This window comes from Phoxinus phoxinus, assembly GCF_949152265.1.
Source record: "Phoxinus phoxinus genome assembly, chromosome: 1".
NCBI classification, from domain to species: domain Eukaryota; kingdom Metazoa; phylum Chordata; class Actinopteri; order Cypriniformes; family Leuciscidae; genus Phoxinus; species Phoxinus phoxinus.
In genome coordinates this window covers 42,685,295-42,807,190 of record NC_136876.1, presented here as the reverse complement: position 1 = coordinate 42,807,190, position 121,896 = coordinate 42,685,295, and the positions used below count along the sequence as shown (strand labels likewise).

The 121,896-nt window shown below is 38.9% G+C and overlaps 1 protein-coding gene across 1 annotated transcript; it reads right to left on the bottom strand.

Annotated features, from left to right (window-relative positions):
- Positions 1 to 1,185: 1,185 nt before the first annotated feature.
- fam20ca (FAM20C golgi associated secretory pathway kinase a) lies at positions 1,186 to 73,205 on the bottom strand. The gene is made up of 10 exons (XM_079620809.1): positions 72,142 to 73,205; positions 66,622 to 66,800; positions 59,806 to 59,884; positions 24,003 to 24,095; positions 17,627 to 17,742; positions 14,575 to 14,755; positions 14,204 to 14,313; positions 11,543 to 11,624; positions 7,175 to 7,234; positions 1,186 to 4,435 (listed from the first exon to the last, which is right to left on the bottom strand). The coding sequence occupies exons 1-10, from the start codon at positions 72,693 to 72,695 to the stop codon at positions 4,171 to 4,173; spliced, it is 1,719 nt and encodes a 572-aa protein (XP_079476935.1). The 5' UTR covers positions 72,696 to 73,205; the 3' UTR covers positions 1,186 to 4,170.
- Between the last annotated feature and the right edge of the window lie 48,691 nt (positions 73,206 to 121,896).

Genomic DNA, 121,896 nt, shown 5'->3' with positions numbered 1-121,896 from the left:
CCACTGGTGTCGCTCATAACAAGAGTTTCTGAATTCTACATAGATGAATTCTACACCTGTTTAAGAGTGTTCTTCGTTTTTCTTAAGATGGTTTTTAAAGAGAAAACTTGAAGAATCCGAATTCCTTAATATAAAACTCTTCTTATAAATAATTGTAAATAACCTCTTTAAGTTAACTCTTTCCCCGCCAGCGTTTTAAAAAAAAGTTGCCAGCCAACGTCAACATACAGTCTTTGATCATTTTCACAAAAATGTTATGGCCCCCCCCCCAGAATACTTTTTTTTGTATAAATAACTGAACATGTCAAAAGAAAGAACAGAGCCTCTGCTTAAAAACAAATATTCTAGCTTCATGTATTATTATTTTTAAATCAACATTTAAATGTGGGTAAGTTTCATGAAAAAAGTCCTGGGTCGACATTTCATTCATTCGCTAACATCAGCAGCAACAGCAGTTTTGATTTATATGCGGTTTAATGTTGATGATTGCTTTATTTTACATATGCATCTGCTTACATATGATATCGCTTGTTTCAGCTTCTTCTTCACCTGTGTTTTGATCAGGAGATTCAGTACTTTTTCAGAAGATGTGTAATAGCGCCCCCTACCGTATAACAGTGAAAACACGGAAAGCCGGAAAATTCAGCCAATGCTATTCACAGGATGCGCTCACTCGAGAGAGAGTACAAATGAATGAAGCAGACGGCTCTATCTTGAGACAGTCTCTTTTTAAAATACACGGCACATTAAAAATGGTAATGCAGAGTGCTAAACTCCCGTCAAGCCAGTCGTTTTTCATAGAGTTGATCAGCAAATCTTCGGTAATAACCGGTATAAAATCAGATAACACCAAAGCCTATGTTTTTTTTAAAGAAAAATACATAAATAATAATAATAATAATTGAGAACTTCTTAGGACTTTTTTAAGAATTGCACTTTTCTTACAAACTTCTTAGAATTCTTTCCCCGGCAATCCATGTTTTCACTGTTATAAGGTAGGGTGCGCCGTTATGCATCTTCTAGAATAGTACAGCATCTCCGGATCCAAAAACAAGTGAAGAAGAAGATCTACATAAACTACGTAAATCCACTTTTGTCAGCTTTTTGTTTGAAATGTGCTGGCTGGCAACTTTTTTAGCAAATGCTGACGGGGAAGGGGTAAAGAAATTCCTTCTTTCTTTCTTAAAAATATTTTTGTGAATCCGGCCCCAGAACATTTATGAATTCCCTTTAACCTGCAAAGTCGAATATTTAATTGTCTTGGAAAAGTGCAATAGAACTGCTCTTCCAACTTCTAACTTTGTGCACATAGATATGGGTGTATGATCACACAAGCATGGTGGCACACAGGGAGATGCACACAGTTAATGCTAAACATTCAGTTATAAGTTACTAAAATGCATTAACGAGTCAAAGTTCCCAGGTTCTCAATAAACACTATGTAAAACACTATGACTGATCATCTCTGTCAACAATTGTACCATCTTGCACTTACCATCATGTAACCTTCCCAATTTTTTTCTAGGACACATCTTTATAGACAATGCATCGCCTGCAAAACTAACAGGAGAATCAGAGATCAGAGATATCAAATATGAATAACCCACATTTGACTGTGAATGGAGCGCATAATACACAGCTATGTGGAGCAGGATTTCGGACCAGTGCTAGTCCGCTAAAAGAAACAGACTCAATAGAAACACAAACCAACCAAAATGTCTTGTCACTTGTCGTGTTCTCAAACGGGTTAGGACAAAAACTGATATTATGGACTTTTTACACCTGGTATTAAGATTTGTTTCGTCGATCCGATCACAAGTGGCCGACAGTAAATACAGATGTAAAAGGGGTCTAAACCGTTTTGAGCTTGTTCACTTTAGACCATATCCAGAGGTAGTCCAAAAAACGCATTGGACCAGATTGTTTTCGTAGTGTAAGTCGTCGAATGTGTTCGAACAGCCACAAAATACCGTCTGCTCTCCGCATACTGACCTAATGCGTAAACATTGCAGGGTGTGTTGTTGAAGAACATGAGCCAGATGGGATTTAAACTTTGCCGTCTGAAATCACTTTATTTGAAGGTGAAAAAAATGTAACAAGCACAATGTTGCCTTCCCAGTCCAGATTCTAACACAATCCCACAGCGTTCGGCATATTTTTGAGGCTATCAGAGCAGAAATGAAAGATGCTGTTCTCTGTATTGCTTTCCCTAGTCTCCTTTCACGTTCATGTGCAGATTGCAGAACGAAAGATCAGAAAAAGCCTTGCCCATAGATCCTCCCCTCAAAGGAGACGGATTAAAACACCAGGGGCTCTTTCTTGCACCCAGCGCAAATGACTTTGTCCGCCGACGCATGTATCATTTCTATTTTGCACCCGACGCACAGCGGACTTTTCCCTCCACAGACGCACGTCGGCAAATTGGGGAATTAACTTGTGCTCCCGGCAGCGGTTTAACGAAAAGAAGAGGCGTGTTCCGGCGCAAACGTTCCCTGGTGCTATTTTGCAGTTTCAGAAAACAATTCCGTTTTGTAAAATGTGCACAATGCGCATACACTTTGCTTCTCTCATCTACACAGACGCAGCAGTTTCCATTTTTGCAAACCATACATAATTCCAAGGAAAAATATTACCACACGAGGGAAATTATTGTGGTGTCCATGAAGATGTGAAAAAATAGACATATCTAGCTTACACATTTACCCAAAATATTCAGGTTAATTGTCGTAATGACGGATCAAACCTGTTTGATCAACAGTTGCAAGACACATCGGTATATAAGGACATCTGACAAAGTGGGTTGTCCGTCAAGAACCAGGAAACAAAAATCTAAAGACTGCGAAATCACCTTTACCATCATGTAAGTTGCGTGCGCCTGGCAAATCCGGCGTTATAATAGCAATCCGCCATGGAACAAGCGCGCCCGCTCTTAAAGGGAATGTGAGAGGACACTCTGATTGGTTTATTGCACGTTACGCCCAAACCACACCTATGAGTAATGAAGCTACTTCAGACCAACCCATTTTAGATTTACGTCGGGCGCAAGAGTCATTTATACCGCCAGTATAATAGCAACAGCGCCCGGGATCCGCCCACAAAGTTACTTGCGTTTCACTTTTGATACTTGCGTTTCAGATCGTTAAAATAGGGCCCTAGGTGTAAACAGGAATGTGTCTCCCTCGTCTACTTGTGATCCGACTGACCAAACCGCATCTTAATACCGGGTGTAAACAGGGTTATAATTAGAACACAGTGTCAGTTCCCCTACATGTTCGATTGGTTTGTTTCATTCCCTCAAGCCTGTGCCCTACTCTATAATCAACCGCTGAAATCGCTCTGCCAGATGATACACAAGATAGGTGCGGCGTGAAGTACGACTAACAACGTTTAAAAACTTCCGCTAGCATAGCGTCAGCTCGCCCTTAAGGTTCTGATTAAGAGAGAGCAATGAGGTCTGAGATGGGAAACACTGACTGCGGGAATAGGACACCTGAACAACCAATCAGTGACATTCTCTCTTTCTCCATGGAGAGGTTTAAACATGTGCTTCACCACTGAATAACCTTAAATGAAGCGTGCACTTCACCTCTGCATTTCCCTAAATAATGTGCCGAATGACTGAAGGCTTGATGGCACGATGTGAGGTTTAAACGATGGCTTAGTTCAGATGGCAGGAAATGATGTTGAATTGTGAACGCACAGAGGAGGATGTGTCTAAGTGTCCTTGCACAGTAGTACTGCACTGCAGCACTGTCATTAAAGCTCGTTTACGTGCCCTTACGTCAAAGACCTAAATGAGCAAAGTAAATAACAGTTGTGTACTTGAATATATAGATCTCTGTTCCAACTTTGGTCCCTTCTGTAAAGTCTTCTGTACACTCTGCAACTCAAAATGTATTAAATTATAGAAGCAGACTTGTCGAACAAATCAGGATGCAGCAGAAAAGTATGCAGCTCCGAGCAACGGCCTTGGCCATCCAGAAACCAAATATCTTTTTCGTCCCAGCGTTCCTCTGATAGCTGTGTCTCTGTACATCCGTATCACGCATCTACACACAGGATAGGTTGGCTCCTCAGAGGCATTGGTGGCTAGTCGTGGAATTCACTGAATTCAGAGTGTGACTCGAGCACAAGCCTCGGTGGGGCTCATGGTGGGGGCCGAGGTTCTCACTACCTCCCTCCGTGCGCCTGGTGGTGGTGCGAAGAGGCCTGTCCATTCAGGTCGTTCTCCACCACTGACGAGAAGCCTTCTTTCTCCACGCAGTCGGCCAGCACCTTGAGCACCAGGCGCAAGCGACGGTCCATGGCCTCCAGGTGGGGCTGGATGAGGACGGGCGCCAGCTGGTCCTGCAGAAGCGATTCCTCCATTAGTGAACTCAGCTGGAACTCCTCTTTAGCCAACAGCTGTAGCCGCAGGTACGTCGACCTCTTCACTCTGTGTGTGTGTGTGTGTGAGAGAGAGAGAAAGATAATAGGTACAACTTTGGTGAAGTTACAGCATTCTCATTTGTTTAATATGTAGAGCTTTAAACAGTCGGAATTGCGGAATCCAGTCAGAAAAAAAAGGAGTTTACAGTCTAATGCGGAATGTCATGGAATTTGGCAAATTTTGGATTAATAAATTAAACGTAGGGCTGTACACATAAAGGTAATTCACAGCTGGCAATATGAGCTTTCAATAAAACTTGGCAGCCTTGGTGGCAGTAAGGGAAAAAAACCCCTGAAAACAAAGAAAATTGGCTGTTTTCTTTCCTATTACCAAATAGGTAGGGAAACTTTAACACCCATAATGCACTGGGCATGTTGTAGTAAAAAGCCAATTTGCAGTTTTCCTGAAAGCCCTGGACCTGGATTAAACTATCATCAGATACACAGAGAAACTCACATGTCTTTACCTCAACTTGGCAAATTAAAAGTTTGGTTGAAGGAATTACAACAGTAATATATTACTATCTATGGTACAGTAGAACTCAAACTACTACGACTACAACTACTACAAATAATAACACTAAAAATAACAAAACTTTATTTTTAAGTAATATCACACAATTTTTCTTTTAATTTGAACAGTAAACCTTTGTTGTGTAGGAAAGTTTCATTACATTTTAAAAACGAAATGGGAAATCTCAAGATTCTTTTTTTTTTTTTAGTTCAAAGACGCATTTTTTAAAAGGTCAAAAACATCCGTCTAGCTCATGTTTACATAGAAAATCAATGAAAAAGTAGTGCAGTGTGATGCAAAAACTTGTTCTGTGAGAACCGCCGCTTGGAAAATTAAATCTAGATGAAAAAAAAGGCTCAAGGCCATTGCACACTGAGTACGAAATTCGCATCCGAAATTTTCGCACGTTAAAAAATAAATACGACCTCACGTTACACTGTAAAAAATAAAACATAGATGTTATTTATATTTAATTAATAAAAATGAGGCAACAGATTACAAGCAATATTATTAATTAAATTTAACAAATTAGAATTGAGTAATAATTAATCAAATTAATTCCTTAAATATTAACCATTTAAAATGAGTAAAATTTACAAAATATATGTTATTGCCAACATTGAAGACACCTGATGTTAACAAGCAGAATCACTGAAGGAGAAAACCATAATTAAAGTCACCGTTATGGAGATGAGTGTGTGTTTTAGTTGGGCTCTTGACCCTTAAAATAATAACTTTAAGTTTTGTTTGGCTGCTGTACATGAGTTATAACAGCCAGATGAACAAACGGTGATCTGATGATGTTGGTTGTGTTTTAACATAATCATTATTTCACAATCATTTGACCTGAATCACTGAACTCAAATGGAGTACAATTTGTGACTTAAGTTAACTTTATTAACTATAGAAGTACTGGCCTTGTACACCATAATATTTTTATCTTTTACAATGTAATTCAAATACTTTCTAAAAAGTTTCTCTTGTACAAAAAACAAACAAACAGACATCATGAATCAGCCTGTGCATCTCAACAATGGTGACGTTTATAAAGCATGTTGCAGTGCATTCTGGTTTGCACCAATCACAACTCATTCATGGCTCCCATCATGTATTGCTGCATGAATAAATAATGAGCTCAGAGGTTGTCACCATTGCTGAGATTCATACGCTAAATCTTGATGTCTGTGTGCGCCTATAAAAAAACAGATATATTTTTTATTATTATTAATTTGATCATTTGGATTCCATTGAAAAGGATAATAATATTATGCAGCTAGAATTAATAAAATAAATTTAACTCATAAATTGGACTCTACATGAGATCAGTGATTCAAGTCAAATGATTGTGAAATTATGAAACACAACCAACACCATCAGATCAACATTTCTTTTTGTTCATCTGGCTGTTATAACTCATGTACAGCAGCCACACAAAACTTAAAGTTATTATTTTAAGGGTCAAGAGCCCAACTAAAACACACACTGATCTCCATAATGGAGACTTTAATTATGGTTTTCTTCTTCAGTGATTCTGCTTGTTAACATCAGGTGTCTTCAATGTTGGCAATAACATATATTTTGTAAATTTTACTCATTTTAAATGGTTAACATTTAAGGAATTAATTTGATTAATTATTACTCAATTCTAATTTGTAAAATTTAATTAATAATATTGCTTGTAATCTGTTGCCTCATTTTAATTAATTAAATTTTAATGAAATCTATGTTTTATTTTTTACAGTGTATGTCAATCACGCTTTCGTCCGTCATAAAAAAAATCGAAACGGGTTCGATTTTCTGCGTTTTTCGCATCCGTAACAAGCAGTTTGAATGGTGTTTGAATGGTGCTTTGACAATTCAGAGCCACCGAATCACGAATACGAAAAAACGCATACGAAAATTTCGGACTCAGTGTGCAATGGCCTTCACAGTGACAAATTGTTAGCAACAAAAGTGGTCTATAGCAAGACCAGCGTACTAGACGTATGCAAATTGGTGTGCCAGTGTTTTTTGCAACCATTTGTATAGATTGTTCTAGCAAGAAAACATCAGCCACAGGAAATAAATGTAAATGTGCAATAAAGGATATAGCTGCAGTAACAGAGCACAGCAGACAGCAGGATGTGTTTGTGTCAGTGCTATAGTGAATTACTGCACTGCAGTCACTCTCTCGGTTGGGAAGCTATTGCCTCAATTCAAGAGATGTCTCAAAGAGGAGAAAAACAATCTTACCTGCAGCACTGAGTCAACGGGACCAGGATGGACATTTCATCATGTGAATACTTTCCAAATCTGAGGGGTTAGAAAGAAACAGAAGTCTGATATTTTATATTTTTCAATGGTGAAGTGCCCTTCATTCTTTTGAATGTGCGCTTGTAGTGTACTTCAAATCTTCAAAGATATATATATATATATATATATATATATATATAAATATATAAAAAAACTGTACTTGCAGATAATGTTAGTAAAATAAAAGGCCACTTAAGTTTACTTAAAGACAGCACACTTTCATGAATATGTTTTACTTTTAAAAATTGATTTCTTTTATGTCAAATTAAAGGTGCTGTATGTATTTTTTTTAGCTGTACTAAAGCACACAATTTCCATAATATATTTGCAGATGTTTAGGGAACAAGCTAAGTTCACATACTCGTTTCTCTGACAAACAATACTACAGCCAGTTATTCTACTTTAAAATGAGAGTTCCGTGTCGGAATGTCTTTTTCTTTTCTTTTTTTGTGACTCCGCCCACTGCCAATTTACCCAATAGTATTTAGACACCCAGGTTGCTAGTTGGCGGAAAAAAACAGTAAGCCATGGAAGCCAGTAAAGGTACTAGGTCATAGATTGCAGATTCTACCTGACCTAAAAAGCCTAGGCATCCATCTAAAAAGCGTTATGGCTAGAGGCATTTTAAAACATGGATAAATCAACTCATCAACTTACAGTGTAAGGCTCGTCACTATTCATTGTCAATTGTGCTCATTCCTATATCTGGCAACCCGCGTGAGCATTGAGTCTGAGGAAGAGGGGGCGGGAGAAACAACCCTCTCCAATATTTTGAATTTGGACTGCAGTGCCTATTTCAACCACTAGCTGTCAATATTACATACTGCACCTTTAAAAGTTGCAGTATGTAATATTGCACCTGCAGAATTTAAAGTAGATTTTAAATAATTTTAATAATCTTCTGTTGTGCTTTATTTTACACTTATTTTACACTAGTATACTTATTTTGACGTGTTGACTAGCACACTAAAGCACATGCTAAAGATTACTTGATTATAATTTTAACTGTAGTGTGTTATCGACAGTTTAAAGTTAATATATTTTAAATGTACTGAATTGCAACCTCATCATTAAACAATTGTAATAACAAATATATTTAAATACATGATATACAAGTTTCAATTAAAATGACATTAAAGTATATTTGAGTTCACCATAAAAGCTTGTCAGTTACTTTAACCATATTTCAGAGACAATAGAAGTAATTATGAGTTATATAAAGATGCAATTATGTCCTACTTAAGTGGATTACAAAAAGTTCAACTATAATTATAATGCAATTAAGTTAACAAAAAACATTACATTCAGTTAATAAATTCAAAGTTTAAGCAGAAATGACAGATTTTTATTTTGTACTACATTTTTATTGCTCTTAATTTTAAATATTTGAGTAAGCTATTTCATACATTTAAAGTCCCCCTGTAGTCAATAATTGTATCCCTTAAAACTCGTCTTTGATTACCAAAGCTTGACCGTAACTCTACACCCTTGCCCCATTTAGTATACGCAGTTCTATGAATATGCAAATTAGCCCCGCCTCCACTCACTCACACCCGCTCAGAGATCCACTGGTTGACAATCACACACTGACCTGATTGGTTACAAGGTAGTTTGTGAGGTCAGAAAAACCAGAGATTTCAAACCGCAACTGATTTTCACCACAAGGGGACTTTAAATTAAATTATCATGTAATCTCAACTTAAATATTTTTAGTAGTGGAAACTTGCCAAGCTTTAACTAGTTAAATAAAATAAATGCTAACTTGCCAATTGGTAACAAAATGCTTTGATAGCATTCGCATAGCATAGCAATTGTTGAATGAGAACGGCAATATGGAACATTTTACATACACTGTAAAAAATAAAACATAGATTTCATTTATATTTAATTAATTAAAATGAGGCAACAGATTACAAGCAATATTATTAATTAAATTTTACAAATTAGAATTGAGTAATAATTAATCAAATTAATTCCTTAAATGTTACACTGTAAAAAATAAAACATAGATGTTATTTATATTTAATTAATAAAAATGAGGCAACAGATTACAAGCAATATTATTAATTAAATTTAACAAATTAGAATTGAGTAATAATTAATCAAATTAATTCCTTAAATGTTACACTGTAAAAAATAAAACATAGATTTAATTTAAATTTAATTAATTAAAATGAGGCAACAGATTACAAGCAATATTATTAATTAAATTTTACAAATTAGAATTGAGTAATAATTAATCAAATTAATTCCTTAAATGTTAACCATTTAAAATGAGTAAATTTTACAAAATATATGTTATTGCCAACATTGAAGACACCTGATGTTAACAAGCAGAATCACTGAAGGAGAAAACCATAATTAAAGTCACCATTATGGACATGAGTGTGTGTTTTAGTTGGGCTCTTCACCCTTAAATTATTAACTTTAAGTTTTTGTTTGGCTGCTGTACGTGAGTTATAACAGCCAGATGAACAAACGGTGATCTGATGATGTTGGTTGTGTTTTAACATAATCATTATTTCACAATCACTTGACCTGAATCACTGAACTCAAATGGAGTTCAATTTGTGACTTAAGTTAACTTTATTAACTATAGAAGTACTGGCCTTGTACACCATAATATTTTTATCTTTTACAATGTAATTCAAATAATTTCTAAAGAGTTTCTCTTGTACAAAAAACAAACAAACAGACATCATGAATCAGCCTGTGCATCTCAACAATGGTGACATTTATAAAGCATGTTGCAGTGCATTCTGGTTTGTACCAATCACAACTCATTCATGGCTCCCATCATGTATTGCTGCATGAATAAATAATGAGCTCAGAGGTTGTCACCATTGCTGAGATTCATACGCTAAATCTTGATGTCTGTGTGCGCCTAAAAAAAAAACAGATATATTTTTTATTATTATTAATTTGATCATTTGGATTCCATTGAAAAGGATAATAATATTATGCAGCTAGAATTAATAAAATAAATTTAACTCATAAATTGGACTCTACATGAGATCAGTGATTCAAGTCAAATGATTGTGAAATTATGAAACACAACCAACACCATCAGATCAACATTTCTTTTTGTTCATCTGGCTGTTATAACTCATGTACAGCAGCCACACAAAACTTAAAGTTATTATTTTAAGGGTCAAGAGCCCAACTAAAACACACACTCATCTCCATAATGGTGACTTTAATTATGGTTTTCTCCTTTAGTGATTCTGCTTGTTAACATCAGGTGTCTTCAATGTTGGCAATAACATATATTTTGTAAATTTTACTCATTTTAAATGGTTAACATTTAAGGAATTAATTTGATTAATTATTACTCAATTCTAATTTGTAAAATTTAATTAATAATATTGCTTGTAATCTGTTGCCTCATTTTAATTAATTAAATTTAAATGAAATCTATGTTTTATTTTTTACAGTGTATATCTTAAACCAAGCTCGTGCTCCACTCGTCACCATGATGGTACCGTAACCCCTCCCCAAAATCCAAAATTACAGAAACTAAATTAGCATAGATAAACATTAAACACTATTAAATCTCACACTTAACATTAATCTTGCACACACACAAAAAACACACACATTATAGAACACTTCATTTTAGAACTTACTTCAATTATTTAGCAATTTCCAACATACCAGTAAGTCCAGTATGATGTTCAAAGGATTCAGGGAAATCACACGCATGAAATGCAGGGTCTAAAACTTGTTCCAATTTTCAGATGTCATAAAAGTTAGAATATGAAGAACACAGCGAATTATACTTTCAGCTCTTTAAAGTAAACGCAGTCCACAACATGAAAAATTAAATCACCTATATTCATCTTTCGCTATTACTTTCATATTGGTGTGTCAAATTGTATACACTGCTTTTGCGGTTCAGTGGGGCTAAAATGTGTTTTTCAGGGGCCATACATTACATTTACGGTTATGTTCTCAAAACTGCCAAGTACAAGTAATGACAGAACAGTAATTTCAACCAAAATACTGACAAATAAAGAGTAGTCCTTCATATAACCTCATGACAGGACATTTGCAACATATTTGTAGCGGTAAAACCCCATCGAAAATTCAGTTCGCTGTTTGTATTTCACACAAATCGACTGCACACATATTACACCCTGACACACGATGTCAATCTGACCTTCCACTCCACATCTACATATTCACACCTCTTAAGATAGTAACACACTGTTTCCATGGTTTCAGTGTAAAAAGGAAGTGCCTGTGTGTGGAGTCACGAGGAGCGAGGTGTGAAGGACGGACAGGACGGTATTAATAAAGGCGGCTTACCCTCTTCCGTTGTCCAAATGAATAATGAAAGTCTCATTTCCAAACTTCTCAAAAGTCTCGTAATGGTGACGATCCATGTTGCCTGTTACAATTTAAAAATGGAGAGAGTGAAATAGGGGAGGATTGACGTGGGATGCAGAACCTACAATTATTGAATGCTCATTACTGATAAAAGGAAGTCTATCGCACTTTAAAGTTAGCCCTATAGAGCCATATTATCAACATCAACATGATCACATTTACAACTGCTGAAAAACCTGTTACACACAATCTACATTTCTTCTACATTCCTAGTTCATGCTGTATGATACACAGGTAATTTTGTTATATGTCATGGACTAAAACAACTTAAGTTTACTTGATTATCCATACGACATGTTGTAGAAAAATCTTTTTAAAATGTGAGTATCAAATACGATCCATCAGGCTTTTTGAGAAACGTTTATCAATCCAACTCTCAATCATCACTGTATTGGACGCATTATACGTTTTAAAAACTACAGAGCTTTGATCATAAAACTAAGCATTTAAATATAATACCAATAAGACATATTATTGGGATATATAGAGAGACAACTGATAGTTATATGCCTTTTATATCTGCTATAGTAGATCTCAACGATTTACATTACAAGCTATAATTTCATCTTACTTTTCGGTCATATAAATATCAGCATCTGGGCCAAATTGCATATTTTTGCTCAGTTTGGGCCTCTGAATAAAAGTGAGGTGTTTTTCCTCCTGGAGTGTGAGCTTCATATTCTCACTATATCATACTATATGAGCCATAAAAGCCTGATATGTCAAATATGATACTCCAAAAAAAAAAAAAAAAAAAAAAGTTTACAACCCATAATGGGTTATCTAAAGGGGTTGAACACTTGAATCAGTTTCTATGGGTGCGTCTCAATCAGCTCTCTAGCTCCTTAGCTTCCTGAATCAGTGTTTCGTGTTCACTACACACTCCCAGACAGCAACCACAGTGTCGGCCCAGATCCGGCCCACATCTGGTACATGTGGATTCAACGCGTGCCAGATGTGGGCCGGATCTGGACCGACACTGTGGTTGCTGTCTGGGACTGGGACAGTGATTACTCAATTTCCGGCGACATGAGGCTACATACAGTGTTGTAAAACCGATATCTTTTTGATATTATTTGTTATGCTGTTAAATACACACATTGTTCTGTTATGTCCTTACAACATTTCAGCCCGAATATTAATTCTAACTGTTAACTAGATGTGTTCACCACATGTAGCGATGTGTTTATGCTGACATATAAAACAAAAATGGTTCGTCTTTTCAAATCTTATGTTGTGCGTCATTACATTTATTAAGCTTGCTTGTGCGTTTTATGTTGCGTTTCAGAAATACAACATCATTTCCAGTAAGGAAGCATAGATGCATCGATGGCCAATGGTTTTCGCAGTGCATTGTGGGATTTTTCAGGAGCGACCGCTCCAGTGGAAGGATTTCGCGATTGTGACTGCCCATAAAATGGCCGACGCCCTGATCAGTGCCCTGACTACTGAACTAGTGAGCTGATTGAGACACACTCAGTATTTATCCACACACACAACCAGGGCTGAATGAGTTTGTTCACACAGTGTCCCCACAGAAAAGCATAGACTTATGATGAACAGGGGAAAACCCACCAGAAGAATATGGGAACAAAATACTCTCAATCTCAGACGACACACCCAGAGACCACCCACAGTCTGATCACTACTGGAGCCTTTACATCCCACAACTCTGACTTCATTTCTCGAAACCTGAGACTTTTTACTCCTAACTTTCTACTTAAGTGCATAATTACACTGTGACAAGGACACCTTTAAATAAAGTGTAAACCTTAAGTCACACTGAAAGATATAAAGTTACAAACGGGAGATACAAAATAATATCAATGGACAAAATGTACTTGCTTAATATTAGAGTTATGTTTAGCGTAAGTTGCATGTTATTTTTCAAAAATGTACAACAGCAAGTACATGTAACAAAGATGTAACTTTACCCGACTTTGTATCTCAAATTTGTGATGTTGTTTTTGAGACATTATAAATTATATCGTTGTGACTTTACATCTGCCAAATATCTGCCAAATGTATTTTTGTATCTTGAGACATGCCTTTATAAAGCTAGCAATGTGACTGTACTTCCCAAATGTAATTTTTTAATCTCACAATGGGACTTTTTTTATCATACAGTTTGACTGTGTTTTGTAATTGTGACTTCACTAAAAAAAATAAAAAGCTGTAAAATCACCTTGGATGTTTCAGCCATTTGAACTTAAATTACATTACAATTAGTTGAATCTTGTATAACTTATAACAAAAAAAATATTTTGATGAGTTAAAGCAATGTAAAAACATATGTTGTCATAACTTACTTCTCATCTAATTTTCCTACAGTGTATGCACAATTCCCTATTTATTTATTTATTACACTAAGGCGGAATTAGGCTTTCATATAGTTCATAGACCATATTAAGCAATTTGATTGGCTGGCTACACAACTTATAGGAGACACGATGCACAATGGTTATCATTGGGGGCATGTTGTCACAAAAGGTGTTCAATGAACTGTATCCTTTCAATTTTATCCAAACTTGAGTCTATACAAATATTCAATTCAAAACTGCAACAATTTAAAACACTTACCCATTAGAAAGTCAAAGATAGTCATGTCCATGATGTCCAGAAGTCGTGTGCCTTGGTCATACGGAGGAGTCTGTTTGACTTCATCACAATAATCCGGATCCACTTCCCACCTTACAACAGAGAAAACCACTAAGGAACTCACTTCACCTTTGAATTTGATCCGCATTTTGCCCCTTCTCGTAAATAACCCTACTAGAGTACAACTTCCATCTCAAACAGGATGGCCCATTGTTTTCCTGCACAGATAGGATTTCTCTGAGAGTAAGTGAGAACCGCACTAGTCTTTTTTGCTGATAAAGCCAGACTGTAGTTTAATGAAGATATGGGGTGGTGCGTGGAGACCTGAGATAAAGCAGAGAAAAAGAGCTTACTCAGCTTTCTTGCGTTTGTGGTAGGAACGGCGCCAGGGGTTCCTCCAGGTCTTGCGCTTAGCTAGTGCCAAGTCAGGAAGAAATGCAGCCAGGGAGCCCTCGATCTGGTCGGGCTTCCCGCACAGGGCATGTTCTGTAGAGCAGTAGTACGAGCACTCGCCGTAGAAGCAGATGTTGTTGGCTGCAGAGGTGAGGAAGAAAAGGGTCTTAGGAAAGAGAAAAACTGTTCTCGGGGTCTCAAAATGAACCACTGGCGAGGGAAAGTCCCTATGGTGCAACATGGGGTTAAGTCTCTTCAAGCTCACGATGGTAATAGCTTATTGACCGCTCATTACGGGGTTTGAACCGACACGTTTTCGGACTCCCCAGATATTTAACTCAAGTTTTATATATAATGTAAAGCAGCTGTTTCTCACTGATGCATTGATTTGTAATGCATAAATAATCGTATCTTTTAGATTGCATCCAGTTTCGAAAAATAAAGAAAGAAAATAGTCTATACATCTACTAATGAATTATACATCTAATATAACCATTCCTTGATTTTGTAGAAAAATAACTATAACTTGATACATACTGTATTACTGCACTCTAAAAAAAAAAGTTGTTTCAACCCAATTTTGGGTAAAATATGGACAAACCCAGCCTTTGGGTTTAATTTTTTATTTACATTTGTAACCCAACGTTTGGGTTTGTCCATATTTTACCCAAAATTGGGTTGAAACAACCCAGCATTTTTTAGAGTGTGTGATATATGATTACTTCCCACCTATTAGTAATGTGGCAAAGTGTAAAACACACAGTACATGTACTCTCAGTAACACGTTTTCAGTGTTACACATGTAGTTATTGTAGTAATAACAATAGATTATGCATACCCTAATCCTAAACCTTAAAGTAAGTTATTATTAATCAGTACTCAAATCTATAATTACACTGTAAAAATGACACCTTGAAATAAAGTGTAACCCTACCCTGGTGAAAAAGAAGTGCACTTAAAGGTAACACTTTATTTTACAGTGTCCTTGTTACACATCACAAGCACTTACTATAGTAACAACAGTAAATCATGCATAACCCTAAACCAAAGTGACTTGTAAGTGGATGAAGTTAATTGATATTACTCACTATTTAAATGTATAATTACACTGTAACAATGACACATTAAAATAGAGTGCAACTGTGCAAGTTACACTTTATGTTAAGGTGTCTGTGTGTATTACAGTGTAATTATACATTTAAGTACTGAGTAATAATAATTAACTACACGTACTTACTATATGGTTAGGATTAGGGTTGGGTTTAGGGTTAGTTGCATGTAATTATGCATAATTTACTGTTATTACTATAGTAAGTACATGTAACGTGTAAAAAGTGTAACCAAAATTAAATTTGTATCAAATATGTCAAATTTGTATGCTTTAACACTCTTTTGTCATGCTTTAAATAACTTATTTTGATGTCTCGACTAAGAGCATGTTACTTGATTTTACCTGATTTTACTTGATACATTTTAAATGTACTAAATTGCAACTTCATAATTACAAATGTGTAATTACAAATATATATTTAAATACATAACATACAAGTTTTAAGAGAAATTACATTGAAATATATTTTAGTTTACCATAAATTCTTACATTCAGCCGCACACCATAACCATAATTCAACGACAAAAGCCGCACTTATGATATTACATATACAATTACGTATACTATTACATTACATATTCAAATGTACGTAAGTCCTATTTAAATGTCAAAAAAGTTAAGCTAATTCCATGTAAAATGAATTTAAACTGTAATGCATTTGAATTGAATTGCAATTAACATGCACCATAAGTGTCCCAATACATTTCATTCAGTTTGTATGTTCCTTCAAAGTATATTATTTCTGTAATAAGTGCTCTTTTTAATAGTGTGCTTCTTTTTCACAAGGGTAGTATTATATATTCTGTTTTGAGGAGCAACATTTTGCTATAAAATAACCAACAGACGACAGTTGAACAGCTTAGATTGACCTTTCCTCCATGTTGACTTGTTTGAGACGCATCCTGCGCTGTATTTTTGCTTCACTCCATGTTTCTTATATAAAATCAACGGAAAGCAGCCGCCCTAAGTAACAGCCACATAAATGTATCTACCGCGGTAGAAAAAAAAGAGGTTGACACATACAGTTATATAGCATCATACCACCCGTCCCTACCCCCATCATCATGATGGTAAACACATTTGAAAGCAACTTTTGTGCAGAAACCTTGTTTATAGTGTTAATATAGTTTGTAGAGCATGTTTTTGGAAATAGGTGACTTCTCCAGATGTGCCTTTATGTGATGAAGGATGTCAGTGATCTAAAGCGATGGGATTCACCAAGGGCTCATTAAACGCTGCTGTTTAGCCAATGATGAATCATTGTGTGTAACGCCTTTTTCAAATGTTTCCTGACACGGCTCCCCGGGGGAAGAGGAGCCCTTTCACTCCTTCCCACAAAAACACATTTGTCATGAAAAGTGGAGGCAGAATGCTAATGATAGCCCTGCAGCGAAAGAATATGTCCAATCTGTGTGCCTCATCCGATCACTTACATCATCTAAATGTCGGTAATTTAGTTGCCAAACTTGCTGCACGTGTGTTATTGCATGCTTGTTTACTCCCCAATTAAAGGCTGTAATTAGCCTAGCATCTTGGCTGGGGGTTGCTAACGTTGGCTGTATTTGTTTGTGATGGTTCTCTTAGGCTTTTTTAAGCCGCTGAAATAAGGAATATGCAGTTATAAACATGTAACGCAAGATGCTAACGTTGATGCTAAGTAGGCTGTGCAACACATGTAGCTAAATGCTAACACCTCTACACAACATAGCTGGAAGTTTGTCATAAAACCGGCTTACTTCGTGCTCTGAAGTGTGAATTGTTTTGAGGATTTGGCAGGGAATTGCATGCTTTCACTGTGTCACTGTGCTGAACTCTATATGCGTGAGAAGCCAACAATCAGGAGGGGGGGGAAGTATGGCGTGATGGGATTGAAGAAAAGGCCACACGGAAGCCACTCATACCTGGGGAAACGAAGAATGTCCGCCAGAGCTTTTTGTCACGGGTCACGTCTCGGATCTCCCGTGTCATGTTCACCAACCTGCCGGCCACCGGGGGAACTCTCCGGAAATCCAGGATTCTGTGCGCCACAAACAAACAACCGTGTCAATTTTTCATTTGCAATGCATTATCAGACGTAACACCTGTGGTGTTTCCTCATCCAGACGTTGCACAGTTCACAGGCTGCTTTATGAGAACAGTGACACCAGGCATTCAATCTTCTGCCGCATTCAATAACGAGGAAGCAAACAATAAAGAGTGCAGAAAATCCATAGAACAAAGCAATTTCTAAAGTAGCTGGATAACGATTTTTTCTTCAAGGTGCTACTGCTAAGCAACTGAGCCCACTCTTTACTCACTGGCTTTATGACACCTCTGTGATTGTTCTTTATTAGCTCTTTAAAGACTTTTATTGGCGTTTTAGCATCTGGCCACAGACCGCAGGATATAAATGGCCTCTACTTTCTCACTCATTTCGTCTTTCTTGTGTACTTGTCTTGGGCAAAAGTCAGAATTGGCTCCTTTTCAATTATTCCAGAATGTGGATTTTGAATTAAATCAGCCACACTCCCCACAAGAAGTTGAAGTGGCATTATAGGACGAGGAATTTAATTTAAAGAAATTCAACAGAGGAATTTCATTAACCTAACACAAGATTTGTAGTAAAACACAACCTTATTATTCATTTTTAGATAGTTTATTGTATCCCTTAACATCTAGAATATATATATTTTTTCTTCAACTGATCGACTGACAAAAAACCTAATTATTAATTATTAATCTTATTAATTTATTAAATGCAAATACAAATTATAATATTTATTATCCTCTCTAGGGTCAACAAATTATATAATATATATACACACACACACACAGTTGCAGACACAATTATTCAACCCCCTTGACCTGCAAGACATTCTGCTGCCAAGAACAACGTTTTATGTAAACAATTCAACAAAGGCATCAGTAAACTATTATAGAAAATTTATTAATACACATTTGAGTGATTCTGAGAACATAATGTTGATCAAATTGTCTCTAAACATTCATGTTAAAAATTATTCAACCCCCAAAAGTAAAACTTTTTTATTCTTTATAACGTCCAACAAATGCTGCAAGTGCTTAGAAGCGTCTGTCATCTCTCTACTGCAATATTGGCCCATTCCTCGCTTGAAAAAGGCTTCCAGATCACTGACAATCTTTATTTTTTTACAATACCACTACTTGCTTCATATTTCCACCAAATATTTTCAATGAGATGTAAATTTGAAGACTGTACAGGCCATTCAAGCACGTTCTATGACTGATCCCGGTAGATTTGGATGTATATATTGGGATGGCTGTCCTGCAGGAAAGTCCATTGACCATCAAGCTTCAGTCTCTGCACCGAAGGCATCACAATCTTTGCCAAAATGGCTTGATACTTAAAAGAATTTATGATGTCCTTTGTACAGTCAAGATTTCCACTTCCTGTAACAACAAAGCACCCCATAACAAGACTGGAGCACCTCCGTGTTTGACCGTGTTCTTCTGCTCATAAGTTTTACCTTTTTTGCATCAGACATACCGCTGATCCACGGGCCCTAAAAAGTTCCAGTTTGGTCACACCACTCCATAAAACTTTCTTCCAGAACTCCACGGGTCTATCCAAATGAATTTTACCATAGCTTAGTGTTCTTCTTTGCATACTCTGCATTGAAATGTTTTTTCCTCCTTTCATCTCGCAGATCTTTGGCAGTAAATTGTTATTTTTTTGCTCAGTTGCTTTGATCAAACATTTTATTCCCCTTAATGATATTGTGCTTTTTCTTCAACACCCTCAAAGGTTTTTCTGGTAAAACAAATGTTAAACTTATGAATAAGGCTGCCAGCTGCGTCTCTACAAACTTTTAGTGTTTTGGAAATCTTCTTGTAGCCGTAGACTTAGTGTAATAAAACAATTTGTTCTCTGTAGCTTTTATGAGAACTCTTTAAACTTGGCCATGTTTGCTACTCAACTTTAGCACATGCAAGGGCTAAATGTATGTGTGTGTAACTAAATGTATGTGTGTGTAAATGTATGTGTGTGTGTTTTGTTATAGAATTTCCAAATACAAATATGTGAATTAAAAACAGCAGCGATAAATAGGGGTTGAATAATTATGACATAGTTGTATTACAAAAAATCCTATAACTCAAACAAATTACTGTAAATATTGACATTATCACTTTTATTTTGCCACTAAACAGTATTTATTATTAAACTCTATCACTAGAAAAGCCTACATTTGTAAATGTTTACACACATATTTAAATTGGAACTATATATATATATATAGTACATTTGTTGACCCTAGAGAGGATAATAAATATTATAATTTATACATTATGGATTAAATTGGATTTTAATTACAAATCTGCATCTTGTTTTTTCCTCAACTGATTAGAGATATTTCCCAAAATTAAGGTCAATAATGTCAAAACAACTACCAAACATACAAAAACACACTTTAATTTTGCTATACAGCATCCAAAGTAAAATAAAAATATGAATGAAAGTTAACTTAATAAATATGAACATAAAGCATTTAACATCTTACCATGGTCAATAAACTAATGTTAATTGAATTAACACTAAATATAAATGTCTACAGGACGTTTTATTATTAATACAGTATTATATAATGTTCCTGGAAATATACTCCATATGTATGACAATATGTTTAGAAGTATTACTAATAACTACAGAAGAGTTAGAATAGTTTCTTTCAGTTTAATTCCATTCAGTTGAACTTTCTCGCATTCAAACTCGAATCACGATATAAAGGTTATGTTCTGTTCAGTTCTGTTTCATTGTCATGGTGTTTTGGTTTTCCTGTTTGCCTGTCTGTGTTCCCGTTTCCATAATTACGCACCTGTTTCTGTTCAGGTCATTACCACTTCTTTTGTATTTAAGTCCTTATTTTCCTCAGTTGTGTTTCCGTGTCGTTTTAGTATTTTGTGGCCACTTTATTCTGTGCAGATTATTATTAAAAGACTGCCAATTTTGCCTCATTACAGCCACAGTGTGACATACAGTTTGAATTAGCTCCCTGTTTGCATTTCAATTCAAAATAGAGGAATTGAATTGTAACGTAAAAGTCTTTTCAGAATTCAATTCTGACTGGTGCACAACCCTGGTGGAGGGTTTATTCAGTTCTCAGTCTTTGTTTTGTGTGTGCAGTGGGCCGTCTCGGAGAAAAGCTCACATCGTGTGGTGTGTGAGCGCTTTCAACATTCAACCTCCAACGACGCATGGGCTCCAGGCCCCTGAGAGACAGAAACCCAAGCCTTTGAGATGAAACCACTCAGGGGTCGCAAGTTGCAAAGCGACTCTGGACGCAGGCGACAAAGAGCCCAGTGTGGAAACACCGGCATTCTAGAAGCAGACGTTTGTGGAAATAAGCCCGAGGAACCGCCGCTGGAAGTTGTTTACATTCTATAAACATACTGCAGTAGCACGACGTGTCTTGTCAAATTCAATTGTTTTCACATGCTCTCACGCTAATGGAATATCAATATAATAATTCACTAGCAAGCATCCTCTCAGCGTTATCACTCAGCTGACAATAAATGGGCATATCATACTGCGCTTTTTCTCTCCTAAATAAAATACATCATGGACACGACGGCAGCAGCGTTCTGGAGGATATCAAGGGGGTCTCACAAGCTCAATTAGCTCTCTGGCTCCACAAAGCCTTTCTCTGTGGGGCTTCTTGTTAAAGTCAGCGGGGAGTTTTCTTCTGACTTCTGCCTGCACTCACATGCACCTTGTTACTCTCGGTGTAACCGTGAGGTGTATCGACTCTAGAGCACTAAGTGCTTTGCAGGCCGCTGTCCAAAAGTCTTGAGTGACATGCGCAGAGTGGCGGGAATATAATAAGAGTTGGTTTGGCTTTCTGACATCACAACAGTGCGAGCGATCTCGTGTGTAAATGTGAGATGTTTGTGTGTGTGTGTGTGTGTGTGTGTGGTTTTGGTTTCTTTTCCCCTGCCCACGTTCATTCCAGAGCAGTATCAGAGCCCTACAGGTGTTTTCAGTGAAATAACTGGGTGAAAGCCAAACTGAAGATCTCTGTGAGGGGAATTTACTCTTAAAGGCTATTTGGTTGAATGGGGTTTGAATGAGCCGTCACACAGGCTACTAGATTGTAAGACAACCGACTTTTTGAATTTACAACATAACATCAAAGTATTTGTTTCAAATAATAATGGTGTTTGCTTAATAACATTTCTATTTAATTTATTTGAATGTAGAATGTAGGTGCTGCTTCTAAAACTTATCAGCATGTGTCACTTTTGTTGATGGTGGTTGTGCATGAGAATAATAATAATAATAAATATAGCTGCAAGCAGCAATTAAAGGGCCAAGCAAAAATGAGGCATAACGAGTTATTAGACTTCAACAATGAGTAATTAAAGACATTTTTTGATTATTTTAGGCAACTAATACTAATAATATGATTTAACTGCTTATCACTTTTGATCAATAGTTGGCGCTGTTACCAAATTGATGTTGTGAGGTCAGTGTAAGCTGACAATGACACGTACAAAGTTTCGTGTCAATATGCCAAAGGGTTACAGTTACAGATTGGCATCATGTCAACAATTTTGTTGATGTTATTCGAGAAGGGTTTGGTCAATCAAAAATTTAATAAGTGTGTTGCAGGGATGGTCTCACAATAATCTGAGGCAATTTTGGTGAAAATTGGAACAACGGTCCAGGAGGAGTTAAAATAAATAGGTTTTCAAAGAAGTTCAAAATGGCAGACAGCAATTTTAACTGAACATGTCAACCAGTTTTATTAAAATAGACAAATTAATCAGCTAGTAGTCCTTTTAGAAATTTCACTATAATGTTTGACCACAAGGTGCCGCTGTCTCAAAACTTTTTGAGTACCTTTAGGGCAGGGTGCCAATGACACACATCAAGTTCCGTGACTATACGCTAATGTGTTTATAAAATACAGCTTTTTATGACATAATTCAAAATGGCCGACGCCCAAAATGGCCATCATCATTTGACACGGTTTCCTGCACTGAATCAAAAGTGACCAGTTTTATGATATTTTGGCAAGCCGTTCAGAAGTTGCAAGCAAAAATTACCATTTTCATATCTCCAGACCAGTAGGTGGCGCTCTCCCGAAAAGCCACAAGTAGCCTTAGTTCACGCTTTTGATGACATGTACACAGACTCGTCTCAATACGCTAAAGCGCTGCAGAGATATAGCTCTTTGCACCCATTTTTACGTGCTCTTCGTCGAATTCGTTTGCGCAGTTATTCGATAACGTTTATCAAAAAGCTTTTAATAACTTTTTGCCAACTAAATGGCAGAAAACAAAAATCATGACGAAAAATTACATCATGGGGTGAAATCGAATTGTGAGTCAAGGATTTTTTTCTAGCCCTTATGTTATTAGCATAAACCAACAGATAAAGATAACTAACAGTGCTTGGCCCCTAATAATTACAAGTTTTGAGCCAATTTTATGTTATAATGTAACATTCAGGTGCGAGAGACATTATTGATTGCTGTGTAAATACCATTATGCCACATTAAAAATAAGTAAAAAGTTGTCTACAATAATGAGAAAATACAATTTGAAGTTCAGACAATACTGATGACATTGTCAAATTCACTGGCAATCTGATCTTGTCTTTTCCAACCTTATCATTAATGTCATACACCTTAAAACAAAATCACATACCCATCATATCTAAACGCCTCCAAACATTTCTGTCAGACGAAGATAAAGGCAGAGTAAACACAAAGTAAACGCAGTGGGAATCTAAGCATACATTCTTGGCAATGCTTAGGTCACATGGTCTCATTGTTATTCAGATGGTACTAGTTTGTCTCTGAAACAGTCAAATATACAAGGAAATAAGGAATACAGCCAACAAAAACATTGGATCAGCTATTTATGTGGACCCGCTTTACATCTTTAACTACTATGTCTAACATGAACAATTAATAATTTGATACAATGCACTTATTGTGTACATACATGTTGTTACATTGTACTTATATTTATTGTGTTCTACTGAAGTGGGATACAGGTGTAAGGTTAGAGACAGGTTATAGAGTTAAGGTGTAAGTGAAGGTCAACAGTGTAATTAAGCTGTCACTTTAGAAATCAATTGTAGATGTAATTGCATGCTGGTATAATAACTTAGAATATCAATAATAACTTGAAATGATGCAGCTATCAAATAAAACAACTTAACTACAAATGCGTAAACACCTCATCCCAAACTCTCCCACTGGCCATTGTAAGAGACCTGCAAATAACTCTTTCTCCCTGCAGGTGTTTTCTTACCTGTCCAGATGAAATGCAGCGATCTCTGCGTTGTGTCGCTCAAAGTCAGAGAAGTAGAAGAAGTCTGGGGGTGTTTCCTGTTCTCTGGTTTGTCTAGAGGAAAAGAGTAGAAACAACAAACAAGGTTGATGTTAGTGCTTGTTTGGCAATGAGCTTCTGGCAGGATCAGAGACACAGTTAGCACACGAACTACAGCAGAAATATGTGTTTAACACATAACAGCCTCAGAATGCAAAACTAGAGTATTGCTTATTGTGTGCAGCTTATACTGTATACTTCAGTCTAGACAGTGTGGCTGCACCCAAAACCACATACTCTCTCTCGAGAAGCTACTTATTTTGAACAAGTAATGACTTAATGACTGCTAAAAAAGTATGTTCTGTATAGTACGAGTGTCTGTAGTATGAATGTAATCGGGACATAATACATTTGCCATGTTGTTATTATCATGTGACCCTCGCCTTCACTCTTGCACTTCTTTGGTCAGCATCAGTCTCCTGTATGCAGTATGCTACATTGTCACGTAACTTTAATGCTGCAAATTTAAGAAGAAATTTTGCACCTGAAACAAATTTTTGATTAAAACTGTTCCAACTTTTAGTACTTATAAACTGTTTCAACTTTTTGATGTCCAGAGGGGGTGTTTTTTTGTATGACTCTACAAGTTAATAAAAAATGTATATTATATATATATATATATATATATATATATATATATATATATATATATATATATATATATATATATATATATATATATATATATTATTTAGGAAAAACAAAACACTAAATTTGGTTAAGGTATTGACAAAACTATTTCACAAAACTACAGCTTGCACTTTGGTCAACCAAGGTTGTTTTAAATGTGCTTTAAAGTAAACTTGAAACTTGAAACTTACAGCTTACAGGCTTTATTTTACTATGCAAAAATAAAATAAAAATAAAGTTCACAAGAAAGGCATTCACTGACATAATAAGTTATGGATATTTCATTGCTTCTCTCGTTTTCTTGTTTTTGACAGCCTGGCCAAAAATCATGTCCGCAATATTTGGCACGTTTTATTGCACTATTATCACAAATAAAACAATCGCCTCCAATCACAACTACGTTTTTTTAAATATTTAAATATAAGGTGAAGATGTCACCATCACTTTTGGCCACCACTACCATGCTGAAACCTGTATTAAATAATTACTGACTTTGCTATTGGTTATTGGCTACATACTACCATACTTTGCTTGTTATTTCTGCATTATGCAGTAGGCTATATATATCCGTATATTCTGTATTGATGAAACAGCTGGGTGACTATTTACCATAATGTTCAGTATAAAACAGAAAATACTGCAGATACTGTTTCCCACAGTGCAGCTTATTCTTGACTAATTATTTAGTCAGACAATCTAAACATTTATACACAAAACCGGATTAAATTTGAGTTGTTATTGTATTAACATTTCATCTTTTGATTTTAATCGCACTGTATTACATATTACAAATGTAAATGCAATTATTTGTCTTTTAATGCAACAAAAGGGAAGGTCGGCTTTCGGCGGTCTGGTTTTTTTTAGTGCTATGCTAGTTTTAGTTAATTGTGACACCAGCGAACAGACAACATGGACGTCTGCCGAGTGGCCGGCATGGCTGGATCAGCAACTAAAGGGATGTGTGTGTGTGTGTGTGTGTGTGTGTGTGTGTGTGTGTGTGTGTGTGTGTGTGTGTGTGTGTGTACAGAACAGATTTTGGCAGGAAATAAACTGCAGGTGCATGTTCTCTCTACGTATGCGTTCAGACAGACAGATTACAAGACTCACGCAGACAGGCGCAGGAAAAATGCCATGAAATCCAAACAGACATGCACTAAAACACAGATCTTAACTGTCAATCACATACAATGATATCGTTCTCAACAGCTTGGGGTGTCTCCTACATGGTGCTTCCCTGAAACAACTGTAAGACCTTTCCTTGAAGTATTACGGAGTGATCACAGAAAACGGAAAATCAGAGCCAGCTATGCTATCTTAGCACACTTCAGTTTTTAGTGGACGAACAAACACAGAGGGAAAAATGTATTGCCTAAAGGTTGCTCATAACTGAATAGAGTTTAATTTAAGTATCAACTTTGTCTCAGCCAGCACTGTTCTTTCTGAATGAAATTCAAATGAATTATTTATAGTGGTATGGAATGAATGTGGATATCGGATCAGAAATTCAGATTGTTTGGTTAGAATTATTAGAAATCGCAATAAGAAATGTGAACTTTGGTCTCTTGGCAAATCAGTGCAGAGTTTGAGCCATCATTGAGATCTCTTTTGAAACCCAGAGGATAATAATGTGAGATTACTTGGGTCTTTTACTCAGGATATTAATCCATATTCTTATAATCTCATAGCTGTCTAAACTAATTGAGATATTAAAGAGATCTAGTTCATGATTTTTCTTTCCTACAGGAAGCCCTGCTCTTACAAAAACTCCAGCCATCAGACCTCAATGTCGTTAGTTATTATATTAACTTTTTAGTCCCCAAATTCCCATTTTCATCTAGCCATGAACTCTAAGTGCTGCTTATATCTTCTTCCCTCGCCACTGTCAAAACACTAATGGAAAAGACTTTCTAGGACTTCATATATTTTCATTTGAGGGACAAAGCAAGCTTTTCGCTCTGAAATCCTCCTCCATCATTATGATCCACTCAATTTCCTGGATCAAAAGGGAACTAATGGATTTTTATTTGCCAGATGAGGGCTTTTGGCCCAGAATGCATTGAGTCACACAGGAAGTGACTGAAGTGTCATGTGCTACAACCTGAACCACAGTGTGTTTTATTCAGACAATGGGGGTCCAAAAGCATTCTTGACTACTTAAAGTATGACGATTCTTTTGAAATAGAACAGTATATCCTGATCAAAACACAGGCAAAAAAGAAGCAGAAATGAGCGATAGCATTTGTAAGCATATACATAACACAATCACCAACATTAAACAGCATATAAATCAAAACTACCTGATGTTACTGAATGAAATGTTAACCCAGGACTGTGAAGCTTTAGGGTTGTTGATGGACTCGATCTGTGTTTTGATCATCATTCTGAATCCCATCTGGATGTAGTTTAAAAGCAGAGGCTCTGTTCTTTCTTTTAACATTTTGCATTTTCAGATATTCATACAACAACATATTCTGGGGGCCATGAAACTTTTGTGAAAATGATCAAATATGCTAGCAGTGGCTGGCAACTTAAAAAAAACACTGGCGGGGAAAGAGTTAAAGTATGCTAAAGTATACAGTACTTTTTATCAAGGGTCAATGGGGTCCAATGATGTTTTGGATACTTATCTGACCGTTATCAGTTGTAGCAGTAAATGAAGAGATGTCTTATCGATCAAAAGGTCAGTATGGTGTACCACAAGGCTCAGTACTAGGACCGTTGCTGTTCACACTGTACATGCTACCCTTAGGAGATATCATTAGGAAGCATGGCATTAGTTTTCACTGTTATGCTGATGATACTCAGCTCTATATTTCTTCACGCCCTGACAAAACTTACCAATTCACAAAATTAATGGAATGCATAGCTGATATAAAAAATTGGATGACTAGAAATTTCCTACTACTTAATTCTGAAAAAACAGAGATTCTAATTATTGGAAAAAAACTTCCTCACGTAATAACCTAGAGTACTGTCTAACACTTGATGGCTGCTCTGTCAAGTCTTCGTCGTCGTTAGGAACCTGGGTGTGGTCTTTGATACCAATCATTCATTTGAACGTCACGTGTCTAGTATCTGTAAAACCGCTTTCTTCCATCTTAAAAATATATCTAAATTACGTCATATGCTCTCAATGAATAATGCAGAACAATTAGTTCATGCGTTCATGACCTCAAGGCTAGATTATTGTGCTATAATGCTATTATGGGTGGTTGCCCTGCATGCTTAATAAACAAACTACAGCTGGTCCAAAATGCAGCAGCTTGAGTTCTTACCAGAACTAGGAAGTATGACCATATTAGCCCGGTTCTGTCAACTCTGCATTGGCTCCCTATTAAATATCGTATACATTTTAAAATATTGCTGATTACTTACAAAGCACTAAATGGTTTAGCTCCCCAATACCTGAGCGAGCTCTTAACACATTATAGTCCTTCACGTCTATTGCAATCTCAAAATTCCGGCAAGTTGGTAATATCTAGAATATCAAAATCGACTGCTGGCGGTAGATCCTTTTCCTATTTAGCACCAAAATTTTGGAACAATCTTACATTGTCTGGGAAGCAGACACACTCTGTCAGTTCAAATCTAGACTAAAACATCTCTTTGGCCTAGCATACGCATAACACATTATAGACTTCTATAACTCAATGTTAAGCTGCATAGTTTCGATCAGCCGGAACTGGGAACACTTCCCATAAATCCTGATGTACTTGGTACATCATAAGATGGATGGTGTCTACGCTAATATTAGTCTCTCTGTTTATCCCAAGGTTCACCGCAGTCCGCCGGATCCAGGCCGTATCCAGATCTGATGAAGGACCTGCGCCTGGACACGACGACAACGCAGTCCTGAAGTGTCAACTAGTCTCTCCCCTGTGAAGGCCTCCCTCCCTTCCCTTTACCTCTGTACAGATCAAATGTTGTCGGGATAATTCCGGTTCACGTGGCTATGCGGAAGCGAAAAAACAAAAAAAACAAAAAACAAAACATTATTTCATAGTTTGCGTTCTCGAGACACCAGGCACTGTTTTCCGCGAATGAGCGGCCAGATCGCATTAAGCGTTTTCTTTTTTTACGGTGTCGTGTTAGCGGCCCCTAAGTTAATAACTAATGATTGTTGCGACAGAAGTGAATCAATCAAATCTAACTTTAGCTGGACAATAACCTTAATCTAGAGCTGCTGTAAAACCAAACCAATCGCTGTTACTTTAATTTCCTATTATCACTGTAAAGCTGCTTTGATACAATCTATATTGTTAAAAGCGCTATATAAATGAAGGTGACTTGACTTGACTAAATTGTAGTTGAAACTGTTTCTTGTTTTGCATTACTGTTTCTTATTATCCTATAATGTTTTAACCATCTTCATTAGCAACATAGTCAAGAGAAGACTGGAAATGATTCGAAGATGGCGAAAAGGCCGGATCTGCAAAACTACAGCACGCATCAGAACAAGTGCGTTAGGCACGACTCTGAAACATGAATAGAAATTACTTTGAGATGTATATTAATGTATATCTGTATATTTATGAATATTGTGCAGATGCGGCAGAGGGGGATATAATGGAAAATGACTCAATTGCAAACCTAACATGCAAAATAGCAGTAAAAAGTAGCTTTTTGTTTCTCATTATGTCTTCACATCCACCATAACAAAACACAAATGACGTTTTTTTCAAATGCTCTTGACATGCAATGTCTCCGGCACCTTGTGTTGTGGCTAAAAAGCGCTCTGAGCACTTTTCTGGATGCGCTGTTGTCTCTTACTGGGCTGTGATTGACAGGAGGGTTGCCACGGTCACCCTGACCCTGCGTGCAGCCTCCAATTTGGGAAGAAGTCCTGGCAGTTTGACTTGTGACAGCTCATGGCTCTAGGGGCTGGTGGGTGTATCGCTCAGCGGTCGAGCCATATTAATGTGCCTTTTTCTGCGGAAGAACGGGCAGATCAATTATGTTGATATAAATCTCATTGCCAATAAAAGCAGGAGACAGCCTGCGTATTTGTTGTTTGCCAAGCGGCAGCAATATGTGTGTCACTCAAAATGGATACACGAGTCCCCGTCCGCGCAGGTAAAAAAAGAGGGGTCACCTCGCAGTTAAACGGCAGCCTGCTGAGAACCCTCAAGGACAATCTGTGACAATACTGCCATATTACATATCACCACATAGCAGAGCAGTCTAATTGATATTGCCGCAGAGTCATTTTGCTTTAATTCCTGTCCCTTAAATGTGCAGAAAAACTGATGTTAAATACTTTACAAACAACAAACAAATGGCAAACGAATTAACAAACGAATGCAAACACAACAGGCTTTATTTTCTGGCAGATGGCTTTGACGAACAGTCAACACACGATAGTGGAGATGACAAATCATCACCTGAAACTGTCACATTTCCATAACATGACGCATACATCATCTGGACAGCAATCACGTTAAGAGCTGGCTGAGTCTGAGCCTCCAAACACAAACATGTGTCATGTTCCACAGTATATATACAGATGAGCCAAAACATTATGACCACCTGCCTAGCATGCTGTTGGTCCTCTGCGTGAAGCCAAAACAGCGCCGACCCATCGAGGCATGGGCTATACGAGATCCCTGAAGATGTCCTGTGGTATCTGGCACCAAGCAGTTTCTAGTTCTGCAGGTTGTTAGGTGGAACCGCCGTGGATCTAACTTCTTTGTCCAGCACATCCCACAGATGCTCGTTTGGATTGAGATCTGGGGAATTTGGAGACCAGGACAACACATTGTACTCCTTCATCATGTTCCTCAAACCTTTCCTGAACAATGTGTGCAGTGTGACAGGGTGCATTATCCATACTTCCACCAGTGTCATGAAGTGGTGTACCTGGTCTGCAACAATGTTTAGGTTCACGTGTCAAATTTACATCCACATGAATGGCCGGACCCAGGGTTTCTCAGAAGAACATTGCCCAGAGAATCACACTCCTTCAACCGGCTTGTCATCGTCCCACATTGCATCCTGATGCCATCACGTCCCCAGGTAAATGGCACACACATACACAGCCATCGACATGATGTAAAAGAAAACAGGAGTCATTGGACCAGGTGACCTTCTTCCACCGCTCAAAGGTCCAGATCCTACGCTCGCGTGCCATATTGCGACTCTGACAGCTTAACTTACTACAGTGGAAGAGAGTGCGTCGTCAATCTTTTTTTTTTTTTTTACAGTCTATGGTTGTGACGCATTCCTCTCATAACCATCATTAACAAATTTTGGGACTTGTGCCACAGTAGACCTTCTGTTGGCTCGGACCAAACGGGATAGCCTTCGTTGTCCTCATGCATCGATTATGTTTTGCCGCCCAACACCCTGTCGCAGCTTTGTGGTTTGTTCCTCCTCAGGTCACTGTTTGTAAATTCTCACCACTGCTGACCGGGAGCAACACACTTTCCTTGCCGTTTCAGAGATACTCTGACCCAAAATCCTTGCCATAACAATTTGGCCCTTATCAAAGCCGCTCAGATCTGCCCAGTTCCCCTGCATCCTCTTTCCACACCATTGACACATTTTTTCAGCTTTCCGTGTTTTCACTGTTGTTTGGTAGGGGGCACTGTTGCCGATATTCTGAGAGAACACAACATCTTGTTCGAAATGTTTCATTGAATTGTTTGTGTTTTGATTGTTACAATTATTATTACCCACATTCAGGTGCTGCTAAAAAAAGAACAAATGAAGCTAGATTAAAAAATAAATAATTTAAAGCAGAGGCTCAGTTCTTTCTTTTGATCTTGAATATTTACATATTCAGCAATCCATGTGATTGTGGATTTTTTGACAAGGCGAAAGATTTCCCCATGCAGGTTTCACAACGTGTTCAAGTTGGTCACTGAATTGACCAACAGAAAGCTGCTTGGTTTAAAAGTGTGACCTGTGCGTCATGTCTCATTTTTCGTCACTGTCTTGTGCGGGGAAAAGCAGACTGAGCATTCTTCAAAATGTCTTATTTTATATTCCACAGAAGAAAGAAAGTCATACAGGTTTGCAACAATATGAGGGGTGATTCAATTATGGCAGAATTTTCATTTTTAGGTGAACTATCTCTTTAAATGAGAAAAAAATGCATTAAGCAATTAATCCTCTTTTGAAGTCCTTTTAGTTTTGATGGGTAAATCTGTTGATGTGGGAGAGACAGACAGAAGGGAGGCCAGGTCAATCAGACAAACAAAAAACAGTGAATCGAATATGCTGAAATGGCTGTAAACTAAAATATTAATACAATCTCTGGTCTGGAAACAATCCTTCTAAGAAAACAATAAGCAATATGGAATGGAAGTCATAAATGATATTGACTTTTAACTAAATAATATATTTTTTGCAGTGTCACTAAGGTGACTGAGACAGCCAAAATGTAATTTAAGAAAATAAATGTATGAATCATTGTTTTTGCAATTGAGTTTCGGACAGTAATGCATGCGAGATCTGAATATCCCAACATCAGCAAACAGAGATGCTTTTAACTTATTCAACATTCAGTGTGAAATTTCCTCTATTCTCCTACTCCTCAAAATATTTTTTAAAGCAAAACCAATGATTTTTGAAAATTGGTTTTTACCACTTTTTAAGAAAAATATTGGGCATTAGATTTCTAAGAGCTTATGCAATTTATTTATTTACTTAAATAATACTTAGCAATGGTCTGCACTCACAATCCCTGTACACCTTCTAAATCTCATTTCATGAATTCAATCCATGTTAAAAGGGCACCGTTTATGAAATGGCACTAGTTTAGCTTATTTTAGTTTCTGATCATTTTTACCTTTAGATATCCCTTCATAATAAAAAATAACAGAGTGTAGCAAGTACTTTATTTGGATTAAGATTGTTGACACCTTTGGTGGAATTACTGAATGAAACAGCCCGGTCTCACCCCAAAACGTCATATACTGACGGGTCTTGACCATACGTCAACATACGACGAAAAGGGTACCCCTATAACGTCAATATGAGACGCAGACATAAGCGCACCAGCAGCGCCTCCTAGCGGTACCCTAACACATACCTCAACCCAACCATACCCGAATCGTCACACATGGACGTTAAAGGGTACCCTTTTCGTCGTATGTTGCCGTATGGTCAAGACCCGTCAGTATGTGACGTTTTGGGGTGAGACTGTGTTAAATGAAACTGCCCTTTTAAAGTGATCCTATTAAGCTTTTTTTTCGGATATTACCTTTCCTGTAGTGTGTAAAAGGCCAATCACAACAGACTGGGTCACCTGACCAATCAGAACAGAGTAGACGAATCACAACAGACTGGGTCATCTGACCAATCACAAGAGACTGGGTCATCTGACCAATCAGAGCAGAGTAGACCGATCATAACAGACTGGACCATCTGACCAATCAGAGCAGAGTAGACCAATCACAACAGACTGGGTCACCTGACCAATCAGAACAGAGTAGACGAATCACAACAGACTGGGTCATCTGACCAATCACAAGAGACTGGACCATCTGACCAATCAGAGCAGAGTAGACCAATCACAGCAGACTGGAGCATCTGACCAATCAGAGCAGAGTAGACCAATCACAGCAGACTGGACCATCTGACCAATCAGAGCAGAGTAGACCATCACAACAGACTTATTTTTTTTTTTCAATTTGATGGCATGTCCAGATTAGAGTCAACATAAAAAAAGGCATTCACAACCAATTTTACTTTCAAAATGTGATGTACCTCTGAGTGAAACAGGATATTCAACAAGTAAAAATGTACGACATGACTGGATTTTATCCATGGGAACTGATTGGATTGTGGAAGTGGTCTGAGAGGTCGAAAAAGAAGAGATGGTAGCTCATCTGAAAAGATAAGCTATTACATTTTGATGAAATAGATGTTTTTTTCTTCTTTAGAATAACATACACTGATGAATAATCACGAACAGGCCATGAATGTGTATTTAAGAAAGGATCACGAATAAGCAAGCAAGCAAGCAACTTTATTTATATAGCACATTTTGCCCCAAAGTGCTTTACAAAATAATAACATGAAAGTCATACAAAAAAACGTAATTTATTCAAAAGCTAAAGAAAATAAATACATTTTTAAATAAGACTTAAAAGTTGTAATCGATGGAGCTGACCTCATGCTGAATAAGCTGAATAAGCAGATTGATTGTATCTGGACCAAAGATAATTCATCTAGACATCACAAAATGACGTAATTCATAAAATAACCTGTCACTCATTGACGATCCATAACAGCGTTTCATAGAAACCTAACTAGGACGTTAGCAGGGTTATGAGTGCACATCCTAAAATAATGATGGCATTTCAATAGAGAGTAGTGGCAGCTGTCAGTCAGCTAAATCAGCAACACGCGAAAGCACATCCAGATGGTTTTATCCCGCCACAGATGTCCCAAACCAAGCATTGAGAGTGTCAGAGCTTCATCACACCAAATCATTTTTTCCCTCCTCAATGTATTTCCCGCTCTTCTGCAGTGTCCTCACAGCGTTTCCCACAGGTATTAAGAAGTCAGTGCCACCTGCTCAAACTCAGTGACCCATGGTGCTGTCGGTGCAGGAGGGGCCGAGGGCAACACCTCAACACTGTAACCAACACCTGAAACATTTAAGCGGGTCGTGAATTCTCCCTGAGCTCTCAAACACACAGGACTGAGCTCCTGAACTCCTGAGCTCGGCCCGCCTGCGCAGAACCTCCTTGAATCCCGTCCTTACTCCTGCAGGCAGATTCAGAGGAGGGATCTATCATTCGGACGCAATCCCGAATACCGTTACCGCTCCAATGACAGGACTGATTGTTAGAGCCCACGTGTAGACTGTGCCGGAGGGAACAGGTTAGCAACTCATGCTTGACCTGAGCTCACCATCTTTCACGTCAGGAGAAGAAAGAGAGATACAGCAGAAAAGGAAACCTAGAGAAAGTACACTTATAGATCAAGTATGAAAAAAAACAAACACCAGAGAACAACCAAAGAGTTGGAATGAAGAGAATTAGAGATGAGATTGGCTGGAGGGTCATTCATACTGACAGATCAAACGATTCAGAAACCAAGAGCAAAGAAGCAAAAGGCCTAAATATTTAAGGCCAAAACATTTAGTGTCTTCAGAAGGCTTACCCAGGGCTTATGAGGTTCCCATCCTAATTTAGATAAACATTCCTAACTAATTTTTTAATTTAGATAGATATTTGGAACCATCTAAACCTAGGTGAATATGTTGTACACACGTTTTTTGTCGGAAAGAAAAACTACGAAATAAGTTTGGAATGATGCCTGCCATATGTTCGGATAACCGAAGTGGGTGTGTTTGGAAATCAATGAAACTTGACACATTTTCATAAGCGATGTAATTAATGCAGCAACGATTTCTAGAGTCTAATTTAACTCTGAGATCCAATTAAGTTTCGTAGGCATGTGCCAGGCTCCGACCTTAAAGTGTGATTAATAAATAGTGAAGCGGTTAGTACAGAGTAGATCCTGCAACAGCGGATGTCAGAGATGCCACGGAAGGAGCGGATGTTTCTGCTGACAGTTTTGTCGCAAACACTTTGCCTCGCGACTTTAACGTGCATTAAGACACACATGATAATAATTAGAAACAGTGCAATTTACTGCAGTAATTATATTCCAGGGTTAAGAGAATTAAGGGTCATTGTGATTTTTTAATTCAAATTGCCCTAGGGCACCCTGGGAAGATTATAGTGCATTGATTTAATTTCTCTCTCTCTCTTGCCGTACTAAACCTATTTCTCCCAGAATATAATTGACATTTTCCCCAGGCTGCGGCTTCCTGATGGGCGGAGATTCAAGCTTCTGTCTGTGTTTTCTGCATGTCGCAGTTCCCACCCAGCATGCCTTGAGGTGTTTCCTTCTGTCACCTCTAACAAGTCTTTCGACATTGACTTAAGTGTTTCGTGTTCTCTCTAAGGATGTGTTCACACTTTGCATGTTTGGTTCGATTAAAACAAGCTCTGGTGCGATTGCTCTGTTAGTGCGGTTCATTTGAATATGTGTGAACGATGCCATCCGTACACTGGTGCGCACAAAACAAGCGGACCGAGATCCACGTCGAACTGTGAACAAACAAGTGTATTCTTTAACAAAGATTGTTTTAGTAACTCAGCCTATATGTATTTTGAAATTTTTTTAAGTGGTGTAATATTTGTGAATTTGATTATGTAGCCAACTTATCCATTTTCTTGCGATTGCCGTCAAGATTACTCTCTGGTGCTGTGCACTTGCCGCGAGACTCCGCCCACACACTGCTCTAATTGGCTGTGGGTTTTGATTGATTTCGACGCATCTCGTAGTCGCGTCACGTCTAGTGTGGACAGATAATTAATTGTCGCTGGAATCTTATTGCATCACGTCTGGTTAAGACACGGTGTAAGTCTGCCACTACTTTAGGAACCAGACCAGCAGAATAAGGATCAGTGTAAACAAACCAATCAAACTAGTGGCTGCCCTGCTGTAAATTGGAGTGGCCCCCAGACGTCCCAGCATCCTCTCCGACCCCCTGAGAGGAGTGTGAAGCCTGGACATATGTCAGTAAGCTCTTGTTCTGCTAGTGTGCCACTGTGAGAGCACATATGGCTGACATGCTTCTCAAGGTCTCTTTAATTAAGAGAGAATGAATACTTAGAATGAGAATCTGAGAGGGGAAAAACAAAATGAATGAGGCAACAGAGCCAGACTCCTGCTCAGCACTGGAGACCCCTGAGGCTCAACGCGCTAATTTTCAATTCACAGACAGTTTCAGAAATAACTCGAAAAACAGACTGGCCATTGTCTATTCCACACAGACCATTCTCTTTTTTTTTTGTGCTTAAATATTCCTCGAAATTTCTAGTCAGCTCGTCTTGCAGCAAATGTTTTCTAAACTTTTTGACACAACTGAACAGGCTGTGTAATTACTGTATCTTCTATATGCAAATGACCTCTATTATGATTGGCTAACCTCCGCAACTAGTTACATTTATTTTGTATAACGCTTTTCACAATGCACATTGTTTCAAAGCAGCTTTGCAGAAAATCATGATGTTAATGTTTATAACATCTTAGTATTTCCATGGATTTTGCAGATTAGATCTGGACAATAATATGGTTTACATTTTGCGACGATAAAAGCAATAAAGCAGTTGAGATTTGCTATATAGTATATATCGCCCTTCGCAAATATACTGTGTCTATGTGGATACAATTGGAAATGCTTATATTTACAACTTTAAATAAAGAGCTGTGCGATAATATAGTTATTTTTTGCGGCAAAAAGAGTTGAGATATGGTATAATGCATTATGTGGGTATGCTGTATGGATGTGGATAAACTTCATAGAGCTGTGCGATAATAGTTAACATTTTTTTCACTGATTTAACAAAGAAGCAGTTTAGATTTGCTTTATAGTACATACTGTTTAACGTGAGTGTACTGTGTGTATCTGGGTAAGGTTGGATATACTTAGAGTCGTTGTATAATTTCTTATTAATGAATAATTTGTTGAATAATTCAAGTTATTAATGAGTTATGTGGTTATATTAAGAATTATGAAACGTGAGGTTTTGTTCAATTTACTACAATTTGGTGTAATGACCAGCATAATTACTAATAGGTGATGAGTGTCACTGACATGGTTAAGTCATGCACATACAAGACAGGGTTAAAAATGTGCAGTTTAACTGTGTACCGATGTAGCTCATCAGTGCAAGCCAAGCTGCTGAATACCGAAGTTAAAAGTGGCTCTTTACCATTAAATGCAGTGCACAACCAATTTCTTCCCCCTGCTTTCACAATAAAAAGGGAATCCAGTAAGAAAAAATCCACAGGACATTTGAACAACTTTGTAAGAGAAATTATTCAACTAGTTCCGTCCTGTGAGACTTGATGAATGATTGCTTCAACTTTTTCAACAACGTCAAAACTCAAGCGTGTCGCTTCACTCTGTTCACAAGGTTTGCTGGAGAATATCAAACCCTATGAAAGCTTCTTTATAGCTCACAGGTTCCCATTCTCTACCACAGGCCCCCTTCGATCTCTGAGGAAATATTGTGCACCATATCTTCAGCAGAGACCTTTCCATAATTCATAATCCTCATCTTGAAATGGATTTCTTGGAAGGCAGCGGTGACAAATGATTTTTTCCCCTTTTGCTGGCAGCACACAGAGCAAAGAGAGGAAGCAAAGTTGGCCTTGAATGAGTTACCGACTGTTTCGACAATGAATGGAAATAAGGGTGCAAACACATTCCACTTGATTGCAACCAATCAGTGAGGGATCAAATTAAAGTTGATTAAATTCTTTGTTTAGTGAATGCCGATAACTGCCAGCCTTTAGCTTTGCTGCTGGACACAGTGTGGCGGCCACACACACTTGAGGAGCATTATTGGTCTGTGGAGCCTACTATTTTACTTCTATTGTACTATTGTACATCGGTGTTCTTCCGGTTTCCTCCAGTGAGATGTTACATGAACCGCTGTGATAGTGAGTTGGTGTTTGTCAAGCTTGTGAACCAGATCAACTGGTTCATTTAAAAGAAGTGGCTTAAAAGAACAATTCATTCATTTATTCATTCATTAGTTGTAGTGGGGAACAGCTCACTTGAGAATAAGATAATCAGTGAACTGGGTCAATGACATACTGTCACTTTTTTTGTCTGGATATACTGTATTAATTTATTCAAAACATAAAAAATGCAAAACACTGAGGCGAAATGCGCTACATTTTCAGTACAAGCAACACTGCAGATCCTTACATTAAAGGCCCACTGAAGTGCCTTGGAACACGCAGCTTTGTATGATGCGTTGACGTAATATCCACTGAATAACAGGAAGCTAAGCCGGGGCATATTGAATGGCTCCTCCCCCTTTTCAAATAGCCAATAGCGTTTAGTTTACCTCACAGGCGGCAAGTCGTACTTGACAGCACCATGGAAGCGAATCCGAGCGCTGATGATACGTTGAATTCAATAGTAGAGGTGTGAATATATTCTAGCCATTTCATTCTTAACCAACATTTTGGAAAACGGAATAAAGCTTGTTTGAGCAACCGAACACACATCTCCAACCCATATTACTCCGTGACGTGTCAACGGTCGCTTTGGCCAGGCGTTATTTATAGCATAGGGGGCGGAGCTTTAGATTCTAGAGAGCATTTGATTGGACAGAAGATGCGATGATAAGCTGAAGCCCGCGGTGATGTCATAAAAATACATGATCCATTTTACGTTTTTAATCTCCAAAATGCAAATTTTGGCATTGTTTTGGAACACATACACCAGCTTATTTATTACCTCAAGGCTAACATATTCATACTAAAAGCTAAAAAAAAAAATCATTTTGTTTTCAGGGGGCCTTTAAAATAAACCCCGGGTGTTTACATTACTCTGACTTGTTTATTTCTTAGATAATTTTTCTGCTTTACACCTGTTATCACTCCACACACTCCAACAACAAAGCATTTCCACTGAGCGGCCCTGCGAATAAATAACAAACGCTGCTGGAAAGCTAATGGATGTGTATTGTCAGCCATGTAGGGAATGGCGGTCCATTGAAGATACACACAAGCGAGCCATTACAGCAGGACCAGATAATGAAAGCACAATCACGCTTTAAGAGCGCCACGGGCTGGTCATTTTTCCTCGTTCCTAAGCTTTTTGTGCGCAGAGCCCAGATTTACCGGAATAATGGGCAGCCGAGATCCAGAAGAATTCCCCTCCCCAGAGCCGCAGTCAAAGGCCTCGATCCTTCACGGCTTCAGAGAGCGCACAGAAGGATGGATGAGGTGCTTGAGGAGGAGAGGGCAGGCGGTGGTGTTTGAGCTTTACTTCCCGGGATAACAGCCAGCTTTGGTATTAAAATTTAAGTGTGTGTCCCTGCCCGACAAAAGCCGAGAGAGACGGTGAGCAGTGATCAGGAGCATTAATGATGACCAGCCCGACCACTTCCAGCTTCTTAACTCTGATAGCCATCTTAAGCACTTTTCCTGTGTCTTTCCCAGCACACAAAATCAATTGGTGTTTATCAAGCTCCTCTCCCTGCACTGTCTTGTATATCGAGTTGCGGTCTTTTAGCATGCAGTGTGCACCGGTTAAGGGATTGATGGCAAACCGAGTTGCTGCGACTGGTGAAATTGCTGGATCTGCAAGGGGCTCATCTAAAGCTTGACAGCCGCTGAGAATGAGTATAAAAAGCACCATGTTCTTCCACCTGAGGGCTGACTTCACATTCTAATCTCACAAGCATTTTTGGTTAAATGAGAAAACACTACAGTCAAAACGGAGGAACACTTCCATCACACTTCCAATTTAACGGTGTCTTTGTTGCCAGGAGCACGCAATTCTCAGGGCCTGACTGAAAATCATAAAAAAGGCATGTCTGAAACTGTCTCGCTGCTGTTGATATTGCGGCTACTGTTCTTACTGCAAAGTACACAGACACTGTAGATGGAAATTCTCTCTGCCAGGTTCATAGGGACAGAATGGACATATTAGGAACAGATGAAGAGAAAAGGAGAGGAACAGAGAATTACCATAACAATTTCCTTTCTTCATAAATGTCACATGGTCTTATGGTGCAAAATTCATCAGTGCATGCTATTCTTAAGAGAAAAATGTTTCTCACAATCTTTTATCAAAACGTAATAACTTTATCTCCCTCTAAAACAACGTTATGTTGATGTAACCAAGGTTGTGCTGGAAAAAAGTATACGCAAGGGAAAATGTACAGTCTAAATATCATTCCCTGCTGAATATTCTGTTTCCCTCAGGAATACACAAATTTGAGGAAGTTTAATGGTTCCTCAATCACATAATTCAATCACATGATCACATATGCGGTTTCATGTTGTCTAATACTTCTGTAATATAGGATGGTTTTAAAGCAATAAATGCAGCTGCAAAAAGCTAGACATTACACTACCAACTTAACGTGTATGACCAGCTGGTAGCTGCTTGGCTGCTGACCAGCTATCATAGAGCAGCTAATAATAATAGTCTTGGACCAATTAATAACCATTTTAGATCAGCTGTTGACCAGCTTGGTCCAGCTAATGACTATCTAAGATCAGCTATTGTCCTGCTTGAACTAACAAATGATAATCTTAGAGGAGAAAAAACCCCAAAACAACTAATGACCAGCTTGGTCCAACTAATACCCATTTTAGAGCAGCTTGGACAAATAAGTACCATTTTAGACTAGTTAATGACCAGCTTGGACCAATAAGTACTATTTTAGACCAGCTAATGACCAGCTTGGTCCAGCTAATGGCTATCTCAGATCAGATATTGACCTGCTGGAACTAGCAAATGATAATCTTAGAGCAGAAAGAAAAAAACAACAACTAATGACCAGCTTGGTCCAAATAATAGCCATTTTAGACCAGCTAATGACCAACTTGGACCAATGTGTACCATTTTAGACCAGCTAATGACCAGCTTTGACCAATTAATAACCATTTTAGAACAGATTGAATAATAATGATAATATTAGAGCAGAGAGAGAGAAAACCCGCCAGCTTGGAACAGCTAATAACCATTTAATACCAGATAATGACCAGCTTGGACCAATAAGAGCCATTTTAGACCAACTAACTACCAGCTTGGACCACTAATAACAATTGAAACCAGATATTGACCACTTAATAACCGTTTTAGATCAGTTAATGACCAGCTTGGAGACATTTATAACCATTTTAGACCAGCTATTGACCAGCCTGGATCAGCTCCACACCAGATACCATGTTTCAAATCACAGCTATAGTATCTTAACCTGGATTTTGCTTAAGTTTCTTGTTGAGATGCAATGATACATATGCCAATGTTAATTTGAAATAATCTGAATCACTTTGGGGTTTTGAGTTACCAGATGAGCTCTGGCTTTGTCAGCTCTTGTCTAAAGTTATCCTCTCAGACATTTGATTCTTAACATCTGACTAATGAATCTCAGCAGAGTTGTTCTCTTCATGCCCAGTGCTGAAGGCTTTGGGAAAGGCTTTATGTTTTGAACCAAGTTTCAGGAGTTAAAAGTCTTTAGATGAAGTCGAAAGCTTTGAGAATCTGGCAGCTGCTAAGGTCTGATCAACAAATCTAGTGAGAACAAAAAAGAAAAACGGCGACACAAAGAGAGATGGAGTGAAAGAGGGACAGAGAGAAAGAGATATGGAGAGCATGTTCTGTCAACTCTCTATCTGTGCCTACTTAAACTAACTGGATGTGCCAGAGAAACGACCACAATAGCAGTGTGGCTTTTCACAGCTTTCAATTTTGGGTTCAGCAACAACAACAACCCAAGAATACACTGCGCGCCCCCTTGGGGCAACTGTCACCCTCTTAATTAAAACAGCCTGATGCTCATTAAAACGTCATTTACCGGTCGCACATGATTCATAATAGAATTGCTGTTGATATAGATTATTTTATGTAGCTGTCAAGTGAATGGTTATCAAGTTTTGTGTTTAAATGCAGATGTTTTGTGTTGTGTAAGATTTTTGTCTTCCAGAATCCAAGAAGTGTGTGCTCAATTTCAGATCCTCAAGGAGCCACGTCCTCATAAAAAAAAAAAAAAAATTTTTTTTTGTATTTTATTTTTTATTATTTTAAATAAACACAAGAGAAAATGCTTAGCAATTATATATACAATATTACTTTTTAAGTACTTCCAATCTATCATTTTCAATCAAATTTCAAGTTTTTGTTGTATGTTTCTTTTCCATTGTTAATTGTTTAATATGATGTATAGTGAACCCTAGCTACTGTATATGAATACTGTATATGTATATTCATCTGATACAATGTTAGTGAACCCATCATCTTCTCTGTATGGTTTCTAAAACTGTATCTAATTCATAAATAGAACAAATACATAAACAACATTTAGTGGATTGTGGTCATGCTGGAATGAGGGCGGATAGTGGTGGCTTTCCAGGATAAAGGGATAAAAAAAAAAAGTAAAAAAAAAAAAAGACTAGGCTTGTTATTCTCTTTGGGATATGAGACCCGTTTACTGCTAACTGAATCTGGAGGTTCTTTCAGGCACTTGCAGGTATCAATGCTATACTTCTACATTAAGATCTCTGGAAGGTCTTTTCAGTCTCCGCTCTCCAAACTCAAGTAACACTCTTGGGCCTCTCAATGGTGTTTGCTTGATTACAGCGCAACTTTCTCCTTTAGGTCCAAGAAAAGGCATAGTGTGCTTGGAGAACCTGTCGGCAATTGTGTGCAAGGACTGAAGTACTTCTCAAATAAAGCCATTTAGGCAAGATGGCTGAGGGCCTTTAGCACCATTATAACACATCATTGTGTTCCTGAGCTGAGTTAGGAAGAAAAAAAGCATCTCTATCCATGACAGTTCAGCTGATACCTTCAAGCATAACAGTTCATGACAGTAACAATGGTGATCTGAGATCTGACTACATCCTGGCTAGAATGAGCAAAAAGAAAGGGTTTGTATCGAGATAACGATTGCTACACTCCGTCATGCTTGAGAAAAAAGGCATAATTAAGATGTAGCTGGAGCATATTCCAGTACTAGTGTAACTTTGAGAAGACTTGGCCTCTCTTTACCTCTTCTTCTTTGTTAAGACATCGCTCTTAGTCCCTGTATTACTTCATTTATTAAAGCCGTACTTTGTCATTTAAATTGGAGGTGGGCTATAACAGCGGTTAGAGATATTCAAATGCTTTTTCTTTTTGTAAATGGTGATTAGAAGCGGAATCTACCACCATGGCACTGATTTAATGATCACAAAGTGCGGGATCGAATAATTTTTTCTCTCCCCCTAATGTGCTCTTAAATTTTCCTTGGTTAATTTAAATGTGTTCATCCATAACATTTACCATAATTGAAGAAGCCACACATCTAAACGAATGTATCATTAGTATGAGCGGAAACACATGTGAGATTTTTTAGCACCTACGCACAATTAATTGCAAAAACAGGGTGGCATATTTCGAGACATTCAATTACACAATTAGGGGACAATTACTGTTTGAAATTTTAATAAAGCATGTATGGTACAATGTGAAGTGCCTCAACTTCAGTGGATCTTAAAGCTGTTCTGTCTCTTCTGTGAGATATACTGTTCTTTGTCTCCATCCTTTTCCTTTAGAGTCTCGATCCTAAGGCTGAACGTGCAGGTTATTGCACATTTTCTGCACACCCCAGATTACCGGGGCTTGACATGCTGTCAGGGACGCTGTATCTGTTCTTTTCATTAACATGAGAGGATTAATGAACTTGTCTGGAGATAATCTCACACTCAAAGCCGAGAGATCGCCGATTTGTCAGCTCGTGTGGGCCATTATTATACGCCCCATTCTTTTCTCATTCAGTTTCTTGAAGCTGCTAATAATGCAGACTCTTAAAAATAAAGGTTTTTTTATTGGCATCGATGGTTCCACGAACATCCACAGAACCTGTCCATTCCACAAAATGTTCTTAATTGTGGAAAAATCGAGAAAAAAAAAGTCTTCTTTTAGGAACGGTTCACTGAAACGGTTCTTCTATGGCATCACTGCAAAAACAGTTTTGGAACCTTTATGTTTAAGGTTGCATAATCAAAAAAGCAGTACAGTCACGACTACTTATAATGCATTTATGGTTATCTCCATTTGAAAGAAAAGAAAGAAAAAATACATTTAGATCTGGAACAACATGAAGAGTAAGCATGCCAGATTTTGGGGTGAACTGTTACTATCGTCTTTATCAGCATCTGTGCTGTGCAGATGCCAACAAACAAAGAATGCATTCTTGGTTATACAGTATTGCAGTGGAACTATGCGGGTAAACGTACAACACTTCCCCATAGACCTCCAATGTAAGCGTATTTCTGTCAACATGTTTTTTGTTTGTACAAAGTGAGGTTCAAAATAGTTTTCTGTGGTAATCAGCAGCATGCCGGAGATAATGTCGATTTAGCTTAACTTGCACTAAACCCAGAGCATTCCTTCAAGCCACCAGAAACACTCTGTGGCTTTACACTTGAACAATAGTCAAGTGTAAGTAGCTGCGGTTCAAAGATATACGGCATTGCTTTTCATAAACTAGAATATCTGGAATTATAAAAAGATAGACATTCTGGAAATAGTTTAGAATGATGTGGACGAGGTGATACGGGCTGTGTTGCTCAAACAGAGATGAAAACACAAGATACGTTGATAAAAAAAAAAAAAACTTAGCCAGAACACGTCCTGGTTTTAATGGCACAGAATGAAAAGGCAAGATGGAAGGGAATTTCAATTGATAATTTGTTTGGTAGCACAAGATGATTAGAACTGCAAGTTTGACTGGCGTCTGCTATTATAAAAGAGGACGGACAGATCAATCTTAATGCAGCTATAATACACAATGGACCATCTGCTTTCTCAGACATCATTTATGATGGGCAGATTACGGATGGATCAGGGTGGATGCTATAATGATGTAACAAATATGCTTGAAACTTTTTCTAGCATATTTGATAGAGAGGAAGAAAGACAAGTAGAGAGACAGGTAGAGAGACGAACAAAAACAAACAAACATATAGGGCCCTATTTTAACGATCTGAAACGCAAGTATTAAACGTGAAACGCAAGTAGCTTTGTGGGCGGATCTCGGGCGCTGTTGCTATTATACCGGCGGGATAAATGACTCTTGCGCTCGACGCAAATCTAAAATGGGTTGGTCTGAAGTAGTTTCATTACTCATAGGTGTGGTTTGGGCATAACGTGAAATAAACCAATCAGAGCGTCCTCTCACATTCCCTTTAAGAGCGGGCGCGCTTATTCCATGGCGGATTGCTATTACATGATGATAAAGGTGATGTCGCAGTCTTTTAGATTTTTGTTTCATGGTTCATGACGGACAACCCACTTTGTCAGATGGTAAATGGTAAATGGACTGCATTTATATAACGCTTTCACAGACCCAATGGCCACCAAAGCGCTTTACATTGCCTCACATTCACCCATTCACTCACTCATTCATACACCGACGGCGGTGTCAGCCATGCAAGGCGCCATCCAGCTCTTCGGGAGCAGTTGGGGTTAGGTGTCTTGCTCATGGACACCTCGACACTTGGTCAGGTGGAACCGGGGATTGAACCACCAACCTTTCGGTTTGTAGAAAACCTACATGAACCACTGAGCCACTGCCGCCCCGCAGATGTCCTTATATACCGATGTGTCTTGCCACTGTTGATCAAACAGGTTTGATCCGTCATTACGACAATTGGCCTGAATAATTTGGTTAAATGTGTAAGCTAGATATGCCTATTTTTCACATCTTCATGGACACCACAATGATTTCCCTCGTGTGGTAATATTTTTCCTTGTAATTATGTATGGTTCGGAAAAATGGAAACTGCTGCGTCTGTGTAGATGAGAGAAGCAAAGTGTATGCGCGTTGTGCACACGCTACATTATGGTCAAGCATGCACCCTTAAAATAGCATTTGAATAATGCGCCACTGATTTTAGACTAGGTTTTTCCTGGTCTGTGGCGGAATTGTTTTCTGAAACCGCAAAATAGCACCGGGGAACGTTTGCGCCGGAACACACCTCCTCTTTTCGCTGAACACCTCCTCTTTATCGATTGAGACAGGTATAGGGTGGGAGGAATTAAGACAGGTAGAGAGGGAAGACAAAAGACAGGTCAAAAGGATAGGAGAGAGAGACAAGTGGACATGGAGAGAGAAAGGTAGACAAGGACAGAGTGAGGTAGACAGGAGGTTAGAGGAACTGAGAGGACAGTCTTACAAAGTCAGTGAGCGTAAGCTCATGAGAAAGAGAAAGAAAAAGAGAGAGGGCTGTTATCTGAGCGTGTTTTGACTGCCTGCCATCTTACAGATGGAATCACAAAGAGGGGAATGAGAGATGAGGGGGTGGGCCGAGGGTCACGTTCGCTGAGCAGCCCAAACTGAAACTAAAACACAATGCTGAGATTGTGAAGCAGGAACCGCTCAACTTTACAGCAGACGCGGTTCCCAGCATTACATGTGGCGTGTGAAGTATGACTCATGAGGGAGAGGTGGGGGAATCTGACCAAAAAAAAAAAAGCGACTAACAGATTTCAAACATCCAAACCAGCCATATTCAAGTTAATGACATCTCGTCTGAGGACGGTAGTTTCACAAACACACAGAAGACACTCTTCTCTTGATAGTTCCCCAGTATAACTAGGAAGTAATACCATCCCACAACAGCCAGGAGGAATCTAGAAAATAATCCACCACCCCCTCTCTTCGTGTTTTTGGCTCCAAGTGAGAAGATGAACCTTCATCAATCCCAGGTGATTCTCCAGAAGTTTTTGAACAAGTATGTTTTGCACCACACAAGTCAGAACTAACAAATCGATTCCTGATGTGCTCAGAAAAGCCACAGTGAGCGACTAGTTCCTTGACAGTAAGACAAAAGCTCTCTAACAGGACTATCATCTGTGAAATCTGACTCTGTGCGGTTTGATAGCACAGCTCCTGTTGGATGGCTCCCTGGTGCTTACCAACATACTATCAGGGATATAATATGTACTGTGTTTTTTTCTAGAGAAAGATGAGGTGGAACTGAAAGAACAAGGGCTAGTGCTCACCGAATTCAGAGCTCGGATTTCCCCTATGCCATTGTTAAGCTGAGTCACTAAGCTGTGGTGCGCAACAGTGACTGCCCACGTTTACAATGGCATTAGTTCTGTAACTATATTCCCATTCATTTTGACAGGGATTTGTTAAAAAAACACTAATGATTCATTTAAGAAACACAATACATAAACCAAGAAGACAATGGTACAGTACAAGACTGTGTATCTAATGTATTTCACGAGGCAATGAACCACTCATGAAGTAATGAAAATTATGTAATCAAATCAGCAACAGTGATAGAGTATACAACAATTTGCTGTAAATCAAAATACCATAGTGACTATGTAATGGAGGCGAGCTAGGAAGAGCTGTACAAGTAAACCTCACTCTACAACCCTGGAAACTGACGCTAGAAACTGTAGATTTTTTAGTGTCCTTGTTACCGCATATGCCTCCCAAACTAATTGATGCTGGTATGAATCCCACTCAGTAGGACTAGTTGCATTGGTGCCATTTCCTGGATGGGAGTGAGCTTTAGGGGGTAACGGAGGCCTGATAGTAAGAGCTGTGCAGGTAAACCTCACTCCCCTGGACTCAAGAGACGTGCTAGTGACTGCTAATAGAGGCTGCATCCTTTAGTCTCCTATCCCAGTTAATGCTGGTTCAGATCCCACCCATTACGGTGTGAGTAGGACCAGTTTCATTGGTGCCGTGACCCAGATGTGAGTGAGCTTTAGGGGATAGGTGTAACGGATGCCAGATAGTAAGAGCTGTACAGGTAAACTTCACTCCCCTGGACTCAATAGGCGTGCTAGTGACTGACGCTAGAGGTTGCGTTCTTTAGTCACACCTCACTCCCATGTCATTAAGAAGTGTGCTTGCAACTAAAGCTACAGGTTTTGTCCTTTAGCCTACCATGACTGTTTGATGCTGGTTTTAATCCCACTCATTACAGTGAGAGTAGGACCAGTTTAATTAGTGCCGTGACCCGGATGGGAGGGAGGTTTAGGCATAGGTGTAACAGAGGCCAGATAGTAAAAGCTGTGCAGGTAAACCTCACTCCCTGCACAGCAGCTGTTGCAATGCAGCTTTACATTGACAACAATAAAATAATGCAACAAAGTTTGTTTCTAGAAAGTAGCGTCATTAAATGTCCCCAACTAGGCAAACCAAAAGCCAAGGTGACAGTGGCAAGAACCACAACTCCATCAGGTAACAGAATGGAGAACAAAAAACCTTGGGAGAAAGCAGATATGCTATTGACTGACGCTAGAGGCTGCGTTCTTTACTCTCCCATCCCAGTTGATGCTGGTTCAAATCCGTTACGTTACGAGTAGGACTAGTTTCATTGGTGCCTTGTTCCAGATAGGAGTGAGCTTTAGGTGAGTGTAACGGAGGCTAACATCTAAACGAGAGTAAGAGCTGTCTAGATAAACCTCACTCGCGTGTCATCAAGAGGTATGCCTGCATCTAAAGCTACAGACTGTCCTTCAGCCTCCCATGCTGGTTTAATGCTGGTTTTAATCCCACTAATTTCGGTGAGAATAGGACCAGTTTCATTGGTGCCATGACCCGGATGGGAGTGAGCGTTCGAGGGCTGAAAGTAATACAGCTGTTCTGCTAAACCTCACTCCTCTGCCAACAGGTGGCACACTAGCAACTGAGTCTGCATCCTTTAGCTTCACATGCCGGTTGATTCTGGTTAAAATCCTGCAGAGTAGTCGGGTAGGACCAGATACAGCTACAGTTATCTAAACAACTTTAAATCTGTGGTAACCAAGGGGTCAAGGTGGGGCTGGTTAGCATTAGCCCCTTGCTGATAGATGTTTTAACTACACTAGAAGGAAAAGCATCTAAAAATGGAAAACAACATATATATTGCGGATATTTGATTAAATAGTAGATATTTTATCAGGGTCTGCTTCCTTTTTTTCCTTTTTTTTCCCTATCTGTTATAAACCAAAGCATAATGTACAAATTGATTGCATATTTAGTAACTATAGTTTCCATGTTTTTGGCAAAAGTCCCCATTCATCTGAGCTGAGAAACAGACTTCCCTCTGTGCACAGACCCTGGATCAGTGCAGAAAGCCGTGCAGCTGTGCAAGACAGCTGTCAGGAATAAGGCATACAATGTGCTTTGACATGTTGATTCACTGCTCGCTGGCTACGAGCAGCCTGCATCGCTTCAGAAATGCATGCATTAATGGATGTTTCTTTGACCCTCCTCAGGGGCTCCAGCATAAATGATTTCTGCTTGGAGGACTTGGAAATCATACAGACACGACTGGATGGCTTGGTGTTTAACCAACGACTTTGGCGGGTTGTTCTTGTGTCAAGCAAGGCAAACCAAAATAAACTGTCAAAAATGAAACAAGAAGAATCTAATAATAACATGTGTCTTCCTTTTTACAGAAGTGATGTAAAAAGAACAAAGCACAGTTTCCTAAAGGAGGTCTATAATTAGGTGTTAACAGTTAGTGTTACCATTAATCTTAATAGCCAAGTCCATTTAGAGCCCTTAAAACAAAAATAAAATGTTTAAGCTAATTTTAATGTTGCTTTAAAAAAGAAACCCAGAATACGTGTATATACTTTTGAAAGTGCATCAATAGAGCAAAATGCTAACGGTAGCATGCTAACCAGCAAAACGTTGACCCCTCGGCCCTAAATTTAAACATTTAGCACTTTTCTCATTAGGGTTAACTGGAATTTTTATGTTTTCTAGATCTGGTTGCATCATCAACAATCTCTTTTAGTCAGATTTGACATTCTGTAATCCCTAAACATCGTGTCTTTCAGCAGGGCCCACGTCTGCCACTCGTAAAAATCCAACCCTTCTCCACACATAAATGCATCACTTCAGCTTAACTTCGCGCTACGGCTGAGGGCTCAGACAGTGCGCTAAACATTACCCCAGTTGTCATATTTCATGGAGTTTGACATGTGAACTGCCGTAACAGGATTTGAACCTAAAATATTCTAAGCCTCTTTACTATATAAGACTATTTCAATATGAGATTCAATGTAATGCAGCAAATGTAGAGTTTTTATTTATTTATTTTAAATACGCTTATCCGTTGACCATAAAACATGTTCAACATGCATCTTTTTTTTGTATTCCTGCCCACACTTTCAATCAGAAAACTCTCTTTTTTTTCTTCTTTTTTTTTACAATTTAAATGACAAAACGCATCTGAAGCTGGGAATAAACCTGGATTTTCCAACTGGATTTTTCATCTGCATTCCAAAACAACACAGACCCTGCTTACTCTGAAAGTCCTCAGCGCAGGTTTTGACTTGCATTGTCTTTTAGTAAAATAATTTCCCATTTCATAAATCAACCTGCCATGCATAAATAGGGTAAAGATAGATCCAGTCTGGCCTCACACGTACCATGAAAACAATAGGTGTGCACATAGCCTACAACAGATCTTACTCGAAGCTGGTACCACAGAGAAGCCGCACACAGTGACAGTAGGAAGTGGAACCATGTGATTGTATCTCCCTGAGTGATATGCATGTAATATTCTACATGCCATGACCATATTCTACATTACAGCGTTGCATGCACGGAAGCTGTAGCTGAAAAGACTTTTGCTGTTGCTGCTGTGAGAGTTCATATCAAAGCACGGCAGCAATTTCAGAACCAATTCGAGGAAAAAAATCATTAACATCAAAGGAGTGGAAACCTCAAACTTGGCTCGTAGCTTAAAGATCCACAAGCTATTTTGCTGTGTGAGAGTCTTCGCTCCTGTTGAGACACATCTAGCTTGGCACACACTTTAAAGATCTGCTCACAGACCAAACTGGAGTAAAAGAGAACTGTTTGTGGGTTCATAACATGGTTTATCCAAGTAGGACATTTTCCTTAAGCAACACTCTTGATGGTCCTGGAATATTCCCATTAACACTGGCCTCTGAATTAAGACGTTAGGATAAGATCCTGAAGTCAGGGAGTGAATAATGGGTGGGTCTGATAATCAAGGCTGGAATCCCAATATAGGAGATGAAAATAAAAAGTTGTTGCATATATGCATTTATGCACTTGGCAAATGCTGTAATCCAAAGCATCTTACATTCACCTTAGGCATATTTTATCAATTCACATATTCCCTCGGAATCGTAATGAGGAAAAAAAAAACATTACAAGGGTACTGTATAATTTAGAATAAAATGATAAACACCACTAGATGCAATATAAATTACCCTTTTAAACTTATAGTGTTTTGTTTATAAATTTCCCCCTTATTTCTACAATGGATTTTTGGCATACACACCTTGCTTTTGAACTCATATTAACCCTTAATCGCATACCTCGGGTCTATAGTGTCCCGGGACGTCCTTCACTGCCCTCCTCATTTTTTTTATTTTAAGTTAAAAAGTTATCAACCTTCTTTGTTGCACTTTATTTTACAGTATGTGCACATACGTATACTTTCAGTGTACTTACCTAAGAAAGTACTGGGAAACCACATGGGTTAAGGTTAAATTTAGGTTCAGGGTTAGTTCCTAGTTATTACACAAGGTGACAATGTCTGATACACAATGATGAAGTGACGTTTCACTCATAGTTACAGCAGGCAGAAAACAAAAGAATAGGAAGTTCAATAGCAAAACTTGTCGATTTACTGCAGAGCAAGTACTGACCGCAATCAAATATTAGTGTCACTGTCACATGATGGTGGATCTGGTGAAGAAGCTTGTTTTTGAAAGATGTTGAAAATGATAGTTTTGAGAATATGTTTGAGATCGCGAATGTGAGACAGATGTTGGGAAATGTATTGGGAAATTAGCTCTGATGAGGACAGTGAGGATGGTTTGAAACATCTGCTCAATCTGAACCCTTCCAAGCTACAAAAGGTAACAAAAAATTCTTTATTTTATTCTTCTGTAATTGTTACTCTAATGCGTCAACACAACACACATGCATTGTGATGATCTCGTGAATGTTTTTGTTCGTAAACCAAGCACACGAGTCGCTTCATAAAGTTGAGGTTAAACTACTGGAGTCTCATGGATTACTTTAATGACGTCTTTACTAGCTTTCTGGGGCTTAAAAGTGGTAGTTGCGTTGACTGTCAAAGGAGGGACATAACTCTTTCAGATTTCATTGAAAATATCTTCACTTGTGTTCTAAAGATGAACGAAAGTCTTACAGGTTTGGAACGACATGAGGGTGAGCAATTGATGACAGAATTTCCATTTTTCGGTGAACTATCCCTTTAAGGTATATTTTTAGTTTACCAAACAGTAAATTATTGCCAGTGTATATGGCAAGATAATATAAGTCTATGAAATGAAATATAAATATGTAAATTAAAACAGCACAACTAATTCCATATATTATACATTTAAACTATGATACACTTTCATTTAATTGTAAATAACATGCAATTTAGTGTCAGAAAACATTACATTCAATTCACACTCTGGTACATACGTAATAAGCACTCTTTTGAAAAGTATGCTAAAGTGTGAGCTACTTAACTTACACAGGGGCTTTTTCTGTCTCTCTGTCTTTCTCTAATTTGATCTATGGTCATCATCAGCATTCAGTGCTTTCCTGCAAGCTACTCCTTCCTCATTCTGATGGGACGAGTGCTTTTCCGTGGCACATGTCCCACCGGTCTGTTCCCTGACTGAACATGGAGAAGGTAGAGCGAAAGGTTGCACAATGATTTATTGCTGCATTTGCACCTAGATCCTAGTCAGATAACTCAAGTTCAATAAATTCCTCAGACACACACACACACACACACACACACACACGGCAGCCTGCGTGGCTTTCTAAGACTGCGGGAACCGGAGCAGTTACCCCTCCATGCGTCGGCAGATAGATTAGCATCCGGCTCAAAGCAGCAGCACATCAAAAGAAGCTTTGATGCTCAGTACGGCTACACAGAGGGGCAGGTGAGGGAAAGGGTGGCCCCGTGCCGTCAACGAGGATTCTGGGAAATACTCCCAGCTTTTAGAGCTGGATATATCTATAGCCTTCTCGTAGTGGGAGATGGATGTAGAGCCTGGGAAAGAGCTTTATTCGGGATGAAAAAGTGCATACTTGCTGTGGTGAGGGTGGCCACGTGCTCTGGATGTTCAATGGTTTGAGTGGGACCATATGGAAGCCTATTCATGTCAATGATATGATGAATAGATGATTCTTCGAGCTTAGCACATGGTATTTGCTTTCTTTAGCGATGATTTTTCACAGCACAAACCGAGAAATGCATTGCATAATATGAATGTTTTAACACCTCCAAGGTGTGATTGCTCAAAATTGTGAAACACAGATAAAGAGAACTCTGTTTGTGTTAGTCAGTCTTTCAGTTGTTTGTCTCTGTCTAGTCGGAGATTATGTTTAATTATTGCTTTTATTACATACATTGCCAAACGCTCCACTAAAATAGTGTGTCCTTTCATGATCTCTCTTGAGAACTAGATGAAAGCTGAGATTTCAACAGAAAACATGCAATACACAATGGTCCTTTTTTGTGCCAATGTTATCCTAGCAGATGTGTATCATCTAGGTAGGTGTATTATGCACATTCAAACCTTCCTCCATTAAATTATTAAATAAAACCATGCTGGTTGACAAATTTCATGTTAACCATCAAGTTTACCCAATGGATATACTGGTCCACAAATAAGATTAGCGCCAAATAGGGATGTGCAAAACAACACTTTCAAAGAGTGTTTCTCTTCAGTTACCAGTTCCCTTTGTTCCATTTTCCCGCTCTTCATTTGTTACATGGTATAAAAAAAACACATGCCCCGTATACCCTTAAATAGGGCATTATTTGAGGGGACAGCCATTTGTAGTGGTGCCCGAAACCATTGTGGAAATGATCGAGTGCACCGTAATAACAAGTGTACAGCCAAAGAACGCTGAACGGCTTTTTGAATTCCTCGCTCGTTTTCATTCACTCCATCAAGTGAACTGTATTAGTGGACTAACGTAGGGAATCGTGATTGAGGTTTTAGGGGGCGATTTCAGATTCAGCCCCGGTGTATTTCAGTCCTTCAGTTCATTAAGTTCTTTGTCTGGTATTGTTTGTGCCTTGCACTCAGTTTCGTCACTGTTTAACTGTTACTCTCCCTGAGTTTGTTTTGTTTAATAAATATTCACTTTGATTTTAAACCCTGATCGTATTCATCTTCACTAGACTTTAATAAAATGTTATAAGTAGATTGTATTTAAAAATGAACTTGACTTCTAAATAAAATGTGGTTTGATCAACCTTTGTGTTTAAAACAGAGTTTGTCCTTGGTATACTTGCGAGTCTCTTGGTGATATTCCCACAGTTCTCATGGATTTAATCTGTCCGAGTTTTTTTCCATCTCTTCATGTAATCTCAGATGGACTCGATGCCGGTGAGATCAAATATCTCTATGTGAATCGTACAATCTTTTGACAGACTCCTTGTCAGTGTTGTTGTCATTTCCTAAAACAATGGGTGCTTCCACACTAGCACTTTGGTACTTTCCAAATTTCAGGAAATTATCCAGGGGTGCGTTTCCCATACAACTACGTAACTCGCTGCTTCACTACCATAGTATGCTGCATCATTGGAGAAATCAACTAGTCACGACTGTTTCCAGAAACCATGTTGTCGCAAATTGGTCGTTCAACCACGTTGGTTTATGACGTCACCCACGTGGTGGAGTAATAACTCCTTTTAATGAAACTGTTTGAGATCGAATTAACGCTAGATGTTTTGCTATAAATGACAGACATAGCATCTGAGGACTATTTCTCATTTATCTCAGTTATTTCCAGATTCAACCATAGGCTCGTTCTTACGTAGTAGAGCACGTTCGCACATGCGCACTCTTCAAAAAACAACGCTTTAAATCTCTTGACAAACTAAAAGTCGTAAATTACGTTTGTATGTATTCTAAATAAAAGACACAGATTGTTCTGAATGTCAGCTTGCTTATTTGGCTCAAGATAAGGATGTATTATTTATTGAGTCCAAATATCATGCAAACAAGAAACTCTGCTTCTAACCGGTCGAGAGCTGTCGTTCCAACCTCACAAGTTTGCAATGGTTTTGGGAAACACAGACTCGTTGAACTATGCTGATAACGACGGAACTTGCGAACATAGTCGGCTAACGATGCTTTTGGGAAACGCACCCCAGTTCGACGTCAGAGTTTGGTTCCTATGATGTGAACGCTGTTTTCCGAACTCGAGGGCGCACCCATTTACCGTACCGAAGTCTGCATAAAGAGCAATCGAACTCTGGTTTGGACAAGGGCATTGAACTAAGGGCCAGATTTACTAAACAGGGCAAATTAGCGTGAGAGCGCAATTCCAAAAAAGCGTCGATAGGAGTGGAAAGTTCTGCGCGTAATCTACTGACGACGCGTTAATTAAAGAACACAGATGCAGCTGGATAATTTCCATAATGACCAATGCAATCTCCCAAGATCAGCGCAAATTAGCGTCTGGTTTAAGACATGTTTTTTTTTGGTCGTTAGATAATGGCGCAAATACCAGTAAACTGACATAGTACATCACCTTGCATGATTAATTTAAAAACTGTCCTGTTTGCGTCTGAAAGGGAAACTACAAATGCATATGCAATAAGGCAAGGCGCAAAAAAAATAAAAAAATCGGCTACGCCTTTTCAGTGCAAGTTTTTCATTGCGGAATCCTGACAGTCATTTTTATAACGCCAAAAGAAAGTTTGCGCGGGCGCAAGATGTTAGTTAAGCTGTTCCTTGATGTGTTCGGTTTGTTTGGGTAATTTGAGGGCCGTTTTCCTAACTCAAGTGCGCACTCGCAAACTGTACCCGAGTCCACAAAAAGAGCAGCCGAACACTGGTTCGGACCAGGCCTTCGAACCAAGTGTGAAAGCATCCTTAAACTAAAAATGACTAATTGAAATAAAGCTGAAAGAAAATAAAATGAAAAATGTTAAATGAAAAAAATTATAATAATGAAAATTTGAAATATTGTCTTAACAACTAACTTAAAATAAGTTGAAGTTAAAACTAAAACTGCAATAAAAATAGCTCAATATAAATATTTTAAAAAACAAAAGCCAATACAAATAAAATGACAAAAGCACAGCACAATGACTAAAACTAAAATTCAATTGAAAATATGTATACAAAAATATCAATGGATTTTTACAACAAATGGCAAAAGGACTGTTTGGAAATGTAAACTGAGATGTCCTACTGGTAGACAATAATAAACATCTTAAAATCATCTAAGACTTTGCACAGTATTATGTTGTACATCCCAGCAGTAATTCATCATGGCCTAAGCCAGTGATTTTTTCAGCAGGGAGCAGTAATCCAGACATGCATAAGCCACCTTGTCTGGTGTGTGAATTGTGCATCTCTCTCTCTCTCTCTCTCTCTCTCTCTCTCTCTCTCTCTCTCTCTCTCTCTCTCTCTCTCTCTCTCTCTCTCTCTCTCTGTGTGTGTGTGTGTTTAGCCACCAAATTCTTGTGTCTGTACCCACTGTGAAAGACAAAATCATCACAGATGGCAAATGACAAAGCATAATCAAACAAAACAACAACAAGAAAAAAAAAAAAAAAAAGGTTTTCCTCTGGGCGAAAGCAATCAACCATCACCTAGTAATTATTTGATCACGAATAAGTCAGGTAGCCCTGGCAGTGTTGTTTCAACAGAGGGAATATGGCAGACACACTCCGTCGATCCGCCCTGTTTTATGTGTAATGTACTATTACAGCTTCTTCTGGCAAATATCCCCGAGAGCGTGTGATAGTGTCTCGCAGTTTTTAATTAATGCGTAAGCCTGGCGATGTTAATTAAAACCAGACTGATCATTACCCACCCGGAAAGATCTTACGGACGCTCATGCTGCCGGCCAACAAACGCCGACACAACTGAGGAGATACGATACTATAATCTTTCAGTTCAGATGCAATCTTTAGTGGGTTTAAAAAAGTTTTTCAATTGGGGATTTTTAGGTAAATAGCTGCATACTCAGTTTATCTTCGCTTTGTTCAATACATTCATTGGACCTCATTGGTTCTCATGCTTGAGCTTTGCGTTACCAACTTTGAATGTTCTCTGTATTTTTGCCCCAATCTATTTTTATATGCGCATAAAAGCCTAAGTTAAATCTGTTCATCATATAAAGCGACTGTGTCTCTTCAGAAAACTAGGATTAAACCGTTTGATTTATAAGGATTACTTTTACAATCTATTTATGAAACTTGCGAAGCATCAGATTTTAGACTTTCAATGGAGAGACAGAAATCAAAGAAATCTCATATTTTGAATAATTATCTTCATTGTGTTCTAAAGATGAACGCAAGCCTTAAGGCCCGTTCACACCAACAATGATAACTATAAAGAAACAATACAAAGCAATACAAATTGTATTTCTATAGCACAATTAAAACAACTGCCATTGACCAAAGAGCTTTCCCGCATAATTAATACAACATGAGAAATTACATAAAGTCACACAAACAAAATTAAAACCTGTTAACTCTAATCAGTAATCAGATATGACTTCAAACTAGACGTAAAAGTATTCACAGATATTTAATGTGCTTTGGAAGAGGGTTCCATAAGCGTGGATCAGCCACAGAGAAGGCCCTATCACCCTTTGATTTTAATCTAGTTTTAGATCAACAATATACAGTATTTTGGGGCAATACCATGCAACGTCAACAGAACCTTAAAATAAAATAGGCCCTAGTATAGAACCCTGTGGCACACCACTATGTAATTTAGCTGATGTAGAAGACAAATTTCCAATGCAGACCAAAGATTATACTTGTTATAATCTTATACTTATCTTATCTTATACTTATATAAAGACTATAGCGCTAACTATATTAGCATCCACATAATATCGTTCTGTTTATCATACGTGCATGCTGCCACTTTAAATGCTCAAGGCGAGACACGGCAGGCAAAAACATCTGTTTTTTTTCACTGGTCAATTTTGAGATTTTGGGCTATTTGTCTTCAATAACATGTCTTCTTTCAGACTTGGGCTGAAAACAAGTCCAAAAAACACATTTAGGTCTTTATTTTACTACACTTTGTCTGTTTGCGTGTGTAGATATCGCCTAAATTCATCAAAAGTTGGCGTTCCAATCATCACGCTGCTCCGCGATCGCTGTCTGCTCCCTGTCATCACATTCACCGTTAGAAAGCTTTCTCTCTCCTTTACAATGTTGTCGGATCCAGGTCATTTCCTGTTTATCAGCAACCAATCATGAAAGTAAAATGGGCGATTTAACTCAAAATGCTGATCTCATTGGCTGATGCCAATTTCTGACAACGTGATTCGTTCAGAATCATCACGTGACGCGCTCTGACATTTCATACTATTTGTATCTATAAGTGTTGTCATGTTTTGGCTGTTATGATCAGTGATGGATGAAGCAATAATGAGTTTTGGATGTTAAACAGTGTGATACATCGATTTTACTTGGACCTAAAGCATATTTTGTCTGTAATTCATGGCTTTCAATATAAATGAATGGAATTTTGCCATAAAAATCTTCTCACACTCCTAGTGACGATTTTCCACTTCTGTAGCACCTACATACACCAAACTTTACAGTCGTATTCCTAAAAATATTGTGAAGGTTTGTCCAGAGGGATTTGTTGATATATCATTCTTGGCCTGATTTAGATTACATTTTATGCCTAAAAATAGGGCGGAAATAAATTTTGTAAGGCTATTGGCAGTATTTTCTGATTTACAGGGTAACAAAAGGAGATATTCACAATCCTCCCAGGTAATGTCTTTTCATTGAATATGTCAACAAAATGCTAAAATTATTTTGAACCTTGTTTTTTTCAATGGTCAGATTCGTCACTTCAAAATATATGCAAATTAGCGCATATTTTAATTAGATATAGCCTGATTAGCACATTTAAACATAAAATTACAGAAAACTTGCAATAAATGTTTTTCCCCTATTCATGTGAGTAATCAACTGGTAAAGTTTCATGGTGATATTTGTAAGTTAACATTTGTACCCTATTCACCTGTAGTGTCTCGCCTTAAATGGATTCTGATTGGCTGTCAATGTTTGTAATGTTCATCAGCTGAAAAAAAATAATTCTAAAAGTGATTTCAACTATATAATTTCCCAATTTCTCCTATATTGATAGTTATCGTCCTTGGGAGTGAACAGGCCTTTATGGGTTTGGAACAACATGAGGGTGAGTAAATGATTTCTATTTTTAACATACTTTTTAAAAATATTTTACACTAAAAAATGCTTGGGTCAAATATGGACAAACCCAACCGTTGGGTTAAAAATTAAATAAAACAATCTAACCCAACAGCTTGGTTTGTCCATAGTTTACCCAGATTTGGGTTAAACAACCCTGTATTTAGAGTGTATAAAGACTGCAACGACATGAACTATAAATCTGGTTCAACATTCAACAGCAGAACCACATGGTTTTGTTGAAACACAAAAGGCTTAGTCCACGCCTCTCTTAAGTATACTTGGAATGAAAGTATGTTGGGAACTTTCTGAAAAAACTGGTTCTCTGTTGCAAATGCATTCATGTAAAATGAAAGACTGCAGTATCACTTACTTCATAGGTTTGAACAGGGCTTGCCCGTAGTTCTGGAATGACATGATGAGCTTCAGCTGAGTGCCGCCTGACTTCATAGCTGTAAAAAGAACATAATTATTGTAACACCAGCCGACCAGCTTTCTAAAAACAAGACAATATGAACACACACCCACACACTAACACAACCTTCTCTTCCAGCATTCGTGCTAAATAGCTTTCGCTCTAACTCACACAATGTATTAGCTGCAATGTTTTGGGAGTCAGTTTTGTAAACAGCAGTGGTGATTTCTTAGTGCGTTTCTTCAGGCTGTCAGCAAATCTCGTGATGAACACATGCAGATTCACAAGACTAAGCAACCATCTGCTGTTTGTGAGAGTCAAAGAGTTGAAACATTTGAAATATGTGAGATATTTGTAATATGACGATCGCACGTTGTGCATAAACGACATTCATTTAATTAAAAGTATTGTAGCCGACTAAAACTAAAACACTCAAAGCATTAAAAAAAGCATTTACGGTAATTGAAACAAAATGAACATTAACTAAAATAAAAATATAAAAACACACTTTTATCTCAGCTAGTTTTAATTTCTCATTTTAATTTATTTGAACTTGTATAAAATAACTAAAACTGAAAAAAAATCAACACATAACATACAGACAATAAACAATTTACTAAAAATTACAAAACACAGCAAAATAACTGAAATCAACATAAAAAATAAAAATAGCAAACTACTTCAAAATATAATAACAACTATAATAGCATATAAAATAACACTGAAACTAAAACAATAAAAGATTCATACATGCATTGCAGTAAAATGACGAACATGTTTTTAAAATTTCTACATTACATTTTATTTGGACATAAATTGGGTGGGAATAAAGTAAAACATTTTGATACAACCCATGAAAAAAAAAAAAATATATATATACACACAAATATCATTACATTACTTTTGTGGTATACATGTTTTTCAGAATTTCGGAGAGCATTTTAAACTATTTGAAGTCCCTCGCAAGTGCGCACAAGTGGTGTTGCGTGTACGTAGGCCTTCGGCAGCTTAACTTAGTCACAACAAATCATATTTACTACAAAGCGAATAATCCCCCAAAATTACACCATACTGTCTAGAGAGTGAAGTCATGTTTCTCGTGTCAGTGCCTGTCTCACATTTTCTTTTTAAGTGTAGTTCTGGAAGTCCTAAAACGATGAGAGAAGTCAGAAAACGGACCTCAGATCAGCAGAACACATGTTTTGTCAGGCTGATTAATGAGATTGGACAGCAAAGATGGCTGATGCAGCTTTACGTTGAGTAATCCAAAAAAGAAATCTGTATCATATTTCCCCAGAGAGCACCTGTGCAATTCTGCAGCAGTAAAGTCTTATTGAACTCATTAGTTAAGCAGAGACACGTCAGTTGGAACAAAGCCATAATGCCGTAGCTCTTGGTGTTATCAACAAGTGTATCTAGGTCTACACATACACAAACAAGTATTGTTTAACTGCACATCTTTTGATTTGCTTCAATCCCCAGAGAACTGCTCTATTTATTTGATTAAATGCACCCTGAATGTTTCCAGCAACACTATTTTAGTATAATTTTTGGAAAGCGCTGCAATCACTGCGGAGTATTTCACCAAGTGCTGAATTTATAACCTTAATTAATCCTAATATGACTAAAATTACCTCCAGCAAGGTGCTATTTGTTCCAGAGGCTGCATTGAGCCGCAGTGTAAAAAGTGAACAAAGGCAATTCTCACCGTATAGAGATCATTTTTTAAAATGTTAAATACATTCTCCTATCCCTGCTTATGCAGATAACTATAATTAAGCCATTTGTAAGTTTGAGAAAAGTGTGAACTCAAATATTCTCTGCAACACTAAAAATGCAATTGAAGTATATGTCAAATCTGAAAAGTATTTTAAAAAAAAAGTTTTTACTAAAATAATTAGTATAAAATATAAAAATTTAACGTTAACGTACATTTTAAATTATATTTAAATGTAATATATTTAAATGTATAAATTGCAACTTCAATAAAAAATGTGTAATTACAAAGATATTAATTTTCAGTTTACCATAAATGCTTGTCAGTACACTCAGCAGTACATTTGAACCATGTTTCAAAGACAATAGAAGTAATTATGGAATTGCATAAAAAGGTGTACTTAACCACTACTTATTTGGGTTGGAAAAAAAATAACCATTTTTAAGCTCAACTGATTGCATTTATGAATGAATGAATGAAACCTTTATTGCCCCGAGGGGAATTTGTTTTACACTCATGGGAGCCACAATAAACATAAACACAACAAACATAGAATAAAACAACAACAATAACACAGCAAATAGTGACATAGAATTATCAATTCAACAACTTAAGGAATCAATAGATAGATATATAGCTATTCAATAATACGCATCTAAAATTTTCAACAGCTTAAAGGAATCAATAAATAGATATATTCAATATTCAATAATACACATTTAAAATATATCTACACTCTAAAAAATGCTGGGTTGTTTCAACCCAATTTTGGGTAAAATATGGACAAACCCAAACGTTGGGTTAAAAATGTAATTTAAAAATTCAACCCAACGGCCGGGTTTGTCCATATTTTACCAAAAATTGGGTTGAAACAACCCAGCATTTTTAATAGTGTATGTGCCCATAGATGATCCATTTAATAATTGAATGCTCCTCGACACAAATGATGTAATATGTCGTTTAGTTTTTGTTCGGGGCATTCTAAATCTACATCCAGAGGGGAGGAGGGAAAATTCCTGTTGGGTTTCAAAATTTAAACCAGGTTTAAATCATGGGTTTGTCCATATTTGACCCAGACATGGAGTTGAAACAGCCCATCATTTTTAGTGTATAATACATTTTTTATTTAATTGCAAATAACATGTAATTAAGTATCTAAAGACATTACATTCAGTGCACACTTAAGTATATTATTTTAAAGCATATTATTTCTGTAATAAGTACTCTTTTTAAAAGTATGCTAAAGTGGTGACAGTCACAGTAGAAATGATACACTGACTTCACCATCAATGAGCAATTTTTAATAACCCTTAAAATGGCTTTAGTTGGTGTCAGTTTTTTTTTCTCTCAAATAAATCCACTTCATTTAGATGTTACCACATGAAGCAAATTTGCAAGGTTTGTAGTTATAATTTCTTAAGTTAGTTTTTATAAGAGCATCACATTTACGCATTTGGCAGACGCTTTTTTTCCAAAGCAACTTACATTGCATTTCAAGGTACACATTTACATTCTTATAAGTTCTTGCTTTCCCTGGGAATCCTTGGCGTTGAAAGCACCAACGCTCTACTGTTTGAGCTACATGAAAGCCTACGGGAAAGTCATCTGCATCACAATACAGATGTCTCAGACTGACGTGCCCAGGGCTGGAAAAAAAAAAAGTCATGTAAGATCTTCAGGTGGACTTTTAGACTAATGGAAGAAGAGAAGTTGTCAATCGCACTCTCTCTAGGGAATGAAAGGAAGTGTGGATGCCGCTTCTGCCATCATTCTGCCTACAGAAATAGCCCTGATGTTCACTAGTCATCTCAAGTGCCTGAGTGCATACACATAAACATGTCTATGTGGATCATTCTGTATACCTCACAACCTTCTAAATAAAAGGCACTTTCCATGAACAGGTGACAAAATAGGGTCTGAAACTCTTAAAAAATGTAGTATTTCCCCCTCTTTTTCAGTAAATGAAGAGTGAAAGGACATGCTTAACCTTCAAAAATGTCAACCTCAGGAGGTCAGACTAAATCAGGGGTAAGCAACATCGGTCCTGGAGGGCCACTGTCCTCCAGAGTTTAGCTTCAACCCTAATCAAAGGTGAGTTTTGGAGCTCAACTCTGCAGGACAGCGGCTCTCCAGGACCGACGTTGCCTACCCTGGACTAAATAAATGGCAGTTTTAAATTTGATTTAAGATATCAGAGACCTTGTTACCAAAATGTTAGTCTCACGTAGCCAGACCCTCAGACAGACGGCAGAAGGTCTGGATTACATAGCGGCTTTCATTGGCCAAGGACCGCCCAAGAGAACGTCTGACTGACATCTAAAGCAACCAATCACAGGTCGTTTTGTTCACCATCATGTTTAGGGGCGGGAAAGTCGATGTCCCCACAATAACAGACCGGCATGCAACCAATACATAATTCATTCAAAAACAATGTGCAAATTTTACTGTGACAATAGCACATCAGTCTCCAAATATTTTGAAAATCCAGTGCTTAGTTGATCCTGAGTAGTGCTCATTGTCACAGTTTTAAACACGATGGCTTTCTTCTTCAATGAGGGGGTTTGGCATCACGTCATTCTTGTTTCCAGGCAGACTGTTAAAGAACGCGAAACACGCGTCTCACGGAAATCCTTTACAATTTAACCAATCGGATGACAACTTTGAAAATCCTGAAGTGTGCCTTGTGCATCAGTAAGTATGCATCAATACTCACACCACAACCAAATACACAAACATGCTGCAAATACTCACAATACATTCAAATAGACAAATACGCTGCAAATACTCACAGCGCAACCAAATACAGAAACGTGCTGCAAATATAGAAACACAAATGAAATCGCTTATTCTTCAATGACTACTCATCAGTGGTGTTGTCGATGACCTGAAAAGTTAGTTTTTTGTTCATTTTAACATCCTGATCGTATGTGCGTTGTAAGTTTTGTCAGCGTGTTTCTGTATTGGTTGTGTTGTGAGTATTTGCAGCACATTTCTGTATTTGGTTGCATTGTGAATATTTGCAGTGTATCTGTGTATTTGATTGTATTGTGAGTATTTGCAGTGTGTTTCTGTATTTGGTTGTATTGTGAGTATTTGCAGCGTGTTTCTGTATTTGGTTGCGTTGTGAGTATTTGCAGTGTGTTTCTGTATTTGATTGTATTGTGAGTATTTGCAGTGTGTTTCTGTATTTGGTTGCGTTGTAAGTATTTGCAGTGTGTTTCTGTATTTGGTTGCGTTGTGAGTATTTGCAGTGTGTTTCTGTATTTGGTTGTGTTGTGAGTATTTGCAGTGTGTTTCTGTATTTGGTTGCGTTGTAAGTATTTGCAGTGTGTTTCTGTATTTGGTTGCGTTGTGAGTATTTGCAGTGTGTTTCTGTATTTGGTTGTGTTGTGAGTATTTGCAGTGTGTTTCTGTATTTGGTTGCGTTGTGAGTATTTGCAGCGTATTTGTGTATTTTATTGTATTGTGAGTATTTGCAGTGTGTTTCTGTATTTGGTTGCGCTGTGAGTATTTGCAGTGTGTTTCTGTATTTGGTTGCGTTGTGAGTTTTTGCAGCGTGTTTCTGTATTTGGTTGCGTTGTGAGTATTTGCAGTGCGTTTCTGTATTTGGTTGCATTGCGAGTTTTTGCAGCGTGTTTCTGTATTTGGTTGCGTTGTGAGTTTTTGCAGTGTGTTTCTGTATTTGGTTGTGCTGTGAGTATTTGCAGTGTGTTTCTGTATTTGGTTGCGTTGTGAGTATTTGCAGTGTGTTTCTGTATTTGGTTGTGCTGTGAGTATTTGCAGTGTGTTTCTGTATTTGGTTGCGTTGTGAGTATTTGTAGTGTGTTTCTGTATTTGGTTGTGTTGTGAGTATTTGCAGCGTATTTGTGTATTTTATTGTATTGTGAGTATTTGCAGTGTGTTTCTGTATTTGGTTGTGCTGTGAGTATTTGCAGTATGTTTCTGTATTTGGTTGCGTTGTGAGTATTTGCAGTGTGTTTCTGTATTTGGTTGCGTTGTGAGTATTTGCAGTGTGTTTCTGTATTTGGTTGCATTGTGAGTTTTTGCAGCGTGTTTCTGTATTTGGTTGCGCTGTGAGTATTTGCAGTGTGTTTCTGTATTTGGTTGCGCTGTGAGTATTTGCAGTGTGTTTCTGTATTTGGTTGCGCTGTGAGTATTTGCAGTGTGTTTCTGTATTTGGTTGCGTTGTGAGTATTTGCAGTGTTTCTGTATTTGGTTGCGCTGTGAGTATTTGCAGTGTGTTTCTGTATTTGGTTGCGCTGTGAGTATTTGCAGTGTGTTTCTGTATTTGGTTGCGTTGTGAGTTTTTGCAGTGTGTTTCTGTATTCGGTTGCGTTGTGAGTTTTTGCAGCGTGTTTCTGTATTTGGTTGCTTTGTGAATATTTGAAGTGTGTTTCTGTATTTGGTTGCATTGTGAGTATTTAAAACTACCAATTGGTAACAGGGTTAGAGATTTAACCTAAATACAGTAAATACTGTAAGCAGGAGGTTTGTAGTTTACTATTAAATTCAATTAATCTGTTTAACCTTTCCAGCTTATCTTTCAATCTTTCAAAGCGCAGTTATGGAAATACGTTCAAGACACATCTGGCCAACGAGTGATGTGGGTGTTGTCACGTAACTGCATTTTGGTTCGTTTCATCAACTCATCAACTGATTCGGACCAGAGCAATCAGTGTGGTGCGAAAAGGAACCAAAACGCCTGAAAAATGCTACAAAGTATAATTTTTCGCCCTTGGTCCAGACCAAATTAACCGATTTACAGTTGTGAAGGCACCCCGAGACCCATCTTTTCAGGGGTCTCAGTCCACTTGTTTGGTGCACACCAGGGTTCAGATGGCAGCGTTCACACTTATTATAATGAACCGCGCTAACAGAGCAATCACACCATTTTAATTGAACCAAACCAACCTGCCAGGTGTGAACAAACCCTTAGCCTCCAAAATTCATTGTAATTCAACCAAAATGACAGAGCAAGTTGGCTCATTTCATTCCTATAATGGCTCTAATAAATGGCTGTCCCATTAAACAGGAGCAGGTCCTGTACCTGTACCTACCTACACTGGTGATCCTCTGGGAGACCAGGTCCTTCAACAGGGCCCCTATGACAGGAGTGTGTCTGGAATACAGCTCGTATCGGTTGATCCCGATGTGGAAGCGGAGCCAGTTGGGATATGACTCAGCAGAGGCCTCCCCTGCCGGACTGTACTCGTCGTTCACGTTTCCCTCGTTATGCCTGTTGATAAAGGACAGAGGAGGACATTGGTCACTACCAGCACACTACCAACCCAGCGTATTACATTAAGACAAACTCAAAATTAGATGAAAGCCATGCAACTTTGTGAGTGTAAATGTGTAAAATATTATACAGTTACAGTCACACACAATCAGGACTTTGATTCGTTTTTTTATATTATTACTAGGCCCAGGTGGAATCTGGGCTCAGTAATAACACAAAATACACTCCTTGTGAAAAAGAAGTACACTTTAGCATACTTTTAAAAAAGTGTACTTATCATGGGAAAAAAATATATACTTAAGTGTGAATGTTTTTAGACATTTAAATGTGACATCAAATAGCAACCTACAGTTCAAATTACAGTAAAATCAAGTACTTTGAATGTCCTTTAGCATGTTAGTCAACACATCAAAATAAGTGAACTTTTAAAGCATGACAAAAGATTATAAAAACATCAAGTTAAAATGCACTTTAAAGTAAAACTTTCACTTTGACATTACAAAGTGCACTTTTTCAAGGTCCGAACCAAAGTTCATGTTTTGATACATTTTATACATTCGGTAAGTTTTGGTTTGGTTTCACATTGCAATTGACCATTCGCAAAGACCCGCCCCCCTTAGTTACTGTCGCTATGTCCGACAAGCTACGCCTCTCTCACGCCACACCATGTTCTCACGCACTGAAAAATACATCATGGAGCAGAGAGGACACTGACAACACGCTGAGAGACAGGACAGACCAGGTTACTTTTCGGTTACTTTTGATCTTAAACGTATTAAAAATAGTCTCACTTTGAATTTTGGTCATTTTTAAAAAGAAATAAAACAATAAATACCGTTTTGTGGTTCTTTAATATGTCTGTCAGATCGCTGTACAGCTCAGTTAAAGCTGTTTGTGAACCGATCATCTCTTCCTTCTAGTTCATTTATAGCATCAAATAAACATGAATGAACATAAGAAGGAATGTTGTTTTAACCGCGGAAAGGCGTCAGTACACTCCGTTTTTCAAGTTCAAATCCTCCAATGTTAATCTACTAATCTCCTGACTGCTTTGTCCGACAAAATGGCGGATGGCGAAGTATGATTGGTCAGATCACCTGTCAATCAAGCTCCCTGCGAAGGGTCAATTATGCGAACGCACTAAAGAACTTTACGTGACATACTTGCGTCCTGTCGTCATCATCTATGTGGGCTGCATCTTGACATTGATTGGTTTGTAAAACGGAAGTGCATCTGACGTCAACGTGTTGTCAAATCGGCGGGTAACTTTGACAACAATGAATGAACAGACGCATATCGTTGCCACTATACTGTTATTATTACGGCATTACTTCCTGCAGCACCAAACTATATGCGAGGCTAGTTAAAATTCGCCAAATGAATGTCCTTGTCGTGCGAACATTTTATCGTGCCGGGAGCCGGCAGGAAAGGAGGAGAAGACGGCAAGCGTTTTTTTCCAGTTGATTTGTTATGTCGTCAGACCATATTTCAATTAAAAACCTTGTCTCCTCCTTTCCCCATGTGCTCCCACGGCTCATTTTTCCTGCTATCTTTGTCTCGGCTATACGCGGGAACCACCGGAACTTCCTGTAAATGGTCTGAAAGTCAGAACCATATACAGAAAATGCTTTCACACTAGAAACGAACCAAACCTGTGTTCAGTTTGATCTGGACCGAGACTAACTCTTTTAATCGGACCAAATTTCGTCTGTTTGGTCCGGACCGTGGTCCGGGGGAGGTTTCACACCTGTAATTTTGGTTCGGATCAAACTGAAAAGTCAGAAAATCCGGACCAAGCCTCTATCTTTGTAGAGTAGGCTACGTGAAAAACGCAATGGAAGAACTTTTCTGTTTTTAGTACACTCAAAAAAATAAATTGTTGAATGAACATGATTTAATCGTATCACCCATTATGCATCTAAGCAAGATTTGAATATTTTATTTGAACACAATATTGGTTTGTAAATTGAACATGATTGTAATATGTCAATACAACTTCTTTGCAACTAATTGAATCAACATGTTTGTATTGTGTTAGACTAATCAAATGTATTCTCATTCACTCAAAGCACAGGAAAGCAGAATCACCAAAGGAGAAAATCAAATTTTTAAGTCACCATTATGGAGATCAGTGTGTGTTTTAGTTGGGCTCTTCACCCTTAAATTATTGACTTTAAGTTTTGTTTGGCTGCTGTACATAAGTTATAACAGCCAGATGAACAAATAGGAACGGTGATCTGATGGTGTTGGTTGTGTATTAACATAACCATAATTTCACAATCATTTAAACTGATTCACTGAACTCATATAGAGTCCATTTTATTTTAGGTTTATTTTATTAATTTTAGCTGCATAATATGTTTAGTCTTTTCAATGAAATTAAACGATCAAATCAATAAAAATAAAAAAATATATAAACACATTTCTTTTTTTAGGCACACACAGACATCAAGATTTAGCGTATGAATCTCAGCAATGGTGAGAAACAGATCACCTCTGATCATAAGCTCATTATTTATTCATGAAGCAATGCATGATGGGAGCTATGAATGAGTTTTGATTGGCTGCAACATGCTTTATAAATGTCACCATTGTTGAGTTTCATACACTGATTATTGATGTCTGTGTGTGCCTAAAAAAGAAACGTGTGTATAAATATATATATATATATTTTTTTATTGATTTGATTGTTTAAATTTCATTGAAAAGGCTAAACCTATTATGCAGCTAAAATTTATAAAATAAACCTAACTCATAAATTGGACTCTATATGATACAGGTTAAATGATTGTGAAATAATGGTTATGTTAATACACAACCAACATCATCAGATCACCGTTCCTATTTGTTCATCTGGCTGTTATAACTTATGTACAGCAGCCAAACAAAACTTAGTTAATAATTTAAGGGTGAAGAGCCCAACTAAAACACACACTGATCTCCATAATGGTGACTTAAAAATTTGATTTTCTCCTTTGGTGATTCTGCTTTCCTGTGCTTTGAGTGAATGAGAATACATTTGATTAGTCTAACACAATACAAACATGTTGATTCAACTAGTTGCAAATAAGTTGCATTGACATATTAAAATCATGTTCAATTTACAAATCAATATTGTGTTCAAATAAAATATTCAAATCTTGCTTAGATGCATAATGGGTGATACGATTAAATCATGTTCATTCAACAATTTATTTTTTTGAGTGTACATCGTTGTCATGTTAAACGTACCCTTAATCTGCAAGGGTTTTTGGTAGATTCCACGGGTGCTTCAAAAGTCAGCTTCAGTTGAGCTCAATCTACACTACATTTATCTGGAGAGAGCGGTGTAATTCAACTGTTTTACGTTTTATTTATTTATTTAAATTATATTAACATACTAGCTTCAATGAATCCCATTACTGAATTCAACCATTTAGTATACATTTTGATGACTGTGAAAGCTGTTTTAAAGCATTTAAATGAAGGTCATCATCATGCTTGAATGTGTTGGCTGGACTGACGCCACGCACAGAAAAATAGTGTGATGACAGTGAAATGACTGAATACATCAGCCGTACTTCATTTCCCCGAGGCCTCTGACCTCACAACAACACGCAACCAAAAAAAGACACGAGTTCTGTCTATTAAAAAAAATGTGTCCCATCAAAACATGAAAAGCAACATTAAACTGTAATGTGACAGCATCTGCATGACAAGCTGTCACATGCATTTTCAGTGATTAACAAACCACTGCCTTTAACTCAACTGTTCCTGTTTTGTTAATCTGGATGTGGATCAGTCAGGCATGGTTAAAAGGCATGTTTAGTTAACACAGCCGTAGTTAAAGGCAGCGAGAATCGGCTGAGATATATCCCTGGGGACGCCAGAGCTTGCCGGGTGAAGAACAAAAAGAGAGGACGCAGGAGCAAACAAAGGGCATGACACCAACAAAAAACCCTTCAGCTTAATGCATCTGACAGCTCTGAAGACAACAACACATCACACCGGAGGAACAGAGACGAGTCCTAGCAGCAAAGCTTTTAACACTCACAATGAGTCAGTATCAACTGGAAATTATAAAAGTATCACGTCTTTCCACAACATATGCGCTGTTATTTTTAGCTCAGATTCAAGAGATGTAGGCTACTTCCCCGTTTTTAATCGTTGCTTTCATTCTTGATTTCCATTGAGAATATGACTTTTTTATGATTGTTACTTAGACAAAATGAGAAAATTATGACCCCTGGCCCCAAGGTGTGATGCGAGAAACATTTCTTTGCTCTAGCCATTCTTGAAATACTAGTTTTGTTTAATTGGCTTTTTTTATTTATTACTATAAATCTTATAGTTGTGACAACTTTCCAGTCTCCATTAACATTTTAATTATGCATATAACTGGGACATAGAACATTGTTTCACATGTATAACTGCCTTTTTAAACTTGCACTTTCTATTCTTCTTTTCCCAATGCTAGCAATCCCTTTCAATGCTTTTCTTTATATCATCTCTTTAGAAGCAAGACTGGGGCAAGTTGTTACAATTTTTTGAATTTTCCTCAGGATAGGTTTATTATTGAAAGTCATTTTTGTTTACTGTATAAACATATTGTTTGGTCAACAAACAAATCGAACCATTTACCAGGCCAAGCCACTTTATATTGAGTGTCTTTAACGTTTCGATTAATCAATACACTTGTGTACATGTTTTTACACTACTTATTTTTTTTTAAATACCTGAAAATAATTACAGCTAAAATAAGTACACTGTTGACCTTCCCTTACACCTTAGCCCACTGCCCATTCCACCAAACATGTCACTAACCTTACCAGTATCCACGCCAATAAAAGTGTTTGCAATGCAACATCAACACAAGTGCATTGTACACACTGTAAAAAAAAAAATATATATTGTTGGTTCAACCAAGGTTGCCTTAAAATTTTAAGTTAATTTACAATAATATTGTTTTAGTTAATACAATAAAGGGGATTGGTTTAATCAACAGAAACTTAAAATATTATGTTATCTGAACCACATAAATTATCTTTTTGCTGATCAAGTTGATTTTACAAAAGAAAAAAAATTGTGATAACAAATCATGAAAATCATTTTTTACAGTGCTTTTTTTTTTTTTTACTGAAGTACAAGACACCAAATAGCTATACAGTGTGCCTTTTTTTAAATATATGAAATCTTCAAAGTAAAATAAGTCATATTCAACAGGATTCTTTTTCAGAATATTGACAACCTCCATGTGTGTTACAGTAGCCTAACTAGACCCCGTCCCGGGACGTAACAGCTCACCTTTAAACATATAGCCTAACATAACAATATTCGCCAGGTTTAAAGTAGCACTTGCCATTCTTGTTGTCCGGCAGCTTTGGGGTAGAACCTGATATCAGCGTTGAGGTTGAATAAGGTGTCATCTTCCGTGAGATGAGGCAGGTCAGTCCCATACAGCGGATTCTCATAGAGCGCCTTCAGTCTGGAGGAACCCTGGACAGCTCTCTGCTTCTGTCCGCTCGCTGTGTCTCTCATCAAACCTCTCTTCTCGGAGCCCAACTGCAGCTGTCTCACTCTCTTTTCAGACTCGCCTCTCTCGGTCACCTTCTCCCGCGAGTACGAAGTGAGATTGGAGTTGGGTTCATTGCTGAAATCCTGCAATAATCTCAAAGAGTGTTTGTTAGGCCAGCCGGGTTCGGCGGCGGCGGCTCTGGCGCGCTGCTTAGCCCAGGATCGAGGCTCCTCGCCCGGTGTGTGAGCGCAGGAGCAGCCGCCTCCTCCTCCGGCGCTGGAGCTCGAGCCCGCCGCGCGCTTCTCCAGCTTGGGTAACAGGTCTATCATGATGTGCATGGTGCAGGCGACCAGAAACACCATTAAAATCAGCACGCGAAATTTACGGAAAAGGATCATCTTTATAGGCTACCTAAAGCACTTGCCACAATATGATACAGCCAGGCTATAATAAAGGATATTGTGTGGTGTCCTTCTGTAATCCTCCTTATGATATGAGATCCATGTTCAAATAGGTGCACAAATCTTCTTCTGCATCCTGCTGTTTCCAGGTGTAGCCCATCAAGAAATATTTATTTTCGGCATATAGTTGATTTTGGTGAAGTCGCATCCTTACACCTTCAGTTCATCATGATAACGCGCATCTGTAAAAAAACATGTCCCGGTAAATAATGACAAAACACGAGGAAACCGCCGTTTGACTTCTCAAGAACCGCACAGACCTCGGATCGGCAGTCCCGTGTGTGGATTTCTTCAGTAGCCTATATGTGAAGAGGGAGATAAAGTGCATTAGTTCTTCATGGAGAGAAGTCAGTGACAGGTGTAGATGTATCAGTGCCCTGTGTGTTAAATATTGGGATCCTGCCTCTCCTCGTCACAGCATTCAGATTGGCTGAGTCCATGAGACTCAAGGAAGAGCGACTCAAAAAAAAGATATTCGGCTTGGACTGTCAGTGCAGTTCCTTTTCGTGAAGACAGAGGGCGCTGATGCGCATGAGACTCACGTTAACTGGTGATTTGTGGAGGTGAAACTAGCAACTGTTGTTGGTGGAAAAATCACATAATGCTTAATGTATCAGTAGATGCAAGGGAAATATATGAATCAAATGTCCTTCAAATTTCAAATAATTTTAATTTATCTCTTCAAGTAATCAGTAAACATTTAAATCATGGTGAATTCAGGACACTTTTTCTCCCCATGAGATGAGTGGGGAAAAGATTGTCCTGATTAACCCAAATACACCCTATTCACCCTTAAAAAACAAAACAAAAAAACAAAACAAAACAAAAAACGGTTTTGGAACGGCGCAAGGGTGAGTAGCCTATGATGGAAAAATAAAAAAAATTGTGTAACTATCCATTTAAGCATATAGTGTTTGTTAATGTTATTCATGAAAGGTTTGGGTGTCTGGTGTTATGATCTGCAGTTTTTTTTAAACCTGAGCTGTTAAGCTCAGCATTTATGTATTTAAGACCAACTTCTGTATTGTAATACGCAAGAGCTCTCCATAAACGGTGAGACTTCTGGTTGGAAAATTAAGATTCAAATAAAGCCTATGGACAATTTGAATACATTTTCCCAAACTAAAAGATTAGCCTCATAGAAGGACATAAATCCAAAGCAGTTGCCAGTATGGTAATTAAATTTTAAGAATACAATTTTTTTTATATCAGCCAAACAGTACACTACAAGAATTATGAATTTGATATGACAGTTTGCCATGGTTTATGTCTGGGGCATGTATTTTGATGAGAACGCATTTATCTTCTTTGCTTTGTCTTATTAAGGATTATTACAGACTCAAAACTAGCAGATAAGAAATGATGTCTCGAAATTAATTAAAGTTCAATATAGAGCCCTGGGGGTGATGTGAGAGAATGTAAAATTTCAAATAACTGTGATTTAAATGTTAACTTTAGAAAAATCAATGCAATTATGCCAGAAAAAAACAAACAAAAAAAGCGATTGTTGATTAACATCAGCGTTTTAGATCCAGGATTTGATTGCAAAATTTTAATTTAATAGTATTTAATAGTATCTTGTTATGGAACTTTACAGTATCTGCGTCTGCATAAGTCGGTGTAATATGACAAAAAAAGTCCTATAGTATATGTGTTGCCTTCCAAAACTTCAAACCCCTCCCTGTTTTTTATCTCTGCTGCAGGATCTAAAGCGGCTGTTGCTAAAATTATCCCTAATATTTCCTAGATCTGCAGTTGCAGTATTTGCAGTAATAACAGCAGCAATAGTTCTGCAGAAAAACACGTGTGGGTGTTTCTTCAGCTACAGGGTTCATATTGAAACAACAGATAAACAGAGTTTAATATATATATATATATATATATATATATATATATATATATATATATATATATATATATATATATATGAAGGTCACATAAAAACTCTTGGAATTTGCATTTTCTAGGAGAGCTATGAATATGGTTTCAGAAATGTTTCTGTATACACTCTTGTAAACTGCATACCAACTCTAAACTAACGTCCAATTCGATTCTGAGTGAAAGAACATTAAAAGACGGATTACATGAGGATAAAAATGCATTCTCATGCCAGTGTAGTCTGAGCTCATCTTGAAGAAAAAAAAAAAAAAAACGAGAGAGAGCATATTTATGAATACAGCACGAGAGTAAAATTATATATGTAGGCCGGGATCCCCTTTGTTCAGTTGCTAAACGTTTCCATATTTTGCACTGTCCTCCTTAATGTAAGCCCGTTTCGGCTCATTTTCAAGATATAACAAAGGATCCGGAGCAGTAAAGATGTTATCCCTTCTGCTCTTACGCTCATCTGACGTGATCTGGGAAATAGGAGAGCTTTGTAAGAGCACGCCATTGTGTTTATTATGAATCGGAAAATAGAGTGCTTCATTAATAGGTGGCCGAAGGGAAGGTGACAAAAGGAGAGCACATTTTGTCCCACTCGTCTTCTGACATCATAAACCCGCGTATTAAACATGTTAACGGCTTGCGACACGGTCCATGTTGTGAGGTTCTCAACTGGCGAGTCACAACCCCAAATAGTTTTGGTTCATGCAGAAGAGCAAACATGCTTAATGAAAATAATAAAATGCAACAAATCATATAAGCATTAGGTTAGAAAATCCATTTTTACATCCATTTTTTAAACGTGATGCTTCCCATTTATCCTGATGTTGACATCGAAGGCCATACGTCCAATAAAACTCAATGTGTCATTTAAAGGATTTCTGTATTATAATTTTTTTTTATGATGATAAACAATTTTAGTACCGTCACCACAAGTGAAACAAAAGGAGAACTGCTGCTTAACAGCACAAAGGTGCTTTGTGATTGAGCCAGGGAGAGAAAAAAATAATAATGATGAAATGAATTCCAGTGTCTCGCAACACTTTGAAGGCAAACAAAGTGTCAGCATTTCACAACTCTGTCTCAAATTGATTAACATTCCTTTTTGTCAAGATTATTCATGGCGGCGCTAGATGGATTTTTCATTGCAGTCTAGAATACAGTGTTGAGGGGGGTGTACCGGCCTAAATAAAGCATTGTAATCATCCTAGCTGTTGCAACACGATTTCATTACCTCTCAAACAGGTCTGTGAAAATCGCAAACACACGCATTTCCTTGACGCCTCCGACAAGGAACATGAACGTTTTTGTAAAGCCAGAATGTTGATGAGCCAGTTGGATGAGCTTGTTGGCAGAATCTACCATTCCCATTTGATGGAAGCTCACGGATATCTTTTATATTCTAGGTTTGGATAGAACAATCTGGCCTGTGAGCTGCCCAAAAGAGCAATGTAAAGTCACCCGTCACTACGCTCGCGAAATAAATCATTATTAAAAGAGGTACAACGTCATTCATTCAGATCTACATACCAGTTTTATGGGAGCAATAGTGATTTCTACGACTTAACAGCACTGCAAGGAAAATAGAACAGGTTTTTTGAAGAGATAACTGGTGCTTGCCTAAGCAAACAAGTCACCGCCACTATGCTAGAGTCTTGTCAGAATGCTGTTATGTGGTTGCTTAGTGGTTTCTAATATGTCACTGTGTGCTAGGATTGCTAGAATCCCAGCCAGCACTGCCATGTGCCAGTAACTTTCTAGGCGGTGTTTAACTCCACATTTAGCCATACTCTCACAAACTTCCCTTAACACGTCCCCTCGGGGGGAATCCCTGCTGCCATTTTGAAGCGCGTTCAACTACGTCAAGAGGACGAGGAAAGTTGATTTGGACAGTCCCTTGACTCCCGCAATTTTGACAGAGGGATCGAGTCTACTCAATATGTACACTTTAATCAGATCCATATACCACAATGCAACACGATTGTGACGTCGCAGCAACTTGCAGAACTCACACTTAATTAAGGGCTTAGGTCGTTCAATTTAATACACATTGCAAGGGTTCCGCCAGTAGTGGACACTAGTGCAACATAAGCAATGATGTACATCCGAGTGAGAGGGAGGGATTTCGGTGTGGGATGGGCATAACAAAAGTGTACTTAAGTGCATCCATTGGCTGTGTTTAAGGCGAGACACTACAGGTGAATAGGGTAAAATTTTAAAATAATATATATCACCATGAAACCTATATACACAAGTATATAAAAAATTTAATTACAAATTTTTGAAATTTTTATGTTTAATTATGCAAATTAGTCATTCTCTCATTAAATATGCGCAATTTTGGCATATATTTTCAGTAGATAGATCTGAACATATGATAAAGCGAGGTGCAAAATTTTTTTTTTCATTTTGATTACAAGATGAAAAAATAATTTCAGAGGGATTTCAGGATATATGCTTTCGTTACCTTGGAAATCAAAATATACTGTCCATAGCCTTAAAAAAACAATTTTCGCCATATTTTTTAAATTAAAATAAAAGAAATCACACAAATCAGGCCAGGAATGATTTATTAACAAATCCCTCTGAACATATCTTCAGAATACTGCTAAGTGTATAATTTGAAAGTTTGGTGTACATCGGTGCTACATAGGCTGAGATGTTTCTACTGGGGAATGACAAAAAACTAATTTTGAGAAAAAGGCATTTAAAGATTTGTAATGTAAAAATTCATACTTTTTTTTGTGGAAACAACTACAGACACAATATCAAATCATTAGCAACAACAACACAAACCACCTAAATTACATCACAACTTATAAACACAGCATTTATGGCCTTCAACTGAACAGAAAAACAGTCAAAAACACACATCTAAATGTCAGAGCGCGTCACGTGATGCATCTGAACGAATCACATGTCAGAAATTGACATCAGCCAATGAGATTTCGCTTTTAGAGTTAAATGCCCATTGTACTTTCACGATTGGTTGCTGATACAAGGTATATATTGGTTGTGTTGATTAAGAATGCCAACTTTTGATGAATTTAGGAGAAATCTACAGACGCAAATAGACAAAGTGTAGTAAAAAACAGACCTAAATGTGTATTTGGGACTTTTTTTCACCACAAATCTGAAAGAAGACATGTTATTGAAGACAAATAACCCAAAATCTCAAAATTGACCAGTGAAAAAAAAAAGCACAGCACAGCAAGCAACCGCTTTAAGTCCATATTTTACGCCCTTCCCTCGCTAACGTCCCTCTTTCTCGTTCACTTGGATGTATGTCATTGCTTACCCTATGCTCTTGATCACGCAAATTTGTGTGCTGTTGTGATGTCACAATCATGTTGCATTGTGGTCTTTGAGGCCACATTTACACATAGCCGGGTATTTAGAGAAACGAATATTTCTCCCCCTCCGTTTTCAATAATAACATCGTGCACACAACCCGCATAAATACGCCGTCGAGCGCCTTTATAACTATGCTAAACCTATGGGCGGCAGTGTAGGGAGAAGGATAAAGCCATGCAAGCCAATCAGAATCCTCAGAATCGACAAGAGAGAACCTAAAACCCCGTTTCTCCCAGTTGACACGACAACATATAACCGGCGTTTTCAGAAATCTCCACTTTGGCCGGAGTTTTTAGAAATGATCGTTTTCTGGGATAAAAACGGCGTTTTCGTGTAAATGACAGGCCAAAACGCAGAGAAATATCTGCGTTTTCCCATCGTGTAAACGGGGCCTGAATCTGCCACATGTTGAGTAGACTCACTCCCTCTGTCAAAATTGAGGGGATCAAGGGTCTGTAAAGCCCAAATAAACTTCCCTCGTCTACTTGAAGTTTGCGAGAGTTTGTCTAAGAGTACGTTTACACGTCAACGATATGCTTAAAACGGAGAAGTTTTTCCTTTGAGTTTTCCGTGTACAGACATTGTCAAAATGATCCCCATTCACACGGATCCACGAAAATTACTAAAAACACTGTATTCTGCTGCCAGGCCATTAGATGACGATGACAAACATGTGTGTGACGTCATCGTCTTCAGATATTCAAAATGATTTTCAAAACTTTTTTTTTTTCAGGCACCCAAAATGCCGTGTAAACAAACGTCCAAAATGCATAAAAAATTAAAACATTTTAGTTAAAAATGGTGTCGTGTAAACAGCCCCTAAAAGTGGAGTTAAATGCAGCCCTAGTAATCCTGAAGACCTTTAATTGGCTTGTTCAGTTTGATCAGGGTTAAGCTAAGGACACACCAAACGGACACCAAAGGACTAGGGCTGATGAAATCTGGCTGTGTTGTTGCGTCGCCTGCGTCGGGGCAAAAAGGCTGAAAGTAAAAAAAAACACACCAAAAAACACACCGAAAGGACTACAGCCGACTGTCAGCTAGCATCCACGTCATCTGGAGTTTCACGTGAGTTTGTTTGATTTGTTCAAGTTGGTCATGCGAATTCGCCACACTGAGCAACAGCAAGCTGGTTGGTTTGAAACTGACCTCTGTCTGGGCTGGGCGTCATGCGTCACAACAATATTGACAAAAGACAGACCTTTTTTCGCTTGTGAAATGTCGCAAGTGTGACCGCAGCTTACATCTATAGGATGTTTTGGCTGTTTTCATAGTCTGAGAAATGTAATTAATAGAACACTTGACCTCAACTGGTCCTTTGATTTGAGCTATCATATCATTGACGAGTGTGCCATTGTGTAACAATGAGAGCTAAGGTTTGTTTAAATTCGTTATCTTAGTGTGCAAAAGTAAAACTGAATTTTGCCTTAGGGCTAGAATACACAACACTGACTTTTGCCCAGATATTTTGCCACAATTTATAGTTTGGAGGAATCTACACTACTTGCCGAAACTCAGAGCCAGTCTGCAGTTTTGAGTTGAATGATTTTGCAGAAAATCATATAGGCCTAGTGTATAATGGCCACAGACTCTTATTTCTTTTTTTTAGGCCTGATTCTATGCAGTCAGAGGACATCAAACATGTTTGATATTTTGAGCTGATTTTTAGAACACATGTTGTTTTTATTTGTCATGCATCTCCTAGTCTCGAGGCGCACGAGTTTGTTATGTTTAGAAGGACTTGAAAGTGTGATCCTCAGTCATTTAGTGTATGATGCCCAGTTTTTCTCAGTAACCATTTACAAAGTTTGGCAAGTGTATAATATCCAGTGTTTTAAAATCGTCCAGCCTTTAGCGAGCACTTGAGACTAATTCTTACTTTTGGTGGCCACATACTTAATATGATTCAGCTCTATAAAGATTTCATGAGTCACTGAGTATGTTCGCATTCATCCAAATGCAAAGATAAATGATGGTTTACACAGTAGGTTGAATGGGGATATAGATTAAATGACAAAATTATGGTTATCCCCCTCCCCCCCACACACACACCCCTAAAAAAATCCCTTTTATGCATGGCAGTAAGCGTTTTGTATAGAGAGAGGTCAACGAGGTGAAATTTAGCAGTTTTTCCATTCGCCTCCTCAACTATGCTTTTCCCAGGATGATGTCAGAGTGTTATATTTATGAGTTGTTGTCGCCAAAAGTTGATGACCTTTGGTCTTCCTGAATGAGTGTGAGCTGAGACGCGGTGTGTGTTTGAGCTAGAGGAGCGGTGGCTCGCTCTTGGCATCGATCCGAGGTGGACTCTTTGCCAAGTCAGGGAGGTATTTCAAGAATGGATTGTTCCTCCTCCAAGAGAAGAAAATTGGAATGTGGGAATAAAACTTTGAAGAGGGCTGGTATCAGTGGATCAATATGAATTGATGATTCTACACCATCTAGGTCCGGCTGGGTCTCCCACCGATGAAGTCTCAGTATCTCTATTGGTTTTACAGTCAGGCCGTAATGTGAAGTCCCTCGCAGGGTTTCGCTGCATCAATTTGACTGACATCCAGACTGTTTAGATGCATGTCCCTGAGTAAAATGAGGTTTATTGGAGTATTGTGAGGAGGATAATTGAATTTCTTTCATGTTTTTGTGGCCTTTTCTTTTCACCACACAGAGCGCAATGTTCCTTTTTCTGAGACTTTGACGTGACGGTGCGCTGCGTTCCCAGTGGTTTTTGAAGCCTGTTATGTGAGCTGTCTGACAACTTGATTGAGTCTAAGGTACAAACCGTAGGTAGTTTTCAGATGCTGTTAAAAAACAAATAAAGGGCTCCAGATAGAAGTCACAATTAAAAGAATGAATGTCAGACTTGCATGACAAGTGAGCCTGAGGAATGTTTTAGACAATAATGGTCACAAAGCCTCAGCTGTGAAAATTGAGTCTCACTAAAGCACCAAATGCATTTGGGAAAGTTTTTCTCCCAAGTACATTTTAAATATGTGTTTTAAAGTGACATTCTGACCTTCAATGATGTAGGCGACATGAGCGATTCAAATCACAGGCAAATGCCTTTTTTAATGGAACATAAAAAAATATATTGAAGGAAAACCTTCAAAGGTTTTTGCTAAAAAAAAAATATGATTTTTTCTTTAATAACTGTTTTTAGGGAAATCTTAGAAAAATTAGCCTGGCTATTTAATGCTGATCATTTGCTTCATGTTTGCTGGAGTAAAAAACAAGAGCTAATTTGAGGGACGTTTATACAACAACGATTCAAATAAAAACGTAAAACTGTTTAAGCATTTTGGCGTCCTGAAAACAAACTTTTGAAAACGGGTTTCAAAGTGCACGTTGTTGAAACCGATACCGTTATTGTCTCCATGTAAACTTCAAAAAATGGCATACGTATTATGTATTCAGTCTATAGGCGCGTAGTGTTTCTTTACAAAGTCATATCGCCAACTACTGGCTGGCATGAATAATACAGTGTAACAGCCGTTTCCGTGGATCCGAGTGAACGGCGGTCATTTTGACATTGTCGTCTGTATGCGGAAAATGCAAAAGAAAGACGTTTCCGTTTTTAATATATCGTTGTCGTGCAAACGTATCCTTATGCTGTATATATTTTTAAATAACACATAACACATATTTTAAATTTTAAAAACAAAAAAAAATGTTTTCTTGTTTTGTTTTGGTGGTAAACTTTCTCGTTTCTCCTGCCATTGTCAGGTCTGGGACATTTTTAGTTTTTGCCAACTGGTGGCAGGGACAAATCAGACAGAAAAGAGCAGGTACAGTTGACACACACACAAAAACACAAATTCGCTTATATCTATAAAGCGTCCGCAAGATCACATTACATTTCAGTCAGAATCTGTCTGCTTATTTACAGTTGTCTCACAAGAACAAAGAATGAAACAAAGGAAGAAAAGGAATGGAACGGTTTCATAACTGGCATGATCTCTAGGGCTCCGCTTTCATTTTGGGCGGACAAATGTCTGTCTGAGCTGGCATTTATTTGTCTCTCTGTAAACGATGATCTCAACTTGAGTTTCAGCCTGAGGCAGATGAATTCTGTACATTATTGATAACTGCAGTGGCTGACCTTTTAAATGCGCACAGACACCATCCGCAGATCTTTACTTATTTATAACCAGCGAAATACATTCACTGTTGGTTGAAGAAAAAAAAAAAATCAATCCAGCAATATTTTCATATAATTGGCCGTATGGTTTATACTTCAATGAAACATCCTCGTTGAAGAGTCCTTATGTAGACTTGATTATTAATTTCCATGTAAATAGTGCTTTAAATAGCGTGTACAAGATAACGCAATCCATCAGTGGGTGACCTTGACTTTTGAACACATGCATACAGTGAACGAACAGCAATGAAGTGCATCCGCACACTTAAACGTGGCGGCCACAGGGTGTAATTTCTCGCCTATAGAGCTGGCGTGACTCATGCCTTGCCAATCTAACATCACTTCATCCAAGCATCCATCATCAAAGATGAGTCCAGCTTTCATCCACCATTCATCTTTCCTCCACTCCTCACAATAATGAAGCCTATACTGAAAAATAAAGCGACCAAGCCCTTGATGAGATCCCATACCGAACGTATGACTGACAACCTCTCGTTTAATTAGTCTTCATCAGTCACCAGTCATATATATTTATATTTTGCATATATACAATATATGCTTATTTCTTTATTGCAATGTACTGAGAAATAATTATAACTGAACGGTAAAAGATTGTAAAATACTGATAAAAGATCTATCAGAACATTTCACATAATTTTAAAGTAGAATACAGTTAAAATGTACAGTTTTAGTAAGTAAAAATAACAAATCATTGAATTATTTACAGTGAAAAAGCGTAAAATTACATTCACAGAATTGACACTTCACAATGTATGGTATTTAATTTACATTTTTAAAAATGTTACTGTTTTTTTTTTATTATTCTAAAAACAAAACACATCCTCCAGATTTTTGTTGTTATTGTTGCAGTGTGCAGTAATAAAATGAAATAAAATATAAAACATGACAATATAACTGAATCAATTAATTATCAAATCACTGCATGTTCTCCTTAAGGTCCCGTAGCAACAATTCCCCAACCAGAGTTTTGCGTAACAAAACCAACCCAATTGCTATTCTACACACGAAACCACTGAAACCGACTCAAAACAATGTAGTATTCACTACTTCAATGAGCTCATTGTTTCTGCATTAAATATGACATTGTTTAAATTAATACCTTTTTCGCTAACTGTGATTTTGTATATGTACATTTCTGTAATATACATAACTTAGACAGTTACTTCTGATAACAGATCACTCTAAATTGTAATGTGCATTTTCTGTAAAGCTGCTTTGAAATGATGTGTATTGTAAAAAAGCGCTATACAAATAAATGTGAACTGAATTGGCTGGGGTTCCCTGACAAGCATCATAGCATAATAAATAAAATATAAAGAAACAAAGAAGTAAATTAAAGAAATAAAATAAAAACACATTCAAGTAAATAATAAATGAATAGATAGAAGAGGCTCAGCTTCTGCAGCACGAACACAAGCATGCAGTCCGCAGACAGTTGTTGTTGTCGTTACGTGACTTAGCTGTGTCTGACTAGGGTTGACACGTGGGGTGATGACATCATCGTTTCACACAATATATGAATTGGCTGGCTTTGGCTAAACACACGAAAATGCAAGGGTGTCGTTTTCAGATTTATCCACTCTGGGACCCGGTTTTAAAAAAGTAGCGGTTTCAGGCTCCCAAAACGTCGAATCCGTCTGGACGAAACGGCGATACAATACATTTTTATTTATTTAACGTATACAGCTAAACACGTCTCCGTGTGGACAAGGCCTAAAATGTGCTTAAATCAGTCATTTTTTACTTTAATCCAACTGAGTGACCCATCCCATGAGAGGACTGAAGTATTATAGATATTTAAGCAATAGAGGTGTAGTGACACAACAGTGTAGTAGTCCATGATCAAATTCGAAATTGTTAAAAATCTGGATAAATAAATAAATCTTACCACATGCAGATTTAGAAGATGGATGAGATGTTGTATAATATTGTATGTGTTCAGACCCACACACACACACACACAGTTTGTCGTTGCTGAATGTGTGTGGATGAGAAGATCTGGACAACGAAAAACCTTTTGAATTGAGAAAGAATGACAGACTAGAGAATAAAAAAACAGATTCTGGCTTTGATCACTCCTCATCAAAAAGAGTGGCACCGTGCCATATCATCGCACTGTGTACAAGTGCATAGTGTTCAAGAAATAAATACATACAGGAGTGTTTTCTATTATCTCCCAACCTAAATAAAAATACAGTGTAATGTTGCTCGGATGCCTAGAGCTGCAAGGTCATATTACTGCTGGTTTTAAACTGATCTTATTCAAGTGTGCTGATTCAGTCGTGAAATGAGGCGATGTGTCTTCCCAGTGTACTTTAGCTAAAGCCTGGGATAAAGAAACGCACAGAAATCCCCTCGGTCGAGGTTAAATCCTGTCATTTTAACCTTTCTCCGATTTCTCTCCGAAGGATTACGCTATATTGTGCAGGCAGGTGGCTGTAGAGAATGTAATTCTGCCCAATGTTTGTACAATAAACAACATTGTTGCATGGCTCTCTGGAATGCTTGATCCTGATTGGTCATTTGCGACATTATGAGGTCATCTATTCCCCGGTAATGACTGTGGTCAATAGCAATGCTGTATAATGACTGCCACTTCAGTTTTAATGGTAGGCCAATAATGTCAACAATAATGTTGAAGTGTTCGTTTTGTTGATTGTTTTGTACACTGTAATTGTTTATAAGATAATAAAAAGATACGCTATTAAAATAGTTTCTTCTCAAATCAGTATCCCATGTCCTTGTCATTACTTATAGTGAAAAGCTGTGTGATATAACTACATAATCCCTTAAATGTCTTGTTTGAACTTGTTTGTTCATCTAGGAACTCTTTTTATTCACGGAAGCTTTGCGTTTAATGAGCTAATAAAATGTTTCAACTTACATCGATATTGTGTGTCTGATGATTTACTTATGTGGCAAGTAGCCATATAACAAGCGGGATAATATACATCCAGCCGGTTGTTATCGCAAAATAAACAAGGCCTTATCCTCCTGTCTGGGTTTATTTTGTGAAAACAACAGTGTGGATGTACAATATCCTTTACTTAACTCGATTTTTAGCATTTTTAGGTGACAATGTGATGCCAAGCTGTTGAAAGAGTCACTATGGCTGCTATGCGGTTGCTAGGGTGCTAACGTTTTGCTAACGTTCCCATTAAGTTATAAAAACGGAATGTTCTCTGATATGTTGTTTTTTAAATGTTTTAAAAGCTTTTCTTTCTTTTTTTTCGGTTAATGCGAATTTTAAAGAAACATTCCTTTCTATAATTTTACAAACATAAGGGGAATGTTCTCTGAACATTCTGAAAGACGACGTGTAATGGTTTTGTGATAACTTTTTGAAAAAAATTTTAGAGACACACTGTTGCCACACTGTCAGCTAAAGTTTTGAGATCATTCCCTGTCAGCTGGCTTGCAGTTTCAATGATACAAAAACAGCCCTTCCAGTTCCTGACCAATCTTTTATGACCTCCTCAATGTACTGTACATTCAAGGGTCATGAATTGACATGTTTGATTGAAGGACGGTTGACCCAGACGTGTCAGTTTGAACTTCACTCAGTCAACATTTGCTTTGATTAAAAGTATCATGATCATGCAGAAAGGGATCCAGATAGCGAGCACCATTTGATGTGGCATTTCTGTGGGCACATTCTGTAATGCACCGTGGTGCAACCATTTACCACCAACTTCCTGTCAGACAAAACATGTTCCCATTGCGAAACTGGCTGGGCTCAGCCACAGCTGTCGTGGGCTGCTTCCTGTTTTTTATTTCTTCCTCTTGTGTTTATATATGGGTCAGTGTGGGACGGACTCACCTCCACACTCACATTCGACATCCTTGCCCAGACGAAGGATGACTGGAGCGGAAGGGAAGGAGTGATGGTCTGCTGAAAACAGGAGCGGCCTCTGTGTCTCAAGTGTTGCCAGTCACTGGCATGTTGTGCTTGGCTCGGGTTCTCCCTCCTGCCCCGAATGCCCCATAATTAGACAGGAGCGGATACTTTCCCAGTAGGAAGAGGTTAGGATGGTGTTTTCTTTATGGTTTGTGTGGAACTAGAGGGCTGAGCGGTCACAGGAAGTCACAGGAAGTGACAATACCCATATTTGCAAAAGGGCAAGGGTGACAGGATTACACTACCATTCAAAAGTTTGGAATAATTCATATTTTTTTATGTTTTTGAAAGAAGTCTCTTCTGCCCGAAGTATACTTCAAGCACAGTACGTGTATACTGTATGTGTGCAGCAGTATTTTTCTAACCGTGCGTACTTGGTACGTGCAGATTGCAATTGCGCACTGATTTTCTTTTGCACAAATTAGTTTGTCCACAAGATGGCAAAAGTGCACACACTGTTGATTCAAAAAGTAGTCGACAACAAAAGGATGGCTACGTGGAGTACCACCAAGTACAAGTTGTATAGCTGAAAAGATTATAAAAGATGTGTAAATACAACGTTCTGTCATGAAACTCTAGATGCCGTAAGCTGACAGCTCCTTTTCAATCACATCATTCTCTAGGCACATGTGATTGGTTCCTGCTGTGTCAGTAGCCAAAGAGTCAAAGTTCAAAGTGCACGTTTTTGAAAACTGTCCCCTTGTAAACAACAAAATCGCACATTTCGGAAGACGATAACGTCATGCACGTATTACGCGTCCAGTCTATTTTCAGTCAGTTTTCAGTAGTTTTCCGCAGATCAGTGTGAATGGGGATCGTTTTGACAACGGTGTCGTCTGTATGCTGACAACTCAAAGGAAAAACGTTAATTTTAAGCATACCGTTGTTGTGTAAACGTACCCTAAGTTCCTATAACTACCCGGTGAGTAAGCCCCTATTGCTGGCTGGTTTCTATGATTACTCATTGCTTCATTAATTATGTTCACCTGAGTCTTGTTTGGTTCCTCATTTAGCCATGTATTTAAAGGGATAGTTCACTTCAAAATAAAAATTCTGCCATCATATACTCACCCTCAAGTTGTTTCAAACCTGTATGAATTACTTTCTTCTGCTGAACACAAAGGAAGATATTTTAAAGAATGTCTGTAACCAAACAACCGGACCCATTGACTTCCATAGTATTTTTTTTTCCTACAATGTAAGTCAATGGGTCCAGTTAACTGTTTGGTTACTGACATTCTTCAAAATATTTTCCTTTGTGTTCAGCAGAAGAAAGAAATTCACACAGGTTTGAAACAACTTGAGGGTGAGACTAAACAAACACAGGACAAACTGGGAATGTCAGAGCTCTGTCACCAACCAGAATATAACCCAGACCGAAGAGACAGAACCCTGACATTACCCCCCCTCAAAGGAGGCCAGGGCGGCCAGGGTGGCCAGGGCGGAGCAGACAGTCTATCGGATGACGATCTGAGACGATCCCTCGGGCGGCCACGGCGGAGACGACCCCTCGGACGGCCATGGCGCAGGAACAAACACCGGCTGAGGAACGGACACCGGCTTGAATGCGGCCATCTTGTTTGAAGTCTCTGGATCGGCAGACGTGATGTGAACAGTCTCTGGATTGGAAGAACTGACGCGAAGAAGCACTGGCTTGGTAAGTCGCATGGGTGGAACCGGTAGGACGAGACACTGGGGCGGCGCCGGCAGGGTGAGACGCTGGTGCGGCGCCGGCAGGGCGATGCGTATAAATGTTGTTTGCCTTGAATGTTGTATAAATGTCAACCCTTATTTCCACTGTCCCACTCCTTCCAGCACTGGACTTCAAACACAGGGAGACTAAATAGGGAGCAAACAAAAGAGGGTAACGAACAAAGCAGGTGGGGAAGATTAATCAATCATCAGGTAACGAGATGGGAGGGGCTAGACAATTGACAGGAGAGCACATGGCACAAAGAATATAAGACAAGCCATGTGCTCACAATAAACCAGACTAAACATAAACACAGGACAAACTGGGAATGTCAGAGCTCTGTCACCAACCAGAATATAACCCAGACCGAAGTGACAGAACCCTGACAATTACTTCTTTTATTATGTTTTCTATTGTAATATATTGTAAAATTAAATGTATTCATGTGATACAAAGCTGAATTTTGAGAAGCCAGTCTTCACTGTGCATGATCCTTCAGAAATCATTCAGCTTTGTCATCACAGGAATTAATTCTATTAAAAAATTTATCCAAATCGAAAACAGTTATTTTAAATGGGGGAAAAAAAATCACAGTAAATTACTGTTCGTTTTTGGTAAAGTCTAATGTCATAAAAGTGACATCTTTCAAAAGCAAGCTTTTCACCGATAGTACGTGATGCTGTAAGTCACATTTGGCATCTTTTTATATTGTGGGATTTTGAAATCTAGGTTATTGTGCATAATTATTTCAGAGCAGATGACCTGATAGTTCAGCATTACATTTTGTCCTAATTAGGCATACCAGGATGATGAGACAAGTATCTTCTATTTAAGTTTTTGTCCTAACAAGCTGTGACAAGCGATGTGACAAGATGCATCTCTTCCGTGAGCACTTGACATAAAAAAAAAACAAACAAAAAAAAACTTTAATCCTCCCTTGTTTGGCTTATGCTACTCTGAGCACTGCCTGAACTTTGTATTTTGAGCACTTCTTGCGTTATTTTTGCCTCTTCACGATGACTCGCTTGCTGTAGTCCTCAGTTGTAAGTCGCTTTGGATAAAAGCGTCTGCTAAATGACTAAATGTAAATGTAAATGTAAGATGTGTAAGGGGCGTTCACAATTAAATCAATGGAGGTCACTCTGTACTTTTTCTAATAGGCAGTCATACTCTAATGTTTCAGGTGGTGGATCATATGAAGTTCAATGTTGTCACTGCCCATTTTTATTAAAACTCTGCTCAACTTTGTACATTGGCAAAGGTCGCTGTCATTCATGTCGCCTGAAATGACTAACTGTCATTGAAAAATAAATGACTTCCAGTCGCATTGTTTCTGCATATCACAGTCAGTATGAATGCTTCTGTAGACAATCCATGGCTTTCTATTCCTGTCATGGTGTGACAACACTGTAAAAAAAATTTAACCTCTCCAAGTCAAAATATTCTAGTGACTGGTCACATCTAAATTTTTTAATTGGCCCAAGTGAAATTCTGTAAAATAAATTGAATTAATTGTTGCAATAGTCTGTTAACATTGGCTCAATGAGAAATAATATGTCAGACTAATTGAAAAATTTAGATGTGACCAGTCACTAGAATATTTTGACTTGGAGAGGTAAAACATTTTTTACAGTGAACGTGAAATCTCATTGGTCCAAAAATTCTTCCTCATAGCTGTAAAATGCAGCGTTTTGTTATTGGTTGTGGTGTTGCATTCAAGCAACATTAGCAATCCACAGTCTAGGCTACTTAAATTGAATGTGCTCATGTACAAATCTTAAAAGTTTAAAAACTCTGCGTACAGATACTATAATTTAATGCAGTGGCATAGGTTTGATTTTGAAATTGGTGGGGATGGGGACATCATTATATAGTTTTGATTGAAATTGTTGCTAGGGATATATCAATGTCACTGGATATTGGTAGGGACACTTCCCTGATTTAATGAAATAAAAGGCCACTTATAAAGAGAGTACACTTTAATGAATATGTTTTCTAACACACTTACAGTTTTAAAAAGTACACTTCGTAATAATTGTCACGGGGTGACAAATAATCCCCGGAACTAATCCCATCAGAGAAGTGTTCCCGCCGGGACACTTTTAGTGTAACACTGTCCCCGGGCTTGTGTGTGTGTCTGTCGTCATGACAACTAAATGGCAGATTGGCAACAGGTGCGGGGACTTCACTTTGAGTGCCTGATTGAGGTGGCGCCAGTGTTTGGAGAGGATAAAACACAAGAGAAAGAGAAGGCTGTGTGTTCTCCCTCCGCGTTGTGTGGTTGTTTCTTTGTCTTCCCCCGGCGATCTGGTGTGGTTCTCTCCTGTTGGGAAATGTTTGTGGAGTGTTGCAGCTGAAGGACCATCGTGAAAGAAGCGGAGTGTTGCTTGTGGGATCCGAGGGCAGTTTTGAAGAGTGGAATTCGTCGTCTGGACTGGGAAAGAGTGAGATGAGTGATTGACAAATTGAATCTCATAAACGCATGTTTTCTACACTAAATTGGATACTGGTTTGAAGTGCTTGGATCACGTTGTATACATCGCACTGAGTGAAATAGACTGATTCCTTGTCGATCTCTAGCCTCCCCCTCGTCCATTGAAACCAGCGAAGTGAAGCTGCTTGTAGTGGTGAGGAAATTATTCACCGCATCTGTCCCAACTCTGACTATCATCGGCTCTTCAGATCGAGACCTCTGGGTGAGTGTTGGCTTTACTTTGCACTTGAAGAGTGGATTTGTAGTGCTGAAATTGACGTTTCCCATCACGTTGCATGTTTGGAATTGGACTGTCGTGTGTGTGTGGAAGATTTACCTTTTATCGCCGTGCACTCCCCATGTGTTATGCTGGTCTACCGTCCATCATAAGAGTCTAGCAAGATCGATTGCAGTCACCTGTTGGATGTCAGAAGGAAAAGCCCCCGTGTGCACACTACACGTGAGAACTGTTTACCTCTGCTTGAAGTTTATGCTGTCTGTCCCAGTGAGAGCCCTGCTCAGCTTATGACTTTGTCTCCTGCCACCCCTGTGAGAGCTGTTCACCTCTATTCGAAGTGTTGATTCCGTCTGTTCAAGTGAACGTCGCTCAGCTTGTGACTTTGTCCCCTGCAACACACGTGAGAACTGTTTACCTCTGCTTGAAGTTTGAATGCTGTCTGTCCCGGTGAAAGCCCTGTTCAGCTATTGACTCTGTCTCCTGCCACCCCTGTGAGAGCTGTTCACCTCTATTCGAAGTGTTGATTCCGTCTGTTCCAGTGAACGTCGCTCAGCTTGTGACTTTGTCCCCTGCAACACACGTGAGAACTGTTTACCTCTGCTTGAAGTTTGTGTGCTGTCTGCCCCAGTGAAAGCCCTGCTCAGCTTATGACTCTGTCTCCTACCACCAACGTGAGAGCTGTTCACCTCTATTTGAAGCGTTGACTCCGTCTGTTCCAGTGAACGCCCGCTCAGCTTGTGACTTTGTCCCCTGCAACACACGTGAGAACTGTTTACCTCTGCTTGAAGTTTGAATGCTGTCTGTCCCGGTGAAAGCCCTGTTCAGCTATTGACTTTGTCTCCTGCCACCCATGTGAGAGCTATTCACCTCTATTTGAAGTGTTGATTCTGTCTGTGCCAGCCAAAGCCCAGCTCCGCTTGCGACTTGAGTCTGCTGTAGCCCTGAAACCCACCTGTATGGTGCGAAGTGCCCACCCTTTACAACTCCTGTGAGCCCTGATCCACCTACTCCCCTGCGATACTCACCTGTGATACTCACCTGTTCAGTGAGTTGGCACCAGAGCCAGAATGAAGTAAGCCTGACTCATTTACTTACCTGCGATACCCACCTGTTTAGTACCTACCACTGGGAGTTGGCACCAGTGCCAGAAGGAAGTAAGCCTGACCCCCCACTCACCTGTGATACCCACCTGTTCAGTATCTACCACTGTGAGTTGGCACCAGCGCCAGAAGGAAGTAAGCTTGACTCAATTACTCACCTGCGATACCCACCTGTTCAGTACCTACCACTGCGAGTTGGCACCAGCGCCAGAAGGAAGTGAGCCTGACCCCCCACTTGCCTTGGATTCCTGGGAAGAGGAAGGAAGAGGAATTTTAGATTAGGATTTTCAAATTGTTTTTATATTTAATAAAGCCTGTCATTCTTTTTATTCCTGTCTCCTGCCTCCTCCTTTGACACGCTCCTCAGGGTGATCCTGGTCTAGGGGTGGGTGCAGTCTGGCTTGGCCCACCTCGACCTGTGACATATTTTGGCGTAGTCGGCAGGGTTCACCTTGAGTTGAGCGATCAGAGGTTGAGATGGCGGAGGAGGAAGAGCCTGGGGATCGGCAACCTGTCATGCCGATTTTCATGGGTGCCCCATGGGCCTCGAGGTACGGAGGCCCGGGGTCCGAAGTAAGTCTGTCCCTGTGGAAGACCCAGGTGGAATACCTGGCGGGGCTTCAAGGTCTGAGTGCTCTGCAGAAGGTCCAGTTCGTTTTGAACTCTCTGGAGGGGGAGGCGAGAAGAGAAGTTCAGGCAGCACCAGAAGCCAACCGTGCGACGGTCCAGGCTATCTTTGAGTTTCTTACGGGGCAGTATGGAGATACCACTCCGGTAGCTGCTCTGAGGACGAAGTTTTTCAATTCTCGCCAGGGTCCCCGACAATCCGTTCGGGCATTCGCCTTGCAACTGCGGGAGCAGTTTTCCAGGCTCACGGGAAGGCCGGACCATGGCTTGGGGGAAGGAGAGGTGTTGTTGCGAGATCAATTCCTGTTGGGGCTGCGAGAGGGTCCCGTACGACAGAGCCTGCGGGTGCAGCTTCGGAGAGGGCCAGACATGACTTTCGAAGAGCTGAGGCAAGAAGCCCTGGCTCTTGAGCGCGACCAGGCGGAGCATGTGGAAACCCCCAGCTGTTTGGCTACCAATGTCGTCGAATCCCCCTTGGCCATTGCGGCACCCGACTGGAAGCAGGCCCTCCGGGAAGAACTGAGGCGAGATGTTCAGGAACAAATGTCCGAGTTGTCCAAGTCTGTCATGGAAGAGCTTCGTCGGGAGCGCCTGCAGCCACCTTTTCACTCTTGGGAACGGGCTTACTCCGACGGGAATCGCCCTTCCGAACGCCGTCCTCCCCGGCCAGCGGGCTCCCGATTCCAGTGGGACGAACATGGGCGGCCCATTTGTAATGGCTGTGGAGAGTCGGGGCATTACTTTCGCCAATGCTCTGCCCGACGGGCATCACAAGGGGGTTTTTAGAGTCTCCGGCCACTGTGGGTCAAGTGGTCGGGACCCCCGTATTAGACCCCTCTTCTTCCACATCCCCTCAGGGTCGCTTGATAGGCCGCTGCCCAGTGGTGGTGGCCCAAGTTAATGGTCAGGAGATACATTGTCTCTTGGATACAGGCTCCCAAGTGACCTTATTCTCTGAGAGTTTGGCCCATGAGCTGTTTGGCACCAACGGTAGATCGCCTGTGGATGCTCCCTGGTTGACGCTGCGTGGGGCAAATGGACTGGACATACCATACGTAGGATACCTTGTGACCGATTTGGAGATCCATGGAGTTGTAGTGCCTCAGAAGGGGGTGGTAGTTGTCCGAGACCCGTGTCTAGGGTCCCATCGTGCCCTGATTGGGATGAATGTCATCTCGGATTGCTGGGAGGAGCTATTCCGAGGTAGACCGGCGCGAACAGCTGTAACCCCGGCCGGACAGGAGTGGGACCGTATCAGGGCCGATTGCCGCCGGATATGTCTGGCTGAAAAACAGCATGACCGGGAGAGCACGGGAAGAGTGGCCTGCCGCTACGCCCTGTCTATCCCAGCTCGAAGTGAGGCTGTAGTCTGGGCCAGGCTGCCCCCTCGACGTTACCATCCGCAAGAGTGGGTGATGGTGGAGCCCCACGAAGAGGGTCCCAAGGTGGAGATAGCTCGAGGACTGGCAACTGTTCAGGGAGGCCGAGTCTCAGTAAGGGTGAGGAACACGAACCCCTTCCTTGTCCACCTGTATCATCACCAATGTTTGGCCCGGGTGACCTCAGTAAGACCGCAGCAGGTTCGTGAGCAGGGCGAAGTCAACTTTAAGCGGGTGAGTCCTACAGTGGTCGAAGTGGCTTTAGCGCGGGCCGGTCCAGGAGTGGAGGAGATAGAAGGAGGATTGCCTGCTCACTTGAAGGGAGAGTCTTTACGGGGTGACGGGCTGGAGGAAGAACAAGTGGGACAACTGCAAGAATTCTTGAGGGGATGGCAACACCTGTTCTCTACTCACGAAGAGGACTATGGCCGCACGGATGTGGTAAAACACCAGATTCCCACTGGGGACGCTGCACCGAGCCGAGAGCGCTACCGACCTGTACCCCCGACCTTGTACACGGAGGTCCGTACCCTGTTGCGAGGAATGCTTGACAGAGGGATTATCCGTGAGAGCAGCAGCCCTTGGGCCGCACCAATAGTGTTGGTCCGTAAGAAGACGGGTTCCTGGAGGTTTTGTGTAGATTACCGCCGGTTGAACCAGGTAACCAAGAAGGATGCTTTCCCGTTGCCGCGGGTTGAAGACTCGCTTACGAGCCTCACTCAAGCTGCCTGGTACTCCACCCTCGATTTGGCCAGCGGTTATTGGCAGGTACAAATGGACGAGCGTGACCGGGAGAAGACGGCCTTTACCACCCCTTTCGGTCTCTATGAGTGGGACCGTATGCCGTTCGGCCTCTGCAACGCTCCAGCCACATTCCAGCGGCTGATGCAGCGTTGTTTGGGCAGCCAAGTGATGGATACCACCCTCGTCTATCTGGATGACATCATCACTTACTCTCCCGATTTCAAGTCCCATCTGGAACATCTTGGGCAAGTCTTCAGCTCCCTAGAGCGCTATGGGCTGAAGTTACAGCCGGACAAGTGTCAGCTCTTCCGAAAGGAGGTTAAGTTTCTGGGGCACGTGGTCAGTGCGGCGGGGATCTCCGTCGACCCAGAAAAAGTGAGGGCGGTGCAAGAGTGGACACTTCTCTGATGGGATTAGTTCCGGGGATTATTTGTCACCCCGTGACAATAATCTTTAATGTGCATTTTAAATCATTATGTTTTAATAATCTTTTGTCATGCTTTTAAGAAGTACACTTATTTTGATATGTTGACTAACATACTAAATCACGTGTAGCCTACTTGATTTTGATTTAACTATAGAGTGTTATCCGATATTACTCAAAGTTATATGAAAAAAATCACTAAATGTCAATTTCATCATTACAAATATATTTAGTACATGACATGCACGTTTCAAGTGAAATTAAATGAGTATATTTTGTTTACAATGAATGCTTGTCAGTACACTCGGCAGTAACTTTGACCATATTTCAAAGACAATAGAAGTGATTATGAAATGGCATAATCTACCCTGTTTTTTTATATATAGACAAGACTTACACCGTGTCCTAACTCCACGTGACGCAATGCGCGATAAAAGGTATCTTTTCCATGTTAATCAGAGTTTTTGTCCTAACCAGCCGCGATGGTGACACGCGCCGAACCTATTTTAGAAACGGTCTCTATTTTTATGTAATGTAATATTTGTAAATTTGATTATGTAGCCTACTTATCCATTTTCTTGAGAGTGCCGTCAAGATTACTCTCTGCTGCTGTGCACTCGCTGCGAGACATTTACATTTACATTTACATTTATGCATTTGGCAGACGCTTTTATCCAAAGCGACTTACATTGCATTATCCTATATATTTTATACATAGGTATGTGCAATCCCCTGGGATCGAACCCACAAACTTGCGTTGTTAACGCAATGCTCTTACCACTGAGCTACAGGAAAGCTACAGAGACTCCGCCCACACGCTGTTCTGATTGGCTGTGGGCTTTGATTGATTTTGACGAATCTTGTAGTTGCGTCGCTTCTGGTGGGGACAGGCAAATTGCTTGTCGCTGGAATCTTATCGTATCGCGTCTGGTTAGGACAAGCCTAGTCTTGGACTAAAATGCATGCTTGAGCTGTTTACTGAACGCAACTTGCACAGGCATATTTTAAACTATGTCAGTGCCGTTGTTTCGTCTCAAGATGCACACCAGGTTTTTTTTCTCTAAGGTACGTTTATAAAAGTGTCCTACTTGTGTCCTAATTGAACTAAGGCCTAATCCTGGCTTAATCTTAGCCCTATCTGTGAAACCAGGGCCTTAAATATGTACTTTAAGTCCCCCTGTCAAAAAATTTACTCGTCTTTGATCACTAAAATTACATATTTAAATATGTAAATAAATAAATATATATATATATATATATATATTAGTGGTAGGTATAGATTATTTTTTAAATCTAGATTAAAGATTAAAATGGCTCATATGAATTGGGCCGAAGGCATTCAGAATATGTGTGATACCAAAATAATGACTAAAAGTAAGTCTTTGAGAACGGGTTTCTCAAGCCAGGTGACACATTAGACCAGGGGCTCATCTCCTGTTTCCAAAATGCATCACAAACTGCTTGAGAAAGCTGTTCTACTATGATAATTGGTGATGAAAACGGTCGCACACCGGACGAGAAGCGCCACGTCGCGCAGCGCCACGTTTTTAAAATTCAAACACATTATTCTCTATGAGTGTACACAGCGGTGGCGCCGTTCGGCGTCTGTCCACGGCGCTCAGCAAAGGCTCAGTACCGTGTTTAAAATACTGTTGCGCCACAGAGCGCCATTTACATAGTTTTATATTAAATTTACATTAATTTGTCTCAAATCGTCGTTAATGTATACAGACTTCACTCTGTGCTGCAATATACATTTAGTTTTACATTCATTCACAGAAATCAGCTGCTTGAATGAAAATTGCGGATGTTATCGGATTTTCAGGTGATATTTTCAATTCATTCAGTTAACGGACGCTCTGAGGTAAAGTGTTCAGAGTGCAGACTTAGCAACGATTGTATTTAATTGTACAGTACAATCATAACATAGTACAGACATTATCTTAATTCCATAATGTTCTTAAACATAACAATTTTGCTGGCCATAAACTGAGAAAGTGCCCGTCCGGTGTGCGATATCTCGAGTTGTCCTAGACGCGACGTGATGCTGCGCTGCGCTTCTCATCTGGTGTGCGACCCCCTAATCTTGTTGAGGTTTCCATTGGGAAGCTTCTTAAAAATGTTGATGTTTTACGTTTGATGTGGTACTTTCACAGTAGGCATTACACACAGGTTCGAAGACTCGTTCTCACCCCCTACAGTGCAATTCGGCTAGGTATACATCCGCGCTAAAATATCAAAGTGAAAGTCATCATAGCTTGCGTAGTATAGACCCAGCTCCCAACCCAACTTTGAGAATAGATAAATGGCAATATTTTTTTTATCGCCCGATAAGAGTCTCACGTTAACGCAGCACGTTAACGTCGATAACGGCCCACCACTAATATATATATATATATATATATATATATATATATATATATATATGCATGCCTTCAAATAGCTCGACTGTAATACACGGTTATATGAATATGTAAATGAGCCCCGCCTCCACTCACTCACACCAGCTCAGAGATCCACTGGTTGATGATCACACGTCGACCTGATTGGTTACAAGGTAGTTTGTGACGTCAGAAACACCAGCGATTTCAAACCGTGTTTTTGAGACCGTCTTTGCTTCACTGCAATTTTAAGGAGAACATACTCAGCAATGGTGTCGACTTATGAATTTGTACATGGATTGTCTTAAAGCATATCAAAAATACGACATAGACAACAACATTAAAAGCTTGATTTTCACCACAGGGGGACTTTAAGTCCTACTTAAGTGGGTCAAAAAGCACTTGACAGTTTAGCTAAGCATATTTAATTTAAATTGATATGTTAATACATTTTCATTGAATTGTGATTAAAATGCTATTAAGTGTCCAAAACATATGCAGCAAATATATTAAGACTCTCATATTGTCAACAAATCCACAGAAAAAGACTGACAATATTTTATTCAATAGTGAATTATAATTTTAATTCTGATATACATATGCAAATGCAATACCCACGTTTTCAGTTGAACACTCCAATATCATCATCATAAATACTGTAAGCATTTTATATTCTATATTGGTCCAATGAGGGTTTCCAATAATACGGGGAAGGTTTCTTGCGTGTTCCGTCGTTTCTCATGAAAAAGTATTTTGGGTTAAATGCAATACATTTCTCATATGTATTTACTCGTTATTTCATCTGACTCCATAAATGAAAGGTTTTGATAATATCTATGCATCACTAAAAGTGAGCAGATGTTTGACTATTACTTTTAAACTATTAAATGAACAAGGTCATACATAAGGTTTACATTCAGAGTTGACACCTTTTGGGGATAGGAGACCATTTGCCTAGAGACAACCTTCCTTTGTGTGCCAGTTTCTCTAAACTTCTCAAAACCTGATTTTTTTTTGTTTAACTAAGTTGGAAATGAGACATTTGTACCACTCACTCTGAGACATTTTAAATGATACCAAACATAATAATCATTCACATTAAACCACATATATATTCTTGTGTGAGTCTTTAGGCGTGAGAGGGAGTGAGACTGCATGGGGAGGTCAGATGTTAATTTCCAGCAAGGTCCTTTGTTTCATAGACCAGTCTAAATCTCCAACCAGTTTTTCCAGTCTTACAATACCATAAAACCTAACAAAACACCATAAAACTTGTCCATATAAATTTTGCACATACAGATTTGCATTAGGAACTAAATGCAATATTACGAATCACTTTATGGTTCTTTCATGATGTTTGTTATTGTTTTTGGAGCTTGACAGTCATGGTCACTAGACTGGTTGTTGTATGGCAAGCTGTGTGAAGATTCATCAGAAATTCTTATGAAGTTTGGGACAACAAAGTTTGGGTCAGTATAAAAGATGACAGAATTTTCAATTTTGGTTGAACTATTTATTTAATAACGATTGTGATGGGGACAGCTAGACACAATCAAAAACAAATTGCTGCAATGTTCGGTGCTACTTTAAACATCAAACAGATAAAAGAAAGAAATAAAGAAAGAAAGAAAGCTATTTTGGACTTCAAAAAGTGCTTTAAAAATTGATTGGCCACAGCCCTCAGCAAGGGACACATAGTATTGAATGTGAAAAAGTGTGTAATCAAAGAAAGACTGTAGACACCAGAAAATGAACTTTATCTCATATTGATTTATCTTTTGCTGACCTTGGTCATCTCTTATCGTACCTAAATCGTGAAGTCTTTTCTGTTTTTATGCGTTGGACTAATGTTCCTTGTGGACCTAATGGGAGTGAGCTAACCAAACAACCAACCAAGACAATAGTTTTGATTCATCTGATATCTATAGATCTTGTTCTTACAACAGCTGACTGTAGGGACTGCCATCATGATGTCTTCTTACAATGGAAAATGTTCTGGTTTCTATTTCACTGAGGAGATGTGCACCCTCCCTTATCGGTCATCCTGATAGCCCTAGGTCACGATGGCCTGGTGACCACGTCCTGAACACTGACCAGTACAACAAGTAGGGCTAGTTTGTTCCTGTGGATATAAACTCACTTTTCAGTTAGATACAATTATCTTGATTTACTACTTTCCTTATGGAAAATTACTATCTTTATCATACTGCAATGATGTGATTCTGCACTACTCTCTTAAAAATAAAGGTTTCAAAAGAGGCCTTTCACAGTGATGCCATAGAAGAACCATTTTTTGGTTCCCCAAAGAACATTTTAGTTAACAGTTTAAAAAAAAAGCCATCTTTTCTTAGTGTGAAGAAATAACCCACTAGCTTTTTTCTCACTAGAAAGAACATTTTGTGCGATGCAATGGTTAACCACATTTTAATAAGAAACAGTATTAAGTCTATAAAACTCCACGAAGCACAACAAGTGTATCGGTAAGAACACTTGTTTAAACAACATACACACTGGGACATTTGACATTTGATACATCACTTTTTTGGACAATTATTGATATTGCTTGCAATCGTATGCAATGCTATGGGACATGGTTATTGAGTCATTTGCATTGTCATACAATAAACAAGCCTGCACAGCGACAGGAAATAAAAATGAACAGAAGAAAAACTGCCTATCTTGTACAACACCGAAGGTGGAGGACTTGCGCTCAGGAGTAGAGCGGACAAATAATTTCTATGCACACTGCAACGGTCACAATATGATGTTTCACTGTGTGTACTGTATATTTTGGAAAACAATTAAATATATAAATAACACTTTTTTTAATAGCCCACTTAAAGTGTTTATTACAAATACATTACTGAATGCCAAATATGAATAAATGTATATGAACACAAAGTTGTGTTGCATTTACAATCCTGTAAAAACAGGGAGTGCTGCTGCACCCACAGCACCTCTACTTCCCGCACCCCTGTCTGGACCGAAAAATTCTGGTTTATTTGTCAGAAAAAGTCCTTTATTTGTCAGCAAAACTTTTGACAGCACCAGGACTTTTGCGAAAACAGCAGTTCCCTTCAGTTTTTCCCTCCATTTGGTCTAAAACACTGTGTTCATCCAGTTTGAAATGTTGACTACAAACAGAAGTTTTTAAGATGTTCCATTGCGTCTCTCCACATTTAGGTTTTTGGTAACACTTTATTTTACAGTGTCCATGTTGCATATATCACATGTACTTACCGTAATAACAATAAATTATGCATAATTACATGCAACTAACTCTCAACCAAATCCTAATCCTATCCTAACCCTAGAGTAAGTACATGTAGTTCATTAATATTGCTCAGTATTTAAATGTATAATTACATTCTAACAATGACACCTTAAAATAAAGTGTAACCACTTTTATTGCAGCCTTTAGTCACTGCCAACAACACGGTGTATCCTTCACTGGAAACTGAAAGTAACTCACTCCTGCTAAACATTTATTCTTTAAATTCCTTTACCCGGGAACAATACAAGATGAGACCCTTATGACTAAAAGTGTGCTAATGCTGCGTTCACACCAAACGCGAATATGCGTCAAAATTCGCGCCTGCCGCGTCTGGTTATTCGCGTGACCACTTTGTGTTCATTCGCGCGTCAACAGCGGAATTGACGCGCGTAAAAAAAAAAGTTTGAAGCGAAATTTACGCGCGTCACGCGCGTCAAGAGGCGAAAGTCAGTTTCGAGACCCGCTGGCGGCCATCTTTTTACAAGATGTCTGATGAGCGATCATTTACCGAGAGAGTCACCGCACTGTATTTACTCTGGAGAGCAGAACAGCGGCGTAGGGATCATCGTCGCCGTATTTGGGTCCACCAGACCCTTCGGAGGCGAACCCAGTTTGGCGAATTTCACCATTTGCTCCAGGAGCTGCGGCTGGATGACGGCCGGTTTCAGCGGTACTTCCGCCTGTCCCGCGCCCAGTTTGATGACCTGCTGTCCCGCATCGGAGCGAGGATCACCCTCCAGGACACCAACTACAGGCGCTCTATCCCAGCTGCGGAGCGCCTGTCCATCTGTCTTCGGTTAGTAAATGTATATGCTATTTTAAATACAGTATTTGCTATGCTATCAATATTTTTTTTTAAACTGTGGTACGGATACCACTGTTGGCGCTCTTTCTAGTGATAACGTAAGTTACTCCGTTAACTGCTTTTAACCTAACGTTAAGTTAGACATCAACCTAGAAATTAAAATATTATATTGGCAGACGTGATACTGTCGTGTCTCTGTAATACAGTGATCTTTCTAGTGATACTGAGTTAGCTATAACCTAGACATCAACCTAGAAATTAAAATTCTATTGGCAGACGTGATACTGTCGTGTCTCTGTATAAACACAGTGATCTTTCTAGTGATACTGAGTTAGCTATAACCTAGACATTAACCTAGAAAGTGTCATGATTCTCTGTATAAACACAGTGGCCTGCCGCCACAACATCAAGCAGGCTCCTGATTGGTTAACGCGGCGCGAATTTGACGCAGAAGTTCAGATTTTTCAACTCGGGCGGCAGACGCGAATTCGCGTCAAACGCGTGAATGCACAAAAAGCACAATTCGCGCTTAACGCGCGTATCGCGCCATACGCGCCAAACGCTCAATTCGCGTCATTCGCGCGAACTAGACGCGCGAATGAGGCGAATTCGCGTCTACCGCGCCGCGCCAAACGCCTCATTCGCGCCGCAAGAACTCCAGACGCGCGTGAACGCGCCTTACCATTGACTTAACATTGAAATCATTCGCGCCTGACGCATATTCGCGCTTGGTGTGAACGCAGCATAAGAAGTTTTTCCTACTTAACCAAGATATTATTTGACTCTGGTAAATGTATCCACAGCAGACTGGTGGGAGTGGCCTTGGAGGGCATGATGCTTTGTGCATTCTGGGTGTTGAAGTTTTCCTACCTTTTGGCAAAAGGGAAGACAACAGTCTTTTTTTTCTCTGTTTTTTCTAGTCACGTAGCACCAATTTCAATGGTTGTTTTGCCTTTCTAGTGCATAGGCAGCCAGATTTGACTAAAAAGCCTATTTTGCCAGTGGTTAAGTACCCCTTTAAATCGTATTTTCTTGTAAAATACACTCCAATAATCGTTCTTTTATTTACAACTTCAACACATCTCTGTGGCAAGCAGGGCAGGGCAGAGAGAGCTGTGGGAGCGTAGCGAGACCGGTGGCACAAGTGCTAATGAGCGTCACCTGCGCGCCACACCTACCTCTTATCTCTCACGGAACAGCTACGGAAGGATAAATGGAGGAGTGACAACAGTGAAGGACGATAGATGACCAGGCCTGGACTATTTATGTTGTGTTCCTATTATGTTTATATGCGGCAGTCATCCATGAGGGGCTGTCGCTTTACTTTTGTTTTCTGTCTGTTTATTTTATAATACAATTTTCATTGAATGTTCGCCGGTTACTTAATCCTTCCCTGAGCCTTTAACTTTGTTATAATCTCAAATATATTAATTTATTCCAATAATAATTTATGTTATAATATAAATTGTAATGGCTTAAATCTTGTAAAAAAAGTGAACAATTCCAGGTTCCACTTTTTGCAGTTTGAAACCTTTTCATAGTGTTTTAGTAATTAGTACTTTGTCATTTAATGACATTCACAGAATAAAGGTGCGGTCACATTTATGCTTGTTAGCCACATTTTAAATAGCAAAATCCAGTAAATTCAATAAAAATCTACACGATCGGGAATTACGCATGACAGCGAATTACGCATACCCACGCAAATTCCACAACAGGTTCAAGCTGGTCATGTGAATTCGTTGCATTGACCAACAGAAGCTGCTCGGTTTTAAATGTACTTTTCTGTGAGTTCGGCTTCATACTCCACTACACTGTTGACACCAGACAATTAATATTTTTTTGCCTGCATACAAATTTGAATAAAATTTTGCTAATGTGCTAATGTTATTGCTAATCACATACTGTGGCTTTAACGATTGCATGAAGACAAACGAAAACAAAATAAACATTCTTTTAATAAACCCAAAAGGGAAAACTAGAGCTAGAATCCACGACCATGGTACTCACTGACGACATGGAACAATGAACTAAGGAAACTAAGGGTTTAATTACATGGGGCGAAATGAGGAAACAAGGTTGAGCCGATGGGACTGAAGGCCGAGGTGGAGCCGGAGGGAAGGCGGAGCCACTCGGAACTGAAGAGGCAGAGAGATGGAGTGCAGCGGAATGGCTCGGAAGTCTGTTGCACAGGCAGGGTGATGTCTGACCAAGGCAGAGCCAGAGGGACGAGAGAGCCCATTGGAGCCACATGGACGATGGTTTCTGGTGGAGCCGAGGGAGGGTACAGCCAAAGCGGAGCCGATAGGTCAACAGGCCGAGGTGCAGTGATGGGATCAGTGGCTGGAAGCAGAGCCGGAGGATCCTCTTTACTGAGTGGAGCTGGAGACTGGAAGACCCTAGGTAAATCCACACAGTGGAGAGGTGTCAGAGGAGGAGCCAAGGGACTGAAGGGAACCAGCAGAGGCGGGGCAGAGGAAATGAAAGCTTTAGCGTAAGTTCTGCTGGGAAGACTCAATTGTTGCGTCATTGATTATCTTCTCATCTATCCAATCACGTTTTAATACTAGAAGTATAAAAGACCCGTACTTACACTTGTCTGAGTTCACAGATGCTGACGCTTCACTCCATCCACCCCTCCACCACCAAGACGATTTCTTCCCTCCAGCAAGAGATGGGTTCCTCCGTCCATCCTTCCTATCACCATAGGATTTCCCCTTCAACCTCCCCACCACCACCACCAGGATGGTCCCTTCCAATACCGCATTGGGGGTCGGCTGCGCCCCCGCCATCTTCAGGCGGGAAATGCTGAATCCGTACCCTCGGATTGCGAGTTACGGACGGGGCCTACGCCAAAGAACTTATTGCATGTGGCTTGCTGGGCTGTTAATAAATGTATAATTATCGAGTATCTATTCTCCCGAGTCTTTCTGGTAGAACTGGCTATTATTGGAAGAGGAGGTGGGAAAGGTGGGCTGGATTGGAACTCTGGAGACACTGGAGACTTCAAGCTGGCCAGAACCAACAGAGGCACAAAAGACTTTAAGCTGGTACAGCTGACCCGGCTCATGCACCTGCTTAGACTTTCTCTGGGGCTCCGGGGTGATGGTTGGCCTCTTGTCTGCCTCTGGCTCTCCATCTGTGGTGGGATCAGGCATTATCTCTGTGCAGTGTGTGGGAGGCGGCTGGCTGGACTCTGGTTCGGAGTGGGGCTGGTGATGGCAGATGGTGAACATTGATCCATTCACCAGCACCCACTCCACAAAAGCAGCAAAGTATTCCTGAGGACCATACCTTGGATCGCTCACTGAGGCTGGTGTAAAATAAGATCTTTAGAAAATAAAAGAAGAAAAAACACAGCAAGAAAATCTTCTATTCTCTTTTGATTCCATTTGGGAAAACTCAGGAGCTAGAATCCACAACCTCAAAAGGATCTTTAAAAGGATCTGCCAAGGCTGGCCTGCCAGGAGTGCTATGATGTCTGAAAACCAATCCTGGGCCGGCCAGTGCAGGGCTACTATAAGTAGGCTGATCCCGTCTCGACGGACCCTCTGCAGAACTCCCGGGAGCAGAGCGATCGGGGAAAAAGCGTACAGGCGTAGCCTCGGCCATGGCATCCAACCCCAATGGGGCTGGAAGGGTGAGAGAAAACCACAGTGGACAGTGGGACGTCCCTCGAGACATGAACAAATCCACTTCCAATGGGCCGAACCTCTCGCATATCGACCTCACCACCTCTGCGTGGAGTCTCCATCCCGTGGGCCTCAGCCCTTGCCTAGACAGGATGTCTGCTCTCTGATTCTGGTCCCCTGGGACATGCATTGCTCTGAGAGATAACACTTTCCCCTGGGACCACAGGAGGATCTGATGCGACAATCTAGATAGAGGGCACGATCTCAGAACCTCCTGATGAATCAAGTAGGAGACCACCAACACATTGTCTGCGTGGTGACCCCTGAGGTCTGGGAGGAAGCTCCTCAGAGCCCTGCCATCATGAACGCGCCCCAGCCTGTGAGGGAGGCGTCAGTCGAATCGGCTTTCCGGCGACATGATGCTCCCAGCTCAAGGCCTTGGGACAGCAACCAAGCTTTTTTCCACATATATAGGATGCAGCAGGCTGAATGGAATTATGTTGGACGCTGCTGCCATGAGCCCTAACACTCTCTGAAAATGTTTTACAGTGATGGCTTGGCCTAGCTGTATCACCGTCACTGTGTCACCGTGGCCACTAGATTCTGTATTGCAATGCAGACCTGAGATCCCAGCCACAGAATATTTATTGCAGAGTTGACCCATAATCTTCACGCTGCCTCGGCAAACGCGACATCCGAGCCACTAGATTCTATATTGGAATGCAGAACTTAATTTGAAGTTCTTACGGGACAAACAACACCAAATAGGACAGACACAGAGCGCTTGCTGAAGAGCAAAGCGCTAACTCTCTTGTGTGCCGGCGTCACTTTGTAGCTTCTATGCCGTCACATGTTACGTCATGACGCAGCACCAATCATGATTGGATTAGTTTCATTTATACTTCAGATGCGTTATGTTAAGGGCTTTCCCCAAAGTGTTGTCATTAACGCAGTTTGAGTTCCCTCGTAAGGGAACTAACTGGCACACACTAGGAAACAAGGTCAGGATACACATGGCAAGGGGACGTAAACAGAACATAACCAAACCAAAACAGACTGAACAAAACATAATCATGACAGCCACAGCTTCTTAACTGTTTAAAATTGATCAGAGCCATGGCCTTCAGGGTATTATTTTATTGTTTAAGGTCTTCATATTAGCAGAATAAATGTAGAGCACAGAGTCAAATTGGAGTCAGAAAGGACACTGAGACTCTTACAATGCTGGATTCTACCCAATATGGCGTGTTGTGGGTGAAAGTACACTGGCAGTCAAGTGTAACTCATTAACCACAAGGTCATGCTGGTTCAAAGGATTCTGATACAAGCAAGGTCTGAATACATTACCCCTTTACAGTGCTGCATTTGAGTTTCACTTAAAACTGCCGTGGATAGCCTTCACTTTTTATCACATGGTTAAAATGGATTTTGAATACTTATTGCCAGAGGCTAATATTTTGATATTTAGAAGATAGACTTGTAAGACTAGTTAATCATGCATGTAAATATATAACAGAATATTTCCAGTGATTGTTTCATAATCTGTGTAGCTGTAAGTGTTTTCTGTGTGCAGCATCAAACAGTCAATCAAAGCGAATTAAGCTATGGTTTGAAAGTGTGCCGTTTATTTGTCCCCTCTGGTTTTTATGTTTACCTCTAGGGAGTGTCTCAGAGAAATAAGCATGTTAAAATGTAAAGGCTCATTCGGGTTAATTCAGGTTCCTTCATAATGGTTCAACTCTCTGTTGTGTTCAAATGCACCAGCAGCTGTTGTTCCAGTTTAATCAGATGGAATCTGTTGAGGTATTGGATAAACAAGATAGCGACAGCTTCAACGAGCCAAAAGTGAAGAGCCAAATCGAAAGGTAGAGGACAGAAGTGAAGCTTTTGACATATTCATCAAAGTAGCAAAAGGAGGTTGAAAAGGTTGATATCGAAATATGGTAATGTCGAGGCAAGCTATTTCGGCTTTCAATATTTATGTAAAAGGGGGAAAAAATGAGGCTTGTTCTGTTTGATTCAGCGTTCTGTTAGTGCACAATGACACGCGCCTCCTTTCTTGAAAATTAATTTGAAAGCCCACATCAAGATACACTGGAGAGAGATTTTAAATCCTGTGCCCTTTCAGAGGAGGAGAATTTGCTTGATTTTTATTCACTTATCAAACATACTGATTTATAAACACAGTGTAAGTCTTTGTAAATCGTGAGGCATTTAATGGTAAATCCTGATGGCTTTAGATGACTTCTTATGTCCACACTGAGGGTTCTTTAATGTTTGCACTAAATTGTTCTCATAAACTGCAAAAAGGTCAAGCATAATTTAAGAAGGACGTCTTTGGGCGGCTTATTAAAGGCTAATTGGTTCAGATTAGCATGCTGTGAATATGGTTAATGGCCTTAATTGTGTTAAGAGCAAATCCATTAATCCTGTTCCATATTCCACAACCTTTTATACATACACATTTTTCTTTCTCTGTGCTCCTGCCATAACAAACATATAACAACGTTGTATAAAGAACAACAACAATGATTATTATTACTACAAAAATTATGTACAATATTGTATAATATAACATAGTGCGATAGAAAATAAAGTGATACAAGTGTACATTTTAAACATTTCTGGAACAAAATGGCAAAGCATCTGGGTTTAAACATGATGGTCATTTTAATGTGATCTTCATAAGACAAAAAAAAAAAGACAAAAAAAAGTTAAAATCTGCTGGATAAAAATACATCATATTAATAATAATTAGTCTACTCCCGAGACATACAATGCTATATAAAATATAGGAAATATAAATATTGGAATTATTGGTTATCGTTATTTAAAATTTGGAAAAATAGCTGTGGTGAGTCGCCAGCATGGGGAGATGGCATGAAGTTGTCCCAAAGAGGTGTTTGTTTTGCACTTAAAAGGGATATAATAAGAATGAGTCACATGTGAGAGGTGCATGCTGGGATTCCACGGTGGTGAAGAATGTGAGAATCTTCCATGAACTGCGGTGCTGCTCATGAGTCATACTAGAGTATTTGTTGAATTACTTCTATTGTCTTTGAACTATGTTTCAAGTGTCCTGTCGAATATACTGACAAGCATTTGTGTGGTAAAGTAAAATACACTTTAATGTAATTTCTATTGAAGCTTTGATGTCATGTATTTAAACATATTTGGATTTACACATTTGTAATGATAAAGTTTATAATACAGATAACACGTTTACAGTGTGCTTTACATGTTACATGTAATTACAATAGTTATTACTTAGTAATTACCGAGTAATAAATATAATTTATACATAAATACATGCAACTAATCCTTACCCTAAGTACATATAGTTCATTAATATTACTCAATACTTAAATGTGTAATTACATTGTAACAAGGACACCTTAAAATTAAGGGTGCTTCACATTTCTCAATTGTGCATCCTCACTTTCTTTTCTTGCTTCTTTTCTCCACCCCCCTTAGGATGCAAGAGAATCATGCAAGGAAAGAAAATGAGGACGGGGGAATAGAAGAACATCTTATTTGTATATTGGAATATTTTTGATCACTCAAGCGTCATTTCAAAGCATCATCAGCTGCGATCAAGGCATCTGCCCTTATGTTGTTGAAGTTTAGTTATTTAAGAAATTCATAATAAATAATAAAGCTGTTAAAATATGTGAGGCGTATGGTTTATTTAAACTGCAAAGGTATACATTAATTAAAATTATTGTGACAGATTTGAAGGTGTTTGAAGAATTTGTATGTGTGTCAGGTTCAACATTTTTGCTCAAGACATGCAAGCTCTTCTGGAAGCTTCCACGTTCCTTGTTCCTCTGTCATGCTTGGACACAATGATGATAGGAGAGTCAGATGAACAATGAACAGGTACATTTATTGTTAGAAGCAGCAGGAACACAATCCAATGAAGGTGAGTAATGAAGAGCAGGGGAATCAATAACAATAGTCTTTGAATGAATATGCAGATAATGACTGGGTTTGTCTTACAGGAATTCCAGACACACACACACACACACACACACACACACACACACACACACGGAGCAGAAGGGACAATGAGACGACTTGGATGACTTAAGGACAGCTTTAGATGCATTTTTATCGATCGGATCACAAGTGGACAACGCTAAATGGAGGCGTGAGGTGAACGAGGTCTAAAACGTTTTGAGCTTTTGTCCGCTTTTAAACGTTTGTCCACTTTTGATCACTTCCAGAGGGAGTCGAAAATGCATTAGACTGGATTGCTTTTGTAGTGTGAACGCTCATGTGGTCAAATGTGATTGAAAAGGCACAAAAGTCCACCTACTGATCTAATGAATAACCATTATGGGAAGTGCACTAGCCTGACAGGATTTAAACTTTGTCGGCTGAAGACCCAAGTTTAGTTTGAAAAAAAAAAAAAAAAACGTACCAAGCACAACGTTCTTTCACCATTCCTGATTTGTAACACACACTCACAGCGTTCGCCGTGGTCTTGCGTCTATCAGAGCAGAAAGCTGATGCTCTCTGTATGTGGTTCTCGTGTTAAATTGCGCGAGCTAATTTTGTCCACTAGATCAAAAGATCGAATATAGACAGTATACGTTGTTCACTATGTTTTAAAACCGAGCCAATATTGCATTCCTTCCTCAGTAGCGCAGGAGAAAAATGGCAATATACCAGCTTTGACTCTTGGTCCATCGCACCCACTGGAGTGATACATATCCAGAGGCCCTGCTGCCACTGTTTTAAACCACCAAGCTAGTTAGGCTGGTCTGGTTTGATGACTTGAGAGGGGTTTTGGGCACTCGTCAGCCTCTCGTTGGTGCGTTTCCCATACAACGATGTAACTCGCTGATTAATTACCCGGATCCTTCGTTGGAGAAATCCCCTAACTTGTAATGACTGTTTCCTGAAAACCGTATTAACATGGTCGCACCTCTGTCATTGTCAACAATTCAGGATCGTCGTTAATACCGTCACATGCAGGTTGAGGAGTAATGTGCACGAGGCCGATCAAAGCCCCCTCATCTCAGCCACAGCGGACGCTCTTATGTTCTCGATATTTGTTCTCTGACCTTCCTGAGGTCAACAAGTCAACCTGCTAACCAGTGGTCAGTTTCGCCTGCACTTTATGAGTTTATGAATGAGTGTCCCAAAAGCTCTGACGATTACCCCTTCGAGTCTCCTGTATTTCTCCATGTGACTCATTCTCCTTCCTGTCTTGATGTTGTCTCCCTGTATGTTTGAAGACGACCTATTCACCATCAGTGTAACAAGGTGTCTGCATCCTCGGTCCAAAATCTCCACATACACTATCTCCTTCATCACCGGCATTTTCCATCGCTCATTGCTGTGATAAACAAATCACAGTTTCACCACTACCACCTGTCTCGAGTCTGTCAATCCGTGACACTGTGATCAAAGCTGAATTTCCAGCATAATTTCTCAAGTCTTCAGTATATTTTTTTCAGTATTTGATTTGGAAAAATGTATTAATAGAAAGTTCAAAAGAACTTTTTGAAAAACAATTTATACAAATCTTTTCTTTAACAATGTTAAAGTCTTTGCTCTCACTTTTGATCAATTTATTTTGTCCTCGCTGCACAAAAGTAAATTAAATAAATATACATGACATGAAATACAACACCTAGAAATCCCCAATAAGAATTGCTGTACTTACTTTCTTCACAGAGTTAAATATCTGACAGTTGACCGGTGTGAACACGATAACTTCTTGTTACGACTGAACACAATGGATATAATCACCTCAGAGAAGAAGGTACAATTGTATTTCATGACACGTTTTTATTTTCTCACAACTTGAGTGCTTTTTCTGGACAAGATGGAGAGAACTGCGGCACTAACAGAGTCACACGAACGCGCATGTCGCACACAGAAGATGTCAGTGTCCAATGTCAGGATTTTCGTGAAATAATACATTCAATTTCATATCTACACCCCAGAACATATGGAATATGAAGCACGTGGCGCATGGCATCAATCTGTCATACATTTGATTATTTTTTAAAAAGCTTGATGCTGGTTGCTATTCACTGCCATTAAATGGATGAGTGAGAATGGGAATTTCTTTTTTTAAATCTCCTTTTGTGGTGCATAAAAGAAAGAAGGGCGTAAGGCATTACAACATCACCAGGGTTAGTAAATTATGACTTCATTTTCATTTTAGGGTGAACGATCCCTTTAAGCTAAATTGTGTTTCAAACTCCCTTTCTGTAGTTGTTGAATTCAGTGCTAAAATATCTCTAGAATGGTTGCCATGGAGCCGGACTTGACTGGATTGATGCAGGTATTGTGCTTCAGTGATATTGCTTGACTCGTTTCTATAGTTTCTAACATTATATTTGATTTGCCAAATTAGATCATTCTAATTATGCATACAGCATATGTGATATTCTGATGAAAGCCTATCGTCCATCTCTTTTCTGAAGGTAAAAACAAAACAAAAAACATCTTAATTGTGAATCCAAATACAGTTGGCCAGACTGACTTTCAGTGCACACCTTGACGCTCATGACTGTTCAGAATAACAGGCCAGCATTGCCGTATACTAAATATTTCAGAACTGTAAAAATAATGACTCTCTGCTATTGGTCAGAGAAACAAATAGTCCTGCCCCAAACCCACACCATTGGTTGAGCCAATGTTGCTCTTTTTCTAATTTTCATTTTGTCTGCATTTTATAGATTGCAAATATATATCATAAAAAAGACCTAATTTCACAAAACTGAATTAAATTATTCTAATTTCCGAGATGATAATTAGACGTCACACATGTGTTCATGATTTTTGAGGAATACTACCTGCTGTTTTTTGTTTTGTTTTTTTGATAGTAAACTGGTATTCCAATCCACATCACAGCTTGTTGATTTCCACTTGTTTGGAAGTGGATGGGAAATGTTGGGCCAGCAGGATGTTTTTATACTCAATAATCCTTAAACACTTTGTGCCATACAGATTCCTCCGCCATACACAAACACACAATGATGCTGATAAGGGTGAAAAGTGATATTCAATATTGCTCAGCTTGCTGAAAATCTTATCGCTCATGAGTAACTAAAGATAAGGACTGCAGGAGATGCTAGCTAAGGCACTCTAGAGGTTTAAAAGTGGGAAATAAAACTGAACATCTGTTTCATACACCCCTAAGTCAAAGGATCACGATATTTGCCACAGCTGTATATCTATATGATTGTAGAACTGCTAGATAGGGAGGATTTTATTTCTGGTAAGGTGGATTAGAATGGCTGTGACCGGTTATGTGTTACAGTTTATACATCTTCAGTAATGGAGGGATGGCATATGACAAATGTTTATCATTTTTCTCAAATAGTATCTTTCAAACTGTAATCTTGCTCAATGTTGTTGATAACATTGCTTAAAGAGAGTCTGTATCTGATCGACAGAGGTTTGATTGACAGACCTTCCCTTTAATATTATTTCCGTAGTCTTTTAAAATTTTACTAAAGTTTACTTATTCACAAGGGAAGGTCGGTCAATCAAAACTCTGTCAATCAGATACAGATTCACTTCTCTTTAAGCAATGTTGTCAGAAACATTGAGCAAGATTACAGTTTGAAAGATACCATTTGACAAAAATGATTTTAAAATGATTTTAAAGTGATTTTAAAATTATTTTAAAGTATATACTTTAAATTATAGTGTTTTTGGACACATACTGTTTTTGAACAGCATTGTATTTGTGCATTTTAGAATGCGTTATAGTTTGAGTTTCTATCAAATGCAATATACGCTAGTACTTTTTTGACCCACTATAAGTAGAAGAAGTACAACTTTAAATGTAATTTCATATTTCTATTGTCTTTGAACTATGTTCAAAGTGTACTGTGGAATGTACTGACAAGCATTTTTGGTCAACTAAAATATACTTCATGTCATTTCTATTGAAGCTTGTATGCCATGTATTTAAATATATTTGTAATTACAAATATGTAATGAAGTCATTCATTCATTCATTCATTGAAGTATTTGTTTTAAATGTAATATTGAATAACACACAACAGTTACAATAATTATTAGCATAAATATGAGTGATACTTTGGACAGGTGGTGGCGCTAGAGGGATGGGTTTTGAGAAGCCAAATTTGCTCTGGTGACAGTTTGGACTGTCCTCTATCAGTGTGCCAAATTTCACAACTTTCCCTCAAATGGTTCTATGGGCTGCCATAGACTCCCAGTCAGAAGAAGAAGAAGAAGAAGAAGAAGAAGAAGAAGAAGAAGAAGAAGAAGAAGAAGAAGAAGAAGAAGAAGAAGAAGAAGAAGAAGAAGAAGAAGAAGAAGAAGAAGAAGAAGAAGAAGAAGAAGAAGAAGAAGAAGAAGAAGAAGAACGGGAACAACCTCCGCTCCTTCGGTGCTTGGCCCCTAATAAAGTACTTTACATGTGCTTTAGTATGTTCAGTGTTCTTCTTTAAAGCATGAAAAAAGATTATTGAAACAGATGTACTTTAAATTGAAACCTTAAATTTGACAATATTACAGTGCATGTTTTAAAAGTGTGCTTAAGTGTACTATCTCTAAGTACACTACATCTGCACATTCAATATTAGCTCACTTGTTTTTCACAAAGGTTAATTGAGCATAAAATGACTTAGAATAGTGAAGTTCTAGCAGCTCTAGCAGCATTTTAGCACGGATGCTTTGCTATCTGTTTGATTTATGTATCCAAATAAATTTTGGGGGCAATTTCTAGTCATTGTGAAAATGATTACATCTTTCATTATGAGGAATAGCATTAATACATTGAATACGCCACTAACAGTTGTTAGGACTGATGTTTGTCTGATATTGCTGTTGTCATGGGTGCTTTGACAGTAAATGAAGTTTACCTCCCGGTGAATTTCTTGGTGTGGCTTTGACACATTAGTCTATTTTTTCCCCTCTTATCCGCTTGCTGGAGGGCTGACTAGCTGGTAGAAGCGCTGTCACCGTTAATGTGTCACCCGCTGAACATATTGCGATAACTTGACACGGAGATTCAGCTAGATTCAGTAATTGGTTCTGAATGCCTGTTCATGTGTGTGATTTAGCAATTTGACGAAGATAAACATGTAGAATGTCTTAAGTACGTCCTGGATGGTTTTAAAATAAACTCCGTCAACACAAGGTTAATGAATTTCTCAGTTCCAATCTGCATTATATACACACACACGTTCCAATCTGCATTATATACACACACACGACTCCTACATCTCTTTTCTTTGCTATCAGACTGCCATTGAGGCTGATTCCACGGCTTTGTCTTTAAAGTTGTTTTCGTATCCTCAAGGCTTTTCTTGTTTGGTGTGCGTGCTTCGGTTGAAGCCCTGGGGAGAAAACTCAAGCTCACAGTGATTCCTACATGCTGGGACTGAAATTGTTGAGAAGCCAAAAATAGCCTCCCTTTGGGTTTGTGCTGGGAAGCGGCACTGTACAGTGCTGATTGTTCTACCATATTCAATATTATAAGAAAGTGCATTATGGTTTGCTTCTAATCTACCTATAAAGTCATAATAACAGGTCTTCTAAAGTGTAAATGAGAAAAGCTAGGACTTTTCCTGCCTCGTTGTGCTGATATAATTCAAGGCTGGGGGGGTTCAAAGGGGGAATATTGGCATAGAGAAAGAAAAAAAGGAAAGCTAAGACCAACTGCAATTCATTTGCTCAAGATAACGCGACACTCTCTCCTTCTCAGCAAGTGAAAGAAAATATTACGTTTTTATGTTTTAACCAATTTAATTTGTAAAGCCATAACCTCCTCCTTGGAGTTCACAAGATTGGCTAAACAGATCTGCTAAGTTATAAATACACTGTCTTATGCACATCTGAATATAAGGAAAACCTTTTTGGGTGTGAAGAATCAACTCTAAAATAAAAACTATATTTAACCCTTAAACACATACCTCTGAGATCACGAATATGAGCCATATGTTGAATGTATTGGGAAATAAGCTCTTGACAGTGATGATGATGGTATGAAACAAACTGAAGCCTTCCAAGTTCCAAAAGGTAACAAAATATGCTTTATTTAATTCTTCTGTAATTGTTACTCTAATATCAGGAGAGTTTTATATTATCAGGACAGGTAGAGATCCATCCGTGTTCGATATAGATCCGGGTCACTAAAGACCAGGATATGTAATAATGATTGGCAAAATATTCATGCATTCAAAGAGTTAATGAGATTATCCAATGGTGTCATAAGAAACCTAAAAGGTTCTTCAATGACATCCAGTGCCGCTGCTAGCCATTTTGGTGCCCTAAGCATAATTGCATAATTCCTTTATGATGCCCCCTACCCTGAGAAACGGAAGGACGGGACGATATTACATGCGCTTCATGAGGCACGCGTGCGGTCTCTTGCTGTCTCGCGGGCGCACTCGCTCTAGATTCCGGAGATTTTAACTAATTCGCGGGCATCAGTGAGCCGCTATCAATATGTGGGAGACTCCCGGAACTTCCAGGAGACTTGGGATGTCTGTATTTCTATACTGAAGTAATATAGGCATTATAATTAATGATTTTTCATTAGGCTATTTTTTTGGTGCCCCCTCAGCTCTTAGTGCCCGTGGTGGGAGCAGCGGCGCTGATGACATCATAAGAACTCCAGTCCAAAGGCATTATAGGAATTTTGTTATGGTTCTCCAATAAAATGGGAACTTCCTTTGGCTTTCCAACAACAGAAACTTACAAAGGTTTTGGTAATTACTTCATTTTACTGTGATCTTGTTACACATGTTGCATGTACATGTACAAATGATGCATTATTATATGCAACTGACCCTAAACCAAACCCTAATCCAATAGCAAGTACTGTATACTGTATGTTAATTAATATTACTCAGTACTTAAAGTGAAAATCAAGCTTTTAATGTTGTTTTTATGTCTATGTGGTGTTTTTAATATGCTTTAAGACAAACCATGAGCAAATTCATAATTCAACACCATTGCGGAGTATTTTCTCCTTAAAACTGCAGTGAACCAAAGACGGTCTCAAAAACGCGGTTTGAAAACGCCGGTGTTTCTGATGTCACAAACTACCTTGTAACCAATCAGGTCAAGGTGTGATCGTCAACCAGTGGATCTCTCAGCTGGTGTGAGTGAGTGGAGGCGGGGCTCGTTTGCATATTCATAGAAACGATAATACTAAATTAGGCAAGGGTGTAGAGTTATATTCAAGCTATTTTAAGGAGTGAATAACTGTTTTTTCAGGGATTTTTTCTTTAAATAAGTAATTTTAGTGATCATAGATGAGTTTTAAGGGATACAATTATTGACTACAGGGAGACTTTAAAAAGTATAATTACAATATAACAAGGACATCTTTTTTCAGTGCTGTTAAAAGTTTCTGCTATGGCGTTATGGTAAATTGTGGTTAATAATGATTCTCCAGTAAGTGTCATAATTACTTAAAACATCCCCCTATGGCTTTCTCCAATATAGATTCTTCTGTGGTCTCACGAGAGGTTTTCCAATAGCATTTGCTTGTAAAACATTTTAGAAGCTGCACTTTCAGAGTAATGATTCACTTCTATAATAAAAGCAGATCAGGTTCTCAAAGAGCATGACGTACAGGTCTTTCCGGTGTGGAAAAGTGATGCCCTCCTGTTTCGCTTTAAACCAAACCCATTCACGGGTAAAACACGAGTTTCACAGTACCATCAGCAAAGCAGCAATACATATTTGAAGGAAACCAAACAACGTCTTTGTGAGAAGGCACTGGAGACGAGAGACTCATGTGGAATTATAAATGAATGATAGTAATTAATTTGTCAGGACTTTGTGCACGTTCAGCACTTGTGAATATTGCAGTGCTGTACATTTAAACACTACTGTGGGGGCCAATACTAAAAGTGCTGATTTTGAATATCTGAACACTGACAGATGTCAAGGGGCTCGGTTCACATTCAGTTGTCCCCGCTGATCCCTTGGATCACTGTTTGAGTCCTGTGTTTGCAGTGTGTAACTATATCAGGACCCCTGTCAGTGACTGTAACTGTATTGTAACCTTTCATGTCACATACATCATCAAGGGTAAGACTATAATTTGCATGAAAAAGCATGCAGCAGTTTCTAATAAAGATACCAGCCATCACCCAAAGCCATTTTTGTACATGTCACTGGCACTTGGTGAGTGTTATTTTTGGAACCTGTCTATATACACTACCAGTCAAAAGTTTTGGACCGGTAAGATTTTTAATGTTTTTAATGCATTTATTTGATTATATATATGCTCAAATTTTTGATGCTCAAAAACATTATTATTATCAACAGTTTTGTACAATTCTTTTCAGGATTCTTTGATGAATACGGGTGAAACTCGAAAAATTTGAATATCGTGCAAAAGTTTTCATAAGCTGTGAGCCATAATCATCAAAATTATAACAGCCTTGAAATATCTCACTTTGCATGTAATGAGTCTATATAATATATTAGCTTCACCTTTTAATTGAAGCCTTTTGCACGATATTCACATTTTTCGAGTTTCATCCGTAGAAAGTTCAAAAGAACAGCATTTTTTAAAGTATAATATTTTGTAACATTATAAATGTCTTTACTGTAACTTTTGATCAATTTAATTCATCCTTGATGGATAAAAGTATTGATTTATTCCCCCCCCCAAAAAAAAGATTACTGACCCCAAACTTTTGAACGGTAGTGATTAATGTTAGAAAAGCTTTCTATTTCAGATACATGCTGTTCTTTTGAACTTTCCATTCATCAAAGAATCCTGAAATCAAAATGTAAATAACTTTTTCCAACATTCATAATAATGAGAAAAGTTTCTTGAGCATCAAATCCGCATATTATAATGATTTCTGAAGGATCATGTGACACTGAAGACTGGAGTAATGATGCTGACAATTCAGCTTTGATCACAGGAATAAATTACATTTTACAATATATTAACATAGAAAACAGCAGTTTTAAATTATAATAATATTTTACAATATTTTTATTTTTTTATTTTTTTGCATTTGTAATCAAATAAATGCAGCCTTGGTGAGCAGAAGAGACTTCTTTTAAAAACATGATCTATTTTAATCTATATTATAGATTTTTATAAGTTTTATCCACAACTTTTGAATGGTAGTGTATTGTACCTGGGGTGGTGGACATGTGATGTTTTTTAAATATCTGAGAGTGTCATGCGTGCGTGTCTGTGTGTTTTTTCTGTTTATGTCTTCGGCCACTGTGAGGTCTTAGGTTTAGGACAGGAATGCAGACGAGTGGGCGTGAGTGGTCAGCTGTGGTAACTTGTGGATTTCCCCTCCTTCGCTTCATCTAAATTTCTGCCTCGGGAAAAAAACACTTGCCTTTACTTTCCCTGGCATTTGTCCAGCACACGCTGCCAGGGGGATAAAAGCAGCTTTCAGAGAGAGGCTTTGGAATGGCATGATATTTACCACAGCCTGGCGAAAGAGCGGCATCGGTTCTAACGTCAATGGAAGGTGCATTGACAAAAATTCCCAGTTTGATTTTCTGCTGGCTGGAAGGTTGACCGTCCTGTTGTCTTTGTAGATGAGATGGGGAATATGGAGACACGGGCAGCGATAGCAGGGGAGGCAGCAGCTTTTCTCTTAATTACACAGGGGACAGTTGATTGACGCGACTCGCCCCTGCACGCTGGCATTTCCACCCCGCGTCTGGTTCCGCCTCGTGACTTGGATGAGGTCAGTTCCAGCGCTGAAGAGCCCAGCTGGAGAGTACAGAGTTATGGTAGCAACAAATGTCACTGTGAAGAGAGGCGATGGGAGCAAACGAAGACTTCAGATGCAAAAACCTCTAAGTCCGTCTGACTTTTTTTTCTTTTAAATAAGCATTTTTATCAGACTTCTATGTTTAGGTTGAGTAATTTCACTTTAATTGACAATGAAAAGGTTGTTAGTCAGTTATTGAAATGCCTTATTTAAAAAGAAAAGTGCACTTTAGTCAATTCATTGCTATTTAGAAAATGTCATTGTCTTGTGCAGCAAAACCTTGTCCATGTGTACCTTTTTTTTTGTTGCAAAAACCTCTGAAATCTGTCTTGTTTCACTTTGTCATAGAGCTGTTCTAGGTTATGTCCGTTTCTGTCAGAGTTACGGCAGCACACGAAACACTGTTGTGTTTACATCATGGGTGGGGAACGTCGGTCCTGGAGGGCCGCTGTCCTGCAGAGTTTCTTTCCGACCCTAATCGAACACACCTGAACAAGCTGATCAATGTCTTCAGGATCACTATTAAGGCTGAATCCGAAATCGCCCCTTAAACCCTCATTCACTATTCCCTACATTAGTCCACTAATACTGTTCACTTGAAGGAGTGAATGAAAAGGAGTGAGTAAATTCGGATAGCCGCTGAGCGCACATCGGTTGTACACTAGTTATTGCAGTGCAATGTGGGATTGAATGAGTGCACTCTGTAACTGTTACGAACTGCTCCAAGACTTGAAGGTTGAGATCCAAATGCAGCTTTATTATATGGGGCAATCAGACACGTAATCAATCAAACAAACAAACAAACAAACAAACAAACAAACAAACAAACAAACAAACAAACAAACAAACAGGGGTCAGAGGCAAAATAGTAATCCACGGAACAGGCAAGAAATCCAAAAACCAAGACACATGAAACCAGGGAAACGCTCGGAAATGCAGTGCAACAACATACAAAACTTCGCAGTGAGTGAATGAGTGAACATATAAATAGGCTGATACTAACAAGGTTAAGAGATACAGGTGAATGCAATCAGTGATAATGAGTCCGGGCAGTGAGTTCTGGGAAATGTAGTTTGTGAGGGAGTGAATAATAGTCCGATGTGGAGTACCCTCTGGTGGCTCTCAAGGGCACTCCAGCTGGTGACCGTTACAGTAACGCCCACTATGGTTTCGGACACCACTACAAATGGCTGTCCCCTCAAATATCGCCCTAACCCGAACCCTAACCATAACCTACCAGTCTACTGACAGTCTACTACAGTCCATTAATACTCTAATGAGAGTTAGTTGGCATGTAGCTGCAAAGATACTTAGCTATAGTTAGTAGAATGTCTAAAGTGGACTTTCGAAATAAAGTGGAACCGAATTATGAAGTTGACAACATTTCAAGTGACAAACTACCATAGGTTCACCTATTTCATCATAATCCTCTATCTTGTTTAGTTAAAAATCTCTTCAAACAGGATAAAAACTTGCAGCTCGATAATTGAAAGCCGGCTCATACGCACGCCGTGAAGAAGTACTCAATGGCTATAGCTAATCTAAGATTCTGTGCCCTATATTTCTCTTAAAATTCCTTGGGGAATATGAAAATAGACACAAATGCAATAAGTGGAGAGCTACAAAATGGATGTAAATAGTAAAAAAGGACTTGGTCTTGGTATAATTTGATTGAAAATGACTACTGTTGGTGTGCCTCCAACACAACTTGTGCAGAGAAGACACGAGCAGAACATATCTCAATACTGAAGGGTTTAATCTGAATGTAATGATTTGCCATTGACATTGTGTCAAATACAACTTGCCGTAATAATGTGTCATGTGAATTCTCCGGAAATCGTTTTCTGTGGTCAGCGGCACCTATTGATGTGGATGCAGCATCAGTTTTCAGCTATTGACTGCCCTGTATAAATGTCCTGTTTGCATTATTAATGTATGCCGCAAGCAAAAGTGTCCAATAACAGGGAGGGTTACTAAAATAAAACAAGTGTTATTCCGTTTTTTATATGATATTAATGTGTTGGCCCCCGTGAGACAACTCGCTCCATGAATAACCCTCTTGTAGATCTCTTTGATGTTGGTAAGTGTTATTGCTAGTGTGTGCCAGGTTGTCACGTTTCCACCGTCATTTCCGAGGCTTGATCGGGCATCATCGGGGCTTCCTCAGGGCCAATGGCCAGGTTTTTTTGGCCCGCCAAATATCTTATAAAATACCTTGACATTGGGTCAACTGGGGCTTGAGGAGTGGACATGAACAAAGGAGTCAGGAGACGGTCAACACCGCTACTCATTTCCCATGTTATTATATAAGCCTACCAGCTTCAACATTTTAGACATTTTAAACAATTGTCAGCTCAAAACTCACTTTCAGACACCAGCGAGTGTTTGAAATTTACATTTACATTTAGTCATTTAGCAGACGCTTTTATCCAAAGCGACTTACAACTGAGGACTGCAGCAAGCGAGTCATCGTGAAATAACTTCCTTGCGATCCGATGGGGAATTTGATCGTGAATAAAACACAGCTATTGACCAATCAGAATCAAGGATTGGAACTAACCGTTTTATAAATGATTATAATTGTGTATTTACACAGCAAAAACTCCAGTGTTAAATTAACACTCCTGGGAGTGTATATGAGTCCACACTCAAGAGTGTAAAGTGTTAAAATATGAGTGTTAAATGAACACTCAAGAGTGTTAAAGTTAATGAGATAATTAAGTTAATAATTGAGTGATGATTGAACATTAGTGATGAACACCTGATGTTAACAAGCAGAATCACAGAAGGAGAAAATCTCAAATTGTAAGCCACCATTATGGAGATCAGTGTTTGCTTTAGTTGGGCTCTTGACCCTTAAATAATTTACTTAAACATTTGCTTGTCTGCTGTTACTGATTAGTAACAGTCAGATGGATAAAGAGAAAATGTAATCTGATGTTGATTATGTTATGACATAATCATATTGTGATCTGAAATAAACAAAACATATTTAGATAGTTTGGTGTAACTTGTTAAAGGGATAGTTCACTTTAAAATGAAAATTCTGTCATCATTTACTCACCCTCAAGTTGTTTTAAACCTGTATTCATTTATTTCTTCTGCTGAACACAAAGAAAGATATTTTGAAGAATGTCAGTAACCAAACAGTAGTCTGTACCCATTGACTTCCATAGTATTTTTTTTTCCTACTATGGAAGTCAATGGGTACAGACTACTGTTTGGTTACTGACATTCTTCAAAATATCTTTTTTTGTGTTCAGCAGAAGAAATAAATGAATACAGGTTTAAAACAACTTGAGGGTGAGTAAATGATGACAGAATTTTAATTTTAAAGTGAACTATCCCTTTAATAAAGCAGCTCTCT

Coding starts and splice junctions, on each gene's coding strand:
- fam20ca (XM_079620809.1), bottom strand. CDS start 72,695: ATGATCCTTTTCCGTAAATTTCGCGTGCTGATTTTAATGGTGTTTCTG. Junction 59,885..66,621: donor CCAGAGGATCACCAGTGTAG/GTAGGTACAGGT, acceptor TTCTTTTTACAG/CTATGAAGTCAGGCGGCACT. Junction 14,756..17,626: donor GACATTCTTCGTTTCCCCAG/GTATGAGTGGCT, acceptor TCACCTCTGCAG/CCAACAACATCTGCTTCTAC.